A 144,179-nucleotide genomic window follows, 5' to 3' on the forward strand; every position below is an offset into this window, starting at 1 on the left:
ACAACTTGGAGATAGGAACAGTCCACATACCTCCACAAGTCACTACCATACAGCAAAGCTGCAACATATTTTGCCTCAGAAATTTTGAGAAGGGTCTGGATCGGCTTATTCCCGAGCCTGGCAGCAAAATCAAAGAATGCTTCCACTGTCCTTCTAAAAAAAAGCTATTTAGATGAAACCAAATATGACCAGGAACTTTTTTGATCAAACAAAACCCCAAGATAATTCGAAGAAGAAGAATATCCTTGAGATTTCAGCTCGCAAAATAATATGTTTTCTGGTCTTGATCGTTCTGGAGCCCACAGTGGGCAAAGAGGGTTATTTTTTGCATAATCCAGTGATCACATATTGTAAGCTGTTTTGCAACATCTTCAACACATTTCCTATCCTAGATGTAAGTGTATTTTTACAAGGCCAGGGTGTGTTTAGGTGCCGATGATGAAGCATGCAACAAATAACGGGTGAGGTGCCTACTCCAATTCTTTTGGAGGATTAGTAAGGGAAACTGTAACATTGAATCTTATATTTTCAAGTATATCCCCTTATCATTGAACCTGTTTACCTTTTTGTGTTTATGAACTCTGTTGGCGGTCCAAAGCCAAGCTGCAAAAGGAGGAGGCTTATGCATGGGTCTAGATACCCTACCATGTACAAAATCCTACCTACAGAAATATCAACCAAAAAGGCATCCCAGTCTTGGGAAGAGGGGAATCTCTTTCACAAAGAGCTATGACTCCTGGTGGTAAAATCCAGAGATCCCTGTAAGCCACAAAGCTGACCAAGACCATCAACATTGGGACATGAAACATGAGGACCATGTGCAAGGCACACAAGACAGCCCAAGTGGCAGCAGTGTAGAAAACATACAACCTTGCCTTGGTTGGTATCAGTGAGACCAGATGGACATGGTCTGAACAGAAGAGGCTGGCTCCTGGAGGAATGCTGCTGTATTTTGGACATGAGGAAGAGAACACTCCATATACTCAAGGGGTAGCACTCATGGTAATACCATCAGGCAAAAGAGCTCTGATTTGATGGGAAGCCCACAATCCCAGAATGATCTCAGTAACCTTCTGCACAAAGAAAAAGACGATCTAAATGAAATGTATTCACAGCTTTGCACCTAGAAATGACAGCAAAGAAGAGGGAAAAAATCAGTTTTACAGCAGACTCCAGTCCATCCTGGAGAAATGTCTTGAGCGAGAAATCACCATACTGATGGAGGACCTCAAAGCCAAGAATGAACGTGACAATACTGGGTATGAAAAAGTAATGGGCAACCATGGCCTTTCCTACATGAAAGAGAATGCTGAAAGGCTCACAGATCTCTGTGCCCTGAACAGTCTGATGATATGCTTTAGTGTATTCCCACACAAAAGAAATACCCAGGGCAACGTGGGTGTCACCAGACCATTCAAGAGGCAATCAGATCCACCATGTCTGCATTGGACAGACGTTCCATAGGTCCCTGCAGGATATGAGAAGTGATGAGAGGAGTGGACATGGGGTCAGACCATCACCTTGTTATGGCGAGGCTAAAGCTGAAAAAAACATGGCTGGAACTGACAAATCAATGCCAGCAATATGACACCACCCTAATTAAAGATGCACAGAAATGGAGAGAATACTCAGTCATCCTCAGTAAAAAGTTTAATGTCCTGCAACAACTAGAGGATGACAGAGACCCAGTAGAAATCCAGTGGGAGGAGGTCGGAGAAAAAGTGACACCAACCTGCCAAGGTCACAAGAAACACCAGCACGAAGAATGGATCTCCACCAAGTCTCTCTGCAAAATCCAAGTGGGAAAGGAAAAGAAAGCTCCAGTCAACCCTAGCTGAAAAAGCTCACAGTGAATACACCAAATTAAACAAGGAAACAAAGAGGAGCTTAGAGCAGACAAGAGAAGATTCATCAATGATCCTGCAACAGACATCCAGGAAGCAGTAAACCATAGAAACTTGAAAGAACTCTACGACATAACAAAATGTCAGATACAGCAAGTAAGAAAGACCTGTTATAGTCAATGCTAGGAAGACAATGTAAGGAAGGCCAACAAAGAAGATGGTTGGAGGACTTTGAAGAACTGCTGCATCAGCTCATGCTGCAGTCTCAATGAGACAAACAGGCAGCTGACAAGAACTTGCCAATTGACTGCAGCAGACCAACCAAGGAAGAAATATGGCAAGCCATCAAGCAACTGAGAATCCCCAACTCCCCCAACTCCGTATAATCTTCAATAGCTCCTTTGAGACTGCCACCTTCCCGGAGAGCTGGAAGCATGCCGAAGTCAACGCCCTGCTAAAGAAACACAAAGCGGACCCCGAAGACCTCAAGAATTACCGGCCCATCTCCCTCCTTCCCTCAACAGCGAATGTCATCGAGAAGATTGTCAACAGCCAACTGACCCACTTCCTGGAGGACAACAACACGCTGGACATCTCCAAATCCGGATTCCGTAGGAACCACAGCACTGAGACCACCCTCATCTCCACAACCGACGACATCAGGACCATGCTCGACAAAGGAGAAACCGCGGCCCTCATCATCCTGGACCTCTCTGCTGCCTTTGACACCGTCTGTCACCCCACCCTCTGCACTCGCCTCTACAACACCGGGATAAGCCACAAGGCCCTGGACTGGATCACATCCTTCCTCTCTGGTAGAACTCAGAGAGTACGCCTCCCTCCCTTCCTGTCGGAAGCCACTAAGACCATCTGCAGCGTTCCCCAAGGATATTCTCTCAGCCCAACCCTTTTTAACATCTACATGGCACCGCTCACCATCATCGTCCGATCCCACAACCTCAACATCGTCTCCTACGCCGTCGACACCCAGCTGATCCTCTCACTCACCAAGGACTCCGCCACCGCCAAAAGCATCCTCCACGACGGTATGCATGCCATCGCCAACTGGATTGAGAAGAGCCCTAACCGCTCCACATGGGACAACTCCTGGTGGCCAGCCACTCTAGGAACCGCACCAACACCCACCACCCATGCACGCAATCTAGGTTTCATCCTAGACTCATCGCTCACCATGATCCAGCAAGTTAACGCCGTCTCATCTTCCTGCTTCAACACCCTCCGCATGCTTCGCAAGATCTTCAGATGGATCCCCAACGAAACCAGAAGGACGGTCACCCGTCCCTCATCATCAGCAGACTGGACTACAGCAACACGCTCCATGCGGGCACCACAGCCAAGCTCCAGAAGAAACTACAACGTATACAGAACACCTCTGCACGCCTCATCCTCAACATCCCACGCTGCGACCACATCTCAGCCCAACTCAGAGACCTACACCGGCTTCCCGTCACCAAGAGGATCACCTTCAAACTCCTCATCCATGCCTACAAAGCTCTCACAACGCGGGCCCTACCTACCTCAATGAGCGACTTACCTTCCACACTCCCACCCGCCAACTCCGCTCCGCCAAACCTCGCCCTCGCCACTGTCCCTCGCATCCATCAAACTACAGCCGGTGGCAGATCCTTTTCCCACCTCGCCACCAAGACCTGGAACACCCTCCCTGCACACCTACGACAGACCCAGGACCTCCTGACCTTCAGGAAACACCTCAAGACCTGGTTATTCGAGCAGTAGCAGTCCTTCCCTCCCCCCATCAGCGCCTTGAGACCCTAGCGGGTGAGTAGCGCGCTTTACAAATGATTGATTGATTAATTGATTGAGAATGAGAATGGGAAGGGAAAAGGAAAAGGAACTGACAACATTTCTGCACAGGCACTGAAAGCAGACATTGAAATGACAATAGACATGTACTACCCCATTTCTGGAAGGATCTGGGAAGAGGAAAATGTGCCATCAGATTGGAAGGAGGGATATCTGATCAAGATCCCCAAGAAAGATGACATGAGTAATTGCCAAAACTACAGAGGGATAACTCTTCTATCAACCACAGGCAAAGTGTTCAATAGAGTCATCTTAAAGAGAATGAACAAGTCAACGCTCAGTTGTGAAACTGGCAAGCTGGTTTCTGCAAAGACATATCCTGTACAGACCACATTGCAACACTGCTCATCATCATTGAGGAGTTGAAGGCAAGGAACTCCCCCCTTTATGTGAACTTCATTGACTATGAGAAGGCATTCAACAGCATGGACAGGGAGATTCCTTAGAAACTCCTCATCAGTATGGTGTACCAGACAAACTTGTAAGATTAATCATGAGCTCTCACGACCTGCAAGATAGTTTATGGAGGCCTTCGAAGTAAGGACCAGAGTCTGCAAGGGCTATTTGCCCCCACCTTTTTCTTCCTGCTGGCCATACACTGGACCATGATGACAGCCACAGCAAGGAGAAGAAAAGGAATCCAGTGGACACCTTGGATACAGCTCGATGGCCTGGACTTTGCAGATGAACTGGTCCTACTCTTCCATACACATTTGCAGATGCAAAAGAAGACCGACAAATTGGCAGCCACATCCATAGAGGAAAAACCAAGATCCTGAAGGCTAACAAGGTGAGCGCAACTGCAGTCACTCTTGCAGACGAAGCTGTCATCTACCTAGGCAGTGTCATAGGCAAGCAGAATGGCACAGGCGCCGACATCAAGGCAAGAATTGGCAAAGCAAGGGCTACATTCATTCAGCTAAAGAAAATCTGGAGCTGCAAGGACCTAACACTGCAAACCAAAATCTATTTTTTTTAACACCAATGTAAAATGTGTCATTCTGTATAGAGCAGAGACTTGGAGGGCAGCAGGAACCACCACAAACAAAGTCCAGACTTTCATCCACCCTTATCTGAGGAAAATTCTCCAAATTTTCTGGCCAAACAGCATCAGCGTTAACGACCTACGGCAACAGACTTTCCAAACTCCTGCTCATGAAGAAATAAAGAAAAGATCGGTCACACCCTTTGCAAGCCTGCATCAAACACCACCAGGCAAACCCTCACCCGGATCTCTCAAAGGAAAAGTAAAAGAGGAAGGCCAAACAGCACCTAGCATCAAAGGCTCTAGGGCTGAGTGCAATGAGATGGATTACACCTGGAGGCAGACTGAAAGAAAAGCCCAGGACAGAGATGGCTGGGAAGTTCTGGTTGATGGCCTATACCCGAGGAGGGGTAGTAGGCATAAGTAAGTAACCACTGACTGCCCCATGACTAAACGAAATAAGCATTAGCATTAGCAAAACCAGCCTTTAGGCTTTGTCAATGCTCATTTTCTTTTGTCATAGTTATTGTAAACCTTGTTGTTGAGGAAGCTACCGAGCCCTTGTCATTCCAACAGAAAACACTGGCTAAAAGTAAAAATATTTTTTACCTCAAAAAGCGCACATTTCCTCAGCAGTCTCAGGCACAGAAGGGAACTACTTTGTTTGCAGATGGGCTCCTTGTTAAAGAGCAGAACGCCTTTCCTCCTCTATTTTTCCATTACTCGCTGCAGTCCTCCGTATTTCAAGGACTCACTGTCAAATTAAGTGGCAAGCATGAAAAATATCTGCTTAAAATAACATTCTTTCTGAAAGCAGAAACCTTTTTTATTAAGCGCATTCATTACTGAATGATCAATAGGAAAACAATTAAAAAAGATGGCTGCTGCATTAGAGCATTAGTTCACATTTACAAATTATTCGTATCAAAGCAGCATTCTACAGCATTTTGATTTAAATATCATGGTGCTTACCAAGTCAAGCAACGCCTTCTTTCTAACTCTTAAACCACATGCGCATCCGAAGCAATTCCGGGGCACATTAGAATGAATAAAGAAATCAATTCTTGACCTTTCCTCGTCAGAGATGAAAAGAATGGATCGGCTAGGCAGCAGCATTCAGAACGATGTCCCATAGGGGGTTGCCAGGAAATTAAGTTTCAGGAAACTAGGCGCCATTCTCACAAACATTGTTGACCATTAGTTCAAGATTCAATAATTCCAAAAAGAAAACGACTATCATAGCTAGAAAATAATTTCTTGTGAACGCAAGTTGAGCTTCCATGATTTTATTCCAAGTGTTCACTGGACATTTCTTAAAAAACAAATAAGATTAAAGATTCACACTACTTGTTATATCATTACATCATCGGATAAAAGACAGAGGCCCAGATTTATGACAAAATGACCCGCCACAAATAGCAGCGCCACAGTGTGCCACTTTTGAAACGCAGGGATGTGCCATATTGACAGGAATATGGCGCACCCCTGCGTTTCCCCCTGTGCCAGCGCTGAATTAAGCTACCTGCACCAACGCAGGCATCCTTGCACCATAGTGCAAGGGTGTTTGCGTTGAGAGGATAGATTGTTTATGTGGAGGAAGGTGTCCCTACCTGCACATAAACAATCTATAATAGTGATTTGGCACTCCTATGTATGCTGCAAAATGCAGCACACATAGAATTACCAAAGTGTCATTTTGGAATGAATGTTTATGTGCAGGAAGGGACACCTTCCTGCGCATAAAAAATCATCCATGGCATTTTGCTTCTTCTATGTGTGCTGCAGAATGCAGCACACATAGAAAAAACCGATGAGGAATAAAACCATTCCTGCTCGTTTTGCCATGCTAACGTCCCCCTTGAGGTGGTGTTAGTTTTTGGCGCTGCCACAGATTTACGAATTCTCGCAAATCTGGGGCAGCGTCAAAAGCAATGGGTGTTACGATTGAATGTCTACAGCCACACCCGTTGCACTCTGTCGCAGAAAACTGCGTTGGAGAGGCCCTTATTTACAAGTAGGCATAATGCCACAAAAAGTGGCATTACACCTCCTTGTAAATGTGGAGCAGTGGTGAGCCCCACTGGAGCATAACAAAAAGTGATGCTCCGGTGGTGCTAGGGGCTTCGAAATATGCCTCAAAATCAGCGACAGCTGCCACAAATATCAAGTGGAAGGGCGGAGGGGGGTCTGTGGGGGCACGGACAGGGGGGGGATAAATAAAAAAGAAATGACTTACTGTTCGCTACCGTCGTCTTCTCCTGTCACCTCACTCATCCTCCTTGCCTGTTCTGGTGTCCCAGTATTTACTGGGACACCAGAACAGGCTCCCCAGCAATACTGGCACTGCATAGATGTTACATATAGCATGTAAGCAGTGCCAGGATTGGTCTGAGAGGCAGTGACTGACACTCAGACACAACCCTGGGGCCTGGGCACTTTCTCCAGTCCAGCTGTGTACACAGCTGGGCTGGAGAAACCTCAGTGCGCATGTGTTATGGACGGCCGTCTTAGGCCGTCCAAACACACATGCGCACTCAGTGCACTCTTTCATCACACTCTCGCCTCACCCCCTAAACATCCCAAGACCCAGCGCAGCCCCTCCCTGCACCTGCTTGCTGAGCCAGAAACAGAAAACTAAAACAATATAAACAACATTCAAGTACCATTTTATTTTTCTGCTGCTGGCTCTTAGCCAGTGGGGTGATGCACCTCTGCCATTGCAGAGGAGCCACCCTGCCCAAAATGTGTATTGAGTCTGTAAAATAATCCTCTTACTGTGAAATGGAATGTAAAATGAAATATTAAATTGCTTGCATAGTGTTCCAATTGGTTGAGAGCATGTTGTGCCCAGTGCCTGATGAAAATACGCATTGGCAATGCATCAGGCACTGGTACAGTCCATGGAAACATTGCAAGCAAGCATGCACACAGAACTATACAGAAAGGCATACATGGTAACCCAGACAATAAAGCAGTTCCGCAAGTGTCTATAAACAGCAATGCAACTAGGTAATTTATTCTGAGGTATATACTTTACCAGGACTTTAAAAGAAGACAAGCATGAAAGGAAATCCTACATGATAGTTAATTATTCAGATACTTAAGCAAGACAAGACCATCCAGCCTGAAAATGGATAGGAAAAGCTAAACTTTGGAGATATCTCACATAGTTTGCGTTTCTGAAATGTGGAAAAACACAACCTCAAATAAAAACACTCTAAATGTTAGAGCAGAATATCTAATTTGTCAGAGGTGCTATATTTTGCAAGATATATCTGCCCTCCTACTTTCAGTTTCTTGTGACTTTTTGGATTACTAGGCTTAGGGCCAGATTTAAGAACGGTGGCACTACATTACATGTAGAGCCACTTTTCTTGCAGCCCCTTGTGCCCCCCTACTGCCACCATGTGTGAACAGTATTTAAAATACAGCACACCAAGGTGCAGGGTAGGGGGCAATAGTATCAAATGTCTGGCGCTATTAATGTACTGTTCAGGGTTAGTGCAAACATTTTGGCGCTAACTCTGAACAGTACTTAGGGGCCCATTGAAAACCATGTCATGCCCCTTTTGCCTGCTCTGAGAAGGTATTAAAAATGCTGTAAAAAATTATTCAAAGAAATGTTGTAGACTTTTTGTGCCATTTTTGCGGCTCCCTTAACAAGGGAATCCCCCCCTTGTATACATTATGCCTGGCGCAGGCATAATGTGGCCCAAGGGGTTACAAAGTGGCACAATGCATGCATTGCACCACTTTGGAAATATGGTGCAGCGTTTTTGGCCATCTAATGCCACATTAGCGCAAAAAAAAAGAAGATAATGTGTCATTAGATGGCGCTGGGCCTTCTTAAATTTGGGCCTTAATGTGTTAATGTACCTCCCTCTGAATGCATCTGAAATATCTATGTTACTTAGGGGCATATGAAAGAGCCCCTAGCGCCTTCTTGCGCTATATTAGCATCATTTTTGTTATGCTAATATGGCCCAATGAGACCAAAATCGCAGTGCCATATTTACAAAGTGGCGCAATGCACGCATTGTGCCACTTTGTAATCCTTTGTGCTACATTAAGCCTGAGCCAGGCATAATGTGTGCAAAGGGTATCCAAGAGATATCTTTGCATCATTTATTTGGCACTTTTAATGCCTGTTCACAGCAGGAGATAAAAGGATGCACACCATTGATTACAATGGGCCTCAATGAGCTTTGCAGGATAAGCATCAAAATTGTTGATGCTAATCCATCATACCCCTGTAAACTGTATGATGTGTGGCAGTGGTGGAGATCTCCACCTCTGCTATCTAGGAATGGAAGAGATTAGGGAAACAGCAATCACCTGAGCAAACACAGGTACACCTGACCATCGTTAAACAAGTGAGTACATGCATACAGTTTACATCCAAGGCTATGCCACATTCTCCTTGAACTGTGGGACCTTTGTGGGCAGCAGACAGTAGCTCTGGAATCCAGGATACAGCCCATCCCGCTGAAGAGGAACTCAATTAAAACCAAAACAGAATCTATAGACATCTTTGCAGTAGATTTCTGCAGAGAAGTGAATTGCCTGGCTCCACACATCCTCAGTGGGGAAGTTGGGAATTTGGTAGGGAACTCACAGGCTCTGTGGAAGCATTGGGGTGGAGGTACACAACATGGGGAAATTTAAGAAAAGTGGCAAGATTAAAGGACGCAAATGAAGTTAAAACTTTCCATGTTTCCAGTGGCAAAGGCTTTTATGGAAGATGGACCGGGGTCCACCCCAATCTCCCGCTACTCAATGAATGTATCTCCTACAGACTTATTGATTGGTGGAAAGGTATTGGAAATGGCTATTTCTGCAGGGTCACCTGCACACTTTTTGCCTTTTTTATCTGCTTTTTGATGAATTTGTTTTACTACTGCTGACCAGTGCTAAAATGCTTGTGCTCTCTCTCTCTCTAAAACATGGTTTTATTAGTATGTACCTAATTGACATATTTAATTTACTCATAAGTCCCTAGTTAAGAGCACTATATGTGCCAAGGGCCTGTAAAAAAATGCTAATTGTGGGCCTACAGCAACGATTGTGCCACCCACTTAAGTAGTCCTTTAAACATCTCAGGCCTGCCAATGCAGGGCCCGTGTGTACAGTTTGACTGCCACATCAACTTGGCATTTAAATCCCTTTGCAAGACTTAAACTCCCACTTTATTGCATAAAAGTCACCCCTAAGGTATGCCCCTGCTAGCCCATAGGGCAGGGCACTATGCAAATAAAAGACAGGACATATACTTTTAAGTTTTACATGTTAAGGTAGTGAAGAACTCCCAAAGTTGTGTTTCACTACTGCAAGGCCTACCCCCTCATAGGTTAACATTGGAGATTCTTATTATATTTATTGAAGTGTAATTCCTGAATGACAACCTATGGAGTTGTAATGATAAATCCACTGTATTGGTAAATCTGGATTTACTATTACAATTTAGAAAATGCCACTTTTAGAAAGTTGGCATTTTCCTTCTCTGAGTATTTTGTGCCTGTGGTCTGCCCTAATACACGTCTGGGCTGTGGTGACAGCTGGTTTCCTGCATTCCCTCTAGAAAGCCTCACAGAAAGAAATAGTAGGTGTGACTGAGTGGCCATCTGCAAGTTGTTGGGTCATCCTGGGCATGATCGAAGGGAGGAGCTGAAATTTACACCTGGATAGGCAGCCTTCTGCTCCCACAAACCTTCTAGTGAGTTTGGAACTGGGGAGGGGAGCGTGGACCTATTTGCACTTTCAATACCCCTCTTTGAAGTCACCCCCCATTTCAAAGGCACCACTGGGTATAAGGACTGGACATCTGACCCTTCCAAACCAGTACACTTCTAGACCTGTGTATACTTTGCTAGGAACTGCTGTGCTGTTGAATGACGGCTACACAGTTGGACTGCTGCTTTGGAAGAACTGCTTTTCTGCTGTGCTGACCAGCCTGCTGCCTGATGCTCTCCGTGCCTGGGTGAGAAGGCATGGACCTACACCACCTGAATCCAGAGTGACTCCAAGGGCATGCTGGCTTGCCTCCTGTTCTGAAGTTTCCGGGATATCAAAGACTTCACCCACTCTTGCTTTAGCCTCTGAACTCTGCTAGCTGTGAGTCCTGCCCTGCCAAGTGGTGCTAATCCAGTCCTGGGCCGAGCAGCTCAGTGACAACAAATCACTTTCACCGCCAAGGTTTGCAGAGGACGCATCTCCAAATGCACGGATCAAAACCAATGCATCTATTCTATTCTATTCTATTCCGATGTTTTTGTAAAGTGCGTATCTACCCAATCGGGCATTCCAGGCACTAAAAGCAACCACACTAACCAGAGTAGCTAGTGAACTTTGGATCATTGCGGGGCTTTAGAACAGGTGAGTTTTAGGAAGCTTCCTGAACCTAGCTTCTGACTGTTGAGATCTCAGATCCGCAGCGACATCATTCCAAAATGTAGGTTCTAATTACGCAAGCAAGCGGCCACCATATCTCGATTTCCTGATTTTGGGTAGTGTAAGAAGTTGATGTGTCTCTGACCGCAGAGGTTTCCTAGGGATGTAAGGTGATGGTTCCTAGAATGCTGAAGCAGGTCCCCGCCAATTTCCTGGCCTGCATTTCCATTTTAAGTTTATCGTCTGTCCAGAAGCCAAGACTTTTTACTGCCTGGCCAGGCTTGGGGCACTCTCCTAGATACTCCGGTCATGCAATATCAGTTCATTTTGGGGGGTTAATTCCAGCCACCAGAACATCTGTCTTTTACCCAGTATGTGTTAGACAACTTGCAGACACCCACTCTGGGACTTTTTTTAAACAGTGATTGAGTTGGGCAGATGCATGAGTTGTGTTGGGAGTGAGGGCCATGATGATTTGCATGTCATCAGCATGTGACCCGAGATCTAGGCTGTGCAAATGAACATTCACTGCCAAGGGGAGCGCATATAGATTAAAAAGCGTGGGGCTCATTGAGGATCCCTTTGGAACCCCACATGTAAGGGGAAGGATGGCTGAAGAGAAGACTTCCTCAAAAACCTGGAAACTTCCATTTTCCAGAAAACCAACAAGCCATTTTATGGCATACCCACTAATTCCAGCTTCCTTCATCCTCTAGATGAGGGTGGAGTGAGAGAAGTTATTGAAAGCCACACTCAGTTCTAGCATAATCATAGCAGCTGAGCGACCCTGATCCAGGATTTTGCGCAATTCCTCAGTGGCAGCTAGTAAAGCGGTCTCCGTCCTGCTGCCCTGCCTGAAACCTGACTTCGTGGGGTGAATAGTGTCATTCTCTTCCAGGAAGTCGGACATGTGTTTATTGACATGTTTTTCACTATTTTAGTTGCTACTGGGAGAAGTTAGAGAGGCCTATAATTTTCAACCAGTAGTGGGTTAGCTTGAACAAACAACAATGCTGCCTCTGGGGGCATGGCCCCCTTCACAATGCCCCAAAAAGTAAAAGTAGGTGAAAATTCTAATGACCATTGCAGGCTCTTACAGCCAGTAATATTGATGGGTATATAAATTATAACTACCCTGCCCCTTTTTTGTTTTTCCTGTTGCAGTTTGCTATAGAGTAGTCAGATGGAAGGGCCATAATTACATCTGGGGTTGATTCTTCTTTCTTCCAGGTTTCTGTCAAAAACATGACTTCTGGCCTTTTCTCATCTATATAAATGAATAGCTCCATGCTGTGTTTTGAAAGAGACCTACAATTTAACAAATTTATCAGGCCTTTGTGGTTGTGTTGTGACGTTTTTGGGCTTAAGGTGGATGGTAAGTGAATTCCTAATTTAGTGTTGCAGGTCTTACAAGAAGTGGGCAGGTCGAGTGGAGTTATGACCTGCCTACAAGTATCTCCCCTTACCTTATCATAAAAGAGTAAATATTCTGATGAGAAGACTAACCTCACATTTGACACGGGCAGCATCTCTGGCTCCTGGCCCAGGCCGATCACATGCAGATTGGCTTGCCTTTTGGATGCCTTCGGTGCATCAACAGCACTTACGCTGTGCGCATCCGCTGCCTGCCTGCACCGTGTTGATGCTCAAATACCAGGCCGGGCATGGAGAAAACAGCTAGACCGCCTCCCAAGATGGTGGCTGTGGGTGGCAACAGAGAATGGCTCTAAACACGGCCACAGCAATCTTACCCAAAAACTGCCACTATCTCTGGCCAACGGTTCTTAAAAAAACAAGAAAAACAGAACAAAGTACAATAAAATTCTCAAAAACAATAGTAGAGAAAAATTTATAAAAAGGAGGTTATTTGCAGCAGTCCCTCACATAAAGTGCACAAGTACCTCGACTAGTTGGTGCATTGCCTGCACATCACCTCCTCTGCTCCTCGCGTCAGGTCTTCTACATTGATGCATTCTCCAACGTAAAGGTACTTTTTCAGTGGGTCAAGGTCTGTATCAGACCCGTGTTCTGGCTTGACTTTTCAGATTTGACCTGGTCTAGCATGACCAAATAGCCCCAGTTGGCGCTTTACACTTCTAAGTGCTATATTTGCAGATATTCTTTAAAAAGTCATATGTCAACTTCTACTTATTGGATTTTCTCATTTTAGTCTGGTTTTACTCATACAAATTTAGGGCCTGATTACAACTTTGGAGGAGGGTGTTAATCTGTCCCAAATGTGACGGATATCCTGCCCACCGTATTACGAGTTCCATAGCATATAATGGACTTGTGTACATCCGTCACATTTGGGACGGATTAACACCCTCCTCCAAAGTTGTAATCAGGCCCTTAATCTTTTCTTCAACTTGGTGTGGAGTAATTTTGTGATGTTTTACTGTATTACAGTTTCAAGTGTAAAGCACAAATACTTTACACATTGCCTCCTAAGTTAAACCTGCCTGCTCCCTGTCAAGCTACCAGAGGGTAAGCACAGGTTCATTTATGGTATGCACCTGACTTACCTTGACTAGGACTGTGGTCTGTACTTGGCCAAGGTGCATACCTGTACCAACTAAAGACCCAGGGCCTCATTTACAAGGTTTTGGCGCAGGGCAGCACCGCAAGGATTCCTGCTGCACTGCCCTGCTTCAAAAGGAAAGGGTAGGAATGCACCATATCTATCAGATATGGTGCATTCCTGTCCTTTGCCCCTGCTATAGCACACAGTGGGCTGCCATGTGCCAATGCAGGCACCCTTGCATCATGGTGCATAGAATGTTGGTAAGGATCTTCAAACCCACCCCAGAATGTGGTGGACTATGTGATTGGCCTCAGGAAGTTGATGGTGCAGTACATGAACCAAGCACTTAAAATCCTCCAGACAAGCATAAAGCTGACGACTGGATGTTGTGACGAGAAACCAATGCTGATGGGGTACCAAGAGGGTTAGAAAGTGCTGTGGCCAATGCCAATTTGTATACAGCTTTATGGAATATGCATTGTGAGCCATGTAAGAAAGTGCAGAAGATTATCTGCTCCTTGATGTACAAAGGAAGCCACACAGGAGCCAAAAAAAGTATTACCTGTCACTGACAGTAACCGTACAATCTGACAACGACTTAGGAGGTGGAGAATAAATGAATCCCTTCCTGACTTGTTTCAAATTGATGAGAAGGATGTTTCTGTGGAAGAGGTACAGCTTGCACATGAACTGACCCCTGATCAGCAAAAACACTCCATAGGAGGTGCTAGGATGTTTTTCCCCCATTTTCGAGGGTGACACCTGTCTGTGTGCTTGAAAAGATACAGGGTGTACATTGCTAGTAAAGAGCAATATTTATAGTATGTCAGACCGAGTCCAAGCATGCATCAGAAATTGCATACGTTTTGAACTTGTAAATGATTGAGTGTACCAGTAGACTTGTAATTTCATGTGGACTACTGGGCCATCAATGGCGCAACCAAGATGGTTACACACCTGCTGTTGAGCTCGTGGATCAGCTTGGTGCTCTTTGCTTCTTCAGTACCTTTGATCTGACCAGTAGCTACTGGTCAATCTCATGTGTGTCATGTGCTAGGGAGAAGACCACATTCTCTATGACATAGGGATTGTACAACTGTAGTGTCATGCCCTATGGGATCAAGAATGCTCCTGTCACTTTTCACCACCTAATAAACTATGTTCTCACAGGGCTAGAAGGCTTCTGTGTGGCCTGTCTTCATGACATTGCCATGTTCAGCAGTTTGTGGGAGTACAACCTGCTAGATCAGGTGTTGGTCAATATTTAAGAAGAGAAATGTATCATTAAGGAAGCCAAGTGAGGTGGGGCAGTCCTCTGTAGTCTACCGTGGGCATCTGATGGGCAACAGGAATATTTGCCTGCTGAATGCTAAGACTCAATCTGCTTTGGAGTGGGAAGTTACCATAACCCAGACTCAGGAGAAGGACCTTTTAGGACTCACTGGCTTTTACAATATATTTGTGGCCAGGTATAGGACCATAGTTACACTCTTGACAGCTTAAAAATCTAAGACATGGTCTAAGAAAGTTAATTGAAATGTGGAGTGTTAGACGCCTAAAGACCACAAGGCTGAAATAAGCAATGCTCCTGTGTTAAAGGCACCTGACTGTTGTCAGCCGTTCATTGTGTAAAATGATACCTTAGATAAGGGAGTTAGAACAGTACTATCTCAACTTGATCATAATGGTAGAAAGTGTCAAGTGCCATTTATGAGCCTCGTGCAGGGCTGGACTGGGGAACCAAAGCAGTCCTGGCAAAAAAGCTCAAACTAGGCATGCTCCTTTCATCTCCTCATAGAATCTTGCTCTTTCGATCCATCCATTCTCTCTCTTGCCTTCTCTCCTCACTCTTTTGTCCCTCTCAGAATGTTTTTTCTCTACCTTGCCCCTCCCTACTTTTCTTTCTCTTTCTTCTCTTATTTTTTCTTTCTCTTTCTCTTGAAGCTTAGCCATGCTGGCTGCAATTAACTACAGGAGTTGATGAAAATGACAGCAGCACCAGGGGTGCCTCCTTCCCTAAATAACAGCCTCTAGGTGCTCCAGATGTGAAATTGGTATCCTCAAACTTTTTTCTGCCCTGTAATCATGTTTATCTAGCTTGTGTGCAGATATTCAAGCTTGTCCATGGTAATGCAATGTCCAAAACCTGTTCCATAACCTGGAGTGATGCAATAATCATGCTCTCATCAATGGCATGCACTACTGTTCATAGTTGTGGGTAGTTACCAAAACTGGGAGTGGCAGCATACTGAGTGTTTGCCTATTGTATATATGACTAAACTTCTTTTCTATGTCAAAGGAAATGGCTGTCTACTCACCCCTTTCATGTAAAGTTCTTGTTTTATGTCAGTACCAGATTCTTGCCATGACATTTGTTGTGTGTGCCAAGTGTGTGTATGTGCAATGGATGTGTAGCACATCTGTGATAGCAAAACTCTGTGTGGTGAGAATCTGAGTAGTGGGAACAGTAGAATTAATTTTGATTGGTCTCTGGTGTAGCCTGTGTTAGAAATTAGTTCTCTGGTTGACAGAGGTGCGCACTCTGTCCAAGTATCGACCACAATCCTAGTTAGAGTAAGTCAGTTACATAACATAAATTAACCTGTGTTCACTCTGTGGTAGCTTTGCATAAAGCAGGCATGCTTAATTTATGAGACAATGTGTAAAGTATTTGTTCAACACTTAAAACAGTAACACAGTGATAAGACTCCACACCAAGTTAGAACAATAGATTATATATTTATGAGAAAAACAAAACCAAAATGGCAAAAATCCAATAAGTAGAAGTTTAAATTTAAAATTTTGAAGAATATCTGCAAATTTAGTGCTTAGAAGCTTAAAGCTCCAACCAGTGCTATTTGGTCATACTAGTCTGGGGTAATTCCAAACAATCAGGCCTACCATGATGGAGCGGAGGCTCGCTACAGGAAACACCCTTGTCCCACTGAAAAAATACCCTTTATGGAGGCTTACGTTGACTTCAAAGATCTGATGTGAGGAGCAGGGGGGCCGATGCAAAGATGATGTGTTGGTTCCGATCTGCGCAGTCAAGGATGCATCATCATCAAGCTGTGCAGTCTTTTCTGCAATGTCCTAGAGCAGCAGTGCAGCATCAAACCCTTTGTGATGAAGGAGCTGCGTCATCACCCAGCCGCATGCAGAAGGGGGATGCATCAATGCCGACCAGAGCAACAACAGCAATGTGTCTATTCTACTGGTTCAGGACTGGAAAACCCAATTCCAGGTAGCCAGGCCTACATTGGCACCACACGGCAGGGAGGAATCACAGTTGGCAAGAGCCCAGGTGCTGGTGTAATGTTGCTGAAGTCTTTGATTTATTTCTCTGAGACTTCAGAATAGGAGGCAAACAGACAGGCTCTTGGAGCCACTCTGGGGTCAAGTATTGTAGGTCCAGTCCTTCTCATTCAGGCTGAGTGGACAGCAGTCAAGTCAGCACAGGAGAAGGGTGTTTGAAGTGCATAGAGGGCCTTTCTTCATGCCCTGGATCCAGATTCACTACAGGGTGTTAAGCATTCCTTTGTGTAGGAGCATGACATTGCCTATTTAGGCGTGTCAGATCCTCCCTCCCATCTTGTCCAGGATGATCATCAACATGCAGATGGCCACTCAGTCACACCTACCCTTCCTTTGTGTGAGGATGTCTAGAGGGAATGCAGGAAAACAGTTGTCACCCCTCCTCAGACATGTATTGGAGACAGACTGTAGGCATGAAGGGCTAAGAGCAGGAAAAGTCTCAACTTTCTAAAAGTGGCATTTTCAAAATTGTACTAGTAACTCTGAGTTTACCATTAAAGAGTATTTGTAATTACAATTCTATAAGTACTAAACATTACATAGCTACTCCTCAATTAGGAATTACAGCTTATTAGAGGTAATAAGGAATCCCCAAAGTGGTAGGCCTCATAGTAGTGAAAAATGAATTTGGGAGTTTTTCACTACTAGACCATGAAAAACTTAAAAATACATGTCCCACCTTTTAGTTACATGGTACCCTGCCCTATGGGCTACTTAGGACCTACCTTAGGGGTGACATATGTGATAAAAGGGGAGTTTAAGGCTGACATTTCTAAGAGTCTGGCACAAGATGGATGGAAGATACAGCTTCTCCAGACTGTGGTAGTGTATCAACATCATTTATTTGATTGAAAGGCAGAGAGTCAGCTACAGAAGCGAGAGAGGATGGAGCCATACCTATCGTTTGAAATTCAGGGAGACCTTTGTTAGCAGTGGGTTGGTGATTAGTTCTTCCTGAATACTAAAATTTTGTATGTGTTGGCGTGAAAGGTGGCCCTGCAGTGCCTGTTGTTCAAAATGATAAAATGTCTAGGCAGAGCCTACCCTTTTGTCTGTCCTTGGTTACTGCTTCATAAAGGTTCATGACAGCCAGATTCAGAGATATCATACTTTATTGTACTCTTTTTTTTAGATACAGCTGTTTGAAGCCAGCACATTGTTATAAACACTTGAAAGAGAACCAATCCAAACTGGTTCTGAAATCTTAGACAGTGTATCCACATCCCCTGTCTGGAAAATGAGTATAAACTTGGGACCAACCCACCCACTTATCCTAGTTCAAATTCTTTGTGACCAAGGAAGGAAGGCCTCTGCACAGTACTTGTAGGACACCTGTGTGATAAAAGTTGCTGTGTGCATGACAGTCGATCTTCCAGAGGGAAAGGTACATCACCTAAAGTCTAGGTTTATGGTTTTTAGACACTGGCAAGCCCACCCTCCAGATACAATACACACAGGAGTCACATTTGCCCTATCTAAATTAAACTCTTATCTCTTTGCCCCTTCAGCTGAAGCTATCCATTAAGCTACATGGGCCAGCCTAATGCTAAAACTTTCACATGGCCACCAAGTCTATCCAGGGAAGCTTGTAATTAATTTAGACAGGCTGCAATAGTCTGCTTACAGGAGACTATTCCAACTCTCATAATACACCAACTGCTTACTAATCTGCCTCGAATTAGGTCTATCTAAGCAAGATCTCGTATGCAAGGTGTCTTTTCTTAAATATTATTCTTCAAGGAGTCCTTTCCTAAATATTATTATTCGGTACAGCAAGCAAAATCAGACACTCTGAAGACTGCCCTGGAAGAGGTGTTCTCCAAGTCAGACAATCCTTGGTCACAGCATCTAAAGCAGGTAAACATAGACTTATAAGTAGTGGCAGACACCTTAGTCACCACCTGTTAGAAATGGGGTCTTTGGTTGGCAGTCAGGTTGCCCCCTGTCCAAGCAAGGACCCTCACTCTAGTCAGGGTAAAAGAGAATCACCCTCAGCTAACCCCTTCTTATTCCCTTGGTAGCTTGGCACGAGCAGTAGGCTTAACTTCAGAGTGCTAGGTGTAAAGTATTTGTATCAACACACACAGTAACTTAATGAAAACACTACAAAATGACACAACACAGGTTTAGAAAAATAGGAAATATATATCTAAACACAACAAGACCAAAATGACAAAAATCCGCAATAAACAAGTCAAGTTATCAAGTAAAAAGCAAAAAGAGTCTTCATGTTGTTTTATAAACACACACTAACACTGTTAGCGTGAAAATGTACCTTGGGTGCGTAAAAAATAACCCCTCACAGGCGAGTGTGCGTCAAAAAGGGCTTGCGATGCGTTGATTTCACTCATGAGCGAGACCTTGCATCGTTTCTCTTTCATCAGGTTGGGGCGTGTCGTTTCTTCTCTCCGCAGGAGAGCGATGCGTCGATCCAGTCAGCACTTTTGGGTCCGGGCAGGCCTTGCGTTGGTTTTACACACCCAGCAGTACTTGCATCGGGAATCCAGCCGCACAATGATCCGAAAACCACGCAGCACGGGTTGCGATCTCACCAGCCTCCGTCAGCAATGCTACGCGTCGTTTCTCCAGCTCCGTGCGTCGATTCTTCAGTCGCGTTGCAGGTGAGTGTCGATTTTCAGCCGCGAAGCCCCAGATCGGAGTCACGTTGATTTTTTCTCCGCACAGCACTCTGCACATGGATTTCTTCCTCTCAGGTTGCCAGCTTCTCCTTTCAAGGTCCCAGGAACTGGATGGGCACCACAGGGCAGAGTAGGAGTCTCTCCAGAGACTCCAGGTGCTGGCAGAGAAAAGTCTTTGCTGTCCCTGAGACTTCAAACAACAGGAGGTAAGCTCTAAATCAAGCCCTAGGAGATCTTCACAAGATGGAAGGCACACAAAGTCCAATCTTTGCCCTCTTACTCTGGCAGAAGTAGCAATTGCAGGATAGCTCCACAAAGCACAGTCACAGGCAGGGCAGCTCTTCTTCCTCAGCAATTCAGCTCTTCTCCAGGCAGAGGGTTCTTCTTGGTTTCCAGATGTGTTCTAAAGTCTGTGGTTTTGGGTGCCCTTCTTATACCCAATTTCTCCTTTGAAGTAGGCCTACTTCAAAGTAAAGTCTCCTTTGAATGTGAAATCCTGTCTTGCCCAGGCCAGGCCCCAGACACTCACCAAGGGGTTGGAGACTGCATTGTGTGAGGGCAGGCACAGCCCTTTCAGGTGTGAGCGACCACTCCCCCCCCCCAGCACAGATGGCTCATCAGGAAATGAAGACTACACCCCAGCTCCCTTTGGGTCACTGTCTAGTGTGAGGTGCAACCAGCCCAACTGTCAAACTAACCCAGACAGGGAATTCACAAAAAAGCAGAGTCCCAGAAATGGTATAAACAAGAAAATGCTCACTTGTTCAAAGTGGCATTTTCAAACACACATTCTTAAAATCAACTTAACTAAAAGATGTATTCTTAAATTGTGAGCTCAGATACCCCAAACTCCACATGTCCAACCGATCACAAAGGGAATGTACACTTTAATCAGATTTAAAGGTAGCTCCCATGTTAACCTATGAGAGGGACAGGCCTTGCAACAGTGAAAAACTAATTTAGCAATATTTCACTGTCTATACCATATAAAACACATTACTATGGGGGTCATTCTGACCCTGGCGGTCACCGACCGCCAGGGCCAACGACCGCGGAAGCACCGCCAACAGGCTGGCGGTGCTTCCATGGGCATTCTGTCTGCGGCGGTACAGCCGCGGTCAGAAACGGGAAACCGACGGTGTCCCGCCGGTTTCCCGCTGCCCCAGCAGTGCAAGCAGCGCCGCCATGGGGATTCCGACCCCCTTACCGCCATCCTGTTCCTGCCGGCTTTCGCCGCCAGGAACAGGATGGCGGTAACGGGTGTCATGGGGCCCCCTAACAGGGCCCCACATTGATTTTCAGTGTCTGCCAAGCAGACACTGAAAATCGCCACGGGTGCCACTGCACCCGTCGCACGCCTTCAACTCCGCCGGCTCCATTCGGAGCCGGCTTCCTCGTTGAAGGCGCTTTCCCGCTGGGCCGGCGGCGGCCTTCTGGCGGTCGCCCGCCAGCCCAGCGGGAAAGCCAGAATGGCCGCCGCGGTCATTTGACCGCGGTGCGGTCATTCGGCGGCTCCCGCCGGGCGTGCGGTTACCGCCGCCGGCGGGAGTCGGAATGACCCCCTATATGTCCAATATTAACCATACACTCCACCCTGCCTTTGGGGCTACCTAGGACTTACCTTAAGGGTGTCTGACGTGTAAGAAAAGGGAAGGTTTAGGCCTGGCAAGTGGGTACACTTGCCAAGTCGAATTTACAGTTAAAAACTGCACACACAGACACTGCAGTGGCAAGTCTGAGACATGATTACAGAGCTACTTATGTGGGTGGTACAACCAGTGCTGCAGGCCCACTAGTAGCATTTGATTTACAGGCCCTGGGCACCTCTAGTGCACTGTACTAGGGACTTACTAATAAATCAACTAAGCCAATCATGGATAAACTAATTACATACACATTTTGTAAAGAAGCACTTGCACTTTAGCACTGGTTAGCAGTCGTAAAGTGCCCAGAGTAACAAAAACAGCAAAATCTGAGTCCAGCACACATCAACAACCTGTGCAACAGAGGCAAAAAGTTAAGGGAGACCACACCAAGGATGAAAAGTCTAACACCACCTTAATACCGTATTCAGGGTTAAAATCAATCCTGATGAAACAGGCCTAATCTCCATCGAGACAAGCAGACCCTAACTAGTCCCAGGCCCACATTGCGCCACCCCAAATGCAAAATCTTATGAAGGAATGGAAGCAGTCCTGCTTGAAAGCTGCACTCAGTAGGGGAATGAGACTCAAAATTCTCTACGCAAGACTGATTGTCTGACCGATCACTGAATTTTGCAACAGTTGGGCATCAGACTATAGGATTGGCCCTTGTAGACTTTGCAACTACAAGCAAGAAACTACACTACATCTACCTTGCTGCTGCCCAGAATTTCTCCAAGCATGACATGCTTTAAAGAAGTGATGTTTTTAAAATCTGAGATTTTCACCTGCAAGAATGCTCTGAACTTTTGTGACAACTGGTATTCCTATTAACTTGGCCTGTTTCTGCAAGTTTATGGATTTAATTTCCATTTTTATTTTTAATGAGCGCAAGTGCAGGCTCATCTTGGTCAAGGTCGCATGCACTCTAAGTATTATTAGCTTTTTTAATGGCTTTACATGTTTTTAAGCTAAACTTGCATGTCTTGTGAAACTCTCAGATTTCCGTCACATGTTTCCTAAGTAATTGACTGACTCTGAAATGAGATTGTTTGATGTTTCTACTATTTGTTTATGTATAAGAAGCAAATTTAACTAATTGATGTAGCAAAGTACCATCTTGCCTGGCATGTTACCCCCATTTTTACATATGTGTCAGTTTGCTTTTGCCTGTGTCACTGGGATCCTGCTAGCCATGACCCCAGTGCTCATAGTTTGTGGCCTATATCTGTTCCTTGTGTGGTGCCTAACTATATCACTGAGGCTCTGCTAACCAGAACCTCAGTGTTTATGCTCTCTCTGCTTTTAAAATTGTCACTGCAGGCTAGTGACCATTTTTACCAATTCTAATTGGCACACTGGAATACCCTTATAATTCCCTAGTATATGGTACCTAGGTATGCAGGGTATTGGGGTTCCAGGAGATCCCTATGGGATGCAGCATTTCTTTTGCCACCCACAGGGAGCTCAGACAATTCTTACACAGGACTGCCACCGCAGCCTGAGTGAAATAACGTCCACGTTATTTCACAGCCATTTTACGCTGCACTTAACTAACTTATAAGTCACCTATATGTCTAACCCTCACTTAGTGAAGGTTAGGTGCAAAGTTACTAAGGGCCAGATGTAGGAAGCCTTTTGCACATCACAAACTACGAAAAACGCAGTTTGCGACGTGCAAAAGGCCCAACGCGATGCACAACCTCAAATTGCGAGTCGGTACCGACTCGCAATTTGAGGCTGCGACTCGCAAATAGGAAGGGGTGTTCCCTTCCTATTTGCGACCGCATCGCCATGCTGAGTTGCTTTGTGACCGCGAATGCGGTCGCAAACCAACTCGCAGTTACCATCCATTTGAAGTGGGTGGTAACTCATTCGCAAAAGGGAAGGGGTTCCCATGGGACCTCTTCCCCTATGTGAATGTCTTCAAAAATGTTTTTTCAGAGCAGGCAGTGGTCCTATGGACCACTGCCTACTCTGAAAAAAACGAAACCAAATGGTTTCGGAAGTTTTTCTTTTTGCAGCTCGTTTTCCTTTAAGGAAAACGGGCTGCAAAAAGAAAAAAAAAAACAGCTTTATTAAAAAACCAGTCACAGACATGGAGGTCTGCTGTCTCCAGCAGGCCACCATCCCTGTGAGTGCATGGACTCGCTATGGGGTCGCAATCTTCGACCCACCTCATTAATATTCATGAGGTGGGTCTTTGCGACCCCATAGCGAGTCGCAGAAGGTGTCTGAGACACCTTTCTGCATTTGGTTTTGCGACTTGCAATTTGCGAGTCGCTATGGCTCGCAAATTTCAAGTCGCAAATTTATACTTACCTACATCTGGCCCTAAGTGTGAGGGCACCCTGGCACTAGCCAAGGTGCCCCCACATTGTTCAGGGCAATTTCCCTGGAATTTGTGAGTGCGGGGACACCATTACACGCATGCACTACATATAGGTAAACACCTATATGTAGCTTCACAATGGTAACTCCGAATTTGGCCATGTAACATGTCTAAGATCAAGGAATTGTCCCCCATACCAAATCTGGTATTGGGGTGCCAATCCCATGCATCCCCGGGTTCCAGCATGGACCCCGGGTACTGCCAAACTAGCTCTCTGGGGTTTTCTCAACAGCTACCGCTGCTGCCAACCCTCAGACAGGTTTCTGCCCTCCTGGTGTCTGGGTAGCCCAGTCCATGGAAGGCAGAACAAAGGATTTCCTCTGAGAGAGGGTGTTACACCCTCTCTCTTTGGAAATACGTGGGCTGGGGAGGAGTAGCCTACACCAGCCTCTGGAAATGCTTTGAAGGGCACAGATGGTGCCCTCCTTGCATAAGCCGGTCTACATAGGTTCAGGGATCCCCCAGCCCCTGCTCTGGCGCAAAACTGGACAAAGGAAAGCGGAGTGACCACTCCCCTGTGCATCTCCACCCCAGGGGTGGTACCCAGAGCTCCTCCAGTGTGTCCCAGAGTTCTGCCATCTTGAATGCAGAGGTGTGAGGGCACAATGGAGGCCTCTGAGTGGCCAGTGCCAGCAGGTGACGTCAGAGACCCCTCCTGATGGGTGCTTATCTGGATTAGGTGGCCAATCCTACTCTGTGGGATATTTAGGATCTCTCCTGTGGGTTTCTCTTTGGATAACGAATGCAAGAGCTCACCAGAGTTCCTCTGCATCTCTCTCTTCAACTTCTGCCAAGGATCGACCGCTGACAGTTCCAGGACACCTGCAAAACTGCAACAAAGTAGCAAGACGATGTCCAGCAACATTGTAGCGCCTAATCCTTCCGGCTTTCTTGACTGTTTCCTGGTGGTGCATGCTCTGAGGGCTGTCTGCCTTCACCCTGCACTGGAAGCCAAGAAGAAATCTCCCATGGGTCAACGGAATCTTCCCCCTGCTAACGCAGGACCCAAACTTCTGCATCACGAGTCCTCTGGCTCCCCTCTCATCTTGACGAGCCTGGTCCCTGGAACTCAGGAGCTGGATCCAAGTGACCCCGACAGTCCAGTGGTCCTTCTGTCCAAATGTGGTGGAGGTAAGTCCTTGCCTCCCCACGCCAGACAGTAATCCTGTGTCCTGCATGATCTGCAGCTGCTAGGGCTTCTGTGGACTTTTGCAAGGAATCCTTCATGCACAGCATATCCCAGGTGCCCAGCCCTCCGTCCTGCATTACTCAACTCACAGAGTTGACCACCGACTTCGTGAGACCCTCCTTTGTTGTGTTGAGATGAGCGCCATGCTAATTTTTCTTGAACGCCTGTTCAAGTGCTTCTCCGGGTGCTGCCTGCTTCAACATGGGCTCTCTGTGCTGCTGAACAACCCCTCTGTCTCCTCCTCCAAGGGGCAACCTCCTGGTCCTTCCTGGGCCCGGGCAGCACCCATTTTCTTCAACCGTGACTCCTGCAGCTAGCATGGTTTGTTTGTGGTCTTTCTGCATGGAAACAATGTTGCATCCTCCAGCATGCCGGGGGACATCTTCTGACCAAAGGAGAAGTTCCTGGCACCTTCCGTTGTTGCAGAATCTTCAGCTTCTTCCACCCGGATGCAGCCCTTTTGCACCTTCATCTGGGGTTTAGTGGGCTCCTGCCCCCCCTGGACACTTGCGTGACTCTTGGGCTTGGTCCCCTTCCTTTACAGGTCCTCAGTTCCAGGAATCTGTCTTTAGTGCTTTGCAGTCAGTTGTTGTCCTTGCAGAATCACCTATCTCCACTTTACTGTCTTTCTGGGGTAGTAGGGTAACTTTACTCCTACTTTTCAGGGTCTTGGGTTGGGGTATCTTGGACACCCTTAGTGTTTTCTTACACTCCCAGCGACCCTCTACACACTACACTAGGCCTGGGGTACATGCGTGGTTCGCATTCCACTTTTGGAGTATATGGTTTGTGTTGCCCCTAGGCCTATTGTTTCCTATTGCATCCTATTGTATTCTACAGTGTTTGCACTACTTTTCTAACTGTTTACTTACCTGATTTTGGTTTCTGTGTATGTTTTGTGTATTTTACTTACTTTCTAAGGGAGTATATCCTCTGAGATACTTTTGGCATATTGTCACTTAAATAAAGCACCTTTATTTTTGGTAACTCTGAGTAGTGTGTTTCTTATGATATAGTGCTATATATGATATAAGTGTTATAGTAGGAGCTTTGCATGTCTCCTAGTTCAGCCTAAGCTGCTCTGCTATAGCTACCTCTATCAGCCTAAGCTGCTAGAACACTACTAATCTACTAACAAGGGATAACTGGACCTGACACAAGGTGTAAGTACCATTAGGTACCCACTATAAGCCAGGCCAGCCTTCTGCAATTGACACATTAAAGATTGTCACTGCCACATCACCTGAAGTCTGTACTTCTTGCTGAAAGAGTTTTGAGTCTCTCTACCACCCAGTAGCCCACCTGCCTTCTGAAAAAGAGAAGGAGAGTAACTCACCCTGAGGAAGAGGAAACTTCTAGGAAAATAATTCCAGCCTATTCTCCGCATGAGGCACACTCAGAGAAAGCTGACTGGGAAAGGGAGCAAACTGTGTTCCTAATGGTCCCCTGGGCTTCTAAGTGGTTCCCATTGTGAACTGCACCAAGTGAGGGGCCTCCTGTCTCTCATACATGTTCCTTTGTGAGCTGCACTAAGATATTCAAGAGCAAAGCATCAAGGTGTCGCCCTACATCCATCTGTGTGCCTGAGAGGCTGGTGCTGCTGCTGCAAGATATGAGAGCTGAAGATCCCTTGTTGGTGATAACTAAGCCTGATCAACCGAGCTGCCACAGCTACTGAAGATGCACACCCTCTGAAGTCCCCACCAGGAGGCCGCAAATAGCATCTGCACTGGCTTGTTTGAATCTGGTCTAAGAGGACACAACTACTGAAGACAGGTCCCCCCTTCTCTACAGCTAGTGCTCTGAGAGAGTTTGCCTCGGCAGTCTCCACATCAACAATGCCATCACTGCAGGAGTGGCAGCACAGAATGTGCCTTCCAGTGCAACCTAAACTACATCTCCACCAAGCATGTAAAAGCAGGCCTTAGCTGTCAATGCAGCAAGAGATTGAGGGGCATATTCACAAGAGGGCTGAGCCCTGCTTGTACAACATAACAAAGTACATGCATGACGCAAATCTCTAAGTTATATTTTTCAAGCCATGCAAAGCCACTTTGCATGGCTTTAAATGGCTCTAAAAATATAGTGTACTGCAAGGCAGCGCAAATCGTTGCATTGCATTACTCTGTTCAAAGGGATGCATTTCATGGGTGTTGCTTGAGTGTTTCCACGCAACTTCCTCTTCTTTTTCGATGCAGTCCCAGATTTACAAGATCTTGTAAACCTGGAATGCACCAATAAGATGCTTCCACAGGAGAGGTGCAACATATATATTTCTCCTAGTTTTTCCTCTTTCTATGTGTGCTGCATTGTTCAGAACACATAGAAAGAGGAAAAAGCCTCTCAGGATTGTTTTTGTGCAGGAAGGGGCTCCGTCTTGCACAAAAACAATCCCATATGGAACACAGGCATCTTTGCCCTATGGTGCAAGGGTGCCCGCATTGGTGCTAGGCTGCCAGCACAGGGGGAAAGGACGTGAATGCACCGTATTGGATAAATATGGCACATTCCTGCCCTTTCCCTATGATTCAGTGCAGCACCTCAAGATGACTTGCTACGCTGCCCTGCACCACAAAGTAAATAAATATGTGCTTCAGTGCACAGATTAATCTGTTGTTTAAATTTAAGACCCCTCCCCCCCGGGTGAACTTGGGTCACTGAAAGCCACTGAACTAATTTACACATCTACTCAAAGAGGTAATCCAGAATGAACTGCACTAGTGCCTAATTAATGTCTACATCCAGTCCATGTTGTGACTATAGACATTACCAAATCTCATAGTGGTAGGTGGCATTAAAGGGGGTGTTGTGTTACAGGAGGGTATTGTATTGTGTATGTTGGTTGGCTCTTGAGTTCTGAGCTCTTGAGCCCACACTACCTCCTTGAGAAGCCTCTGACTGCTCACTATTGCTTCCTTGAGATTCAAGTGCTGAAAGGGTATATCTGGTTCTTTTTGCATACCCACTGTAGTATAGGCTCCAGGGTGCCAGTGGCAAACGGTGTAATCTGCCACAGTTGGGACCCAGTAGCCCCTGTCGCCCATTGAATGGGGGCTAACACTCTCTGATAAACAATCTGGTTGGCAGGGATGAGAGCAGAAGATGTAACATGCCTTTGTTGAGCTTCCATAATATCCAAACTCATGTGTTTACCAACTTTCGAATGCCGCAAGGGCCTCTTTAATACTAGTCAAATGCAAAGTCCCAACTCCACAGAGATTCTGGGACTCATTTATTAGAACTGACACATCACTGCAGCAAGGCAGTGATCCGTCAGAAAAGTGCTACTGTACAACAGTTCCAAGGGACCTGGATGCGCTGTATTTCTGGTACAGCGCACAATGAAAGAGGTCCCAAGGTGCGTCAAAAATATTGATGCATCAGTGGGATGGATGGCACAGAGAAAAGTGACACATTTACAGCTAAATTGATGCTAAGCTGCTTCGGGGGTTGTAAAGCAAAGCATGTGCCGCAATCACCTTTGCAGCACAGTGGAGTGCATCATGCATCAAAAATCACCCAAAAGCAATGCATTGGCAAATAACATATTTCCTACACATCAAAAGGGATATATGGAGAAGGCAACAGCAGTCAAGATAACAACCCGAACAACAGCCAGGATGTCCAGACAGACCCCCAGGAGAAGATGGAAGAGTAATTTTCAGTGAGGAGGAGAACCAACCTTTCATTATAGAGGTGACAAAGAAAGAACAAGTTCTATTTGTCACCTCAAAATCCCCATTAGGGAAGAAAGAAGCCATTTGCCAGTCAATAGTGGAGAAGATAAACTATGTAGGGCAAATTAAAAGGACAGTGCCAGAGCGCAAGAAGCACGGGCATGGCTATAAACGTAAGACCAAGGAGAAACTTGCCAATAACCAGAGAGCAGCTATGCGGACCAGAGGAGGAGGACCTGAGGACCCGGAGATGCTAGACGCCTTGGAGGAGCAGGTGGCATCAGTCATCCCAGCAGAGTGGGTGGCAGGAGTGGAAGGACAGCACAGTGCTGAGGTTGAGGACCAGTCAGACCTACAGGTTAAGTGGCAACAAGGGACAATATGGTTAAAAATGTCATGCTGTGCAGTACAGCAAGCTGTGTTCCTGTGCTGCACTGTGCTGTGAGCAAGGGAAAGGCAGGAATCTCTCACATGTTAACTTTCTTAAAGCTTAAAACTTCATTTCGGTCTCTGAGGCCATAAAAGTACAATACAGCACAAATAAAATTATAACTACAATATGGCCAAACAAACAATTTTAACAAATACATTTGTACAAAAATAAAACTAAGACCATGATGCTCTCCATGCAAACGTCCTTCAATTACATAATAACTCTGCATACAAAGGGCAGTATCATGTCAGTGAAGATAAAATTTTAGTTCTAAGAAGCCACATGGCCTACAAAATACCTGATGGGTATCTGACCCGAGAATACAAAGAGCGACAGCATAACTACAAACACCTAGTAATCTACAGGCAGGAATGAGCCAGCTCCTGAGAGGCGCAGTATAGACAGGATAAGTAAATAAAACATGGGGTAGATTTTCAGTGGGGGCGTTTCATGCTGGACAGACCGTTACTCCCTCAGATGACCTGTTGCCAGTGAACGATCTTAATGGTAGGGTCCCCACACAAAGCTGGAAGTAAAGCTTCTTGTCCTTAGGAGCCAAAATTATATCCCAGAATGCCTCATATTTGCACGCATCTTTTCAATCAGCAAAATCATGTGAATGTTTAGAACGTATTGCGATACGCTACTCCTCGGAGTCTAACACCCTCCAATAGGGTTTCATTAAGTCATACTTCGAGGGAAATGAGGCAACAGCTAGATGGTCCCAAAACTCACACAAACCAAGCAAGTATAATAACTCTTTGATATTTGTAAGCCAAGGAACACTAGAAAAGTGATAGGTTTCCAACACAACCTGAAGAGCTGCGGTCTAAGAAGCGAGCTCCGGAGTGGTCCAGAACTGCCTCCAATACAAAAGAGTGCACAAGCAAGCTTTGTGGCCTTTTCCCTTGATACCCAAATCCTTAAAATGAGGGAACAACTGAGTGCTCAAGGGAAGAGAAACAAGCTTCCTCACAAAGTAGTTTCAATTAAAGATAGATGTTGGACTTTGACATAACCCCAGAGCTCCACGCCATAGAGGGTGGAACTCCTGGCCTTGGCCTCATAGACCTGAAGTGCCGGTTGAATAGGTTTAGTATATGAGCCACCAAGGGGGTTATTCTAACTTTGGAGGAGTGTTAATCCGTCCCAAAAGTGACGGTAAAGTGATGAATATACCACCAGCCGTATTACGAGTTCCATAGGATATAATGGACTCGTAATACGGCTGGTGGTAAATCCGTCACTTTTCCGTCACTTTTGGGACGGATTAACACCTCCTCCAAAGTTGGAATAACCCCCCAAATTCCTTAATCAAGGCCCCAGTAATCTACTTTTGTTTCAATGCCACCTTGCAATGTGTGGTTTCCAGAACATATTCTCCGAGATTATAAACCAAGGTAACTAAAAGATTTCACTGTCTCAAGTGGAATGCCTCCAAGTGCAATGTTCCCTTTAAATGATTTATGGGGATTGAATGACATCAATTTAGTTTTAGAAGTATTGATCTCCAGTCCTGAGAAGAGTAGAATTTCTTGAAATGCATCAGGAGTTTCTGTAAACCTCTTGGGGTCTTGGAGATCAAAAGAGTGTCATTCGCAAATAACAGAACAGGGACTTTATGTGCCTCTAAAGATGGTGCATCCGTCTCCACCTGTGCTAATAAGGGAGCAATATCATTGATATATTAAAAAAAATAAAGTTGGAGCAAGGACACAACCATGTCTTACTTCCCTTGACACTGGGATTTCATCAGTTAGCTGTCCCTGATTGCCCAACCTGATACGTGCGTAGTTGCCCTTATGGAGACAAGCTAGTAGAGGGAGAATATGGGAAGGCATTGCCATATCAGAAATAACTTTTCACAATTTAACATAAGGTACTAAATCAAGAGCTGATTTTAAATCTACAAAAGCAACATAAAGAATCTTTTTGCCAATTAAAACTGTTTTCCAATGTAAAAGCAAAAACCTGAAGACGTGGTCCATAGTAGAGATTTTCCTGAGAAAACTTTCTTGGAATAAGCAAAGTATGTCGAAATCAGACATCAGATCCTGAATCTTCCCCAAGAGACAATGACAAAAAGCTTTCTGTAAGCAAGATAATAAACTAATAGGTCTGTATTACAGGGCAAGGATCTATCACCCGTTTTAGGAATAGGTACAACAACAGCACCTCTCCATGATTAAGGAATAGGAGCCCCCACCGCTATTGCACTAGATATAATAAGGACGGTCAAAACCAGGCGCATGGCTGGATGCACCGCCGGCAACTATGCTGATGGTCGACAGAAGACCGCCAGTGGCGGCGTCAGGCATCCCGCCATATTCCGACGCATGGAGCCTCACCACCATTAATGGCTGTGAGGCCCACCATGCTCCATGCAGGCGCCGGTGGCGGGGGTGGATGCTGCTCCACCCTCACCGCCATGTCAGTCCATACACCGCCACGCCTATAATGAAGCAGTTATAGGCATGGCGGTGTAAGGGGGCGTGGAGAGGCCGGCAGTGCAGCATCTAAGGAGCCCGTTCCCTCCCGGAGCAGTACAAAGGAACAGGTAAGTGCTGCCTGTAGGCAGCTGGCCTGGTTTGTAGTGGGTACCTTGGGTACTTACACCTTACACCAGGTCCAGTTATCCCTTGTTAGTGAATGGAGTAGTGTTCTAGCAGCTTAGGCTAATAGAGGTAGCTATAGCAGAGCAGCTTAGGCTGAACTAGGAGACATGCAAAGCTCATGCAATACCACTTGTAGTTACACAGTACTTATGCACAAGTAAAGACAATACTCAGTGTTACCAAAATGAAAGGTATTTATTTGGGTGACACAGTGCCAAAATATCGTGGAGACAATACTCCTTCTGGAGGTAAGTATTATACACAATATATACACTAGAACCCCAAAATTAGACAAGTAAATAGTCATAGAACAAAGCAAACAGTAGGAAATCCTATAGAATGCAATGGAAAAAAAGGTCAATTGGTAACACAAACCATGTACTAAAAAAGTAGAATGTGAATCACAAATGTAGTGTGTGAAGAATCACTCAGAGAGTGAGAATACAGTAAAGGTAAGTAAATTACCCCACCCCAGAGACCAGAAAAGCAGGAGTAAAGTACTACAAGTTTCCTTAGGACACACTACACATCGTTTTTGGGATTTTGCAGCAGCCATCCAAGTCTGCAAAGAACAACTGCTGGATTATTGGACCTGATGACCTGCAAAGGAAGGGGACAAGTCCAGAAGTCAAAAGAAGTTCCAGGAAGGACAGGAGCCCTTGCCAACCCAGAAGAGGGTGCAAAAGAAGAGTCCCTGGTTAGTCGAAGATTGCAGAAATGCACCCTAGGAGGATGTCACCGGGTTACTGAATGATGCAAAAGATGTCCCACGGTGTGAAGATCATTGCTGACAAGATTTCGTGTTGAAGGCATAAAAAAGCCTTGGCTATGGGAAAAGTGTGTTTTTCATCAAAATGGGGCTGGATGAACCCAGGAGAGACCTGGGGCCTCAACTCTACGTGAGGAGGAAGAAGGGGCTCTCAGCGCTTTAGATGGCCGTCAGGATGCCAGCCAGCACCCCAAGAAGCCACAGGATCTGGGTTCAAAAGAGGTGCAAAGCACGGTTGATGCAGCACAACAAAAGAAGGTCCCATGCTGCCGAAGAACAACTCAGCGAGTTGAGCGTCACAGGGTGGAGTGCTGGGGACCTAGTCCAGGCTGTGCATGAAGGACATTTGCAAAAAGTGCACAGAGTCCTCAGGAGGTGAAGAAGACACAATACAAAGGGGTACCTTCGTTCTCAGGGAAGGCAAGGTCTTACCTCCTCAAAATTGCATCAGCAGGACCTCAGGACAGTCTATGTTGATGATGTCTGCACTTGTCACCGTGAGAGGAGTCCCAGGGTACCGGTCATCGCCTTGGAAGGTGCTTGCTAGGAGCAGGGGAGTTCTTCTGGTGCAGGATGAAGACAGGGAGTCCCCAGAGCATGCACACCGTGGAAACTGTTGCAGTTGCTGACTTGGAGCTGCAGTTTGCTGAAGAAAAGTGTCTCTTGCAGACATTTTGTTGCAGTTACAGCATTTCTTGGAGCAGGCTGCGGTTGGTCCGAGGTCAGAAGAGTCTGAAGTTGTTGCAAAGGATTCCTGAAGGAAACCAGCAAGCAGAATCTGAAGAGAACCCAGAGGAGAGACTCTGAATAGCCCTGAGAGGGGGATTGGCTACCTTATCGGGTATGGACCTATCAGGAGGGGTCTCCGACGTCACCTGCTGGCACTGGCCACTCAGAGGCCTCCAGAGTGCCCCCACACCTTGCAAAGCAAGATAGCTGAAGTCTGGGACACACTCGAGGAACTCTGGGCACCACCCCTGGGGTGGTGATGGGCAGAAGAGTGGTGACTCCCCTTTGCTTTGTCCAGTTTTCTGCCAGAGCAGGGGAGAAGGGGTCCCTGAACCGGTGTAGACTGGTTTATGCAAGGAGGGCACCATCGGTGCCCTTCAAAGCATTTCCAGAGGCTGGGGTAGGCTACCCCTCCCCAGCCTGTTACATCTATTTCCAAAGGAAGAGGGTATAATACCCTGCTCCCAAAGGAAAAGCTTTGTTCTGCCTTCCTGGGCCCGGGCTGCTCAGAACCCAGGAGGGCGGAACCCTGCCTATGAGGTGGTAGCAGCAGCAGCTGCAGTGGAAACCCCGGAAAGGCAGTTTGGCAGTACCCGGGTACTGTGCTAGAGACCCGGGGATGCTTGTAATTGTCCTCCCAATACCAGAATGGTTTTGGGGTGACAATTCCATGATCCTAGACATGTTACATGGCCATGTTCGGAGTTACCATGGAAATGGCCCTGAACTACATGGGGGCACCTTTGCTAGTGCAAGGGTGCCCTCACACTTAGTAACTTTGCACAGAACCTTCAGCAAGTGAAGGTTAGACATATAGGTGACTTATAAGTTACTTAAGTGCAGTGAAAATGGCTGTGAAATAATGTGCGCGCTATTTCACACAGGCTACAGTGGCAGTCCTGTGAAAGGGTTTGTCTGAGCTCCTTATCAGTGGCAAAACAAAAGCTGCAGCCCATGAGGATCTCCTGGAACCCCAATGCCCTGGGTACCTAGGTACCATATACAAGGGACTTATAAGGGAGTCCCATGTGCCAATTGAAATTGGTAAATGAAGTCACTAGCCTATAGTGACAAATTTAAAAGCAGAGAGAGCATAAGCAATGAGGTTCTGATTAGCAGAGCCTTAGTGACACAGTTAAGCACTGTAAAAACACACACACACACACACATTAGGCCTTAAACTATGAGCACTGGGGTCCTGACCAGCAGGATCCCAGTGAGACAGGCAAAAACATACTGACATACATGTAAAAATGGGGGTAACATGCCAAGAGAGATGGTACTTTCCTACACAACAACAACCCCCCCCCCCACGAGGGACAATAAGGCTAACCTTGCCCAGATGAGTCTTCATTGTCTAATTGGAAATATCTGGAGAGTCCTTCTGCATCGGAGTGGGTAATCCCAGGACAATGTTCCCTGCAGGGAAATGGACCACTTTAACAATTTAGGGTTTTCACCTTTCATTTCTTTAAGCCATAATAAAGGTTTGTGGTCTGTTTGAACAATGAAGTGGGTCTCTGGGGGTCAACCTCCTGCTGATAAAAGCAGCAGGTTGATTCTGGCCCTCTGAGTTAAGTTGTGACAGTACAGCCCCTACCCCTAATTCAGAAGCATCTGTTTGGAAAATGATTTTTTTGGAGTAGTTTGGGTTCTTTAAGGCAGGTGCAGAGTACATTCCCTGCTTAAGCTCCTTAAAAGCTTTCTGACAGCTAGCTGTCCACAATACCTTTTTAAGCATCTTCTTACTGGTGAGGTCATTAAGAGGGACAACAATGGAGCCATAGTTCTTAATGAACCTCCTGTAATACCCAGTGAGACCTAAGAAGGCTCTGACCTGGGTCTGTGTAGTAGGGGGAGCCCAGTCCATAATGGTCCGAAAATTCCCCTGTAGTTGTTCAATCTGTTCTCCACCTACCAGGTGGCCCAGATAAACCACTTTCCCCTGCCCTATCTGGCACTTTGAAGCCTTGATATTTAGGCCTGCCTTTTGCAGGGCCTCCAAAACATTCCAGAGGTAGTTCAGGTGGTCATCCCAGGTGGAGCTAAATACAGCAATATCATATATGTATGCTGCACTGAAAGCTTCCAAACCTTGGAGGACTGTATTCACCAGCCTCTAAAAAGTGGCAGGTGCATTTTTGAAACCAAAGGGCATAACAATGAATTGATAATGCCCTCCTAAGGTTGAAAATTCAGTTTTTGGTTTAGTATCCTCTGCAATTTGATCTGCCAATATCCTGCAGTCAAATCAAAGGTGCTTAGATACTTAGCAGATGTCAGTGTATCTATTAGCTCATCTGCCCTGGGCATAGGGTGAGCATCAGTTTTGGTTACAGAATTAAGACCCCTATAGTCCAAACAAAACTGCATTTCTCTCTTTCCATCTTTGCTATGCGGTTTGGGGACAAGCACCACTGGGCTGGCCCAGGGGCTATCAGAGGGCTCAATAACTCCTAGATCCAACATTTTCTGAACCTCTGTTTTGATGCAATCTCTGACATGGTCAGGCTGCCTGTAAATTTTACATTTGACAGGTAAACTGTCTCCAGTGTCAATTGTATGTTCACACCAGGTAGTTGCACCAGGTATGAGAGAGAGAGGTCAGAAAACTGTCCTAGGAGATTTTTGCAGTCTTCCTTCTGCTCAGAAGTAAGGCATTCTGCCAGAACCAATCCTTCCACTAAGCCATTAGCTTCAGTGTTGGAGAAGAGGTAAGGGAGAGGGTCACGCTCTTCCTCCTGCCTAGGTCAGCCCTGTCATAGTAAGGTTTCAGGCGTTTGACATGAAGCACCCTAAGGGGGCTTGTGGCAGTGCCCAGGTCCACCAGGTAGGTGACCTCACCTTTCTTTTCCACAATGAGATGGGGTCCACTCCATTTGTCCTGGAGTGCTCTTGGTGCCACAGGCTCCAATACCCACAACTTCTGTCCTGGGTGGTGCTCTGTCAGGACAGCCTTCTCGCCATGCCATTGCTTTTGGAGCTCTTGGCAGCCCTGCAGGTTTTAAGTGTCCTTTTTCATGTACTCAGCCATTCTAGATCTTAGGCCAAGCACATAGTCCACAAGTCTTGCTTTGGAGGTTTAAAGGTTGTTCCCAATCCTCCTTAACAAGAGCAAGGGGACCCCTGACAGGGTGACCAAATAGGAGTTCAAAGGGGCTGTAGCCCACTCCTTTTTGGGGTACCTCCCTGTAGGCGAAAAGGAGGCATGGTAAGAGGACATCCCATCTCCTTCTGAGTTTTTCAGAGAGTCACATGATCAAGCCTTTGAGAGTTTTAATAAACCTTTCAACCAATCTATTAGTTTGTGGATGAAAAGGGGTGGTGAACTTGCAGGTAACACCACACTCCTTCCACGTTGCTTTGAGGTATGCAGACATGAAGCTACTACCTCTGTCTGATACAACTTCTTTAGGGAAACACACCCTGGAAAAGATTCCCAGGAGGGCCTTTGCCACTGCAGGTGTTGTAGTGGTCGTTTAAGGGATAGATTCTGGATACCTTGTGGCATGATCCACCACCACAAGGATGAATCTATTGCCTGAAGCTGTTGGAGGGTCAAGGGGGGCAACAATATTAACCCCTACCCTTTCAAAGGGCACCCGAACCACTGGCAGTGGAATTAAGGGGACCTTTGGGGTGCCACCAGTCTTGCCACTGGCTTGGCATGTGACACAGGAATGACAAGACTCCTTTGTGTCTTCTGACATATAGGGCTAGTGAAAATGTGGAACAAGTCTGTCCCATGTTTTACTTTGGCCTAAATGCCCAGCCAAGGGAATACCATGAGCAAGAGTTAGGAGGAATTCCCTGTACTGAAGGGGATGACCAGTCTCCTGGTGGCACCAGGTTAGGGTTCCTTGCTTCGGTATAGAGGAGATTATTCTCCCAGTAAACTCTGTGGCTGTCATTGACATCCCCATTCTGCTGTTTGACAGCTTGCTATCTGAGACCCTCCAGTGTGGGACAGGTTTGCTGTGCCGCACTCAACTCTTCCCTGGTAGGCCCCCCTGCATCCAAAAGCTCAGCTGTTTCAGCTTCCAGCTCCTCTGGTGTAGGTTCTGCACAGGTAGAGGATTCCTCTTCCTGAAAAGGGGCATCATCTGTGTAGGGAGGGATTGTGGACAAGGGTTTGCCCTTCTTACCCCTAGTTTTTGGGAGCACTTGGTCCATTATTCCAGGATCCAAGTTTCCCTGTCCTTTTTGCTTCTTGGCCTGAGCCCTGGTAAGAGCAAAGATATGCCCAGGAATGCCCAGCATTGCTGCATGGGCCTCCAACTGCACTTCGGCCCAAGCTGAAGTCTCCAAATCATTGACATTCTACATGTAAGTCAGTGGCTACCACAACTTTCTTTGGACCAGAACCCCCCCCGAGTTGAGATTCACAACAGCCATGGGGTGGCTAACAGTGTTGCTATTGGCGTCTGTCACTTGGTACTGATGACCAAGTAGATGCTGCTCAGGGGCAACCAGTTTTTCCATCATCAATGTGGCACTGGCACCTGTGCCCCTGTAGGCCTCAACCTGAACACCATTAATCAGGGGTAGTTGCTTACACTTATCCATATTAAGGGGACAAGCAACCAAAGTGGTGAGGTCAATGCCACCATCAGAGACTAAAACAGCCTCAGTGATCTCCCTAACTTGACCAACCCCAACTACATTAACAATGGTGAGCCCAGCTACACCCTTTGATTGGCTATTAGTAGTGCTCTTCCCACCACCACTGCTATTACTAGAGGCACTAGTGTTTGCAGTAGGGGTTGTGGTAGTGGAAGGTTTGGTGTTTCTTTTTGGACATGTGGGGGTCACTTTCCCAATGACTTTTGGCTTTACAGAGATAACATCATGGCCTTTTCTGATTGTGAGAAGAGGGTTTGTATCCACCTCCACCAGAGGCTTTTTATGGGCCTGATGAAGGCTCACAAGATTTTGTTATCTTTGTCCCCACCCTTCTCATGAAACTTACCATCCTTCTTCTTGCTGTCCTTGTTACCCCCTGTATGACTTTTTCTGTTCACCCTTGTTCTGACCCATTTGTCTGCCTTCTTTCCCAATTCTTGGGGAGAGGTCAGATCTGAGTCCACAAGATACTGATGCAACAAGTCAGACACACAATTATTCAATATATGCTCTCTCAGAATTAAGTTATACAGGCTTTCAAAGTCAGTCACCTTACTGACATTTAACCAACCTTCAAGGGCCTTTACTGAACAGTCTACAAAGTCTGTCCAATCCTGTGATGACTCCTTTCTGGTCTCTCTGAACATTATCCTGTATTGTTCAGTGGTTAAGCACAGACTATCTAAGAGTGCACTTTAAATAATTTGGTAGTTATCTGCATCATCCTGTCTGACAATAAGGAGTCTGTCTCTCCCCTTGACAGAAAAGGATAGCCACAGGATAGCAGCCCACTGAACACGAGGGACCCTCTGAACTTTACAGGCCCTCTCAAGTGCAGCAACCCACTTGTATATGTCATCTCCATCCTTGTAAGGAAGGACAACTTTATGCAGATTCCTGGAGTCAAATGAGAGTTCCCTAACATTTGAATTTCTGTACCTGCTCCTGCCACCTTGGGGAACTAACCCCAAGCCCTGCCTTTCCATTTCCACAGCCAGGGATTCCCTGTCTAAGGCCAACTGTTGCTGCTGTAGCCTCAGTCTGGCCTCCTCTAACCGCAGCGTTCTGAGTTCCCTATCTAGGGACTGGTCCTCAGGGTTAGAAGTGTGGGATGCTTCTGAGACAGAAATAACATGGGACTGTGCAGAGGCTGATCTATCCCTAACTGGTGCCACCCTAGTGACGTGGCCTCTAGGTGTGAAGGGAGCCTTACTAGTTTGTGAACCCTTCCCACTCCCAGTTGTACTAAGTGGTCTGTTAACAGATAGATCAGTGGAAGGACCCTCCCCAGGATTATCAGTTTGCTTCTCTGAGCCTGCCTGGTGGGAATTTTCCTCTACCCCCCTCAGTCTGATCTAGACCAGTGCTGAGCCCCTGGTCATCTTGGAGGAGAAGATTTAAGAGGAACTCCTTATTGGGGTTCTTCCCAATCCCTAACCGTCTTTCAGTACAAAGACCCCTAAAACTTTTAAAGTTTAAATTCCCATAGGTAGTTTTTACAACCCTAGGGGTAGCTTCTACAGAAGACATATTGAAAGAGAAAAAGTTTAGGAAAGTGAGTAAAAAGTTGGCAGACTAACAGAGCTACGTTTTTAGAGAAAATAAGAAAGCTTTTAAGAACTTTGTAAAACTTTTGCAAAGTTTAAAGAACTTTTTAGAAAGTTAGAAAAATACTTCTAGGTATGTAATATGTATGCTCTAAGTATTGGAGCGAGTTTTTCTTGTGAAAAGTACCTGTGGCAAAGTGGTGAAGCAATTGAAAGTACTTATCCCACCGCTGCACCATTAATGTAGGAGGCTGTCCTGGTTTGTAGTGGGTACCTTGGGTACTTACACCTTACACCAAGTCCAGTTATCCCTTATCAGTGAAATGTAGTAGTGTTCAAGCAGCTTAGGCTGATAGATGTAGCTATAGCAGAGCAGCTTTGGCTGAACTAGGAAACATGCAAAGCTCATACAATACCACTTATAGTTACAAAGTACCACAGCACATCCAAGCATTCCAAATGTAAGTCCTTTATTCTTCTTGGGTATTCAATGAAAACAGCAAACGTTGTACCAATCCATGTATATACAGCCGACACGTGTTTCGTCGTAAAAACGACTTTTTCAAGGCTGTGAAACAATATCCAAAACATATCATGGTCAGCCAATAGTTCCAATGTCTAGTGTACGATCTTTGCCATCACCCAAATTTTTTTTACCCCTCCTTTTGTGTTAGGTGGGTTAGCAAATAACCGATCAGTGCTCGCCTAGATTGCTAGAGAAACTGGATCGAACACACGACTGGTAGGAATCCATGTCCGCTTTACCTAAATCTTTAACAATATTCTCTATTGTTTAACTAACGCTAGACATTACGTGTCTTGATAAACCAACCCTTTATTTCTCTGCCGCCCTGGCCAATATATTTGGCTTTAAGATGTGCTAGTTGCTTAAATACAATACGGAAAAGAATGCTCACAGTATTGTCACTCGCTTTTCTCTTTTTTTTTTCTCTCTTTCCACGTTTTCAACACACGTTCTTGGCATTTCTCTAAATAGATATGACTCGTGAATAACATTACCGTTTGTTTCTTCGAATATGGGAAGTCACAAACTCCTTGAATCTTTACGATTTGACTGTATTGCAGATAGGAAGACAAAATAAGAGGATACACATTAAGCTCAATGTCTCCATATTTTACCGCATTTATAAATATGTGGTGTACATGTTTTTCTAAAGGCTTTACCGTTGTTAGTCAGAGTTGTGTGGCAACAACATAATGGACACTCCATGTGCGGGTGATTTAATTTCAAGCTCTATATATTTATTTTCTCCACTTTGGCAATTTGTTTTGAATATTCCCTAGGAGGGAGATAGGACCAATATGCTATGCTGCATTTGAAGATCAAATCCTAATAGTGCATATTATCTATATTATTCCTACCACCATATCAGGAGATGGATGTTTTTGTAGTATGAACACACATACCTTTTCTCTAGATATAGAAGGACATATCACTCACCTCTAGATCGTTACTGTATATGCTGTCACTATTTTCATTACTCATCTTACTAGTATAAGGCACTGAACTTTTCTTTTGACTATTTTTTTTTCTCAGTTGGACTTATCATGGTCCTGGTACAAACCTTGATTCATTACCAAGATGTACCATCAAATATATATTGATATATCCATACATGTGATAAGCAACTTCTACACCGAATATTACAAGACAACCATATTGTGACACAGATCAAATAACTTACAGTCTTTAATGAGGTATGATTCTTTAGTATAATCCTTGGTGGTTCTTTTATTGCTTCTATATAGATATCTTCTCTCTTCCTCTCGTTTGTTTGCCACTAGGGTCACTGATATGCATTTTTGTAATCTTGTACACTGGGTGACACAACAACTCACTCCTAAAATTCTTATCTATGGGCTATATCCATTCAGCATGCCTATTATTCCTTTCTCTAGCAATCTAGGCGAGCACCGATCGGTTATTTGCTAACCCACCTAACACAAAAGGAGGGTTACAAACTTTTTTGGGTGATGGCAAAGATCTTACACTAGACATTGGAACTATTGGCTGACCATGATATGTTTTGGATATTGTTTCACAGCCTTGAAAAAGTCGTTTTTACGACGAAACACGTGTCGGCTGTATATACATGGATTGGTACAACGTTTGCTGTTTTCATTGAATACCCAAGAAGAATAAAGGACTTACATTTGGAATGCTTGGATGTGCTGTGGTTCTTTCAACCTAATTCACTCATTGTGGACCTTCGGGATCACAATCTACACACTTTGTGGCTGGGTGTGGAGCCACTCTGGCACTCCGTATATTAAATATGTCTAACTGTCAATAATATGTACTTTTTTGGATTTTAATACCAGCAAAGAAAAACATTTTTTGGAAGTGCGCACCATCTTAGTACACAGTCACTGGCTATCTCTATGTTTACGAATTGTGTAGGGAGACGCACTACTCCGCTGGGATAGTCACATTATCTGCACTATATCAGTCTAGTATTATCAATTGCTTTGATTATATCTATATGTTCCAATATGTCTAGTTTTGATGACAATAGGGAAGCTCTACTGGAGGAACTCTTTAGAACTGACACAGTCGCAGGTGCATCTAGTAGCACCAGCTCGAATACAAACACCAAAAATGAGGGGTTGAGGACCAAATTTATTAGATTAGAAAGATTAAAAAAGCAAGAATTATCTAGATGGTGGGACTCTACCATTCTACAAAAATATTTACAGAATAAACAAATACCGAGAGGTTTAAGGGTAGTGCTCTTCCCATCTTTTGGCGATCTAAACCCAACACTTTTACAGGAGTGGGAACAATTATTGATTACATCCTCCTATGGTATTATGGACATTCTCATTAGAGATGCAGATGAGAAAAGGGAGAAACTACTTTTAGAAATCAGTGAATTAGAAAAAGAGATTCAGGACACCAACCTGTCAGAAGCTATCAACAAAAACTATGGTATCTTAAGAGAAGTCCTTCAGGGACACCAGGAGTATGTGAGAGAGAGGAAGATGAGCAAATTGAAGAGGGATGCAATTGATTATGCAACAGGGAGAGTCTTTACTTATTCACATAAATTTGATAACACCAACTTAGAAAGGCTTGGCAACATGAATAGTAGGACACAGTCCCCTGTAGTCTCGAGCGTTAGAACTAGCAACACAGACATGTCCAGCTGTTCCAGTCTCAACAGTGAGGACTCCAGCAGCTCTATACGTAGCAACACAGATACGGGTTCCACAAAGTCACCTTTTTTATTAGAATTAGAGAGGTTCCGCAAAGGACAGAAAGCCACCGGAACAGGACCAGGTACCTACCAAAAAGAACTAGGAGAGGTAAAAGACAAAACAAGGGAAGCAAACACATCGAAAGCAGGAGTATCCACAAGATCGACCACACGCAACACCAAGAACTAGATCACAACGGACGGGGATCACCTCTCACTCTAATGACCTATGTGTGATAAACTTATCAGACAAAGCCTTAGATATACATCAACTAAGCATTTTGAATAAGGGACTAGGGTTTGTACCCACATTAGCACCGGACTACACAGAGGTACTCATCAATCTCTTTAAGTTTGTGCTCAAGTGCAAACTTTTCAAACACTTTAGTGACAAACAAAAAAAGATCAGCGATACTGGCAGTGACACAATACCTTGCCCACTACGTATTAAAGACATCAAGGATACACACACATTACTATCCTTAGACGATACCAATGATGCACCAACTCATGATGAGATTTTAACAGATCTAGGGTGGGACAATGCAGACACTTGTCTGAGTGGACTCAAACCTACTTCACGCTTTGTTCCGATATCACCAACAGATAGTACCATTGATCGCTTTTATAATCAGGTAACCAAGGATTTACATCAACTAGAATCACAACATACGAATAAGTTTAGAACTATTCCGCAAAACATCACCACTAGGGAGCGTATGGCACTTAATGATCTGGTCCGAGACATGGACATCATAATAAAAGAAGCAGACAAGGGAGGTAATATTGTTATCATGAACCGGGTAGGCTATGTATCGGAGATCGACAGGCAACTACAAAACAAGGAAGCATATTGTAGACTAACCAACAATCCCATACCAAGGATTGTTAGGGATATAGAAATCACCTGTCTACATGGAGGGATATGGACCTGCTAACGGATCTGGAGTACAAATACCTATTTAATCCAACACCGAGTTACCCTTGTATCTATATACTACCTAAGATTCACAAAACAGCTGACTTCCCCCCTGGGAGACCGATCATTTCAGGGATCAACTCCCCGACTGAGAGACTTTCGGAATATATAGATTTATTCCTACAACCGATTGTTCAAAACCTCCCTTCATACATTAGAGATACCAAACATCTACTCTCTTTGATTTCTGATTACCAATGGACAGAGGGACATCTTTTAGTCACCCTGGATGTGAGATCTCTATACACATGCATACCCAAAAAATCAGGCATAATTGCCATAAGACATTTTTTGGACAAAAGGGAGGCCACGTATCTGCGACACTCAGATATGCTACTTGCTCTTATACGTCTAGTCATGAATAACAACGTCTTCCTACATGAAGGTGCATGGTATCAACAGACGCAAGGAGTGGCAATGGGGGCTAAATTTTCGCCCTCTTTTGCCAACCTTTACATGGGATACTATGAGCAACAACACATTTGGCGCAATTGCGCACCGGAATTCACACAACACATAATCTACTGGGGACGATACATAGATGACGTTTTACTGTTCTGGTCCGGAGATCATGCAACATTGGATCAGTTCATTAGTCATCTCAACGCTAAAGATTTCAATATACAATTCACCAGTCAACACAGCCCAGTCAGTATAGACTTTCTAGATCTTACTATCTATGTACAGAATGACATCCTTTGCAGTAAACTGTTTAGAAAACCCACAGCGACCAATTCCATTCTACATGCCTCTAGTGCCCATCCGTCTTCCCAAATAAGAGCCATCCCCTTTGGGGAAGCAATAAGGATAAGACGCAATTGCTATGATGAACATGAATTTACCAACCAACTTGACTTACTAAAACAGCGATTTCTAAACAGGGGCTATTCGGAAAAGCTATGGGACAAAATAGATAGAAGAATTCGCATTATAGATAGAACTACACTCTTAACCAATGCAAGACCTAAGAGACTAACCAAAGAGAATAAGGCACTGAGTTTAATTACCCCCTACAGCACTATCAGTTCAGACGTGTTAAAAATTCTAAAAAGGAACTGGCCACTATTATTGGCTGACAACACCTTGAAAAGTGGTCTCAATGATAGACCCAATGTCATATACAGTCGGGGACGCACACTAAGAGATCAGTTGTGTCATAGCTTCTTACCTGGTCGCACTAACAATGACTGGATTCCTAAACTACCTCTTGGTTTCTACAAATGTGGCCAATGTATCATTTGTCAATACACTATTGACAAAATTAAAACATTTTGTTACAATACGGGTGTTACGCATCATATCAAACATTTCATAAACTGCAACACCAAATATGTGGTGTATTGTCTGATATGCGTTTGTAATCATATATATGTAGGGAGCACCATCAGACCCTACAAGGAAAGGCTACAGGAACACTTTCGAGCAATCAAAAACAACAACAAAGACTATCCGTTTGCTCTACATTTTAATTCTGTACACACACAGCGGGACTTACATCACATTAAAACACATGGTATTGCCACGCTAGGTGGCTGTGCAAGGGGTGGCAACAAAACACTATTACTTAGACAACTGGAAAGTAAATGGATAATTAAGCTGCGGGCAGTGGAGGAGAGACTAAACAAGGAAAAAGATTTACATGTTTTTTTGTAATTGTTACTTGATAGTTTTCATAATAACAACATATGCAATACTATGTTAGCAAATATGCGGAGTTAAGATATGATATTTTCAAAGAGGATGCTTCATAATGATTTGCGACATTATGCATTGCTAATAAATATATGTACATAGTATTGAGTAACAGTATGTTGTATGTGGATAACATTGTAACAATGTATGGGTTTAAGTTCTGGCCATCAACAATTACCCTCAGACTAGGATTTATACTCCCCAACACATAAGCATGTGGGTCACAATTCAGTATCTCTCTTCATTTCTACTTTTTCACGCTCTCACTGTTAGTTTTTTACACAATCTATACACCACATCTTTTAGTAAGTTGTTATATTGAGACACTTACTACCATTGATTTCCATTTATCTATGGTGCTTTATGTCCATTCTAAGATGGCCGCCACCAAGATCGGTAATTTATTTGTCCCTTTTCCATTTCCATCGCTCGTGAAACTATAAAACTGGTTCAAACCAGCATGAGCGTTTCTGACCACTACAAACAAGAAACGGGATCGAACACACGACTGGTAGGAATCCATGTCCGCTTTACCTAAATCTTTAACAATATTCTCTAATGTTTAACTAACACTAGACATTACGTGTCTTGATAAACCAACCGTTATTTCTCTGCCGCCCTGGCCAATATATTTGGCTTTAAGATGTGCTAGTTGCTCAAATACAATACGGAAAAGAATGCTCACAGTATTGTGCTCGCTTTTCTCTTTTTTTTTCTCGCTCTCCACGTTTTCAACACACATTCTTGGCATTTCTCTCAATAGATATGACTCGTGAATAACATTACAGTTTGTTTCTTCGAATATGGGAAGTCACAAACTCCTTGAATCTTTACGATTTGACTGTATTACAGACAGCAAGACAAAATAAGAGGATACACATTAAGCTCAATGCCTCCATATTTTACCGCATTTATAAATATGCAGTGTACATGTTTTTCTAAAGGCCTTACCGTTGTTAGTCAGAGTTGTGTGGCAACAACATAATGGACACTCCATGTGCGGGTGATTTAATTTCAAGCTCTATATATTTATTTTCTCCACTTTGGCAATTTGTTTTGAATATTCCCTAGGAGGGAGATAGGACCAATATGCTATGCTGCATTTGAAGATCAAATCCTAATAGTGCATATTGTCTATTTTATTCTTACCACCATATCAGGAGATGGATGTTTTTGTAGTATGAACACACATACCTTTTCTCTAGATATAGAAGGACATATCACTCACCTCTAGATCGTACTGTATATGATGTTACTATTTTCATTACTCATCTTACTAGTATAAGGCACTGAGCTTTTCTTTTGATTATTTTTTTTTCTCAGTTGGACTTATCATGGTCCTGGTACAAACCTTGATTCATTACCAAGGTGTACCGTTCAAATATATATTGATATATCCATACATGGGATAAGCAAGTTCTACACCGAATATTACAAGACGACCATATTGTGACACAGATCAAATAACTTACAGTCTTTAATGAGGTATGATTCTTTAGTATAATCCTTGGTGGTTCTTTTATTGCTTCTATATAGATATTGTTAGAAATGGGGTCTTTGGTTGACAGTCAGGTTACCCCCTGTTCAAGCAAGGACCCTCACTCTAGTTAGGATAAAAGAGAATCACCCTCAGCTAACCCCTGCTTACCCCCTTGGTAGCTTGGCAGAGCAGTAGGCTTAACCTCAGAGTGCTGGGCGTAAAGTATTTGTACCAACACACACAGTAACTTAATGAAAACACTACAAAATGACACAACACCAGTTTAGAAAAATAGGAAATATTTATCTGGACAAAACAAGACCAAAACGACAAAAATCCAACATACACAAGTCAAGTTATGATTTTTTAAAGGTTTAAAATAAAAAGAGTCTTTAGGTAGTTGTAACAACACACTAGCGCTGCTAGCGTGTAAATGTACCTGGTTTGCGGCAAAAATAACCCCGCACGGGCGGTGTGCGTCGGAAATAACCCTGCACGGGTATATGCGTCGAAAACAGCTCGGCACGGCGAGGCGCGTCGAAAAAGCCAGCCACGCGACGGTCCGAAAGTCCCGCGGCGCTGGTTGCGATCTCTCAGCCTTCGTCAGCGATGCTGCGCGTCGTTTCTCCTGCTCCGGGCGTCGATTCTTCGGTCGCGTTTCCTGCGGCGTCGTTTCTCAGCTGCGGAGCCGGCGTTGCGTCGTTTTCTCAGCCGCGATCGAATTCGCGTCGATCTTTTCTCCGCACGGCGCTCGGTGCGTGTATTTTTGTCCTTAGGCTGCCAGCCTCTCCTTTCAGGGTCCCAGGAACTGGAAGGGCACCACAGAGCAGAGTAGGGGTCTCTCCAGAGACTCCAGGTGCTGGCAGGAAGAAGTCTTTGCTATCCCTGAGACTTCAACAACAGGAGGCAAGCTCTACATCAAGCCCTTGGAGATTTCTTCTTCAAGATGGAAGGCACACAAAGTCCAGTCTTTGCCCTCTTACTCAGGCAGAAGCAGCACTGCAGGAAAGCTCCACAAAGCACAGTCACAGGCAGGGCAGCACTTGTTCCTCAGCGATCAGCTCTTCTCCAGGCAGAGGTTCCCCTTGATTCCAGAAGTGTTTCTAAAGTTTGTAAGTTTGGGTGCCCTTCTTATACCCATTTTAGTCTTTGAAGTCACCTTTCTTCAAAGGGGACTCACACCTTTTTGTGAGATCCTGCCTTGCCCAGGCAAGGCCTCAGACACACACCAGGGGGCTGGAGACAGCATTGTCAGAGGCAGGCACAGTCCTTTCAGATGAGAGTGACCACTCCACCCCTCCCTCCTAGCAGAGATGGCTAATCAGGAATGCAGATCACACCCCAGCTCCCTTTGTGTCACTGTCTGGGGTGAGGTGAAAAACAACCCAACTGTCAACTGACCCAGACAGGGAATCCACAAACAAGGCAGAGTCACAGAATGGTTTAAGCAAGAAAATGCTCACTTTCTAAAAGTGGCATTTTCAAACGCACAATCTTAAAATCAACTTTACTAAAAGATGTATTTTTAAATTGTGAGTTCAGGGATCCCAAACTCCACATGTCCATCTACTCTCTAGGGGAATCTACACTTTAATCATATTTAAAGGTAGCCCCCATATTATCCTATGAGAGAGAGACAGACCTTGCAACAGTGAAAACGAAATTGGCAGTATTTCACTGTCAGGACATATAAACCACATTACTATATGTCCTACCTTATCCATACACTGCACCCTGCCCTTGGGGCTACCTAGGGCCTACCTTAGGGGTGCCTTACATGTAAGAAAAGGGAAGGTTTAGGCCTGGCAAGTGGGTACACTTGCCAAGTCGAATTTACAGTGTAAAAATACACATACAGACACTGCAGTGGCAGGTCTGAGACATGATTACAGAGCTACTTATGTGGGTGGCACAACCAGTGCTGCAGGCCCACTAGTAGCATTTGATTTACAGGCCCTGGCACCTCTAGTGCACCTTACTAGGGACTTACTAGTAAATCAAATATGCCAATCATGGATAAACCACTTACATACAATTTAAACAGGAGAGCATATGCACTTTAGCACTGGTTAGCAGTGGCAAAGTGCTCAGAGTTGAAAAGCCAACAGCAACATGTCAGAAAAATATAGGAGGCAGGAGGCAAAAAAAGTCTGGGGATGACCCTGCAAAAGCAAAAGTCCAACACGACCCCCTACCAGCCTAAAGCCAGGGGAGAACAATCAATACCTTGATGTACTTCCCTGATTGGGGCGATAGAACAAGGACCCAGGCCCACAACAGCAGGGGCATGTTCCAGTTCTACGCCTTCCTGACTCCAGTTGGATCCCTCTGTCCATACTCTCAGGGCCCACTAAGCTAACCCATGGGGAACCCTTCTCCACATCTACAGACACCATCTGTGCAACACCTAACTTTACTTTGCTCACAGATGTATTGCAATGGGCAGATAGTACCACCAGGGCCAACACAATGGTGTTGCCCACTCCACCCCTGGGGTGTGACTCTCGTCCTTCCCCCCCCAGGGGCAACTCTGTCCACCAGGACAGCAAGCCACAGTGGCCCCAGACAACTGTCAGGGATAAGAGCCCGACCTCAGGCCTCTCTAACCACTGTGACTGTGGAGAGTGGGGGGTGGTAGCCCCAGGTGCCTGGCACCCTTTGACCACTCTCTCTTCCACCAGGTCAGGGATGACAACCTGACCCTGGTCCTCCCCTCTGGGGCTCTGTACCCTCCCTGCAGAAGCGGCACCCCCAGAGTCAAAAACTGTCAGGGTGCTTGTAGAAGCAGTCCTGCACAATTCTTCCATCAGTGCAGGGATGTTAACCTGCAACTGATCCTCCAACCTGGGGTCTGTACCTTCAGGTTGGACCAGGGCCAGGGGTGAGGCTTCCCTCCCCCTGCCCTCTCTTCTGGGGTCCTGAACCACCCAACTAGGAGCGGCCCCCCCAGAAGACAACATGGTAGGGGCACTGTTAGCAGTAGCCCCTTCCTCCAGGTCAGGGGGGACACCCTTAACCTGGCCTCCCAATCCAGGGCCTGTACCCACAGACTGGATCACTGCCTGGCAAACCAGGACTTCTTGGGGGGCATACCTACCCCCTACCAGGTCAGAGTTTACCCTCTGAACCTGGTCATCCAACCCAGGGTCACCACCCTGCGGTTGAACCACTGCCTGGCACACCAGGACTTCCTGGGGAGCACACTTACCCCCCATCAGGTCAGAGTTTATCCCCTGAACCTGATTATTCAACCCAGAGTCACCACCCTGCGGTTGAACCATTGCCTGGCACACCAGGACTTCCAGGGGGGCACACTTACCCCCCTCAAGGGACACACTGTCCCGAAGGGCCACACAAGAGTCTGGCTGGCGCAGGTCTCCTGACCTCTGCCCATGTGACAGAGTCTGGATTCCCCCCAGCCCAAAAATGGTCTCACCAAGGTCATTCATGGGGGGCTCTGCTCTCAGAGCTGACCCCTGACCCTCCAGGTTCTCCACTGGGGTCCGCAACCCCCTCTCAACCCTCTGTCTGGACTTCTGCACCCCCTCACTAGGAGTGGTACTGCCAGACACCAGAACTGGTGGGACGCTGGCTACAGCCGCCCCCCCAAGTTCTCCTGACACTGTGGGGTCTCCCTCAACAGATGGCCCTATGGTACAGGCTAGGCTCCCCTCCTGGTGTTCCCGCAGGGAACCCTCCAGGACCTGGGACCGGATCTCGGGCACCTTGGGCCTCAACCCATCCCCATTCCCTCTCCTCTGAGACTGGACATGGGGTCCCTCACCCATCCCACTACACTGGGACCTACCTGGGACACTACAATCCTTCCCTACCTCACCTGGTTGGGAACTACCTAGACCACTCCTCTCAGGAGCACCCCCAAATGCCTCTTCAGACTCTCTGGTACTCACCCAGAAGTCTGCCTCCATTGTAAGCTCCCTGGGGTCAGAGAACTCACACTCCACCTGGTGTTGGCATAGCTCTGGAAAATAAGGACTAGACATATGCTCTCCAGCAATTACATCACTCAGCCCCTCACATGAATTAACCAAAGTACCCTTCACCCAACCATCCAGTGACTCTGCTTTGACAAAGCACCCCACATCACCCTCCTGAGACTGGTGAGACAGTACCTGACTGTCCCTGACACTCAACCCACACTCTTCTGGGATGTCTTCACACTCCATAACCAGGACTTCTACCTGGGGGGAACCCCTCTCCCTGTCACTCTCAACTAGAGTCAGTAGAGTGTCCCTCCCACCAGTAGGAATATGACTCCCCATGCCAGTTCCCCAATCCACCTCAGGAACCCTGTGCATCACTGGAGCTACCTCATACCCCTGAACCTCCTGGCGTGTGTTAACTCCCTCCTTCAAGTAGGGCACCACCTCTCTGGGCATGTGCACTTCTGCAGCATCACTGGATATACAATTGTTGCTGCCACCATTCCAGCTGGACTCAGCCCTCATGACTTCCAGCTCTTTCAATTTAAGCTCGTAAGCATAAATCATTTTTTTAATCTCTAAGTTTCTCCTCCTTTCTTCCAACTCCCAATTGAGCTTTTTCATCTCCCATTGGAACTCCCTCTCTGCCTGTCTGTCCTGTAACTCTTCAGGAGTCAGACCCTTGGGTGACACCCTGCCATCCCTCCTGGGGACCCTCCCCCCAGGCGTAACAGGTTCCTCCACTACACCACTGTGTATCCTCTGCACTTCCCCACCCATATTCTCCTCCTCTGTGTGCCCTCCAGCCTTCTTGATTGTCACCCAAGCCCTCTGTGCCTGTTGCAGCTCCCCCTCCCTGGTGGAGCTCTCAGTGGGACAGTCAAGATCTTTAAGGAACTGTTTCAATTGAGCAACTGAGTACTCCTTCAGTTTCTCCGTTTCAAACACAGCTCCAGCTGTTGCATCTCCAGATTGAGACATGATGGTCACAAGTGCAAAGTTCCAAAAGGCAGAAAAAAATAATTTCCCAATGAAGTAAAAAGAATCAGTCAAGGGATCAGCAAAATCATGGAAGTAGAATAAAAAGAGTCCTTAAGAGAAAAATCAAAAGATCACCAAACAAGTAGTATGTGGTCACGTAGTGGTCTGAGATCAAAACAGTAGTGTACACTTAATTACTGTATGTCAAGTACAAATACAAGTCCAATCCCGACCGCTGGTCACCAATGTTAGAAATGGGGTCTTTGGTTGACAGTCAGGTTACCCCCTGTTCAAGCAAGGACCCTCACTCTAGTTAGGATAAAAGAGAATCACCCTCAGCTAACCCCTGCTTACCCCCTTGGTAGCTTGGCAGAGCAGTAGGCTTAACCTCAGAGTGCTGGGCGTAAAGTATTTGTACCAACACACACAGTAACTTAATGAAAACACTACAAAATGACACAACACCAGTTTAGAAAAATAGGAAATATTTATCTGGACAAAACAAGACCAAAACGACAAAAATCCAACATACACAAGTCAAGTTATGATTTTTTAAAGGTTTAAAATAAAAAGAGTCTTTAGGTAGTTGTAACAACACACTAGCGCTGCTAGCGTGTAAATGTACCTGGTTTGCGGCAAAAATAACCCCGCACGGGCGGTGTGCGTCGGAAATAACCCTGCACGGGTATATGCGTCGAAAACAGCTCGGCACGGCGAGGCGCGTCGAAAAAGCCAGCCACGCGACGGTCCGAAAGTCCCGCGGCGCTGGTTGCGATCTCTCAGCCTTCGTCAGCGATGCTGCGCGTCGTTTCTCCTGCTCCGGGCGTCGATTCTTCGGTCGCGTTTCCTGCGGCGTCGTTTCTCAGCTGCGGAGCCGGCTTCGCGTCGTTTTCTCAGCCGCGATCGGATTCGCGTCGATCTTTTCTCCGCACGGCGCTCGGTGCGTGTATTTTTGTCCTTAGGCTGCCAGCCTCTCCTTTCAGGGTCCCAGGAACTGGAAGGGCACCACAGAGCAGAGTAGGGGTCTCTCCAGAGACTCCAGGTGCTGGCAGGAAGAAGTCTTTGCTATCCCTGAGACTTCAACAACAGGAGGCAAGCTCTACATCAAGCCCTTGGAGATTTCTTCTTCAAGATGGAAGGCACACAAAGTCCAGTCTTTGCCCTCTTACTCAGGCAGAAGCAGCACTGCAGGAAAGCTCCACAAAGCACAGTCACAGGCAGGGCAGCACTTGTTCCTCAGCGATCAGCTCTTCTCCAGGCAGAGGTTCCCCTTGATTCCAGAAGTGTTTCTAAAGTTTGTAAGTTTGGGTGCCCTTCTTATACCCATTTTAGTCTTTGAAGTCACCTTTCTTCAAAGGGGACTCACACCTTTTTGTGAGATCCTGCCTTGCCCAGGCAAGGCCTCAGACACACACCAGGGGGCTGGAGACAGCATTGTCAGAGGCAGGCACAGTCCTTTCAGATGAGAGTGACCACTCCACCCCTCCCTCCTAGCAGAGATGGCTAATCAGGAATGCAGATCACACCCCAGCTCCCTTTGTGTCACTGTCTGGGGTGAGGTGAAAAACAACCCAACTGTCAACTGACCCAGACAGGGAATCCACAAACAAGGCAGAGTCACAGAATGGTTTAAGCAAGAAAATGCTCACTTTCTAAAAGTGGCATTTTCAAACGCACAATCTTAAAATCAACTTTACTAAAAGATGTATTTTTAAATTGTGAGTTCAGGGATCCCAAACTCCACATGTCCATCTACTCTCTAGGGGAATCTACACTTTAATCATATTTAAAGGTAGCCCCCATATTATCCTATGAGAGAGAGACAGACCTTGCAACAGTGAAAACGAAATTGGCAGTATTTCACTGTCAGGACATATAAACCACATTACTATATGTCCTACCTTATCCATACACTGCACCCTGCCCTTGGGGCTACCTAGGGCCTACCTTAGGGGTGCCTTACATGTAAGAAAAGGGAAGGTTTAGGCCTGGCAAGTGGGTACACTTGCCAAGTCGAATTTACAGTGTAAAAATACACATACAGACACTGCAGTGGCAGGTCTGAGACATGATTACAGAGCTACTTATGTGGGTGGCACAACCAGTGCTGCAGGCCCACTAGTAGCATTTGATTTACAGGCCCTGGCACCTCTAGTGCACCTTACTAGGGACTTACTAGTAAATCAAATATGCCAATCATGGATAAACCACTTACATACAATTTAAACAGGAGAGCATATGCACTTTAGCACTGGTTAGCAGTGGCAAAGTGCTCAGAGTTGAAAAGCCAACAGCAACATGTCAGAAAAATATAGGAGGCAGGAGGCAAAAAAAGTCTGGGGATGACCCTGCAAAAGCAAAAGTCCAACAGATATATTCTCTCTTCCTCTCGTTTGTTCGCCACTAGGGTCACTGATATGCATTTTTGGAATCTTGTACACTGGGTGACACAATGACTCACTCCATAAAATTCTTATCTATGGGCTATATCCATTCAGCATGCCTATTATTACTTTCTCTAGCAATCTAGGCGAACACCGATCGGTTATTTGCTAACCCACCTAACACAAAAGGAGGGGTAAAAAAAATTTGGGGTGATGGCAAAGATCGTACACTAGACATTGGAACTATTGGCTGACCATGATATGTTTTGGATATTGTTTCACAGCCTTGAAAAAGTAGTTTTTACGATGAAACACGCGTCAGCTGTATATACATGGATGGGTACAACGTTTGCTGTTTTCATTGAATACCCAAGAAGAATAAAGGACTTAAATTTGGAATGCTTGGATGTGCCGTGGTTCTTTCAACTTAATTCACTCATTGTGGACCGTCGGGATCACAATCTACACACCTTGTGGCTGGGTGTTGAGCCACTCTGACACTCCGTATATTATATATGTCTAACTGTCAATAATATGTACTTTTTTGGATTTTAATACCAGCAAAGAAAAAAAGAATTTGGAAGTGCGCACCATCTTAGTACACAGCCACTGGCTATCTCTATAGTTACAAAGTACGTATACACAAGTAAAGACAATACTCAGTGTTATCAAAAATAAAGGTTGTTAATTTGGGTGACAGAAGGCCAAAAATAACTTAGAGGCAATACTCCTTCTGGAGGTAAGTACTATACATAATATCTACAGTTGACACCAAAATAAGGTAAGTAATTAGACATATGATAGTGCAAACAATAGGAAATGGTATAGAATGCAATGGGAGAAAATAGGTCTAGGGGCCACACAAACCTTATACTAAGAAAGTGGAGTGTGAATCACAAATTCTCCCATAGACAAGTGGATGATTGGCATGTTTTGAGGTTGGTGGGAGGGTGTCACAGAATATCAGTACTACTAGCATGTTGGATATAGCTTGAGCCATAGCTCTCACATACAGGTAGGCATGTCGGTCAATTGCAAATGGTTGCTTATATTAGTGGTGTCAGATGAGAGTCAAAGTATGATCTGAATGCCATCAGTGTGTGACAGTAAGTAAAGAACCTGGGTCTAAATGAGATTTGCCATAGGAGTCATGTACAGGTACGAGTGAGTGGGGCTGAGTTAAGAGATGTGTGATACTCTGCAGATAACAAACTCTGGCAATTATGAAATGGGGTGAGCGTCAGTGGTTGCAATTTTTGCATTCTGCGTTGGCCTATCCCCCTCATAGATGGTACAAAGCCTTGAACTATGGAGACAACTGTAGGTGTAATGAAATGACATGAGGACACACAAATTAGTAAACCATGCTAAGCACATGCCCTTACACAATTTTGCAGTGTACTAAGTTTGCAAGTAGAGTTGCATGAATGCCTGTCAAATATGAGCCCTTGGCCACATGAAGGAACAAAGTGCATGCAAGACAGCACAGTACTGCAGAGTGGCATGATGTACTGTGTGAAAGGCAGAGTGAAGGATCAATTCAAATATATAACTGCAATTGCATCCATTTCCCAGGAGCTGTGGGCTCAGTAGTGGCAAGAGGGAATACAGCCACCCTGGTGACTTGGTACAATGTGCACAGTAGTATTATCAAAAAGTGAATCTCTAATCAGTATAGCCATAATAAAAAATAAACCTAAACAACAAGGTAAATGTGGTCCTTACCTCAACTTACCCTCACAGGCAGGACAGGCTAGCAAGCTGTGTAACTGCACTGCAATGTTTGGTATGACACTAAAAGTCACCCTTTTCACACAGTGATCATGTGAACAATGTAAAGATATCGCCACCTGTAAGGCAAATACAGTGCAACTTGCACTCAATTCCTTTGAGTAACACATGTCCTATAATTCAGTGTTTAACTGAAAGTGAATGATAATAAAGTCTGTATGCCAGCCATATTACTCATGTTAATATCACCATTAACATATTCCTATTTCATTGGAGAGGGACAAACAGCACTTCCTGACTGGCAGCCTGTACTGGATTACTAATCTAATGGCAATGTCATTTTGCTCCCATGCACGACGACACCTTCCAGCAACTTCTGGATTTCATTGGAACACCTTCTCTAGCCACGGCAAGGGATGACAGCGTTTCTGGCTCTCGAGAGGAACCACCTACCACAGGGCATGCTCCATCTGCTAGCCAAAGCCCAGATGTGGACTCAGGGGACCCCCAAGTAGCTTTTCAACAGCAAGTGGTAGGAGTCCAGAGGCATCTGGTAGATAAGATGCAGGCGGGGATGGAGACCATTGCTGGCACCCTAGAAAGGGTCTGTAGGTGCCTCTGTCTCAATAAAGATACCTCCTAGGCAATCAAAGGTATCTACCCTTCACACCATATAATAGAACGGTCCCTGGCTGACATTGCTGCTGTCATGACTCACTGGCAATAACAACAGCCCTGCCACTGTGACACCAATGATGTTGACACCCAGTTGGGGGCCATCTGCACCATTCTGCAATCTATGGAGTGCAAGCAAGACTCTTATATAGTAACTATAGGTGACTTCCACAGCGACGCTGTTGCCTTGTTGGCAAGCCATCAGGCCCATGCCAGCGCTGTGCTGTTTTCCATGCTGACACAGACAAATGCTGCCAGGGACAGGGGAGCTACATCTTCTGCCCCTGATGAGTGTGTGCCTCAGATGCCTCCATAACAAACAACATCACTCTCAGGAGAGGCACAGCACGCATCAGAGGAGGAAGATGTGGACTTCACCAATTTCTGGCAGTAAAACTGCCAGTAACATTTGTCTGCCTCTTGGCCAGTTTCTCAATGGACCTGTGTTATCATTATGCCACCTCTTTCTCACCTAGTACTATCCTCTTTTATAATGCTCAGCTGTTTATCTAATCCATTTGTGGGCAGTTGATGAGGTCTATAGTCCCTAACAGCAATTTGGACCTCCACCTCACTGACATCTACATGTCACATGACATGTATCCTGCATTGACTCTGTCTGGACATTCTTTGTTCTATAACAATATTGGTGTTGGCCCAAGAACCGTAAATCCGTACATGCCTATGTACACAGTTGTAAAGAAATGCATTCCTATGAACCAGATTGTTGCATTTCTATTGCAGATAGGGCTAACTAGACCGTGGTGTAGGTGTATATACAAAAGCTGCTTCTCAGCATCTCAAGGAAATAGTGCTAAAATCACCATTACCTGTTCTGCTTGGACATGCCCAAACATCATGTACAACCACTGCCATGGCATTGTACAGACAATCTAATTTAACAAGTGAACATCATGGTGTAACAATAAACATCAATTACTTGCCGGCATACAGTGAAAATGCCTTACTAGTCACACAAATGCCTACCTGCACAAAAATGGATCTTGTGAGCCATTTGAGCCACTAATACAGTTTCACATAGCCACATATATACCGCTCTGTGATCATGATAATGTGAAAAAACACTGAAGAGATCCTAAAATACCAACATTATGCATGCACTGGCAATATGCAGATGCTCATGCCCAGACTCCTTCTGATTTAGCATACTTTTGCCACTCAAGAATGTAGAAGCTCAGTGTAACAACTTTAATGCCAGTATGTATGAAATGCAAGTAATAAGTATTTGTAGTCCTGTGTCAAAAGATAAATGGTGTTGGAAGGCACACTGGGTTACGTAGGGCCAATTTGTACCTCTGTCCCTGAGAGCCCTCACATGCACTGAGTGTGAGTGTAACTACCCATGACATCAATTGTATAATAAACATATCAATAATTAGGAGCCAGAACACAGACCTAGGAACAAAGCTACACATCCCCAGGGTAAGAGAAAATGTGAGACTTATGTTTCTCAAACTTAGCAAGAGGTTTCACAAAGTCACATTAATGAAATGCCTCACAGCTAAAAACAATTACTTACTAATACAATGGTCCAGGGGGGAGTGCAAAAGTGGCAGGCACCAATGCGTGACCCAGCTCAGCCAGGAATGGGTAATCTGGAGTGAAAGAACCATCTGTAATATAAAAGTAACATCTCATACACACACAGTGCAACAGTAGGTGACTATCTGTGTTGGGCTGTGTATCAATTCACAGGTAGAGGACCACAAATAGGTGGTCATTCCAACCCTGGCGGTCGGTGTTACAGCGGCGGTAAGGCTGCCAACAGGCCGGTGGTAAAAAATGTGCAATTACGGCGGTACAAACAAACAGCGCGGCGGTCACCGCCAACAGACAGACGGGAGACAATGTACCGCCCACACTATTGTGACAGGCCAATCCGCCACCTTTTCCGGGGCGGATTCACAGCGGATAAAAACACGGCGGAAGCAGGAATCCCGAAGGAAAAACGCTCACCTCTACATACCCCAAGAGAAACGAGGACGCCATGGACCCGGAACTCCAAATTCTACCTGTAATAGTCTTCCTGCTCCTCTACCAGAAGCACGAATGCCGGCGGTGAAGACCACGGTGAGTACTGCACCTACGACACAGGGGAGGGGGGAGGCAAAAAACAGGGACACACACACGTAACACTCCCACCCTCACCCGCTACAACACACAGACTAATGCATATCAATACATCACAGTTACACCCTCCAAACCCCCGGAAGAATGCAAAGACAATAGAAAATGAGTCTAACCATTGTAATATATTAAAAGCAAGTAGGCAGAAATATATATATACACCATGTACATAATATATACCAAGCATAATAGTCCAGGTAGTGCTCTAAGAAAGTCCCTGGAACACTGGGACCACACGGTATGGGCGAGGCCCACACAAGATCCCCGACCATGACGGAGAGAACACTGCAGGGGCATCAGAAAGCAACTAAACAGGCACCTCAGGGGGAGGGAAAGGGGGGGCACCTCAGCCGCTTGAGTGCACAATGCCAAATCCACGAGGGGGCCACATGCCCACTGTGACATCCTGCGGAGTGCAAAGCCACAGTCTCTCAAGTCTCTACAGTTGGTGGGTTGCCCACTGTTTCATCCTGGGGAGTGCAAAGCCACAGTCTCTCAAGACTCTACAGTGGGTGGGTTGCCCATTGTTCAATCCTGTGGAGTGCAAAGCCACAGTCTCTCAAGTCTCTACAGTGGGTGGGTTGCCCACTGTTCCATCCTGGGGAGTGCAAAGCCACAGTCTCTCAATCTCCACAGAGGGTGGTTTGCCCACTGTTCAATCCTGGGGAGTACAAAGCCAGTCTCTCAAGTCTCTACAGTGGGTGGGTTGCCCACTGTTCCATCCTGGGGAGTGCAAAGCCACAGTCTCTCAAGTATCTACAGTGGGTGGGTTGCCCACTGTTCCATCCTGGGGAGTGCAAAGCCACAGTCTCTCAAGTCTCTACAGTGGATGGTTTGCCCACTGTTCAATCCTGGGGAGTGCAAAGCCACAGTCTCTCAAGTCTCTACAGTGGGTGGGTTGCCCACTGTTCCATCCCGGGGAGTGCAAAGCCACAGTCTCTCAAGTCTCTACAGTGGGTGGGTTGCCCACTCTTCAATCCTGGGGAGTGCAAAGCCACAGTCTCTCAAGTCTCTACAGTGGGTGGGTTGCCCACTGTTACATCCTGGGGAGTGCAAAGCCACAGTCTCTCAAGTCTCTACAGTGGTTGGGTTGCCCACTCTTCAATCCTGGGTAGTACAAAGTCACAGTCTTACAAGTGGATAACAGTCTCCACTGGTTCTGGAGGGGGCATGGTGCCCAGAGTGCTTCATCCTGCTAAGGACAGAGGTAGTGGATGACAGTCTCCATTGGTTCTGGAGGGGGCATGTTGCCCAGAGTGCTTCATCCTGCCAAGGATTGGGGTAGTGGATGCTTTTCTCCACTGGTTCTGGAGGGGGCATGGTGCCCAGAGTGCTTCATCCTGCTAAGGACAGAGGTAGTAGATGACAGTCTCCATTGGTTCTGGAGGGGGCATGGTGCCCAGAGTGCATCATTCACCCCGTGACGGACTCAGTTGTGTCAGTGCCCTTGCAGCTCATTGGCCAGCGGTGCTTGAGACGGCGGTGCCCTGTTCAGCGGTGCTTGAGACGGCGGTGCCCTGTTCAGCGGTGCTTGAGTTGGCAGTCCCTGTTCAGCGGTGCTTGAGTTGGCAGTGCCCTGTTCAGCGGTGCTTGAGTTGGCGGTGGCCTGTTCTGCGGACGGCGGTGCCCTGTTCAGCGGTGCTTGAGTTGGCGGTGCCCTGTTCAGCGGTGCTTGAGACGGCGGTGCCCTGTTCAGCAGTGCTTGAGACGGCGGTGCCCTGTTCAGCGGTGCTTGAGACGGCGGTGCCCTGTTCAGCGGTGCTTGAGTAGGAGGTGCCCTGTTCAGCAGTGCTTGAGTAGGCGGTGCCCTGTTCAGCGGTGCTTGAGTAGGCGGTGCCCTGTTCAGCGGTGCTTGAGTTGGCATGCCCTGTTCAGCGGTGCTTGAGTTGGCGGTGCCCTGTTCAGCGGTGCTTAAGATGGCGGTCTCCATTGCAGGGTCTCAGCTGCTGGCGGTCCTTCATGGCCCAGCGGGGCTTGTGCTGGCGGTCCTTCAATGCCCAGTGGGGCTTGTGCTGGCGGTCCTTCACGGCCCAGCGGGGCTTGTGCTGGCGGTGGCCTCCTGGGCAGGTGGGCTGGTGCTGGCGGTTGCCTCCTGGGCAGGTGGGCTGGTGCTGGTGGGCCCCTCCTGGGCAGGTGGGCTAGTGCTGGTGGTCCTGTCCTGGGCAGCTGGGCTTGTGCTGGAGGTAGGCTCCAGGGCATCGGGGATGATGGCGGTCTTCTCCGCTGTGCTGCTCTTCCCAGACTTTCTGGGTTTCTTGTGGCCCTTCCCCACCTTGGAAGGTGTCACAGCTGACTCCACACTCCCACCGGGACCCCTGGGAGCGGGTTTGGTGGCTGGAGTCTTCCCCCTCTCCCGCCGGGCACTGGCAAACTTCTGATGCTTCACAGGTGGGGGACTGTCTGTGCTATGGCTCCGTTCCACACTGGCTGCCCTGGTGGCCGTTGCACTCCAGATTCCGGTGACTACAGGCACCACTGGTCCTGGAGATGTTGTGGCTGAGGTGCTAGTTTGGGACCTAGGAGACAGACGGAGTGGGGGAGGTGTGGGAAAGAGGTCAAGGGTGGACAGGAAAAGTTTTTTAGAGACACTGGGACAGGTAGCTGGAGGGGGTTTGGGAGTGGAGAAAGAGGTGATTGTTGTAGGAGGTGTACGTTTGGTGACTTTGGGTGAAGGTGCATGCGCTGGAGGCTGTCGTGAGGTAGATGGCTGTTGGGTGGGTGTGTGCCTGCGTTTGTGTATCTTGGGAGGGGGCGTCACAGACACACTGGGAGAGGACACAGGGGACGTGTGAATGGTAGTTGGGGTGGTGACTGCACGTGAGCGGGGTGTGGTGGTGGGTGTGCTGGAGAGGGACGTAGTGGCTGTAGTGGTAGTGCATGCAGATGTGGTGTGTAGACGAGACTGGGAGGGAGGAGGGAGATGAGGAGGAGGGGGACACAGTGGAGGCAGTGGATGTTGGTGTGTTGCATGTGTGTGATGCTTGCATGAGTGCCTGTGGGATGTGTGGTGCTTAGGTTTGCCAGAGCTTCCCTTGTGTTTTGACGTGCGTGCATGCTGGTCTGTAGGTGTGCTTGGGATAGGTTGAGGTACAGGGGATTGGGTCTGGGTGGAGGAAGTTGGAGGGGGGAGGCTAGAGACGGGGACAATGGCTGCCATCAGTGCTGAGGCCAGAGTCTGAAAAGCTCGCAGAAGGGCCACCTGACCAGAATGAATGCCCTCCAGGAATGCATTTGTTGCAACTGCCTCTCTACACCCTGGATGGCATTCAAAATGGTAGACTGCCCAACAGTGAGGGACCTGAGGAGGTCAATGACCTCCTCACTGAGGGCAGCAGGGGTGACTGGGGCAGGGCCTGAGGTGCCTGGGGCAAAGGTGATGCCCACCCTCCTTGGTGTGTGGGCACGGGGCAAAGGCTGAGGGGCTGCTGGGAGGGCGGTGCTGGTATGGGGGTGTAGGGGCTTTACCTGTAGATGCGGGGGGCACAGATGTTGCCGCCACCACAATGGAGCTCCCATCAGAGGACGAGTCCGTGTCACTGGTGTCAGCTCCTGTCCCCGCCGTGGAGCTCCCCTCGCCCTCCGTCCCACTGATGAACTCTGAGTCCGTAGTGTCGCCCTCCAGGGCCATGTGGGATCCAGCTCCCTCATGCTCCGGTGCCAGTGCTCCTCCGCCTGATGATGCTAATGCATACAAGAACAGGGAGACCACAAAAAGGGGGGGGGGACGACAGAAGAATGACATGTTGAGTGCATGCATTACCACTACAGTTGGCGGACACGACAGACACAGAAGCCCCCTGCACTACGCCGCGCTCTTGGGGTCCACTGTTCAATTCCTGGGAAATGGCCTACAAGGCTATGGATGACATCTGCACACATAGATGACACAGGGGCATGACTAGGTGTACTTGGCACTCTACAGAGGTGGGGTGGGGTGCCACATGGCCTGCCTTACGGAGGGGCCTTGCCTACGGAACTCGCCCTGGCCTAGGGAAACCCACAGCCCACCTCCCCACCCAGACACCTCCACTGTGCGCAAAGTCAGCAGAATGAGAGTGTACTCACCCCCTTGTGGCTGCTGTGATGCCCTCAAGCGCCCATCCAACTCCGGGTAGGCCACCGCCAGAATCCTGAACATCAGGGGGGTCATGGTGCGACGGGCACCCCTCCCATGTTGGGAGGCCATCCCCAGCTGAGCCTCCGCCGTCTTCTTGCTCCAGCGGCGAATGTCCTCCCATCTTTTACGGCAGTGGGTGCTCCGTCTGTGGTAGACCCCCAGGGTCCGGACGTCCTTGGCGATGGCACGCCAAATATCTTTTTTCTGGTGGGTGCTGACCTACATGAAATGTACAGGGGAAAAAGAGAAGTTATTACCAACTGCACCGTCAAACTGATTGGCCCCCATCCCTACCCTTGCCATGTGGCACATGCATTCACCGTCTTTCATGCACGCAGCACTCTCCCCCCTTCCTTCTTACATCCAGCCCTCTCCACACAGGCATAGCCCATACAACATGCTCCCTGTATACTTACCTGTTTGTCTGGAGGACCGTAGAGTAGCGTGTACTGGGGGAGGACCCCATCCATGAGCTTCTCCAACTCCTCTGATGTGAAGGCAGGGGCCCTTTCCCCAGACACTCGAGCCATTGTCTCTTCCAGACCGAGGTCACAGCAGCACTTGAAGTGTAGGTCCTCTCCTGTCGAAGATCAGGTATCAAGTGATTGAACAGATAGAAAATGGCGGTCACGTCTGCGGCGGTGCATACCGTCACCGCCGGCCTATATCGTCATTGGCTCCTGGGACCCATAGGGTCCAATGTTAACCAATGCAGCATTGCGCCGTGGTCTTCGACCGCCTACCATGATGGTGTACAACGCCAGCGCAGTTACCTCACATCCCATTGTCCCACTTTACAGGTCAGGCAGCCGCCATTTCAGGGGCCCACATGGCTTCGTTTTCAACTGCATCACACATACCTAGGCCTAGACTCTACACACATACTGGCCATCTTTTGTGTAGGAATGGTGTTCTGTGTAAACTGTGGGTACGTACCCCTGAGTTGTTTGACTCTGTGCTCGCTGTTTTCCTTCATAGGCACCGTCCGCTGGGACATGTGAGGAGATGGCGGCATCCTCCGGTGTACCGACCGTTGGTGGACCTGTCGACAATGGAGGAGCGACATGTGATAATCACATACAGGCTTGACCGTGCCACAATCCAGGAACTGTGTACCCAGTTGGAGCCAGACCTGATGTCAGCAATCCGCCATCCCACAAGAATCCCCCCTCAAGTGCAGGTGCTGTCAGTGCTCCATTTCCTTGCAAGTGGGTCTTTTCAAACAACAGTGGCCATAGCATCAGGGATGTCCCCGCCTATGTTTTCCAACGTATTGTCCAGACTGTTGTCTGCCCTTCTGAAACACATGCAGAGCTACATTGTTTTTCCTCAGGTGGAGGATTTGCCTACAGTGAAAGGTGATTTCTATGCCCTGGGACACATCCCCAACATCATAGGTACCATTGATGGGACCCATGTGGCTTTGGTCCCCCCCCCACAGGATGAACGGGTGTACAGAAACCGGAAGAGTTATCATTCGATGAATGTACAGATGGTATGTTTGGCATACCAGTACATCTCCCATGTGAATGCCATGTTCCCTCGCTCAGTGCATGACGCCTACATCCTGCGGAATAGCAGCACCCCTTATGTGATGGGTCAACTCCAGAGGCACTGTGTGTGGCTATTAGGTGAGCACCTGGAAGCAAGTCATTGGGAATGGTTGTCTGGGTCTGGGGTTATCCCTACAGGTTAGTATGTGTCTAACAGTTGTCCCTCGCCATTTGCAGGTGACTCTGGTTACTCCAACCTGTCATGGCTACTGACCCCAGTGAGGAATCCCAGGACCAGGGCAGAGGAACGCTACAATGAGGCCCATGGGCAAACTCGGAGGGTGATCGAGGGGACCTTTGGCCTCCTGAAGGCCAGGTTCAGGTGCCTCCATATGACTGGTGGATCCCTATTCTACTCACCAAAGAAGGTGTGCCAGATCATCATGGCCTGCTGTATGCTTCACAATTTGGCTTTGCGACAACAGGTGCCTTTTCTGCAGAGGATGGTCCAGATGGCGGTGTTGTGGCAGCTGTGCAGCCTGTGGACAGTGAAGACGAGGAAGCAGAGGAAGAAGACATAAACAACAGGGACTCAGTGATCCAGCAATATTTCCAGTGAGACACAGGTAAGAGTACAGACCTGCCTACTACATGTACTTTAACACTACTACCTCTCTACTGTCTGTCGTTTTCACCCAGTGTATGGTCACTGAGTTGTCACTTTCCCTTACGATTTCACAGATGTGGGTCCCACTGTGTGACATCTGCTTAGATTCCTCATGGACTAGAGCTGTGTGTCATAGGTATGTTGACATTACAACTGAAAGAGCATTTTGTCACTGTAATTGCTAAAACACTCATTCGAAATCACAGACAGACTCCAGATTGTTTTGTGCTTTAAGTGTGTTTATTTAAGTGGTCAATATTGGAAGGGGTAGTGAAATGGTGAGGGGTGATGGCGGAGGAATGTCCATGGCAGAGTCCAGTCTATTAGTCTCACAGGTGCATTGCCCATATGGGTATAGGAAGTGGAGCTAGGGCAGTTTAAGGATGGACAGGGTGACAAAGTGGGACAGTAGGATGACAATCAGGGTGGTCTCATTTCTTGGCGGGGGTCTTGGCATCGTGCTCTGTCTTTGTCCTGGATCTCATGTACCGTTTGCTGGGTGGTTCTCCCTCTGCAGGGGGTGGGATGCTGGTGTGGTGGTCCTGTGGCAGGGCGTCCTGTCCACTTGTGCCGGCGGAGGTGGTGGGCAGTTCATCGTCCATGCTAGTGTCAGGGGCCCCTTATAGTGCCACAGTGTCCCTCCTGGTGTTGAGTACTTCCTTCAGCACCCCTACGATGGTGCCCAGTGTGTAGCTGATGGTTCTGAGTTCCTCCCTGAAGCCCATATTCTGTTCCTCCTGCAGGCGCTGGGTCTCCTGAAACTTGGCCAGTACCGTTGCCATCGTCTCCTGGGAATGGTGGTAGGCTCCCATGATGGAGGAGAGGGCCTCGTGGAGAGTGGGTTCCCTTGGCCTGTCCGCCCCCTGTCGCACAGCAGCCCTCCCAGTTCCCCTGTGTTCCTGGGCCTCCGTCCCCTGGACCGTGTGCCCACTGCCACTGCCCCCAGATCCCTGTTGTTGTTGGGGTGGTGGGTTATCCTGGGTTCCCTGTAGTGGTGGACACACAGCTGATTGACGTGTCCTGGGGACAGAGGTATGGGCCCGCTGGGTGGGTGCTGTGCTGGTGTTTCCAGAGGGGGGAAGGTCTGTGGTGGCCTGTGACTGGGTGAGGGGAACCGACTGTCCCGAGTTCCCCGATGGGCCGGGCTGGTCATCTAGATCCAGTTGGACAGAGGTGCTGTCATCACTGTGGGCCTCTTCTGTTGGTGGTGTGGACATGTGTGTACCCTCCTGTCCGGTGACGTTGGGTAGGGGTCCTTCAGGGGCATAAAAGGATGGTTATTACATCTGTGTGTGTCATGGTGTGCAATGGGTGGGTGACCGTGTACCCCAGTGCTTGAATTCCTGTGTGGGACCTTGTGTGATGATGGTTTAGGGGGTTGTATGGGTTTTTGCAGTAGGCATGCTTTAGTGATGGGTGTCCATGCTTTGTTGTTGCATGCAGGGCTTGGTGTTGGGATGGGTGGTTTGTGATGTTGGGACATATGTGAGGAGTTGGGGTGCTGGGGGTGAGGGTGAGGGTGGGGGTATGTGCTGGCATGCAGGTAGGGTGGGGGATGTCATAATTAAGATTTGTCTTACCAGAGTCCATTCCTCCAGCTACTCCTGCGAGGCCACCAGGATGCAGAATCGCCAAGACTTGCTCCTCCCATGTTGTTAGTTGTGGGGGAGGAGGTGGGGGTCTGCCGCCAGTCCGCTGAACCGCCAGGTGGTATCTGGAGACCATGGAATGCACCTTCCCCCGTAGGTCGTTCCACCTCTTCCTAATGTCCTCAAGATTTCTAGGATGCTGTCCCACTGCGTTGACCCTGTCCACTATTCATCGCCATAGCTCCATCTTCCTAGCTATGGAGGTGTGCTGCACCTGTGATCCGAATAGCTGTGGCTCCACCCAGATGATTTCCTCCACCATGACCCTGAGCTCCTCCTCCGAAAACCTGGGATGTCTTTGCCGTGCCATGGGGTGGTGTAGGTGATGTGTGGGGTGAAGTGTGTGGTGATAAGTGTGCTGATATGTAGTGGGGTGTTGTGTGAGGTGCGTGGAAGTTCTGTGGGTGATGGTGTTGTGTGCCTGTGGATGCTGTTGTTCTTGCTGGTGCTGTCTCTCTCTGGCCTTCTTTCTGAATTTTTGGTCGTAGGGGTTTGTGGGTGATGTGGGTTTGTGTTTTATAGTGTATTGAGTGTGTGGGATTGGTGTGTGTATGTGTATCAGGTGTGTGTATTTGGAATTGTCCAATGTGGCTGTGTTTTGTAAGAGTGTGTGTATTTTGAGCGCGGCGGTGTGTACCGCCAATGGAATACCGCGGTTCAAAGACCGCTGCGTGGATTCGTGTGTCGTGATAGTGTGGGTGTTTTTCTGTTGGCGTGACAGTGGAGGTTTTGTTTTCACCAGTTTATCACTGACCTTTGGTGTGGCGGACTTGTGTGGGTGTCTGAATTTTGGCGGATTCCGAACTGTGGGTCATAATAGCTGTGGCGGAATTCCGCGGCCGCGGCGGTGTGTTGGCGGTCTTCGGCACGGCAGTATGCGGCTTTTACCACCAATGTTGTAATGAGGGCCATAGTGCCTAAAGAATGGGGAAAGGGCCTTAAGTGACTCAAGTGTGAGGTAAACTGACTCTTTTCTATAGGCCTCATACAAAGTAGAACATATCTAAAAACTCTGTTGGAATAGCTACATCATGTACTCATTTCACCCTAAGTAATGATGACAACTCAAACATGAAATGATTACGAAGTCATGAAAGTAGTACAAATATTTATATTTAAAAAAATCTTAACTGAAAAAAAGATTCATCTTACTCTAACTTACACTATATAGGCTAAGCCTAAACTACCTTAACGTACCTATGCTATACTAACTTTCACAATCTATTCTAAGTTTAACCTACCTATCCTACACCTACTACATTAACTGTACCTTAAATTAACTTAACTTATCTTACGCTATCCTATACATTGAACACAAAGGCCAAGGTCAACATCGACCCCAACCCCCCTTAATGCACATAGATTGGCAAAAGTAACATAATCTGTACCTAAACATAAACTACCTACACATGTTAAGGTAAACAAATGTATATTTTTTGGTAATTTATTTTTCTATTTCTTTACATAGCCTGAACAGCACTAACTTCGCACTAAGGCCCATATTTACACTTTTTTTAGTGCCGCATTTGCGCCGCTATTTGTTGCAATAGCGGTGCAAACTTACAAAATACAATTGTATTTCGTAACTTTGCGCCGCTTTTGCATAAAAAAATGCCGCACATGCGGCGCTAAAAAATATTAAATATGGGTCTAAAATCCTTAAAGAATTAGTAAAATATCTAAAACACTTATCTATAAAAACATCTAAAAGAGAAATCCTGCCTACACTAAACCTATCCTAAAAACTAACTAACTCTATGCCTAACTAATATATACGTTGATATTAAAATATTAACTGAATAATTCCCACATAAAACAACATAGTCCAAAACGAAAGTCATGGGAGTTGGGACATCTGCACCAGGGCCTCCTTAATTGTGTACGGGCATCTGCACAGACTGGCCTGTTCTCTCTGTATTCATCAAGCCCCCTACCCCCATTATTTTTTCCAGTTACCGCAGAACAAAGTATTTAAATAGGGAGCCACTCTGTTTCCTTGCCCTACTGCCTGTATGGCAGTTGTCTGAGTCGTTGCAGCTATGGCCGCTGGTACCTGGGCTGGGGCGCTGTCACTGGCTTGCGCCCACTGTGGTTGGGGATTTTGAGGTGATTTTGGCCTCGGATGGTCTGGTGTCTGGAGGGACATTTCATGACCCCGTGACCTTGGCACATGTGTAGTACTTCTCCATTTTCTGATAAACCTTTGCAACATTTTTAATATAGGGGTATCGGTCTCGCCACATTTGAAATGTCTTGACATCTTCTGCTGTCATGTTATCTAAGGGTGGTAAAGGAGAAACCTTTTTATCACAAGCTCTACATGATGTGCATGAAAATAGGCTGACACTATAACACAATCATGTGTGCCTGACTAGAGCAACTCCCAAAATCGAGATGGATATATGCACAATATAGTCACTACATGGACATCCCCTACTTGGGCAAGGAAAGTCTGATGCCATCTGTGTAGGCACACATTATGTAAATATGGTCACAATGAGATTACACTATATCATACCTAACAATGAGTCATACACATGATGATGTTTACATTTTATATTGGACATATGTTCCAGAGTCTGTAAATTGGGTTGAGGGATTGCATCATGCCAGTGGGCAGAGACTTTGACATCAACCTACATGAAAGTGGTTAAGGTGATACAGTTCAGGTGGCGTGTCTCTATATTGCATGTCCCATCTGGAATCACACAAGGCAGCACACATTGCTGACTGTGCTTACTCAGTGTCAGATAGCCCATATATGGATAGGTAATTGTCACTTATCTCCTGCAAAACCTGACTGGGGTACATTTCAATTATGTCCCCTCAAGAAAATGTAGAGAAATGTTACATGTGGGTTCTGGTTGACACTTGTAGCCAAAATATGGTGAGTCATAGATAAACATGTTTCAGTACACACATGATCCCAAGCCTGCATTTGGCTGCACACATCATGATGTAGACAATGCTTCTCAGTAGCGTGTGAACGAATGCCAGAGCGCACATCTTACCAAGTACTTTGTTGCATATGACACATGCAGCCTTGCACATGACTCTGAGAGAGGTTCAAGTACACCTGATGCTGGATTACAACAGTCATACCTCACTGTAGGCCAAGACATAGAAGATCTTGTTATCCACATGATAATATACAAACACATGAGAAGACACACATGTAGCTATGTCATATGCAGTCAGTCATGGATTCATTATATTTTTCAAGAATGATTTTGTCCATCCCCAAAACTAATGTAGTAAATATCAAAAGCCAAATAAGTTAGATTGTGATGGGTACCCTGCTGACGCTTACACACATTTTTTCACAAATCTGCATGCCTTGCGTACTGCTACATGTACAGGTATGTTGTCTACAAACAAATGAGGTGAAACACAGCAGGTATGTTTGGCCACTCATCATCGGTCAAGCGGATAATTTTTAGCTGGAGAGCTTAAATGTATGCAGCATTTCTGACCTAAATATCTTATATGTTAATGGGACATATGTGACATATTCACACACTGTGTGACTTTGATTCCATCATAACTACCTGTACAACCTTAATAACAGTGTCTGTGTGAACTTATTGCACATCATCTGTACCTGTATCAAACACAATTTTAAACATATACAACAAAACGCTAAGTAGACATGCTTAGCAATACTGTACACTTTTCACTGCACTACTACAATGTTAAAACTTGATTGTGTAGATAAGTGACATTTTTTGTATGAGCTAATACTGCACCAGATGATGGTTAGTGTGCCTACATTAACAAAACTGTTAGGATGCTTACATGTTGTGCACCTGCTTACATTCACAATTAATCTGTGGGCAGGTTCTGTTGTGTTTCACAATATGAAAGCAAATTGCTAATATGTATTCATTACCTCTCAAATCACATACCAATGTTACATGTCACTTAGATCACACACAGACTTAAACATTCTACATACATGCACTCATGACATTTATCAGTATTATTTGGGACATGGAATGAGTCCACTTCTCCCCAGGTGAATGGTCAGTGCACACCTAGAAAACATGAATTGGGACATAGCATTGTAAGCAGTTCTTTAACATATGCTTACAGGTACATTGTATAAACTATGCTTTCCCAGTATTTCAGATTTACATATTAGCTTAGGCAAAAATATCTGAATATGGCAAGATTATTGGGTGCAGCTAATCAGTCTGCCGGCCTGAGCTGGCTGGATGATGTAGTTGAGATGTTTCCATCATCACATGTCTGAAGCATGCCACAGGCATGTGATGCAGTTAGTTATACTGGCCAGCATCATGTCAGACACCATTGTACCATGACACAAGGGTGACAAATACGAGTTTACTGCCACTGTTGGACAAGGTGCTGACTACAATTAATTATTTTTACCTTCCAACTTTGGTCAAGGTTGAATGCCTTGTGAGCAGATATGGGCCCTTATTACAACCCTGGGGGTCGGTGTTAAAGAGGCGGTAAAACCGGCAACAGGCCGGCAGAACAAAAAATGGAATCACGACCATGGCAGAAACCGCCAACATAGACAGCCATTTTAACACTCCGACCGCCACGGCGCTACAAACAAACATCGCGGTGGTAACCGCCAACAGACAGGCGGAAGACAATGTACTGCCCACAGAATTACAACAGGCCAATCAGCCATCTTTTCTGGGGCGGATTCACCGCGAACAAAAACACAGCAGAAACAGGACTTGGAAGGGAAAACGCTCACCTCTACACACCCCACGAGGAACCAGGACGCCATGGAGCCAGAACTCCATATTCTACCTGCCTTTGTCTTCCTGCTCCTCTACCAGTAGCACAAACGCCAGAGGCGAAGACCACAGTGAGTACTGCACATACGACACAGGGGAGGGGGAAGGGAAAAGAGAGTGACACACACACACGCAACACACAATACCCCCACCCTCACCCTCACCCACTACAACACGCACACTAATACATGTTGATACATTACAGTTACACTCCCCAACCCCCCCGGAAGAATGCAAAGACAAAAGGAAATGATTGTAACGATCGTAATCAATTAAAATCCAGTACTCAAAAATATATATACACTATTAACAAATATATACACCAAGAATACAAGTCCAGGTACTGCACCATTTATAGTCCATGGACCACTGGGCGCAAAATGCATGGACGAAGCCCACACAAGATACCTGATCAAAACGGAGAGAACACTGCAGGGGCATCAGATAGAAATACAACAGGCACCTCAGGGGGATGGGAAGGGGGGGCACCTCAGCCGGATGAGTGCACAACACCAGATCCACGAAGGGGCTCCATGCCCTCTGCTGTATCCTGGGGAGTGCAAAGCCACAGTCTCTCAAATCTCTCCGGTGGGTGGTTTGCCCACTGCTTTATCCTGGGGAGTGCAAAGCCACACTCTCTCAAGTCTCTCCAGTGGGTGGTTTGCCTACTGCTTTATCCTGAAGAATGCAAAGCCACTGTCTCTCAAGTCTCTCCAGTGGGTGGGTTGCCCACTGCTTTATCCTGGGGAGTGCAAAGCCACAGTCTCTCAAGTCTCTCCAGTGGGTGGTTTGCCCACTGCTTTATCCTGGGTAGTGCAAAGTCACAGTCTCTCAAGTCTCTCCAGTGGGTGGTTTGCCCACTGCTTTATCCTGGGGAGTGCAAAGCCACAGTCTCTCAAGTGGATGCCTTTCTCCACTGGTTCTGGAGGGGGCTTTGTGCCCAGAGTGCTTCATCCTGCCAAGCTCAGAGGTAGTGGATGCCTTTCTCCACTGGTTCTGGAGGGGGCTTTGTGCCCAGAGTGCTTCATCCTGCCAAGGACAGAGGTAGTGGATGCCTTTCTCCACTGGTTCTGGAGGGGGCTTTGTGCCCAGAGTGCTTCATCCTGCTTGTGACGGCCTTTGTAGTGGAAGTGTTTGCGGCGCTTATTGGCCTGTGGTGCTGGTGGGTGGCTCAGTGAGCATGCTGCTGGCGGCAGTGTCCTTGGCAGCGGTGCTGCTGTCGGTGGTGTCCTGGGCAGCAGTGCTGGTGGTGGTGGTGCCTTGGGCAGCGGTGCTGCTGGCGGCGGTGTCCTGGACAGCAGTGCTGGTGGCGGCGGTGTCCTTGGCAGCGGTGCTGCTGGCGGTCTTGTCTGCAGTGCAGGTTGGCGGCGACTTCCCTTTCTTTCTGTGCCCCTTCCCCACCTTGGATGGTGGCGCAGCTGTCTTCCCAAACCCAACTGTAGTCCTGGGAGAGCCCTTGGTGGCAGGTGTTTTGCCCTTCTCCCTCCGGGCAGTGGCCAACTTCTTATGCTTCTGAGGTGGGGGACTGTCCGTGGTCTGGCTCCTTGGCACACTGGCTGCCCTGCTGCTTGGCGCACTCCAGAAGTCGGTTACTGCTGGCACCACTGTTCCCGCTGATGTGGTGGCAGAGGTGCTGGGTTGGGACCTGGAAAGGCGTGCCCTAGGGGACTGAAGGGGTGGGGAGGTGAGGGGGAAGAGGTCAAGGTTGGACAGGAAAAGCTTTTTAGACACACTGGGACGGGTAGATGGAGGGGTTTGGGAGTGGAGAAAGAGGTAGTGGTTGTAGGAGGTGTACATTTGCTGACTTTGGGTGAAGGTGCATGGACTGGAGGCTGTAGTAAGGTGGATGGCTGTTGGGTGGGTGTGTGACTGCGTTTGAGTACCTTGGGAGGTGGGCTCACAGACACACTGGGAGAGGACACAGGGGATGTGTGAATGGTAGTGGGGGTGGTGAGTGCACGTGAGCTGTGTGTGGTGATGGGTGTGCTGGTGATGGAAGTAGTGGATGAAGATGTAGTGCATGCAGGTGTGAGTGGAGACGTGACAGGGAGGGAGGAGGGAGACGAGGAGGAGGGGGACACAGTGGAGGCAGTGGCTGTTGGTATGTCTGCATTGGTATGATGCTTGTGAGTGCCTGTGGGATCTGTGGTGCTTATGTTTGCCAGAGCTTCCCTTGTGTGTTGAGGTGTGTGCATGCTGGTCTGATGGTGTGCTTGGGATAGGCTGAAGTACAGGGGTTTGGGACTGGGTGGAGGAAGTTGGAGGGGGAAGGCTGGACACAGGGACAATGGCTGCCATCAGTGCTGAGGCCAGAGTCTGAAAAGCTCACTGTTGGGCTGCCTGACCAGAATAAATGCCCTCCAGGTATGCATTGGTCTGTTGCAACTGCCTCTCTACACCCTGGATGGCATTCAGAATGGTAGTCTGCCCAACAGTGAGGGATCTAAGGAGGTCAATGGCCTCCTCACTGAGGGCAGCAGGGCTGACAGGGCAGGGGCTGAGGTCCCTGGGGAGAAGGAGATGCCCACCCTCTTGGGTGAGCAGCCACGGGGCACACGCTGAGGAGGAGTCCGTGTCGCTGGTCTCAGCTCCTGTCCCCGCCGTGGAGCTCCCCTCGTCCTCCGTCCCACTGGTGCCTTCAGTCTCCGTTGTCTCGCCCTCCAGGGCCATGTAGGATGCAGCTCCCTCCTGCTCCGGTGCCACTGCTCCTCCGCCTTATGATGCTATTGCACACAAGAACAGGGAGACCAAAAAAAGGGGGGGCAAAGACAGAAGAAAGACATGTTGAGTGCATGCAATACCGCTACCGTTGGCGGACACTACAGACACTGAAGACCTCTGCACTACACCATGCACTTAGAATTCCCTAATTAATCACGGGGACATGGGGTACATGGCCTATGCCCGATTGCTGCACACATGGAAGTCACACAAGCCTGACTAGGTGCAGTTGGCTCTGAACACTGGTGGGGTGGGGCGCCACATGGCCTGCCTTACGAAGGGACCTTGCCTACTAAACTCGCCCTGGCCTAGGGGAACCCGCAGCCCACCTCCCCCACCCAGACACCTCGATATGCGCGCTGATTCAGCTGAATGAGAGTGTACTCACCCCCTTGTGGCTGCTGTGATGCTCTCAAGCGCCCATCCAACTCTGGATACACCACCGCCAGGATCCGGAACATTAGGGGGGTCATGGTGCGACAGGCACCCCTCCCACATTGGGAGGCCATCCCCAGCTGGGCCTCTGCCGTCTTCTTGCTCCAGCGGCGAATGTCCTCCCATCTTTTCCGGCAGTGGGTGCTCTGTCTGTGGTGGACCCCCAGGGTCCGGACTTCCTTGACGATGGCACGCCAAATATCCTTCTTCTGGTGAGCGCTGACCTACAGGAATAGCACAGGGGAAAAGCAGAAGATATAAGTGTCCGGACCGTCACAGTCATTGGCATGCGTTCCTACCCTTGCCATGACGCACATGCACTCACCGTTGTTTCATGCATGCCTCATTCTCCCCCCATCTTTCACCCACACCATTCCACACAGGCATTGCCCATACAGCATGCTCACAGTGTACTTACCTGTTTGTCTGGAGGACCGTAGAGTAGCGTGTACTGGGAGTGGACCCCATCCACTAGTTTCTCCAACTCCTCTGTGGTGAAGGCAGGGGCCCTTTCCCCAGAAACATGAGCCATTATCTCTTCCAGACTGAGGTCACAGCAGCACTTGCAGTGTAGGTCCTTGCCTGTCGAAGATCAGGTATCAAGTGAGTGAACAGATAGAAAATGTCAGTCACGTCCGCGGCGGTGCGTACCGTCACAGCCGGCGTAAATTGTCATTGGCTCCTGGGACCCATAGGGTCCAATGTTAACCAATGCAGGATTGTGCCGTGGTCTTCGACCGCCTACCGCAACGGTGTAGAACGCCAGCGCAGTTACCTCACATCCCCTTGTCCGACATTACAGGTCAGGCAGCCACCATTCCGGGGGGGTCACATGGCATTTTTTTTAAATGCGTCACACATATCTAGGCCTTGCATACACATTAAGACAGGGACATAGCGGATTGAAAAATGTGTGCAATAAAGTTGTGTTTTCGTACCTCAGTGTTGGCTGACCCTCTGCTCGCTGTTCTCCTCCATAGAGCACGTCTGCTGGGGCAGGTGAGGAGATGGTGGCATCTTCCGGTGTACAGACCGATGGTGGACCTGTCGACAATGGAAGAGCAACATGTAATTGTCACCTACAGACTAGACCGTGCCACAATCCAGGAACTGTGTGCCCAGTTGGAGCCGGACCTGATGTCAGCTATCCGCCATACCACAGGTACCCCCCCTCTAGTGCAGGTGCTGTCAGCTATTAGGTGAGGACATGAACCCTACACAGTGTGACTAGGTGTCTGGGGTTGTCCCTAAGGGTTAGTGTGTGTCTAACAGTTGTCCCTCGATATTTGCAGGTGACTCTAGCTACTCCAACCTCTCATGGCTACTGACCCCAGTGAGAAATCCCAGGACAAGGGCAGAAGAACGCTACAATGTGGTCCATGGGCGAACTAGGAGGGTTATAGAGAGGACCTTTGGCCTCCTGAAGGCCAGGTTCAGGTGCCTCCATATGACAGGTGGTTCCCTATTCTACTCACCAAAGAAGGTGTGCCAGATCATCGTGGCCTGCTCTATGCTTCACAAGTTGGCTTTGTGAGGACAGGTGCCTTTTTTGCAGGAGGATGGTCCAGATGGAGGTCTTGTGGCAGCTGTGAAGCCTGTGGACAGTGAAGACGAGGAAGCAGAAGAAGAGGATATCGACAACAGAAACACGGTGATTCATCAATACTTCCAGTGAGACACAGGTAAGAAGACATCACTGCCTGCTACATCTGATACACTTGTTCTACCCCTCATCTGTCTGTCACTTTCACCCAGTGTATGGACCCTGAGTTGTCACTTTCCCTTTCGATTTCACAGATGTGGGTCCCACTGTGTGACATCTGTTTTGTTTCCTCATAGACTAGAGCTGTGTGACATAGGTATGTTGACAATACAATGGATATTGCATTTTTCCTCAGTTATTGCAAATACATATTTCCGAAAGCACAGACTGACTCCAGATAGTTTTGTGATTTAAGGGTGTTTATTTAAGTGCTAAATAGTGGAGGGGGTTGTAAAATGGTCAGGGGTGATGGTGGAGGAATGTCCATGGCAGAGTCCAGTCTATTAGTTTCACAGGTGCATTGTCCAAAGGGGCATAGGAAGCGGAGCTGGGGCAGTTGATGGATGGACAGGGTGACAAAGTAGGACAAAAGGATGACAATCAGGGTGGTCTCATTTCTTGGCGGGGGTCTTGGCATTGTTCTCTGTCTTTGTCCTGGATCTCAGGGACCGCTTGCGGGGTGGTTCTCCATCTGCAGGGGGTGGGGTGCTGGTGTTGTGGTCCTATGGCGGTGCCTCCTGTCCACTAGTGCCGGCCGAGGTGGTGGGAAGTTCATTATCCAGGCTAGTGTCAGGGGACCCTTGTTGTGCCACAGTGTCCCTCCTAGTGTTCACGAGTTCCTTCAGCATCCCTACAATGGTGCCCAGGGTGGTATTGATGGATTTGAGTTCCTCCCTGAACCCCAAATACTGTTCCACCTGCAGCCGCTGGGTCTCCTGAAACTTGGCCAATACAGTTGCCATTGTCTCCTGGGAATGGTGGTAGGCTCACATGATGCTGGAGAGGGCCTCCTGGAGAGTGGGTTCACTGGGCCTGTCCTACCCCTGTCGCACAGTAGCCCTCCCAGTTCCCCTGCATTCCTGGGCCTCTGTCCCCTGAACCGTGTGCCCACTGCCACTGCCCCCAGGTCCCTGCTGTCCTTGGGGCAGTGGGTTGGCCTGGGTTCCCTGTAGTGGTGGACACACTGGTGCTTGACGTGTCCTGGGGACAGAGGTATGAGCCCGCTGGGTGGGTGCTGTGCTAGTGTTTCCAGAGGGGGTAGGCTCTATTGTGGCTTGTGCCAGTGTGAGGAGAACCTACTGTCCCGAGGTACCAGATGAGCCGGGCTGGTCATCTAGTTCCAGTTGGACAGGGATGCTGTTATCACTGTGGGCATCTTCTGTGGGGGGGTGGACATGTCTGGAACCTCCTGTCCGGTGACATCGGGTAGGGGTCCTGCAGGGGTGTAAAGGCATAATTATTGCATCTGTGTGTGCCATGGTGCGCAATGGGTGGGTGACCCTGAACCCTAGTGCTTGCATTCTTGGGTAGTATCTTGTGTGATAATTGTTTAGGGGTGTGTGTGGGTATGTGCAGTGGCCATGCATTGGTGATGGGTGTCCATGCTTTGTTGTTGCATGCAGGGCTTGGTGTTGGGATGGGTGGGTTGTGATAGTGGGACTTATGTGAGGAGTTGGAGTGATGGTGGTGAGGGCGAGGGTGGGAGTATGTGATAGCATGCAGGTAGGGTGGGGGATTAAGTAGTGAAAGATTTGCCTTACCAGAGTCCATTCCTCCAGCTACTCCTGCGAGGCCCTCAGGATGCAGTATAGCCAAGACCTGCTCCTCCCATGTTGTTAGTTGTGGGGGAGGAGGTAGGGATCCGCTGCCAGTTCTCTGAACCGCGATGTGGTGTCTTGAGACCACGGAACGTACCTTCCCCTGTAGGTCGTTCCACCTCTTCCTGATGTCATCCCTAGTTCTTGGGTGCTGTCCCACTGCGTTGACCCTGTCCACGATTCTGCGCCATAGCGCCATCTTCCACCATGATCCTGAGCTCCCCCTCAGAAAACCTGAGGTGTCTTTGCGGTGCCATGGGGTGGTGTGGGTGATGTGTGAGGTGGTGTGTGTTGTGATGTGTGGGGTGATGTTTAGGGGGTGTGTGGTGTTTTGTTCGCGGATGTGTATGTGTGATGGTGTTCTGTGCATCTGTATGGTGGGGTTGTCTTTGCTGTGCTGTCTCTCTGGCCTTCATCTACATTTCTGGTCGTAAGGGTTTGTGGGTGATGTGGGTGTGTGTTTTATATTGTATTGGATGTGTGGGAGTGGTGTGTGTATGTGTATCAGGTGTGTGTATTTGGAATTGTCCAATGTGGTAGTGTTTTGTAAATGTGTGTGTATTTTGAGCGCGGCGGTGTGTACCGCCAATGGAATACCGCAGTTGAAAGACCGCCGCGTGGATTCGTGGGTCGTGATAGTGTGGGCGTATTCCTGTTTGCATGACGGTGGAGGTTTTGTTATCGCCAGTTTATCACTGACCTTTGGTGTGGCAGACTTGTGTGGGTGTCTGGATTTTGGCAGATTCCGAGCTGTGGGTCGTAATAGTTGTGGCGGAATTCCGCAGCGGCGGCGGTATGTTGGCGGTCTTCTGCACGGCGGTAAGCGGCATTTACCGCCAATATAGTAATGACCCCCATGATGTATTAGCCCTGAAAGAAACACAGTTCTGCACGTGTGTGCATGTATGAGGCAGATTCATCTGAAAACATGTAGCACAATGCTGAACACATGGAATATTGTACATATATGGACTTTGCACATAGATCAGCTGCTTTGCCCTCCAGTTGGTGAGCTGGAAATTAGGAAGCATCCACTGCACATTCATGAATGTTACATAAGGAAAAGCTCATGATTCCATGCATTTTTTACCTTTAGAACTGACACCCAGTAGCCATTAAACAGGCCTTTATGCCTAGGGATGGCAAAGGAGCAATTTGCACTGTGCTTACTTAATGTTTGCAGAATGTAGATACTCTAAGCCACCTAAAGGCCTAAATGTATGTGGATTTGATGAAGGGCAGTCCTGACAGCCACCTACTGTGCTGCCCTGCATTAAGGTGAAAGGGCAGCAATGTGTCATTTCAATTACATACAACGCATTCCTGTACTTTTCCCATGCGATGGTGCAAGGGTGTCTGTGTTGTATGTAGGATTGTGTTTGCGGAGAAAAGGGCACCTTCCTAAAGAAAACATCAATCAATCAATCAATCAGACTATTAATAAAGCGCACTACATACCTGTGAGGGTTTCAAGGCGCTGGGCGGGGGAGGGGGTGCTGCTACTGCTCGAAGAACCAGGTCTTGAGGTGTCTTCTGAAAGTGAGCAGGTCCTGGATCTCTCTTAGGTCAGACGGGAGGGTGTGGCAGGTTTTGGCGGCAAGGTAGGAAAAAGTTCTGCCGCCGGAGGATCTGCGCCAAATGCAGGGGATGGAGGCGAGGGCGAGGTTGGCGGAGCGGAGTTGCCGGGTGGGGGTGTGAAAGCTGAGTCTACTGTTAAGGTAGTTTGGTCCGGTGTTGTGAAGTGCTTTGTGTGCGTGGGTGAGGAGCTTGAAGGTGATCCTATTGTCGACGGGGAGCCAGTGTAGGTCTCTAAGGTGGGGGGTGATGTGGCTGCGGCGAGGGATGTTGAGGATGAATCGGGCGGAGGCGTTTTGGATGCGTTGGAGGCACTGCAGGTGTTTGGATGGGATGCCTGCGTAGAGTACGTTGCCGTAGTCGAGCCTGCTACAGACGAGGGCCTGAGTTACTGTTTTTCTTGTTTCAGTTGGGATCCATTTGTAGATTCTGCGAAGCATGCGGAGGGTTTTGTAACAGGAGGAGGAGATGGCGTTGACTTGTTTTGACGTTGAGAGGGATGAGTCGAGGATGTAGCCGAGGTTTCGTGTTTGGTCGGTTGGTGTCGGCGGGGTGCCTAACAAGGTGGGCCACCACGAGTCGTCCCAGGCGGAGGGGGTGGGTCCAAGGATGAGAACCTCCATTTTGTCCGAGTTCAATTTCAGCCGGCTACTTCTCATCCAGTCGGCGACGGCCTTCAAGCCCTCGTGGAGGTTGGTTTTGGCGGTGTGTGGGTCCTTGGTGAGGGAGAGGATGAGTTGGGTATCGTCGGTGAAGGAGATGATGTTGAGGTTGTGTTGACGGGCCACTTGTGCGAGGGGGGCCATGTAGATGTTGAACAGCGTCGGGCTGAGGGATGAGCCCTGGGGCACGCCGCAGATGATGTTGGTGGCTTCGGATTGGAACGGGGGAGGCAGACTCTCTGGGTTCTTCTGGAGAGGAAGGATGTGGTCCAGTTGAGGGCCTGCTCTTGGATCCCTGCTTCGTGGAGGCAGATTTTCAGAGTGTGGTGGCAGACTGTGTCGAAGCCGGCCGACAGGTCTAGGAGGATGAGGGCGGATGTTTCTCCATTGTCGAGGTGGCTTCTGATGTCGTCTGTGGCGGCGAGGAGGGCGGTCTCGGTGCTGTGGTTTCGTCTGAAGCCAGACTGGGAGGGGTTGTGGATGTTGTTGTCTTCGAGGTACCAGGTGAGTTGTGTGTTGACAATTTTCTCAATGACCTTTGCCAGGAATGGAAGCAGGGAGATGGGCCGGATGTTCTTCAGGTCTTTGAGGTCCGCCTTTGGTTTTTTGAGTAGAGCGTTGAATTCAACGTGTTTCCAGCTTTCCGGGAATCGTGCTGTTTTGAAAGAGATGTTGATGACCTTCCGTAGGTGTGGTGCGATGGCTGCATCTGCTTTGTTGAATATGTGGTGTGGGCAGGGGTCTGATGGTGATCCGGAGTGGATGGAATTCATGGTCTTGTGAGTTTCGTCATCGTTGATGCTGGTCCAGGAGGTCAAGCGTTTGGTGCGGATGGAGTTCGTTTGAAGCTGTCGTGGAAGGTCCGCGATCTTTCAGTGGAAGGCGGTGGCTAGGGCGTCGCATAGTTCTTGGGAGGGAGTGATGTCGTTGACAGTGGCGCTGGGGCTGGAGAGCTCCTTCACGATGTTGAAGAGTTCTTTGCAGTCCTGAGCGTTGTTTTCTAGGTGAGTTTTGAAGAAGGATCTTTTTGCTAGCCTGAGGAGTTGGTGATGGCTGCGTGTGGCATCCTTGAGTGCTGTGTGGTTGCTAGGTGTGCGTTCGTGGAGCCATTTTTGCTTGAGTTTACGGCAGTTGCGTTTGGAGGTCATTGGTGAACCAGGTGGCTTTTTTGTTGATTTGGTTGTTGGAGGGTTTCTTGAGTGGTGCGAGGCGGTTGGCACAGTCGTTGATCCATAGCTTGAGGTTGTGGGCGGCGATGTCAGGGTCGGTGGGGTCAGTGGGTGCTTTCTGGGCTAGGGCGTTGGTTAGCTGATCTTCGGTGACTTTGCCCCAGCGTCGGCTGGGTGGTTGCTCGATGAGGTGGTGTTTGTTTTGTTTCATGAAGGTGAAATGGATGCAGTGGTTATCGGTCCAGTAGAGTTCGGTGGTGCGATTGAAGGTGACGTGGTCGCTTGTGGAGAAGATGGGGTCTAGAGTGTGACCGGCTTTGTGGGTGGGTGTGTTGACGAGCTGTCTGAAACCGAGGTTGGCGAGGTTGTCGATCAGGATGGTGGAGTTGATGTCGTTGTTGCTTTCGAGGTGAAAGTTCAGGTCCCCGGGGAGGATGTAGTCCGTGGAGGCGAGTGCGTGGGTGCTGGCAAGGTCGGCGATGGCGTTGCTGAACAGTGCCCTGGGTCCAGGAGGTTTGTAGATGAGTGTTCCTCTGAGGGTGGTGTTGGGGTCGGTGTGGATTTGGAAGTGGAGGAGTTGGGCGGAGCTGAGGGAGTCGGCCAGGTGAGTCTTGACTTCGAGGGTGGCTTTGTGGACGATGGCTATGCCTCCTCCGGTTCTGTTGGTGCGGTCTCTGCGGGAGATCTTGTACCCGTCTGGGATGGCTATGGCGATGTCAGGTGCTGAGGAGTTGTTCCACCAGGTTTCGGTTAGGAAGGCTACGTCCGGGGTGGTGGAGTCGAGCATGTCCCAGAGCTCGATGGTGTGCTTGCGATGTTGAGCGAGTGTTGAAGAGTGTGCAGCGGAGGTGGTTGGTCTTGGTCCTGGGAGGTTTGTGGGCTCTGATGCAGGTGAAGCTGCAGTTGTGACAGGAGAAAGGTCCGTGTGTGTTCTTCGGAGTGGCCTGGAAGCAGGTGGTGTTTCGGCCAGTGTTGAGTGCGAGGAGGGTGTTGGCGTCGTAGCGGAGGCTGGAGATGTGGGTGTTGCGGGGTCCAGGGGTTCTGGCGCTGGGCGAGGCCAGGGGCGGACGGGCGCAGACTGCCTTGCCTCTGGTGCGCCTCCTGCGAGCCAGTGGCGCGACCGCCATTAAGAAGGGAGGGGGGAGGGAGGAGCAGCTGGGAGGTGGGAGGTGCAGGCAAATGGAGAAGCGGGGGTGGGGGAGCGGGAAAAAGGAGCTGGAAAGGCGCAAAAAAAGAAAAAAGTGAAAGAGGGCAAAAAGTCCCGAAAGTGCGAAAAAGTTAGAAAAGTTTGAAAGAGGCAATAAGTAAAAAGCAGAGAAAGGCAGAAAAAGGCAGAGAAAAGACCGATAGAACAAGAGTAGAAAAACCAGAGGAAACACTCTAGTGGATCAGGTCCAGGAGGGCCTCGATCCCTAGAAGCAGCGAGGGCGGGGAGGGGGAGACACGGGCACGGCTTGGTGGTGCTGTGCTCGCAGGGAGTGTATTACCTGGCCAAAACAGGTCCGGAGACACTCACCTTAGCGCGCAGTGACCGCCATTAAGAAGGGAGGAGCAGCTGGGAGGCGGGAGGTGCGAGCGAATGGGGATGCGGGGGTGGGGGAAGCGGGAAAAACGAGCGGGAAAGGTGCAAAAAAACAAAAAAGTGAAAGAGGGCAAAAAGGCCTGAAAGTATGAAAAAGTTAGAAAAATTTGAAAGAGGCAAAGAGTAAAAAGCCGAGAAAGGCAGAAAAAGGCAGAAAAAAGCAGAGAAACGACCGACAGAACAAGAGGAGAAAAACCAGAGGAAACACTCTAGCGGATCGGGTCCAGGAGGGCCTCGATCCCTAGAAGCAGCGAGGGCGGGGACGGGGAGAAATGGGCACGGCTTGGTGGTGCTGGCTAAAACAGGTCAGGAGACACAATCCTGGGAGGCGTTTCCCCTCTCTGTGTGTACTGCAGAATGCAGCACACATTGAAAGAGGAAAAAACAAGGAAGAACACAGATATTTCTCCTCGTTGTGCCACCCCTGGGAGGCATAACGTTTTGACGCATCCCCCTGTTTACATGGCCTTGTATATTTGGTGATGCATCAAAATCCATGGGTGTTGCAGAGGATCAGCCACTGCAACAGCCACAGAATGACTCACTGGTGCAGAGTAAGGCAACACAGTGCTTTGCCCTGCCTTCCCCTACTGCATATCTATGAGGCCATTCCAAGCCATACAAAGTGGCTTTGCATGGCCTCATAGATATGTTTGTGATGAGTGCGCCACCGCTGTATCACTAAAAGTGATGCAATGGCAGCACAAGCCTCTCATAAATAAGCCCCAAAGTTCCCATACTTTCATAAAGGGCCTGATATCCTCAAATTTTGATACACATCTTGGACTTTACAATAAATAAAAATGATTGTTAGAAATTGTGTTTCTGGTTGGCTAGGGTATGCACCCAAGCCAGACAGAACCAACCACTCTAGCCAGGGCAAGTACATTGCACACCAGAGATAACCTATGCTTACCTCCTGGTAGCTTGGCACAGAGCAGTCAGGCCTACCCCAGAGGCAATGTGTAAAGCGTTTGCACAACACACCCACACCCGTGAAATACACCACAAAAAGAGACTCCACACAGTATTATATCAAAAATGACTTCTATTTTGTACATATATCATAAGACAAAAACATCATAGAACATAGATATGGGGTATATTGTGGAATTATTGAATAATAGCCATCATTCTGGTAATGCAAGAACTAAATTGGTATGCCTCAGGAAAGACCTGCAGGCCTAGTGGAAAGATCATATGGCCCTATGACATGAATGACACCATCAGTACAGTAAGGCAACACATAAATTATCACACAGAATCCTAGGGTGCCGCAATACCAGCATGCCTACTAGGCAAATTATGGTAGCTTTTACTAGCCTGCTGGGATGAAGGTAATTGTCATCAAAGTGTAGGCCGCAGAAACTCCTGCATGCATACATGTTGCATTGTGGTAAAAAGAAATGTGAGGAGAATTCTGGCAGCACTTACATGCCAAACTCAGGAGCCTGCCTGTAGGTCTCACCCCGGGTTGCAGGATAAACCAGGGTGATCAGTGATCGAGTGCCTCCGCCTCCTCCTATGGCACATTCCTCATAGAAGGGGGAGGGGCACTCAATCACGGAACTATCGGAGAGACCTTGCCGGGTCCCTCACTCTCACTTCCCTACACACAGCTGTACCCACCCAGTACCTACTCCAAAAGGCTCTCCAGATTCAGACTGCTGATGCCAGAGATCCTCTGAGGCAGTCTCTGTGTTGAGGCTGCAGAGGCACTGGTGCATGGGAGGTCAGGTGATGTTATCAGCTGGGGCACACACACAGCCTGTGTAACCCTTGGCAACCGGCTCCTTGGTGTCCTGGGCAACATATGGCTCCGTATTTGGCACGCCCAGCCAGCAGGTTGACAAGACACATGCTGTTCTCTTCAGGCCAGAGAGGGAGAGCAACAGCACAGTGATCACCAAACGCTGCGGTTTAGTCAAAGTGTTCACTACATACTAGCGGAGAAACTTGAGGGGGAAATACAAAATGCTTCTAATATGCTGGTTTGTAGAATCTGAGTACTCACCATGCAATTGTGTGGAGTCAGCTTCTACGGGCACAGGTCTTGGTTCAGGCAGGAAATATGGAGCATTCCACATGAGCTACTTCCAGAAGCAGGGCAGTAAACAGTGCTCACCAAGCGCTGGGGGAGAAAATGGCCATGAGTAGTAGGCAAAGTTCACCTAACACTGGGGCTCCTAAGAGAATACTTGGGGGCACAGAGGGGCAGAAGGCCAGCACAATGAAGCAAGTAGGGTATATTGGGGTTCTCTCTGGCAGCGCAGCAGTGCCTAGGGAAACCAAAGTCAGGGCACAGATGGCAGAATGACAACAAGCAGAAAAGCAATTCAGTGAGTCCTTTAGGCCACTTCGCAAGTAGCAGGCAGAAGGGCAACAACAGCAGAGCAGTCCAGATGAGCCCTTTGAGCAGCGCAGCAGTTCTTCTGACAGAGGCTCATTCACAGTTCCAAAAGGGCTCCGGAAACGTGGGGAAATGTCCCTGCACTTATACTCTTAAATGTCTTTATTGTAAGGGGTAACTTCAAAGGAACTCTTTCAAGTGCAACACAAATCCCTTTCAAGTCAGCCCTGGCTCCAGACATCATTAGGGGCTAAATCAGTCCTTTGTGTGAGGGCAGGACACAACCTATTGACATGGAAGGTGTGAACGACCTCACCCCCTCCCACCCCAGAAAGACTATAAGTATGCCGATGAATGCAGCAGTATCACCTGTCACACCCAGACCTTCCTGAATTGTGGCTGTCTAGAAAGTATGCACAAAGCCTAACTGTCACTCAACCCTTGACATGGATTGGAGTCAGGTCGCAAAACACATAGGGGGTCATTCCGACCCTGGCGGTCCATGACCGCCAGGGCCGGGGACCGCGGAAGCACCGCCAACAGGCTGGCGGTGCTTCCAGGGCTATTCTGACCGCGGCGGTAAAGCCGCGGTCAGAAAAGGGGAACTGGCGGTTTCCCGCCGGTTTTCCCCTGGCCCAGGGAATCCTCCATGGCGGCGCTGCTTGCACCGCCATGGGGATTCCGACCCCCTTCCCGCTACCCTGTTTCTGGCGGTTTTCACCACCAGAACCAGGATGGCGGGAACGGGTGTCGGGGGCCCCTGGGGGCCCCTGCACTGCCCATGCCACTGGCATGGGCAGTGCAGGGGCCCCCTAACAGGGCCCCCAAAGATTTTCACTGTCTGCTTAGCAGACAGTGAAAATCGCGACGGGTGCCACTGCACCCGTCGCACCCCTGCAACTCCGCCGGCTCCATTCGGAGCCGGCTTCCTCGTTGCAGGGGCTTTCCCGCTGGGCCGGCGGGCGGCCTTTTGGCGGTCGCCTGCCGGCCCAGCGGGAAAGTTGGAATGGCCGCCGCGGTCTTTTGACCACGGGGCGGTCATTCGTCGGTGACCGCATGGCGGGCAGCAACCGCCACCCGCCGCGGTCAGAATGACCGCCATAGCGTTATAAGCACTAATAAATGCCTACTTTCTAAAAGTGTCATTTGTCATCTGTTAAATAGTAATGTAAAACTACACCTGTGAGCAGGATTTCTCACTACCATTCCAAACATACCAAACATAGGAATGCTACTCCTTTCAGATCAGAAAATACCACTTAAAAGAATTCCCAATGCTAACCTATGAGAGGAGCAGTCCTCACATTAGTGAAAAACAAAATAGGATGTTTGTCACTACTAGGAAATGCAAAACATATAGGTACTTGTACTGACTTTTACTTATACAGCACCCTCCCCATAGTGCTACCTAGGGCCTACATTAGGGGTGATGTTGGTGTAATAAAAGGGGAGTTTAGGCCTTGGTAAGTAGTTTGAAATTCCAAGTGTCCACACTCAGCAATATCACATTTTGAAGAGTGCTAAATCTAGTTCATTCCCTGAGAAGTATTGCACCTTGCAAACAGCATGCAGTTTTGTGTGATGTTAATAACCACCTGTGAGCCTTGTAATACTGGTAATAATGAGTCAAACATGCAATACTTGTTTTCATATGCGTAGATGCATATTCATTGAAAACATTGTAATATTGTTAATCGTGATCCAAATATGTAATGCTTGTTTTCATATGCGCACATGTGGTGCACCATGTCGGTTTCAGGTCATCTCCTGTATACTGCAGCACCACATGTTAACTGCCAAACATGTGTTTAAGATTAAACTGATCTCACATTGTTAACCGGCATTTATGCAAACAGGTTCATCATTGGCTTTAAGTATGAGGAGCCGTTGCCGTCTATATGTGCTCTTCTGCACCTGATCTCAAGAAACTATAAAAACTTTTCCACAGAATCGGCCCCCGCTCAAACTCATTTTTATTGGCAGCAGCCCTTACCTGATTTCAGGTTCCTCTTCAGCGGCAGACATCCCTTCTCAGCAGTAGTCTTCCCTGTCCTGCTCATTGGACCACATCCTCTCCAGCAGCTCTGCCTCCAGTTACAGTGGTACCTGGAAAAGAAGTGCAAAAAGTTAGAATTCCCTGCATTTCCCTTGCATCCCACTCCAAGCGCAGAGAAAGGCAAGAAAAAGACATAAAAGGTAAAAACAAACCTGTTTATTCTTTCTGGATTGTAAAAGGCAGCACTTGAATTAAATTCGTTTTTTTCTGGAACAACTATCGTAATTTGGTGAAGGTGAATAACATGAAAGCCGTTATCTCCTGTAGTAGTTCCTTATTCAGGAGTTGGTTTAGATAGTTGACACTTTTGAATTTTGAACTGTAAAGCAATTCTCACCAACGCTAAAAAGACTTGAAAGCGACCTTTGTGTATTCTAGTGGACTATAAGGACAACTATTAAAAAACGTTATTGCATTGCACAAAAACATTGATAACTAAAGACTTGAAACTCCTTTAAGGATTGTTGGAGCTGGCTAGCTTCTTAAAATAGTTTTTGTGGTGATATTGCAAGACTTTGCAAAACTCTGAGTCATTTATGAATCGCTCATTAGGAATACAGTAGTTGATACTGCAGTTATTTCAGAATCGGTATCGGATTATATTTTAATGAGTGTGTTTTTGTGCAGGAAATTAAAGCCCAGATCATATTATGGAAGTTAGAATCCTGACCTCAAATCCTTCTAGAAATTCAGAGGTGTCTGGAGCAGGAAATTCCTGGTATTTGTATTTCTCTCTCTTATCCCACCCACCTTCCACTTGGGAACTGCCAGAAAGCAGTGTATTCTTCACTGTTATCCTGTCAGTTCTCATTGGGATTTGGGTATTATCATCAACCCATCGGAACCATCAGGACTTCAGGCAGTGTCTCGCAACACCAAGTAAAGGTGTAGTAAACTGTGCATGCAGGCACTGCAGTGGTAGGCCTGTGACTGATTGGAAAGGCAACTTTTGTGGCCGGTGCAATTTGTGCTGCAGGCTCAGTAGTAGCATTTAATTTACAGGCCCTGGGTATATGGTATACCACTGTAATAGGGACTTACAAGTAAATCAAATATGCCAAACAGGAGTGAGCCAATCATACCATGTTTTAGGGGAGAGAGCACATGCACTTTAGCACTGATTAGTACACACTCCCATTGTTCTTGGAGATATAGCAGACAAGTTCAAAGGTTGGTTATGTGTGTCAATTTACTGGTCATAGTGTGCTTATCTGTGATATAATACATTTTTACGTGTTACATCTTGTCTGACAATTTATTGTGAGCGTAAAAACTTAATTATTGAAATGGATTGAGACATTTACTATATTATCTTCCTTTTATGGTTTGGTTTAGGCTTGGGGGGACTTTGATAGCTGCAGTGATGTTGCAGTTATGTAATGTATGCGTTACTACATCCAGTGTTGCATGGTACTTGGCACAACTGTGAACTGGTTTGGCACCATTCGAAAGCTCTGTGTGACATAGCATGGTGTCCAGGTGAGGATTCTTGCTGGGTGTAATTGGTTCATGTCCCTGTCACGTCATAACTGCTGGGCCAGTACAAGGCCTTTGAAGTGGGTCTGGGTTCAATGAGTGCATGTGCATTCCTCTTCACTCAGCCTGGTTAACAGTAAGCAACAGGGCAGAACAGCAAGGCTGGAATCAGACGCATTCTGATCACACTTAAGTTGTCAGAGCCTTTACCAGGATGCACACAATAATGTCCCTCACAGTCATATGTACGTGTGAAGAATGCTCCAGGTGCCTATGTGCCACGCTAATTAATTTCCTATTCTGCCCAATATTCTCATTCATTCAGTCTGAATGAATGAAGGTATTGGACAGATTTTTTTTTATAAAACACTCTCTATCCATATACGTTTGAGGGTGGTGTAGGAAGGAATTCTGACACTTAGCATTGAGACACTATTGTGAGGCTTTTGTTATGTGTCACTTTCTTTGCCACTGCACTGCTATTATCATGTTTCATTATCTGTATTATTGCAGTGCATGCCTTTTTATCTAGGATGCAGCTGATTCAATAAAGTTCACTGAACCAATTCCTGCTTCTGTTTATCTTTACATGTGTGAGACGAATGCAACTGAGATAAAAGGGTAAGATCTGTTTCAACATGATTTCTCTAAGAAATCAGAATGTCATGCACACAGCTACCACAAATCACCCCTACTCTTGGGTACTGGTGAGGTTGTGCTAGCTAGCTGGAAGAACTAGGCCCAACAGTTGTCACACAGTGCTGGATTGAACTCATTTCCCCACAACCAGGTGGTGCTGCTACCCGAATACAGCAGTCTCATTGTTAGAATGAGAGCCAACACGACAAACCTGTGCTTGAGTGTCAGAAGGTGAACACACTCTTGCAGCACACATACTTTCAGAATGTGCACACTGTTCTACATTGCAAGATTACTGTTGTATATGTCTTGCACAGGCACGTGTTCTGCACATGATGTTACCATGCACACATGTTTTAATAGGCATGATGTTGGGCAGGGGTGAGTGTAACACATAGCAACAAACCTTTTGAATTGGTGTGTGAGCCATTAGGCCTCACTGCAGTCAACCAGGGACACGTGATCAGGTACACTACTAATGTTCAATGTACATCATTTTACCAGTCATCATTATGTCTGTCTCACCCCTGTCAGAGGCAGTTGCAGCATATTTACTCTAAGGGCCAGGTATTCAAGTAGGCCTCCTGTCCAAGAAGACAGCCTTCCCAGACACAGGCCTTTGTAATGCCACACACTCAAATGCTATTTCCCTGTTAGGATGTTACAAGATTAGTGATCACCTAGACTATGCACTTGTACACCCAGGGCAGGGGTACACCTCTCGAGCCATGTAGAGGTAAGTGTTTATCCTATTTTCTTCATCACACCATGTTTAATGAATGTGTGTGTGTGTGTGTGTGTGTAACTATACGGTTTTGACAGAATTTTCATATGGACATATTACACTTTTGATATCTTTTAAGTCTTCAGATGTTGTCATGCTTCCTAAACACATGTCATGATCATGCTTCTCTGGGTAATTATTCACAATGAAAAGTTATCTGCCCATATTGTTGAGTTACAGGACTTTGACTCTCATCACATGACTGTGCAAGTCCTGTGAGTTGTGTATATTGACAACTGTGGTTTGAGGAGGCATGTATATCAACGTGAGCTGAAATCCAGTCGCATGTGCAGTGTTTTGAGGTTCCCCAGGCATGCTTGTGTCCATTCTGTAACAAGAAAATGTAATCTTTCATCTTGTAGACATCATACTGGCCTTTTGTCCATGACAACTGCCACTTATGATCTGTGAAGATATTTGGTGTAACATTAGCTACTGCAAAGTGCTGTCATTGTGCATGCTACCACATTGTTGAGACACAACACTGAGTGGAGTTTCTCAGGTATGGACATTTTTAGAAATGGAGTCTTTGGTTGGAAGTCAGGTTGCCCCCTGTCTAAGCAAGGACCCTCACTCTAGTCAGCGTAAAGGAGAATCGCCCTCAGTTAACCCCGCTGATCCCCTTGGTAGCTTGGCACGAGCAGGCAGGCTTAACTTGAGAAGCAATGTTTAAAGTATTTGTACCAACACACACAGTAATTCAGTGAAAACACTACAAAATAACACAACACAGGTTTAGAACAATAGAGAATATTTATCAAAACAAAACAAGACCAAAGCTACAAAAATCCAACATACACAAGTCAAGTTATGAATTTTCAAAGAATAAGAGTCTTAGGGCCAGATGTAGCAAGCAGTTTTGCCCATTCTGTGTCAATGGGAAAATGTGGTCATACATATGGCCCTTAAATCCTTTAGAAAACAGTGAGAACATTGTTAACACATGAAAGTACCTGGGTAGCGTCAAAATAACACTGCATGGGCGAGTATGCATCAGAAAAGGCCAGCCATGCGTTGATTTGTCACTCGCAAGCAAGACTGTGAGTCGTTCCTGCTCTGGTCGGGTCGCATGCATAATTTCTCCTCTCCAGCAAGAGAGCAATGTGTCGATCCGGACAGGCACCTCAGGTCAGGGCAGGCTTTGTGTTGTTTTTCTGTGCCCAGCGATGTTACGTTGAAAATCCAGTTGCGCGGTATCACAAAATCACGCTGCATGGGGTTTGCATCGTTATCTGTCACTGTTAGTGGGTGTTGCTCATCGTTTCTCCAGCTGTGTTGTGTCAATCTTCCAGCTGCAATGCAGGTGGAGCTTTGATTTCAGCTGCGAAGCCGACAGTGCGTTGTTTAGCAGCCGTGTTACGGAAGGTGCGTCAAAAAGTTCCCCGCATGGTGGTCTGTGCATTAATTTTCAGTCTTTGTCTGACAGCTTCACTTTTCAAGGTCCCAGGAACTGGATAGGGCACCACTTGGCAGGGCAGGAGTCTCAGCAGAGTCAAGGTGCTAGCAGGGGAAGTCTTTGATGGCCCTGAGACTTCAACAACAGGAGAAAAGCTCAGTTCAAGCCCTTGGAGATTCTTCACAAGCAGGAATGCACAACAAAGTCCAGTTTTTCTCTCCTTTCAGAGGCTGAAGCAGCAACTGCAGGAGAGGCCAACAAAGCACAGTCACAGGCAGGGACAGCACTTCTCCTCAGCTCTTCTCTAGGCAGATTTTCCTCTTGATTCCAGAAGTGATCTGTTTTTCAGGGTTTGGGGGGGCTTTTCTTATACCCCTTTCTGTCTTTTAATCAAGTGTACTTCAAAGGGAAGTCTCTCTTGTTTGTGAGATCCTGCCTTGCCCAGGCCTGGCCCCAGACACATGCCAGGGGGTTGGAGATTGCATTATATGAGGGCAGGCACAGCCCTTTTAGGTATGAGTGACCACTTCTCCCTTCCCTCCTAGCACAGATGGCTCATCAGGATATTCAGGCTACACCCCAGCTCCCTTTGTGTCACTGTCTAGAGAGAGGTGCAAACAGCCCAACTGTCAAACTAACCCAGACAGGGAATCCACAAACGGGCAAAGTCACAGAATGGTTTAAGCAAGAAAATGACTGCTTTCTAAAAGTAGCATTTTCAAACACACAATCTGAAAACCAACTTCACTAAAAGATGTATTTTTAAATTTTGAGTTCAGAGACCCCAACGTCCACATGTCTATCTCCTCCCAAAGGGAATCTCCGCTTTAATCATACTTAAAGGCAGCCTCAATGTTCACCTATGAGAGAGATAGGCCTTGCAACAGTGAAAACTGAATTTGGCAGTATTTCACTGTCAGGACATGTAAAACACATTAGTGTATTTCCTACATTAAACATATGCTGCACCCTGCCCATGGGGCTACCTGGACCTACCTTAGGAGTGTCTTACATTTTCAGAAAAGGGAAGGTGTAGGCCTGCCAAGTAGGTACACTTGCCAAGTCGAATTGGCAATTAAAACTGCACGCACAAACACTGCAGTGGCAGGTCTGAGCCATGTTCACAGAGTTACTAATGTGGGTGGCACAAGCAATGTTGCAGGCCCTCTAGTAGTATTTGATTTACAGGTCCAAGGCACCTCTAGTGCACTGTACTAGGTCTTAATAATACATTAAATATGCCAATCATGAGAAGCCAATTACACATACATTTTACGTAGGTGCACTTGCACTTTAGCACTTTAGCACCAGAGTAACAAAACCAGCAAAAACAGAGTCAAGCACATATCAACAACCTGGGAAACAGAGGCAAAAACTTAGGGGAGACCACCCCAAGGATAGCAAGTCTAACAGACATATTGGGTGGTTTGTGTTCCAACATTCATTGAGTGCCAACTGAAACACACTTTGCTGCTGCAGAATGCATCGACTAATAGCTGTGCCGCACTGCACTACTCAAGTGCATGATGACAGGAATTATCATTTTGGATGTGGATATGTGGCATGCCTGGGCTGTCCCTTTAATGCAGTGCACTGCATCACATTGCCATTCTGTATAGGTGGATAGATTGAAGAGAGCCATAGCCCCATGTTGCTCAACTGGTCTGACTGCATGATTGTTACATGTTGAGCCCTAATTCAAGTTGAGGAGATGTGAGTGACTTGATGTTTTCAGTGACGGTGACATAAAGTTTCCAACACAGAATGAGTAAAAGCACATATTTACATTTTGCACAATTCAGTTCATATCACAGCTTTTGTCCATCCAGTAAAAGGAAATTTACACAAAGCAATTCTGTACAATGTGGTTGCGTCACCGCCAACCAGCCATTGTGCTCTGGATGTTTCCTCCATCCTCATCCTCCTCCTCCTCCTCCTCAATTGGTATGTGCTCCCATGGTCCACGTCCCACAGAACATTTGTCCGTACACACATTTTGTGTAGGATTGCGCATACAAGGATGATCTTACTCTCCCGGGGGGTGGTGAAAAGAGTAGTCTCCCCCCGGAATGTCAAGGCATCGGAAGCAGGACTTCAGCACATGGAATGTGTGTTCCACATTGTTCCTGGTCTTGGATAGTGTCTGGTTGTACTGCCATTCCTGCTCAGTCTGGGGATTTCCAAATGGGATAAAGATCCATGGCTGAAGACAATATCCTTGGTCAGCTGATACAGAAAAAAATAATACTGTCAATGATTATGCTGACGTTTACAGTCACATTCATGTCCATGTGTGTTTTGTGTACTGAATGGCTCATACACATTTCTAACATTATTTGAGATTATATGTTAAATACACATATGGCCATTGTATTACAAATGTCTCTTTCAGTTCTCTGTGTCACAGCAAAAGATGAGCATTCCCTGATTTTTTAGACATTTCTATAAGCAGACATTCATGTTTGGCCAGTAGCTTACTGTGAGAACTTTTGAGAGGTTCTTAACCACTCTGTGTTATGCCCACTCACTGCATGTGCAAAGTGAGAGAATATTGATCTTTTTGCCCTTTTGGCCATCCCTAGGTAGACTGTGTCAGTACCCACATGTTTGACACTCACACATACATATGTCCTTGTGGAACTACTGATGTTGTTGCTGCCCTTCATGACAAAGGCACAGCCTTTTAATTGTTCACTTACGTTAGCATTTGAATTTGGTGCGAGCATGTGGTGTGTTTCTACCATGTTACAGCTGTAGTTGTACAATTTATTCTCAGCCTTCAACTGTTGCTTTTTATTAGACAATTTGTCATGGTGCACTTGGATTGACACACGTGTTTTGCGATGTGGGACATCTCTATGTAGCACACAGTGATGTAGTTGCAGTTATCTCGCTGCCATACACTTGGGCACAATACTTTGATTTTCACATGTATGTGCATGATTATAACTTGTAGATGATTGTGTACTTCTATGGATTTATTCTTTCAGCATTGCTGTGCCAAATACTATTCCCATTTGTATCCTGAGTACACTGAGGTGCCCTGCATTTCTTCTAAGTTCACGACTGACGTATAGCATGTGTGCCAGCATTGGGTTAGATCATGTCAGTTTCACATTTCTAGATTCATATGTTTTTCTTTTGGGCAATTTACACCACAGAAGAGGTGAGTCATCACATTGGTTACATATGTCAATACAGTTTACAATATATGTGTAAGTTGGCTGTCAGTATGGCTGGGACATATGTGTTTTGTAGTGTTGGTGTCACAATAATATCCAGTATTAATAATGACACATATCTGGGGCCTACACAAGCATAGCATGTCACACATGACCTTCCAAACACGTATTTCTACATTGCTGCTGAAATTTAGGTCTACATACAAGTATACTGCCGTGGGGGACACATTTATTCATTTCCACAGTACTTCTTATCACACCATTGAAATTGTTGACCTTTGACTGATACTGAAAGTAGATACAGCATTGAGGAGACACTCATCTCACAATTATCTCTTGTGTTGCCTTTGTATACATATTGGCTTGTCTGGCATACCACATGGTTTTTATTGTTATTCGTTACCCAGTGGAGATGATGGTATTTTATCCATTTACACAGAAGGAAATTACACCTTACTACTCACTGACGTTCTGCTGCTTCAGCCATTGACAGATTTAAGGGCATGCAATGTGCTAAATCATTAAATACATATTGCTGTTCCCACTATGTGCACAAGACAAAAAGCCCAGACATTTGGGAAAGTGGCACTGTGGAGTGCAGCAAGTCACCTATCTGCACTGCACTGTCACAGAGTAAGGGCATAGTGCACAGTATTTAGGCACTGGCACACAATGGGCTGCCCAGCACATACACTGGCTCGCTTGCACCATGGTGCTAGGGTGCCTGAATTGCCTGCAGGAGTGTCTTTGTGCAGGAGGGGGCATCTTCTTGCACATAATAAACCCTTAAAGGCATGATTGTCTATGTATGTGTGCCACAGTATGCAGCACACACAAGAAGCGGGAGTGACTTGGATGACAAGTTATTTGTCCTTGTTGCACATCACCTGGGAAGACCAATTGATTTGATGCATTTCCAGGTTTTTCTGGTGTAGTATACATGACATACCTCATGGACCATGAGAGTTGCACGGAGACACCCACACAATACCCATGGAAGCATTTCCTTGCACACAGGGATGCAACACTGTATTTTGCTCAGTGTTGCATTGCTCCAGATTTTTAAGGCACACAAAGCGGGTTTGCGTGTCTTAACATGTCTGTCTTAGGGCTTTGCATTACACATGTACCATGATGCATGGTTCAAGTATGAGACACTCCCCTCATACATTTTTCCCTCTCTCTATTGACAGACACAATGATAGATAATATGACAGGCATTTCTTAATTTGAGTAGATCTTTTATGCACTTCAGATGTGCTTACCATCAAGTAGGCTATACCCATATCACCCATTCTTGAAAGGGCTCATTGATAAGGCTGTACTGGAAGATGTAGGCATTATGAGCATTTCCAGGGTACTTGGCCAGCACATTGGTGAACATCGTCAGGTGGTCAATGATGGCCTAGACCTTGAAGGAGTATGTGCGCTTCCAGTTCCAGTATAGATGTGATGCTTCTGCAGGAGTAACCAGATGCATATGAGTACAATCCATGGCACCTAGCACATGGGCAAATCCCGCAATGGCATACAAATCTTGCTTGGTCTCCAGCTGATGTGGCTGTGTCTTGGGGAAGATGAGGTACTGGGTTGTGAGGTGGATGAGGGCATCCACGACAGAGGGTAGGATGACAGAAAATGATGGCTGTGATATTTCTGCCACTCCAGCATGTGGAGAAGGGCCATCAGCTTGACCTGGAAAGGCAGTTGGTGGCTTGAAACTTGGCACTATCTTATTCAGCAGTTCTACGATTTAGTCCCTCCTCAATCTGAAATATCTGATGATCTCATCCTTCCTGAGGTCAAATAGGGAAATACACTGGCGAAAAACATGCTCCCTTTTCCTTCACTATGTACATGATGGCCGCAACTCCCAGCTGCAGAATGAGCACTGCCATGGCATAGTTGAGCTTGCCAAAGTGTTTTTTGATATCCAGGTTTATATGTCAATGCATCATTTCCTACACGTGATTTGCCAAATAGCTGAAATTTTGACACATTTTAGGCTTTGCGCACCACTTGCCAACAATGCGTCACACATTGAAAAAACCATAGATATCCATGTGTTTGATTTTGCTTTGGAATTTATGGGGAATGCCTACTTGGATCTTTCACACTGTGCGTGGAACAGCCAGTTTTGGCAATGGTATATTTCAACACAAGCCTACAAAAACTGACGCATTCGAACACATGCATCAACTTGTAGATATGAAAACACCTATAACAATAGTTCCACAACCCAAGCAACTGAAAGGTCATGCAGATTTCGAACACTACAATTCATGACAAAAATAACATGAATTGTGAATTTAATAAGTTTTTACTCAAGAGCGATGTAGTTCTCAAAACATGGAACACTTGAAACATAGGTAGACCCAATTGCTTGTTTTGCCTGTTGCCTTGTGGTATTCAGAAAAGCAGCTGACATCCATGGCTGTTTTTCTCTACTGTTCGCATTACCAGAATAAAGGAAACACAGTGTTAGAAATGGGGTTTCTGGTTGGCTAGGGTATACCTAAGCCAGGCAGAACCCACCCACTCTAGTCAGGGCAAGGGAGTTACATGTCCAAGATAACCCCTGCTCATCCCCCTTGAAAGCTTGGCACGAGCAGTCAGGTCTAACCCAGAGGCAATGTGTAAAGTGATTGCACAACATTGTTAGAGCGTCAGACCTTAATAAGTATACTTACAAGGGGACACAAATAGGTTGATGAACCTTTTGACTCGCAATTAAGACAATTAAGAAGTTCTTACTATAGCACCAGTACATAATCAATAATCAATACACAATAATCAATAGTCATTAATAATCAATAATATAAATAATCAATGGATTTAGGAATTTTCACGCACCATGAACTTTCAGCCATGAATAACCACACTTCTAAGAAAAGTTTAGTAGGTTTATTTCCCTATAGTAACAATGCCAAAGTCATGTAAATTAATCTCAAAATAAAATGAAACACATACAGAAACACTACTGATTGTCCAAAGCAGCGGAAGAAATGCAATTTAATCAAAGCTCTAACTACAACACATTCTAAGTTACAGTGCAAATCAATAGCAGAGTCAGCATCGACAAAGATGTAGCATACATGAAATTCAGCAAAGTAATTTGTCAAACATTTAGTTCCTGTAATCGTCAGTCATTTATGAGGGCCCTTAACTAACATCAGATTAGCATTAGGATGTTGGGCTTCATGCAAAGCATTTTAGTAACAAAAACTTGGAAAACATCTAACTATGGTTCTATCAAAACAGTGCAGTTGGTACCTAGAAAGAAAAAGCAAAATATGCATAACAGTCACAGTTTATCATTGTATACCTATCCTTAGTATGGATCAGCAAAGGAGAATCAGTCTTTGTCCTCAGGTCATCTGTTGATCAGCAAGGCATCAGGTCTCTGTCAGGAAAATATGGGCAAAGTAATTTAGCTTTAAAGATAAGCATGTCTCTAGTAAAGACTCACAAGAATAATAATAACATTTCGGTCAGGAAGAATAAGGGCAAAATCTGTCCCTTAAATCTCAGTAAGTCTGAGGTCCTTTCCCTCTGTGATGTTGTTATATCAAAGTCACCTAAACTATCCCCTAATTTACTATTGGTCAGCTAATCATAGGTTCATACTCTATCCAATAACATTTCTATACCAAATCTATGAAATCTAATATCTCACCATTCACATACAGTTGATTGGTCCGCCTTACGATGTTCTCATCATCCGGCTCATCAGGTAACAATATTGTTGCATCTTCCACTCCAGTCAGTATCATCATTGTTTTTGTCCTGGGAAAGTAAAGTCTCACACACATTACACCAGAAATGTTACACTAGCGGGAACATCATCTCCTTGCAGTTGGTTCTCACAAAAAGCTTCCGTTAAGCACATTTAACAAGAATGGGCATTTCACAGTTTATTTTACTTGGTCCGCATTTGTGTTAAACGCTAATGTGAGAAAACAGGGCTGATTGCAGAGGCCCCTAACGTTTTGCCCCCATGTTCCACTTTTTGCTGGTGTTTTCCTGACTCTGATGGTGCCCTGGGTACTGCTAACCAGTCCCAGGGCCTGTGCTCTGTGTAAAATGGATATGCACATTAGGCTAATTATAATTGGCTAAGTTAACCTACCTATAAGTCCCTAGTATATGGTAGGGCATGTAGGTTTAGGGACCACAGCATAGGTAGTGCACCCATAGGTGCACTGCTGAGGTGCCCAGTGTAATTTCAAAGGCATACCTTCCTTGCTGGCTGCTTTTAAATTAAAGTTATATGCAAATTCGACTTTGGAATTAAAAGTAGTTCCAAAGTCTTAAACTACCTTATGTTTACATATATGTCACCCCTAAGGTGTGCCCTATGTGCCCCTAGGGCTGGGTGCCATGTAACTATAAGCAGGGACTTTATAAAAATAGTTTTATAAGCCCTGGTGAGGTAAAAACAGCCAAATTCGTTTTTCCCTCATTGTAGTAAATGGCCTTCATAGGCTAGAATGGGGAGACTTTATTTTAATTTTTAAAGTCTCCTTAAATGATGCATACCAAGAGTTTGGTATCAAATTAATTGTTGTGATAAATCCCACAACTTCCAGTTGTTGGATTTAATATAACTTGTTCAGGTAAAGAGTTTAAAACTTTACCTGAAAAGTTGCCAATTTCAGCCCTGCATTGTTTTTGCTGCTGTGCTCTGATTGGCCAGCCTGTAGCAGCTTGGCCAAGCTGCCATGATGAGGTGTGAAGTGGCCTGGCTTCACACAAAGGAATGTGCCTGTGGGAAGGAATCTCCCCTCAGCAGATGGTGAGGCAGGAAGGGGGAGGGCTGCCAAACTGGTCTTCAAAGGCAGAGAAGGACATTTGGAGCAACCAGCAACACCCCCACATCCTGCAACCCCAGACAACTAGGTGCCCCCTTGATTAGATTAGGAGAGGGCAGGAAAGGGGTGTGTTTATGATTTTTAGCCACACCAGTGGGTGGGCTCAGCCAGATGTAACCTCCAAAAATCAGATTCAGCCATGATGGATTTTTAGAGAATGTTGCCTCCTGGGATTGATTTTTGCCAAACTTCCCAGGAAGTGGTCATCACAGGGGGAAGGACCCTGCACCTGATTGGAGAACCAGGACCCCCCTGCTTTTCACCCAGGAGCAAGGATAAAACTGGCAGACTTGCACCCACACCTCAGTTCCATACCACATCCGACAAGGAAGAACAACAGAAGAAGGACTGCCCTGCTGGATCCCTGGCCTGCACCTGGAACCTGCACTCAGAAGGACTGCACCAGCTGCACACTTGGGCTTCACCACAAGAAGGACTTTGCCTTGCTTCAACTGGTTCAAGGAGGGACTCCCTGTTTGCTACAGGTGAAAAATTGCTATCCAGAGTCCCCTGCACCAACTCCTGAAGAAAGCGACCAGCTGACCACTGTCCAGTGGCCAAAAAGGAGTTTTCGCCAGGTGCATTCTGGGAGTTGTAGTCCACACCCCCCAAAGACCATCTCAGAACTTCTGGACCCTTGGGGTGAGCTGTGGACCCCAAAAGAACCTTAAAAGGACATCTGGGAGAAGCCCCAGAAGTTTGGAGAAGTTTGGACAACTTTTGTAAAAAAGCTCCATAGAGGGACCGACCCGCCACGGCAACTCTAGCCGGCTTGCCTCAACCGCGACCCGGCCTGATTTGCTGGTTCGTCCCGGTAAAGAAAATCTCCGAAAAAGAGACTAAGTCCGAAGGTAAAAAGTTGACCGGGACCTTCCAGCTAGCGTATCCGAGGAGAGCTCCAGGGACGTCGGATCAAGATCAAGGTTTACCCCGGTCGAAGTATTTTCACCTCGAAAAAGAGACTAAGGGGGTCATTCCGACCCTGGCGGTCCATGACCGCCAGGGCCGGGGACCGTGGAAGCACCGCCAACAGGCTGGCGGTGCTTCTTGGCCAATTCTGACCGCAGCGGTAAAGCCGTGGTCAGAAAAGGGGAACCGGTGGTTTCCCGCCGGTTTTCCCCTGGCCAAAGGAATCCTCCATGGCGGCGCTGCAAGCAGCGCCGCCATGGGGATTCCGACCCCCTTCCCGCCAGCCTGTTCCTGGTGGTTTACACCGCCAGGAAGAGGCTGGCGGGAACGGGTGTCGTGGGGCCCCTGGGGGCCCCTGCACTGCCCATGCCACTGGCATGGCCACTGGCATGGGCAGTGCAGGGGCCCCCTAACAGGGCCCCATAAAGATTTTCAGTGTCTGCTTGGCAGACACTGAAAATCGCGACGGGTGCCACTGCACCCGTCGCACCGCAGCAAATCCGCCGGCTCCATTCGGAGCCGGCTTCATCTTTGCTGGGGCTTTCCCCCTGGGCTGGCGGGTGATCTTTTGCAGATCGCCCGCCGGCCCAGCGGGAAAGTCGGAATGTCCCCCGCGGTCATCTGACCGCGGGGCAGTGTTTGGGCGGTTTAGGGGTCGGAATGACCCCCTAAGTCCGAAGGTAAAAATCTCCACTGAGGATTCCCGCATTGCGTATCCGGAGAAGGGCTCCAGGAGGTCGGCTTGGACTGGCAGGTTCGTCCCACTGAAGAAAATCTTCGAAAAAAAGACTAAGGGGGTCATTCTGACCCTGGCGGTCTTTGACCGCCAGGGCAAGAATGACGGAAGCACCGCCAACAGGCTGGCGGTGCTTCAAACCCCATTCCGACCGCGGCGGTAAAGCCGCGGTCGCACCACCGGGGACGGCGGTGTCCCGGCGATTTTCCCCCGGCGGTGATAATCCGCCAGGGCAGCGCTGCCCTTGGGATAATGACCCCCTTACTGCCAGCCTGTTTCTGGCAGTGTACACCTCCAGGAAGAGGCTGGCGGTAACGGGTGTCCAGGGGCCCCATAACAGGGCCCCGGCCTGCTTTTCACTGTCTGCATGGCAGACAGTGAAAAGCGCCACGGGTGCAACTGCACCCGTCGCACAGCCGCAACACCGCCGGCTCCATTAGGAGCCGGCTCCTGTGTTGCGGCCTCATTCCCGCCGGCCCAGCGGGAATGTCGGAATGTGGGCCGCGATAAAGTGGCCGCATGGCGGCCGCGATAAAGTGGCCGCATGGCGGCCACTTGGCGGTTCCCGCCTGGCGGGCGGCGGTAGTCGCCCGCCAAGGTCGGAATGAGGGCCTAAGTGTGAAGGTAAACTTTTAACCGAGGCCACCCGCGGCCTGTAGCCAAGCAGGGCTCCATCGCGGTCGGGCTGAAACTTTGACTTTGCCCCGGTCGAGGTGCAACCAGATGACCCGATTGGCGCTTTTTGTTTCTAGGCGCTAAAAAAATAATAATTCTTTAAAAATTCATATCTCCGGTTCCCCTTATCCGATTTTATTCGTTTTGGTGTCATTTTAAAGATAAAAATATAATTTATGTTTATAAATTGGTTTCGGATTTTTAAACTGTTTCCTGTGTTTTATTTAATTACTGTTTTGTGATATTTGAATGCTTTACACTCTGTCTCCTAAGTTAAGCCTTGACGCTCGTTGCCAAGCTACCAAGGGTTGAGTTGGGTTTAATTTACTGAGACCTAACGGACCTTAGTGGAGGTTAGCGGCCTATTGCTAAGTGTAGATACCTACCTGCCCTTACCAATAACCCATTTTCCAACAGCTAAGAAATACAGCTTCTGCATGAGGCCTGGCAAAATAGGCCAAGACATTTGCTAAGTTAACGCTTACAATTAATAAAGCTAAAGCATACTTCATAACCCTGAATATGACATTTTACTGCATTAGTCTAATACATATTTGATATTTCATTAGTACATTTCGTGAAAATTGGTGGCCATTCTTCGAGGTCACATTTTCAAATGCGTGCATTATTTTTTTACGTTATTTCATTTTCTACCTAAACTCATTATTCAAAAATACATACACTCTCATTAATAATTTCTAATTAAAACACATGCACTAGAAATCCCTCCTCTGAAGACTAAAGGGGTCATTCCGACCCTGGCGGTTGACTACCGCCAGGGCCTGGGACCGCGGATGCACCGCCAACAGGCTGGCGGTGCATCCATGGGAATTCTGACCGCTGCGGTACAGCCGCGGTCAGAAACGGGAAACCGGCGGTGTCCCGCCGGTTTCCCGCTGCCCTAGGGAATCCTCCATGCCGGCGTGGGGATTCCGACCCCCTTACCGCCAGCCTGGTTCTGGTGGTTTTGACCGCCAGAACCTGGCTGGCAGTAACGGGTGTCTTGGGGCCCCCTAACAGGGCCCCACCAAGATTTTCAGTGTCGGCCAAGCAGACACTGAAAATCGCGATGGGTGCAACTGCACCCGTCGCACCCCTTCCACTCCGCCGGCTCCATTCGGAGCCGGCATCCTCATGGAAGGGGGTTTCCCGCTGGGCTGGCGGGCGGCCTTCTGGCGGTCGCCCGCCAGCCCAGCGGGAAACTCAGAATTACCGCGGCGGACTTTTGACCGCGCAGCGGTATTCTGACGGCGGGACTTTGGCGGGCGGCCTCCGCCGCCCTCCAAAGTCAGAATGACCCCCTAAATGTGTCATCACACTAACTACTACCCACAAATCTCACATCAGCTAAAACTTTTACAATTCAATTTCTTCATAATTTTGTCTTCTCCTTGAATTTTCCCTGTAAAATCTTTCCCTTTTCTTTTCTTCCCTACTCTGATTATTCTTAGACCTTTTCAATGTAATCCTTTTGCATAATTTGCATAACCCCCATATCTCAATTAGACAAACCACGACAATTAATATTCCCTGTAATATTTTCAATAGTACCCCATTCCAAATGTTGCTGTGCCAATTTCGCACTTAAGCAAACCCTTTATCCAATCTTTTCCAAACACACTTTGGCCCTCATTACAACATTGGCAGTAAGTGCCACTTACCGCCATGCTGACTGCTGCCAAAGTACCGTGAACGCGGCAGTATACCGCTACCCGTATTATGACCCGCACATAGAAATCCGCCACTATACAGACACACACACAAGTCCGCTAGACCAAAGGTCAGTGATAAACTGGCGGTACCAAAACCCACATCGTTACACCAACAGAAATACACCCACAGCATCATGACCTACGAATCACCGCGGCGGTCATTCAACCTCAGTGAACCATTGGCGGTACAGACCGCCACACTCAAAATACACGCACACATGCAAAACTACACCACATTGGACAATTCAAACTACACACACCTGACACACATACACACACCACGCCCACACCTATATAACACACACACACACATTACCCACAACCCTTTACAAACCAAATATTTGGCAAGTGAGAGAGAGACAAGCCAGGAGCAACCACTGAATCTGAGCCACAAATCACCATCACCCATATACCATCCACGCACCTCACAGCACACATCCCAACACATACAAGTCACACTACATCCATGGCACCACAAAGACACCCCAGGTTCTCAGAGGAGGAGCTAATGGTTATGGTGGAGGAAATCATCTGGGTAGAGCCACAGCTATTTGGATCACAGGTGCAGCAGACATCTATTGCAAGGAAGATGGAGCTATGGCGGAGAATCATGGACAGGATAATCGCTGTGGGACAGCACCCAAGAACAAGGGATGACATCAGGAAGAGGTGGAATGACCTACGGGGGAAGGTACGTTCCGTGGTTGCAAGACACCAGATAGCAGTAAAGAGGACTGGCGGTGGACTCCCACCTCCTCCCCCACAACTAATAACATGGGAGGAGCAAGTCTTGGCAATCATGCATCCTGGCAGGGGCCTGGCAGGAGTAGCAGGAGGACTGGACTCTGGTATGTCAAATCCTTACTGCTTTATCCCCCACCCTACCAGCATGCCATCACAAACAACAACCCCTACCCTCACCCCCATCACCCCACCACCTCACATATACCGCACAATCAAAACCCACCCATCCCAATACCATGCCCTGCATGCAACACCAATGCATGGACCCCCATCAGAGACCTGCATGGACACCCATCACCACAGCATGTACACGTGTGACAATCACTTAGTCAAACCAATCACAACTCACACAAGCCAAAGCTGCCTTGCTAATGACAACTATAGAGGGAAACATACCCATGCACAAGATGGCACACGCAGAAACAATAACACTGCATTTACATCCCCACAGGACCCCCACTCAATGTCACCGGAGAGGAGGTGCCAGCCACATCCAGTACCCCCCCCCCCCGAAGAGGCCCACAGTGATGACAGCAGCCCTGCACGCCTGGATCACTATGACCAACCTGGCCCATCAGGGTCCTCTGGACAGTCAGTTACCCAGGCACAGTCCCAACCCACCACAGAGCCTCCCCCCTCAGGAAACAACTCCACAGCACCCACCCAGCGGGTCCATCCTTCTGTCCCCAGGACACGTCAATCAGCAGTGTGTCCACCACTAAAGGGACCCCAGGCAACCCCACAAGCACAGGACAATCAGGGACCTGGGATCAGTGGCAGTGGACACACGGTTCAGGGGACAGAGGCACAGGACAACAGGGAAGCTGGGAACCGACTCTCCACGAGGCACTGACCAACATCCTGGGAGCATACCACCATTCCCAGGAGACCATGGGCCAGATACTGGCCACATTGCAGGAGACCAAGCGGCTGCAGGAGGGACAGTTCCTCTGGATAAGGGAGGACCTGAGGGACATCTGCACCACCCTGGTCACCATTGCAAGGGTGCTAGCAGACTTGACCAACACCATGAGGGAGGCAGTGGCACACCAACGGGCCCCTCACACTAGCCACACCAAAGAACAGCCCTCCACCTCCGCCGACGCTAGTGGACAGGAGACCTCGCCACTGGAACAACAGGCCACCAGCACCCCACCTCCTGCAGAAGGAGAACCACCCTGCAAACTGTACCTGAGATCCAGGCAGAAGCCAGAGAACATTGCCTAGACCCCGCCAGGAAATAAGACTCTCCTGATTGTCACCCTTGTGTCCCACTCTGTCACCCTGTCCACCTTGAACTGCCATTGCTCCACTTCCTATGCCCCCTTGGACAATGCACCTGTGATACAAATAGACTGGACTCTACCCTGGACTTTCCTCCATCAGCAACCCAGCCCATTGCAATACCCCCTCCACTTATTAGCACCTAAATAAACACCCTTGGAACAAATTCAAATATGGAGTCTGTCAATTGTTTGACATATGTATTAGTTTCACAAACTGTAAACATTGCAATTCAAATGTACTGTAATATTTACATAGGTATGACCTGTAGTGGGCAGCAATAAACACACCAGGAGCCAGAGTGGGGCACAGAGATCTGAAAATAGAGATGCCAAAGGGTAGAGTAAGTGCCCATAGAAATAGGGAAATCAGGCTGCCTTGTTCAATGTCAAACACAAAACTGCAATGGAAGGTGATGTTACAGTGTCTTACCTGTGTGTCACTGGAAGTACTGTTGAATTAGTGTAGTTCTGTTGTCTACATCCTCTTCCTCTGCCACTTTTTTGTCACTGTCCACAGGCTTCACCGCTGCCACACGACCATCCCCAGGCTCATCCTCCTGCAGAAAAGGTACCTGGAGTCTCAACGCCAGGTTGTGCAACATACAACGATGATCTGGCACACCTTCTTGGGTGAGAAGTACAGGGATCCACCTGTCAGATGGAGGCACCGGAATCTGGCCATCAGGAGGCCAAAGGTTCGCTCAACGATCCTCCTTGTTCGCACATGTGCCTCATTGTAACGTTCCTCTGCCCTTGTCCTGACATTCCTCACTGGGGTCAGTAGCCATGAGAGGTTGGGGTAACCAGAGTCACCTGCAAATATCGAGGGATACCTGTTAGTTACACACTCACCCTTAGGGCCAAACCCACACCCATATACCTACATCAACTGGGTGGGGACGATGGGCTCACCTATCAGCCACCCCCTGGTGCCTCTGGAGTTGAGACATCACATATGGGATGGTGCTATTCCTCAAGATAAAGGCATCATGCACAGAGCCGGGATACTTTGCATTGACATGAGAGATGTTCTGGTCCACCAAACACACCATCTGCACATTCAGAGAGTGAAAGCTTTTTCTATTTCTGAACACTTGTTTATTTCTCCGTCGGGGACAAATGCAATATGTGTACCATCAATAGCACCAATGATGTTGGGGATATGTCCCAGTGCATAGAAGTCAGCCTTCACTGTGGCCAAATCCTCCACCTGGGGGAATACGATGTAGCTGCACATGTGTTTAAGCAGGGCATGACAACATAGGCTGTGACATCCCTGATGCCATGGCCATTGTCGCTTGAAAGGAACCACTTGCCAGGAAAAGGAGCACAGACAGGACCTGCACTAGAGGGGGTATCCCAGTGGGGTGACGGATAGCAGATATCAGGTCTGACTCTAATTGGGCACACAGTTCTTGGATTGTGGCCCTATCAAGTCTGTATGTCAGGATAATATGCCTGTCCTCCATTGTCGCCAGGTCCACCACGTGTCTGTACACGGGGGATGTCTCCATCTCCTATTCATCCTCAGTGGTTGAACTCTAGAGTGAAAAACGGTGAGCAGAAAGTCATATTCACACATCTTTCAACATTAACATGACATATTTGCTTGACAGAAACAGTATGCAAACTCTTAAGTCAGTTGATGTGCCAATATCTGCTGTGACGCAGTTAGGTGCCATGGCCTGTGCCCACCTGAAATGGCGGCTGCCTGACCTGTGAGGAGGGACAAGTGGAAATTAGGTAATTCCGCTGGCATTTTGCGCCATTGCAGTCGGCGGTCATTGACCACCGTGCAACACCGCATTGGTTATCATTGGGTTCCAGGAGCCAATGGCGATGTACGTCAGCGGTGACGGTATGCACCACCGAGGCTGTGACTGCCATTTTCTATCTGTTCACTCACTTGCTACCTGACCCTTAACAGGAGAGCACCTACACTGCAAGTGCTGCTGTGACCTGTGTCTGGAAGCGACAATGGCTCAAGTGTCTGGGGAAAGGGCCCCTGCCTTCACTTCAGAGGAGCTGTAGAGACTGGTGGATGGGGTCCTACCCCAGTACCCTTTACTCTATGGTCCTCCAGACAAACAGGTGAGTACACTGTGAGCATGATGCATGGGGCATGAATGTATGGATTGCTGTGTGTGTAAGCCCCGTGTAGGGGGGATCTGAGGGGTCCTGGGCAGCGTCCTGCATACATGGTGGTCAATGTATGTGCGTAAGGGGATGGGGGAGATATGTTGGGCCATGAGTATAACAGTCCGGACGGTATGACTACTACCTTTTCTTCTGTATTTTTTCTGCAGGTCAGCGCCCATCAGAGAAAGGGTATTTGCTGTGCTGGGGCTGGCCTCCCAACGAGGAAGGGGTGCCCATCGGACCCTGCCCCCCTGATGTTGCGCATCCTGGCGGTGGCCTATCCGGAGCTGGATGGGCGCTAGAGGGCATCACAGCCGCCACAAGGGAGTGAGTACAGATTCAGAATCATGACTTTGCGCGTGTTAAGGTATTACCTGGGTGGGAGATGTGGGCTGTGGGTGCCCCTAGGCCAGAGCGAACATGGCAGGGTATGTTCATTGATAGGCAAGTTCAGATGCACTCCAACCCCAATAATGTTAGTGGGCATCTACTACTGGGCAGGGTCCAGTGGGTTTCAGGTGTGCAGCTAATGGCGTTAGACATTGTACCCCATGGGCTGGTGACTAGCATTGTAACTAGTAGTGCATGGCCAAGTGCAGAGGGCTGTTCCCTGTGAGTTGTGTATACCAACGGTAGTGTTGTTGCTGGCATTGACCAAGTATAGCCTCTGTCTCCCCCCCCTTTTTGTTTTGTCATCCTGTCCTTGTGTGCATTTGCATCATCTGGCAGAGGAGCAGAGGCACCTGCGACGGAGGGAGCTGCATCCCACATGGGCCTGGAGAACGAATCCACTGACGGTGAGAGCACCAGTGGGACGGAGGGCGAGGAGAGCACCATGACGGAGGCAGGAGGGGACAGTACTGACAGCGACACCTCCTCCGATGGCAGCTCCCTGGCGGTGGCGGACACCTCTGTGCCCACCCCAACTACAGGTACAGCCGCCACCCCCGTGCCAGCACCGCCCTCCCAGCAGCCCCTCAGCATGTTTCCCGTGCCTGCTCACCCAGGAGCGTGGGCATCTCCTTCGCCCCAGGCACCTCAGGCCCTGCTCCAGTCAGCCATGCTGCCCTCAGTGAGGAGGCTATTGACCTCCTGAGATCCCTCTCTGTTGGGCAGTCAACCATACTGAATGCCATCCAGGGCATCACAGGGCATTTGCAACAAACAAATGCATACCTGGAGGGCATTCACTCTGGTGTGGAGGCCAAACAGAGAGCATTCCGGGCTCTGGCCAACTCACTGACGGCAGCCATTGTCCCTGTCTCTAGTCTCTCCCCTCCAAATTCCTCTACCCAGTCCCAAGCCCCTCAACCCCAGCCTATCCCAAGCACACCTTCAGACCAGCAATCACCCAAATCAACACACATAAGTGGCTCAGGCAAACACAAGCACCACACTTCATCTCACAGGCACTCACAGAAGTACCATCCAGATGCAGACACACCAACATCCCTGCCCCTCCCCCTCCATCCTTCACTTCGGGCCAGGGTGGCAGAACCCAGGCCAGCACTTTAGCCATCCAGTCCACAGCCCCTATAGTTTCTGCAGCTACTGCATGTGTGAGAGGCTCCAAGGAGGCACCCGTCAGCCCTACCAGTGTGCCTGCACCACCTGCCAAGGTCAAGAAGGTGCCACCAGCTAGCAAGGCCAGGAAGGGTACACCAGCCAGGAAGGGGAAGGAGGCACCACCAGCCAGCAAGGGCAAGGAGGCACAACCAGCCAGCAAGGTGGCATCACCAGCCGGCAAGGGGAAAGAGGCACTGCCAGCCATGCAAGGGCAGGAAGGGAACACCAGCTGGCAGAAGCAAGGGGACACCACCAGCTGCCAAGGTCAAGAAGGGAACAACAGCTGCCAAGGCCAATGTAAAAGGAACAGACGCCGCAGGAAGGATGGATCTGGTGCCTGGGGCTGGAGCAGCATCTGGGCACACAACACCAGCCATGGCACTTCAGCTGTCCGAGGCTGCAGGGGAAGGGCTGGAGCCTCCCCCCACCAGTGACAGTACTGCCACCTGCACTGCTGCCAGCACTGCCCCCTGCACCACTGCCTGCAGCACCACTCCCAGCAGCAGCCCCAGTGGGCAGCCGTCCGAGGCTGCAGGGGAAGGGCTGGAGCCTCACGCCACCACTGACAACACCGCCACCTGCACCGCCACCTGTACTGCCATCTGCAACACTGCCAGGAGCACCACTGCCAGCAGCAGCAGCCCCAGTGGGCAGCCATCTAAGGCTGTAGGGGAAGGGCTGGAGACTCCCACCACCACTGACAGCACCGCCACCTGCACCGTCGCTAGCACCGTCATCTGCACCACTGCCAGCAGCATCACTGCCAGCAGCAGCAGCCCTAGTGGGCAGCTGTCTGAGGATGCAGGGGAAGGGTTGGAGCCTCCCCCCCACCACTGACAGCTCCGCCACCAGCCCCGCAACTGCCATCCACTGAGCAGCCATCACCTCCGGCGAGCAGTGTGCTGTCATGACTACATGAGCTGTAGTATATCCTGGCCCCTGCAACAATTGTAGTTGTGACACCCAGGTGAGAGACTGTGACCTTGCACCATCCAGGATCTGCATCACCGGGCACAAGGCCCCCTCCAGAACCAGTGGAAGAAGGCATCCACTCACCCGCTCCTTGCTAGGATGAAGCACACTGGGCACAAGTCCCTTCCAGAACCAGTGGAAGAAGGCATCCACTCACCCCCTCCTTGCCAGGATGAAGCACACTGGGCACAAGGCCCCCTCCAGAACCAGTGGAAGAAGGCATCCACTCACCACCTCCTTGCCAGGATGAAGCACACTGGGCACAATGCCTCCTCCAGAACCAGTGGAAGCAGGCATCCACTTGAGAGACTGTGGCTTTGCACTCCCCAGGACCAAGCAGTGGGCAAACCACTCACTAGAGAGACTGTGGCCTTGCACTACCCAGGACCAAGCAGTGGGCAAACCACCTACTTGAGAGACTGTGGCTTTGCACTCACCACAGCCAAGCAGTGGGCAAACCACCCACTTGAGAGACTGAGACTTTGCACTCCCCAGGACCACGCAGTGGGCAAACCACCCACTAGAGAGACTGTTGCTTTGCACTCCCCAGGACCAAGCAGTGGGCAAACCACCCACTTGAGAGACTATGGCCTTGCACTCCCCAGGACCAATCAGTGGGCAAACCACCCACTTGTGAGACTGTGGCTTTGCACTCCCCACGACCAAGCAGTGGGCAAATCACCCACTTGAGAGACTGAGACTTTGCACTCCACATTTTGGAGTGGGCATTGTCCCTCCATTTGTATATATTGTACATACTGTTTTATACGTTAAGTTCGTATTTATCTAATTTGCAATATTACACTGACTTTACTCACTTCCTTTTGTCCTTGCGTTATTCCTGAAGGTTACGGGGTGGATATGTAATGTTGTTGCATGTTTGTGTGTATGGTGGTGGGGGTGGGAATGTTGCGTGTTGCATGTGTGTGTCACTCTTTTTCCTCCCCCACTCCCTTGTGTGCTAGGTGCGGTACTCACCGTGGTCATCTTTGCCGACGTTCGTGTTCCTGGTGTAGGAGGAAGTATACCAGCATTGGAAATATGTGCAACTCAGGCTCCATGGCGTCGCTGTTCTACCTTCAGTGTCGAGAGGTGAGACGTTTAACTTCGGTGTACTGTTTCCGCCGTGCTTTTGATGGCGTTGGTACTGCCCCGGAAAAGCTGGCAGATTGGCCTCTCATAATAGGCTTTATCGCCGACCGCCAGAGTTGTAATGAGGGCCATAATCGTTTCTACTTTTGTTTATTCAAAATCAAATCAGGAAATTACTTTTAATCCCGAGATTCCTTTCACCCACATTTCTCAACCAATTGCCTCTCACGGAGAGCTGCCAATACGTGCGTGACCCTTCTCACTAACCGACCTATCCCAGTTCGACTCCAATGACGTCACACTCACACGTACTGTGGCTGACAAAGTCTTGCGGCACGTCCTCCTAAACTTCAATCCACAAAAAACTAATGCAAAATATTGGGAGCACTAACCAAAAACCAAAAACCAAAACCCCAAAACAAATCTGCTGGTTTACTACAGGAAAGGTAACACAAATGCTTCAGACACCTTACTGATTTTCACTGATGGCTCTTTCTGCACTTACAGTAATTTCTCTTTCCCGGTCTCCCAGATTCGCAAGCAAAATTCGACCAGCAAATTTTACTCTCAACTGGTCAATAGGTCTGTCCTGGTGCACAGAGGGCTCGCCAAATCTCAGTCTAAATTTTCTCTCGCCCACTTTAACTCACACACTGACTTGTTGACCACGCCCGATCAACCTACTAAACCAGACAAATTACAACATAAACCAAGTGTCTCATACACTTTTCAATATACTCCGGAGTCTTAGACCACGTAGGGTCCGTACATCAACAACCACGTGGACAATTTTTTATCACAAAGTGCCACACACATATGAAGTTCGACGACTTCCCTACTCTCACACTGCGGAGTACGCACACTCCTACTACAACTTCATTTGGAGTACACAAACTCCCTAAAACCCTCCCAACCTCACAATTCACCTGCAATTTGCATAAACTTGGGCAAGCGCGACCTGTTTCTCTCACTCTATCACTAGAACGCCGGGAACATCCTCAACAACCATTAGTAGGATCCAGGATCTGGGAAAGTCATTTCTGGGATTAAGGGAACATAATTTTCTCTCCAATTATCATCTTTGAAAAAAATTTAATCCAAATCTCAATAATAATAAACTCTCAAAAGGACCACTTCAAACTGCTACCGTAACTGGGGGCACCTGTCACTGTATACTGCACGTCTATGGTATGCTCCTAAGGAGATGAACCATCAGTCTCTTACCGTCTCTGCTATCAATCTGTACCGAACACCTATGGCAAGCTCTTAAGGAGACTAACCATCAGTCTGCTACCATAACTGGTAGCGTGTCAGACCTTAATAAGTATACTTACAAGGGGTCGAGAATAGGTCCATGAACCTTTTGACTTGCAATTAAGAAGTTCTTACCATAGCTCCAGTACATAATCAATACACAATATGCAATAGTCATTAATAATCAATAAAATCAATAATCAATGAAGTCAGTAATTATCACGCACCATGACCTTTCAGCCATGAATAACCACACTTCTAATAAAAGTTTTGTACGTTTATTTCCCTACATTAACAATGCTAAAGTCACGTAAATTAATCTCAAAATAAAATGAAACACATACAGAAACAATACTGGTTATCCAAAGCCGTGGAAGAAATGCAATTTAATCAAAGCTCAAACTACAACACATTCTAAAGTTACAGTGCAAATCAATAGCAGAGTCAGCCAGCTGCGACAAAGAGATAGCAAACATGAAATTCATCAAAGTAACTTGTCAAGCATTTAGTCCCTGTGATCGTCAGTCATTTATGAGGGCCCTTAATTAACATCAGATTAGCATCAGCATGTTGGGCTTCATGCAAAACATTTTAGTAACAAAAATTTGGAAAACATCTAACTATGGTTCCATCAAAAAAGCGCAGTTGGTACTTAGAAAGAAAAAGCTAAATATCCATAACAGTCACAGTTTAACATTGTATACTTATCCTCAGTATGGATCAGCAAAGCAGAATCAGTCTTCGTCCTCAGGTCATCAGTTGATCAGCAAGGCATCAGGTCTCTGTCAGGAAAATATGGGCAAAGTCATTTAGCATTAAAGATAAGCACGTTTCTAGTAAAGACGCACAAGAAGAATAACAAATTTTGGTCACGAAGAATAAGGGCAAAATCTGTCCTCTAAATCTCAGTAAGTCTGAGGTCCTTTCCTTCTGCGAAGTTGATTTATCAAAGTCACCTAAAGTATCCCCTAATTCCCTATTGGTCAGTTAATCGTATGTTCATACTCTATCCAATAATATTTCTATACCACATCTATCAATTCTAATATTTCCCCATTCACATACAGTTGATTGGTCCGCCTTACGATGTTCTCATCATCCGGCTCATCAAGTAACAATATTGTTGCATATTCCACTCCAGTCAGTATCCTCATTGTTCTTGTCCAGGGAAAGTCAGTCTCACCCACATTACACCAAAAAAGTTACACTAGCAGGAAACATCATCTCTTTGCAGTCGGTTCTCACGAAAATCTTCCATTAAGCACATTTAACAAGACAATGAGCATTTCACAGTTTAATTTAGTTGGTCAGCATTCTGCATTAGGCCTGGCAAAATAGGCCAAGACACTCGCTAAGTTAAGGCCTACAATTAATAAAGCTAAAGGATACTTCATAACCCTTAATGTGAAATATTACTGCATTAGTCTAATACATGGGTACTCACAAACTTTTTCTCGGGGGTCAAAATTGCAGTATGGTTTGCGGCTGAGGGCCGCACTGAAGTGACAGCGGGGGGCGGGGCTTAGAGGGGGAACAACCACCCCACCCCCTTTTTCAAAACAATGCCCCTACCCCAGTAACACACACAGCGCGCACACATACAGCGCCATCTGCTCTCACCCCTACCCCAGTAACACACACAGCGCGCACACATACAACGCCATCTGCTCTCACCCCTACCCCAGTAACACACACAGCGCGCACACACACAGCGCCATCTGCTCTCACCCCTACCCCAGTAACACACACAGCGCCATCTGCTCTCACCCCTACCCCAGTAACACACACTGCGCCATCTGCACACAGCGCCATCTGCTCCCACCCCTACCCCAGTAACACACACAGCGCCATCTGCTCTCACCCCTACCCCAGTAACACACACTGCGCCATCTGCACACAGCGCCATCTGCTCCCACCCCTACCCCAGTAACACACACAGCGCCATCTGCACACAGCACCATCTGCTCTCACCCCTACCCCAGTAACACACACTGCGCCATCTGCACATAGCGCCATCTGCTCCCACCCCTACCCCAGTAACACACACAGCGCCATCTGCACACAGCGCCATCTGCTCCCACCCCTACCCCAGTAACACACACAGCGCCATCTGCACACAGCGCCATCTGCTCTCACCCCTACCCCAGTAACACACACTGCGCCATCTGCACACAGCGCCATCTGCTCCCACCCCTACCCCAGTAACACACACAGCGCCATCTGCACACAGCGCCATCTGCTCTCACTCCTACCCCAGTAACACACACTGCGCCATCTGCTCTCACCCCACCCCAGTAACACACACACACACAGCGCACACACACAGCGCCATCTGCTCTCACCCCTACCCCAGTAACACACACAGCGCCATCTGCACACAGCGCCATCTGCTCTCACTCCTACCCCAGTAACACACACAGCGCCATCTGCTCTCACCCCTACCCCAGTAACACACACTGCGCCATCTGCTCTCACCCCACCCCAGTAACACACACACACAGCGCACACACACAGCGCCATCTGCTCTCACCCCTACCCCAGTAACACACACAGCGCGCACACACACAGCGCCATCTGCTCTCACCCCTACCCCAGTAACACACACAGCGCGCACACATACAGCGCCATCTGCTCTCACCCCTACCCCAGTAACACACACAGCGCGCACACACACAGCGCCATCTGCTCTCACCCCTACCCCAGTAACACACACACACAGCGCACACACACAGCGCAATCTGCTCTCACGCCTACCCCAGTAACACACACTACATTAAAAACAAATAAATAAAAAACCAAAGAGCCTTACCTGACTCAAAGCACTGTAAAGATGCCACAAATGTGGAACAGCAGGCAGGCGGGCAGCAGACGTGGAGCCGGTGACAGGAAGCAGACGACCAAAGCCCCATAAAAGTTAGCTGCAAGCGCTGACTTTTATGGGGCTTTGGCTTCCAGGATCGTCAGGGCAACGCCATAAACAATGGCCGCCGTATGTAAACATAGAGGAGGGCCGCGGGAGCATGCTCCCGCGGCCCTCTTCTATGTTTACATACTGCTGCCATTATGATGTGGCGTTTGGTGTGCGTCTCGCGGGCCGCCAAGCTAGGTCCGTGGGGCCGCTGGCGGCCCGCGGGCCGTACTTTGAGTACCGTTGGTCTAATACATATTTGATATTTCATAAGTATTAATCACTAATTCGTACATTTCGTGAACATTGGTGGCCATTCTTCGAGGTCACATTTTCAAATGTGTGCATTATTTTTCTACGTTGTTTCATTTTCTACCTATACTCATTCAGAAATACATAAACACTCATTAATAATTTCTAATTAAAACACCAGCACTAGCAACACACACAACGCACATGACACAATAAATACACCACAAAGGGGACAAAACACACAAGTTATAAAAAAATAAACTGTATTAGACCAAACACAACATGTCAATAATACCCTGCTACCCAAGTAGTTGTCAGAACATTACATAGTACTGATACTCTGCAGAAACCAGTAGTAGTCACACATGACACACAGGTTACTCATTATTCTGCAACATAAGCAGTAGTCAGGAAAACATTGCTATCCCCACAATGTACTAATCATGATAAAAATCAAGACATCATCAGGAATATAGTTAGTGTAAAATATGTGGTGTATCATCACTATCCCCAGCACTTCTCCTGCAAATATTTCTGTATGGCATAAGGCGGAAGAGTCCCTCTTGCAAGGCACAGCCTTTGAATAGATGGCTCATACAAGATAAAAATGCAGGTGAGCTTCTCTACGGGAGTTACAGTGAACCAAAAACTCATCACCTAGGAGCTCCCACGTTCCTCTTGTGATACTTCTGGGGGTTCAGGACACACGGTTCCCACTCTTGGAGCCCTAGTGCTCCAAGGAGAGAACAGGTGGAAGCAGCGGGATCCTTGGTGCAGCCCGGTCCTCTCCCATTGACGCCCAAAACTAAGGGTTCTACACCAGGGAATGGGCTCACTGGCGTTGCTAGCAGGGGACTGGTCTCGGTCTCTGTGCTCCACTTGTGAGGGCCGTGGGACCTCGGTGTCTCCCCCACTGAGGAGGGGAAAGAAAAAAACACCCGACAGCTGCCTGTGACCTGCAGTGTGGCTATATTCCATGGGGGCAGCACCAGCCGGCTCTGTCTCGCTCCTTAAAGCAGCTACCTTCACCCCAGTCTACGCCAGCCCATGCCCCAGGCTGCTGCAGTGAGGTGGACGAGCAGAAGCTGGAGTTGGTTTGTGCCCCGGGGGCACTCTCCTAACTGCCTGTCACCCAGGGGGCACCGCGAGGAGCGTGCTCGATCTAGACTTTATCTGCTTGTGCCCCGGGGGCACCAGATGTAGCGGTTTCCAAACGTGCTTTCAAAATACCAGATGTATGCGCTGCAGCAGTGCTTCTACTCGCTCTGGGAAGAAGAGAAAGTGCTTCCAAGGTACTGGCCCAGAAAAAAGACAAGGGCTCTCCAGGCGCTCCTACTGATTGAAAGAAGGTGCTCTCAAAGCGCTGGATAAAGAAAAGTGAAGTGCTCACAAGGTGCTTAGCAGGCTTCCCCTACAGCGTGGTCCAGGCGCTAGGGAACTTAGGATCCCAGGGGTCTGGCACAGCACCCAGCCTCTGGGGACACAAGTGAAGCACAGGGCGGCAGGGCCCAGAAACAGACCAGCACAAGGGGGATGCAGTCAGTGGCAGTTCCTCCTAGTGACCAGCACAACAACAGCAGTCCAAGGCGGTTCCTGGTGAGTCCCTCCAGCAGCATTATGTGTCCAGTTCCAAGTATTATTCTTGTGTCTTTATGGGGCAAAATCCCCTGTACTTATACTCAGTTTTGCAAAGGATTTTCAATTAGGGGAAGAGGAGGTTTCAACCAGTTTCAACTGGTTCTGGGAGTGTCCCCCCTCTCCTCCAAGCACAGGCTCCAAACATCAGTTGGGGATAAACAAGCCCTTTGTGTGAGGTCAGGGCACATCATTTACAGATGTAATTGTGCCCCGCCTCTCCTTCTCTCAGCCCAGGAAGACCATTCAAAATGCAGGTGCACCTCTGTGACACCTCCACCCTCCCTGTGCACAGGCTGTCTAAAAAGTATGCACAAAGCCCAACTGTCACTCTGCCCAGAAGTGGATTGGAGTCAAGCTACAAAACACCAGAGTCAAAAGCACAGAGAAATGCTCACTTTCTCGAAGTGGCATTTCTATAATGGAAATAAAAAATTCACCTACACCAGTAATCAGCATTTCTCACTACCATTACAACAATACCAAACATGCCTACGCTACCCCTCATAAATTAGACAATACCCCCTAGACATAAGGTAGGGCATTTCTAATGCAATCCTATGAGAAGGCAGCACTCACAGCAATGAGAAACCAAAATAGGCTGTTTGTCACTACCAGGACAGGCCACGCTATCGGGCACATGTCCTGCCTTTTACAAAAATAGCACCCTACCCATAGGCTAGCTAGGACCTACCTTTGGGGTGACTTACATGTAGTAAAAGGGGAGTTCTGGGCCTGGCAAGTACATTTAGATGCCAGGTCCCTGTGGCAGTAAACTGTGCACATAGGCCTTAAGCTAGCAGGCCTGAGACAGGTTTGAAAGGCTACTTCTGTGGGTGGCGCAAGCTGTGCTGCAGGCCCTCTTGTAGCATTTAATTTACAGGCCCTGGGTATAGGGATACCACTGTACAAGGGACTTACAGGTAACTTAAATGTGCCAATCAGGTTTAAGCCAATCATACCAGGCTCACAAGGGAGAGCACATGCACTTTAGCACTGACTAGCAGGGATAAAGTGACCATAGTCATAATGTCAGCCAAAAAGGGTTGGAAAATTTAAGAGGAGAAGGCAAAAAGTTTGGGTAATTACCCTGTGGAAAGTGCCAGGACCAATACACAAGTTCTGGTGCGTACAAACACGATGTTCTGAGCTAATGTATTTGTCACACTCAAATGCCAAGGCAAACCCACTTGGTAATTGTTAGAAATGGAGTATCTAGTTGGCAGGAAAGGTAGGGACCTGGCAAGTGGATGCACTTTCCAGGTCAAAATTGCAGTTTAAAACAGCCCACACAGCCACTTCACTGGCAGGTCCGGGACATGTTTACAGGGTTACTCATGTGGGTGACACATACCGTGCAGCAGGCCCACTAGAAGCATTTGATTTACAGGCCCTTGGGGCGCATGGTGCACTATACTAAGACTTACTAGTAAACTAAATAGGGCAATCATGGATAAACCAATCACCAATATCATGTATACAAGGAACACTTACGCTTTAGCACTGATCAGAAGTGGTAAAGTGCCCAGAGTCCTAAAACCAGCAAAAATGAAATGCAGCTCACAGTTAAAAAACAGGAGGTCAGAGGCAAAACATCTGGGGACAACCCTACAGAAAAAGGCCATTTCCAATGTAATGCTGGATAGGCAGTTTTTGGACCATTGATTTGATTATAGGTCAAAAGAATTCCACTAAAGGCCAGTATTATATAGGCTCTTGGTGTGAGTGATTGGGAACAGATTACAAGAGATGCTCTCAAGTTAACATCCTCATAAACATATGCATTACAAACCATCTTTCAATACATATCCATGTTCATTTTTGCTCAACTGAACTTTCATGGCACAAGAAACATCAAGATGTTTCGGTGGAGTTCTGCTATAAAGCTTCAACAGGTTTCTTCATATTATTCAAGGCAAAAAAACAAAAGATGTCTTATCCAAGCTTTAACCTGCATAGACCATGAAGCAATGATCCTAATACAGCTCATTATCATATCAATAACGTGTTATATAAATGCTCTATATAAATGCTTCAAACCATAAATCTGCCCTTAAATAATGTGTTTCACGTCTCTTCAAAGTTATGTTACTTGAGCTCTGAATAATGGAAGACCTTGTTGGCCTGTAGTCTTATTTGGATCCCACATGACTGTAATCCTGCATTGTGTTTCTAGACCAAAGGGGCAGATTCATTAATATTTCACAGAATGCAGCCAGGCAACTTGGTATGTCATTTTGCTTGACAGGCAGAGAGTGGAAGTGTATCTGCTAAGAAATGGCACACTTCTGCTCTCTCCTATCGTTGCCACACTGTGTGCGGCATAGCCCCATTGCAGGCACCCTTGCACCATGCTGCAAGGGCACCATTATTACAGACAGGATAGTTTATGTGCAGGACCAGATATATTCCTGCACACAAACAATACTAAGAGGCAATATTCTCTTTCTATCTGTGATGCAGAATAGTATGCTCACACTCACAGGTAAGTTATGTGATTGTATATATATATATATATATATATATATATATATATATATATAACCTTAGACACTCCTTCAAATATCAGGAGAACCAGGACACCTCCAATATGAAAATTCAATTTATTTTAGCACAAAATCCAACGCGTTTCGGCAACAGCCTTACTCATGAGTAAGGCTGTTGCCGAAACGCATTGGATTTTGTGCTGAAATAAATTGAATTTTCATATTGGAGGTGTCCTGGTTCTCCTGATATTTGAAGGAGTGTCTAAGGTTATATTAGGGTCTCTCGGAACCCATCCAGGACCGCTGTGTGGAGCTCCTGCATTCCGGGACTTGGTTACGGATATATATATATATATATATATATATATGTATATATATATATATATATATATATATATATATACATATATTTACTTAAAAACACAAAGGTTACAGAGACGTTATTGTTAAGAAACAGAAATAAAAAATGTAATTCACTTAAAAAAACAAAGGTTACAGGGAGATTATAGGTAGGCTCTGAATTCACTTGCTCAACACCTTAGAAATCCAGCAGTTATAGTTAGAGTTACTTCAATTAACTACAACTCATGCATTAAAGTAACTACAACTCACGCCCCCTCCATACACAGTTTTCTTTTCAATAATTTGAGTGCCAATGTTTTATTTATATTTTTAATAATGACATTATAGAAGTAGTCATGAGTGCTGTAATATCTGGGGTAATTAGCAGTGCATGCGGGGTAGCGAGTTGCAGTTAGCTTAGGGCGCTTGGATTTTTTAAAAATCTATTTCCTATCTGTAAGGTTCCTGTAACCTTTGTTTTTTTGTGTAATATTCTATGTTTTTTTCAACAGAAAGTCATTTTATTAAATATACTATACTATTGTTGTTTGACAGCTCCAGGAGTTAAGTTTGTTTTTGCTTCCGCCAAGCAAAAGTAAACAGCTACATCCCAAGGGTGAGCACCTCAGGAGGGAGAAAAAGTCAGCAGCCCCCGGGGCCATCTGTGGCTCCATAAGGGGGGCCACATGGCCCCCTCCTATGTTAAATTTAGCCCCGTGGAGTTGGTGGTCCCTGTGGCAGGGGGTCCACAATGGACTCCTTTCATTATTTTATTTCAGCCCCGGTGATGTGGTGGTCCCCGGGGCTGCAGAGGTGTGTGTGATACCCCCTTAATTTTAGTGAATTCTCTCAGGGAAGTGCCTGTTCCCACAGTTGTGGGGGCCATACAGGTCCCCTGCATTTATTTCATATTTAGGCTAGGGAGGTGGTGGTCCCCGGGGTTGCGGGGGAGGCTGTATGGGCTTCCGTAATAATACAAAATATTTTGCTCTGGGGAGGTGGCGATCCCCAGGCAGCAGGAGGGCGCACAGGCCCCCTGCATTATTTTACTGTGATGTGCCCCAGGGAGGTCGTGGTCACTCAGGCTCTGGGGGCCATGTTGTCCCCCAGCATTTTTTTAACATCTTTGGCCCCGGGGAATTGGTGGATCTCAGGCCTGCTGGGGGGGCACGCAGGCCACTGCATCAGTTTTACGTTTTGCACTGGGAAGGTGGCAATCCCCAGGGCTACAATAAGCCCTGGGAGGGGGCCTATGCTCCTCTCCCTTTTTTCTTTTAACCCCCAATGCCCCTGGGACCTGGCGCACCCAGGTGCAAATCAAAGTAACAGGGATGCAGACTGCACTTTTTTAACAGCAAAATCAAAAAAAAAATCCAGATCCAGCCTTTTTGTTGACCCCTGGAAAAAAGGTAGGGGCTCAGGGTGCCCCTACTATGGCCCTTCTTCTTTTTTGTAAGTTTTTTGGTGGGACTCGTCCAAAGCCAAGTCAATAAAGTCACAAATGGCTGCCAACACAGCATTTTTTAAGTGTTGGTAGCCAATCAGATATCAGCACTGAGAAAGTTGAATCCATGGAGGATCTGGATCCCTAAAAATCAAACTTTTTAGACCTTTAATGTCTCCTAAACCCCTGAACGGATTTACACCAAATCACAAAAACAGCTGCCAAATTTGGTGTAATTCTGTTCTGCCGTTTGAGCTGTAGTCATGTTCAAAATCACTATGGGAAAATGCATGGGGAAAATAGGTCTTGGGACCCCATTTTTCTTGGCCCATATTTTACGGATCACCCCGAAACTTTCAAGACAGCAGCCGAATCAACTGAAGTATACATTTTGAAAATTATGTGAAGTTTCATCAAGTAGCACCAAAGTTATTGACAAAATAAAAAGCAATCTTCTTATGGAAATTAGGTCCTAACTGTGACTACATACTGGTGACCGCCTATATATATATATATATATATATATATAAAACCATTCTGTGTCTCATCTGGGATGCCACGGATACCACTGAGAGCTGTTATAAGTAATGTATTCACCCAATATGTCCACACCAACGCGTTTCGAACATAGCCTTGATCATGGTACATAAGCCAGCTGTTGGACCTTTCCAGAACCCGGTACAGACCGCTGAGACCTGAGCCGCTGGAATCCAGAACTTTGTGTTCTATACATATGTATATATATATATATATATATATATATATATATATATATATATGTGTATATATGAATGAGCCACACAGTTCCGCAAATTCACCAGCCTCGTCCACCAATCGGAGCTGGTGCTGGAAAAATGGGTGCAGATCATGTTTAACTAATTACAGTCCAAATCCTTCTACATTATACTTCAGAAGGAAAAAGATGCACATAACATGCCAGCGTCTTGCAATAATTTATTCAGCTACGTGTTTCAACCCACCAGGGGTCTCCGTCACCGCCTCGTTTGAAAATTGTGCCCAAATTCCATACAAAAATATTCACAAAACTAACAAAAATAGAAAAAATACTTTTTCTTTTGAGGAAACAATTTCACTAATTCAGATCAAAACCTAATTGCAAACATATGAAACATATTTTCAAAACTATTATTTCCCACATTAAATTTAAATTCATAAATTTTCTGTAATAAAGTGAAAAGAAGAATATATATAAATAAGTCTCAAAGAAATATCCATTAAAATACTTTTTCTTTTGAGGAAACAATTTTACTAATTCAGATCAAAACCTAATTGCAAACATATGAAACATATTTTCAAAACTATTATTTCTCACATTAAATGTACATTCATTAATATTCAGCAATAAAGTGAAAATAAGAATATATATAAATAAGTCTCAAAGAAATATCCATTAAAATACTTATTTTCTCCTGTCAATTTTTGTTTGGACAATTGACAAATAATTGTAATTCTGAATCCCAATTAAACATTTATTAAGCCAAATATTCCTATATCAAAACATCTCCAAAAACAGGCCTAGTGGCCAAATAATCATATTATATTGAAAATACATTTGAAATCATGAACACCTCCCAAAATAAACAGGCCTAAATTCCAGTTAATCATATTACACTTAATCATCAGACATTAGGTACACATATCAAATCATTCAAGATATTAATTTCACAATGTAAGTCAATAGTCAAAATAAGATTATATTGGTGACACCTATCAAATCAAAAACACCTCTTAAATAAAGGCCTAGTGGCCAATTGATCAAAATGAGCATGTTTATATTGCATTGGAGAAACATGTCAAAACATTCAAAATTCTCATTTCACAAGAGAAGCCTAGAGACAAATTCAAATACAATTAGCCACCCCTTATATCATCTAATACCCATGTTCATACCCCGTCACCCCAAAAGAAAAAAGAATGCAATAATTAATAGAAATTAATAAAATTACCCATAACAAAGAACACACAATTCCCTCTCTTAAAAAGCTACAAATTCAGTTCAAACATATAATGATGCCAATTGTGAAATGTAATGAAATAATACACAAGATAAGGAGAGAGAAGAAAAAGATAGAGCAGGAGAAACTCCAACCAAACATCACATTAGCCAATGTGCACATAAAGTTCTCCATCTTCGTTCAGTCCTTCCATGAATTTGCTACAAAGCCAGATATGAACTCTGATTCCTTGGGTCTTAATCTCCTTTCTCTGTTTCCACCACGTATGCTCTTCTAAATCTTATCAATACCAAAAACCATTAAGAGATCAGCATCCTGATTATGTACTTTGGCCCAATGCCTGGCAACGGGTTAAGATGCAGCCAGCCCCTGAGACCAACCTCCAAAACCACCCAAACCCTTGCTGCATGACGGGTGTTGGCCACAGCCTGCCTCTCTGGGTGTGAGAATAGGTGTGAAAGCATATATCTGGGGATTAAAGTGGCTGTGAGAGTCTCTGTCTGGGTGTGAGAGTGCATGCATCAGTGTCTTAGTGGGGTGCCACTGTCTGTGTAGGTCTGTGAGTGGGTGCATGAGGGTTTCAGTGGGTATGTGAGTGGGTGAGTGAGTGTCCGAGTGGGTCTGAGCATGTGTGCAACAGTGAGTAAGTAAATATATATATATATATATATTTATTTCTTTATCAGCAGGATTCCTGACACCATTGTGACATTACACTAGGGGCCATGCTGAGTGCCACGACGGAGTCGCAACTCCACAAACCTAAAAAAAAAAAAAGGATTTTAACCTTTTTAAAATCATAATGGGTCCCTCACAAATGGGGTCAGAGTACCTCTGCAATGACCTCTTCTATTCATTTCTCAGTGAAAATCCATCCCAAGGATCGTTGCCTTTCAATAAATTGATGGATGCAACTTTCTGAATAGCTTGCAGCCAGCCAATCACACTGCTCCGTTTCGCATGCAGATTTGCAGTTCCCTGCGTAGGAGTCATGACAAATCTGCGTCCCTATATGTACAAATTTATTTTCCAGTTAATTCCAATAAACCACTAAACTGATTCACACCAAATCACAAAACAGTTGCATTCTGGACCAGAACCTACCTTACTGACGAATTTGGTGTAATTCCTTCCAGTAGTTTTGGCGCTTTCGCTGCTCAAAATCCCTATGGAAAAATGAATGAAGAAAAAACATTTTGGGAAACCCCCCTTTTAATTGGCTCTGCTTGACTGATCACCCCAAAACTTTCCAGACAGCAGCTGATGTGACTGGTGAATTTGTTTGGGAGGATTTTGAAAAGATTCATCAACTGGCTCCAAAGATACAGGCAAGTAAACAAATGCCTTTTCTGTAGAAACTAGGTCCGATATTAAATTGTATACTATATTCTATTAAACTGTACACTCTACGACCACTCCAATGTGCACCATTCCACTTTACACTACTACAGTCTATGCTGTTGTTGTTCCTCTGTATGACACTCCATCCTACCCCACAGCCCTCTATTATAGGAGGCTGGCCTAGTTTGTACTGGGTACCTTGGGTACTTACACCTTATACCAGGTCCAGTTATCCCTTATTAGTGAAATGTAGTAGTGTTCTAGCAGCTTAGGCTGATAGAGGTAGCCATAGAAGAGCAGCTTAGGCTGAACTAGGAGACATGCAAAGCTCCTGCAATGCCACTTATAGTTACACAGTATTTATACACAAGTAAAGACAATACTCAGTGTTACTACAAAAAAAAAGGTAGTTTATTTGGGTGACACAAGGCCAAAAATATCTTAGAGGCAATACTCCTTCTGGAGGTAAGTATTATACACAACATATACGTTAGACGCCTATTGGAAAATCGGTTATTGGTAAGGGCAGGTAAGTACCTACACTTATCAATAGGCCACCATCCTCCACTTAGGTCCAGTCAGGTCTCGGTAAATTAAACCCAGCTCAACCCTTGGTAGCATGTTAACGAGCGACAAGGCTTAACTTAGGAGACAAAGCATAAAGCATTCAAATATCACAAAACAGTAATTAAATAAAACACAGGAAACAGTTTAAAAGTCCAAAATCAAAACCGGAGATATGAATTTTTAACGAATTATTGCTTTCTAGCGCATAGAAACAAAAAAGCGTCAATCTGGTCGCACCTTGACCGGGGTAATGTCAAAGTTTAAGGCTGACCGCGATGGAGCCCAGGTCGGCTACAGACCGCGGGAGGCCTCGGTCAAAAGTTTATCTTAGGATTTAGTCGTCTTTCTGGAGATTTTCTTCAGCGGGACAAACCTGCCAGTCCAATCCGACCTCCTGGAACTCTTCCTCAGACACGTGTCGGGGGAGCCCTCGGTGGAGATTTTTACCTTCGGACGTAATTGTTTTTTTGTGGTGAAAATCCTTTGACTGGGGCAAACCTAAATCTTGATCCGAAGTCCTTGGAGCCCTCCTCGAATACGCTGGCTGGGAGGTCCTGGTCAACTTCCTACGTTCTTACTTAGTCTCTTTTTTGGAGATTTTCTTCACCTGGACGAACCTGCAAGTCAGGCCGGGTCGCGGTTGAGGCAAGCCGGCTACAGTTGCCGCGGCGGGTCGGTCCCTCTATGCAGCTTTTTTCCATAAGTTCTCCAAACTTCTAGATCTCTTTCAGATGTTCTTTTAAGGTCCTTTTGAGGTCCACAGTTCACCCCAAGGTTCCAGAAGCTCTGAGATGCTTCTTGGGGATGCGGACTACAACTCCCAGAATGCACCTGACGCAAACTCCTTTTTGGCCACTGGGCAGTGGTCAGCCGGTTGGTTTCTTCAGGAGTTGGTGCAGGGGACTCTGGTTAGCAAGTTTTCACCTGTAGCAAAGAGGGAGTCCCTCCTTGAACCAGTTGAAGCCAGACAAAGTCCTTCTTGTGTTGAAGCCCAAGTGTGCAGTTGGTGCAGTCCTCCAGAGTGCAGGGTCTAGGTGCAGGCCAGGGGTCCAGCAGGGCAGTCCGTCTTCTACTGTAGTCCTTCCTTGTTGGAATCTGATAGGGATCTGAGGTGTGGGTGCAGGTCTTTCAGTTTTATCCTTGCTCCTGGGTTAAAAACAGGGGGGTCCTGGTTCTCCAATCAGGGGCAGGGTCCTTCCCCCTGTGATGACCACTTCCTGGGAAGTGTGGCAAAAATCTATCCCAGGGAGCAACATTCTTCAAAAATCCATCATGGCTGAAAGTGTTTTTTGGCGGTTACATCTGGCTCAGCCAACCCACTGGTGTGGCTAAAAATCCTAAACACACCCCTCTCCTGCCCTCACCTAATCTAATCAAGGGGGCACCTAATTGTCCGAGTTTGCAGGATGTGAGGGTGTTGCTGGGTTGCTCCAAATGTCCTTCTCTGCCTTTAAAGACTAATTTGGCAGCCCTCCCCCTTCCTGCTTCCCCATCTGCTGAGGGGAGATCTCCTCCCCCATGCACATCTCTTTGTGTTGAGCCAGGCCACTTCACACCTCATCAAGGCAGCCTGGCCAGGCTTCCAGAGGCTGGCCAATCAGAGCACAGCAGCAAAAACACTGCAGGGCTGAAGTTGGCAACTTCTCAGGTAAAGTTTAAAACTCTTTACCTGAACAAGTTATATTAAATACAACACTGGAAGTTGTGGGATTTATTATAACAATTAATTTGATACCAAACTTGTAGTATCTATTACTTAAGGGGATTTTTAAAATAAAAATAAAGTCTCCCCATTCTAGCCTCTTAAGGCTATTCACTACAATGAGGGAAAAACACATTTCTCTGTTTTACCTCACCAGGGCTTATAAAACTATTTTTATAAGGTCCATGCTTATAGTTGCATGGCACACAGCCCTAGGGACACATAGGGCACACCTTAGGGGTGACTTATATGTAAAAATAAGGTAGTTTAAGACTTTGGAACTGCTTTTAATTCCAAAGTCAAATTTGCATGTAACTTTAGTTTAAAAGCAGCCAGCAAGGCAGGCCTGCCTTTAAAATGACACTGGGCACCTCAGCAGTGCACCTATGGGGGGCGCTACCTATGCTGGGGTCCCTAAACCTCCATGCCCTACCAAATACTAGGGACTTAAAGGTGGGTTAATTTTGCCAATTATAATTAGCCTAATATGCATATCCACTTTACACAGAGCACTGGCCCTGGGACTGGTAAGCAGTACCCAGGGCAGAGCCAAGAGTCAGTAACCACCTGTACCTGTCCAAAAAGTTGGGGGAGACTAGGGCACAAAGGAGGACTTTCCGGCACTGCTCCCCCTCCCTAGATAAAAGGTAATGGGTACTAACTTACACCCTGGTAGTCCTCATAAGCTAAGTCGAAAAACCTGGAAAGGCCATCTGCATTGGCATGGGCAGTCCCAGGTCTGTGCTCCACTGTGAAGTCCATCCCCTGTAGGGAAATGGACCATCTTAACAGTTTTGGGTTCTCCCCTCTCATTTGCATCAACCATCTGAGAGGTCTGTGGTCAGTTTGCACACGGAAGTGAGTGCCAAACAGGTATGGCCTCAACTTCTTCAGGGACCAGACCACAGCAATGGCCTCCCTCTCAATGGCACTCCATCTTTTCTCTCTGGGGAGTAGTCACCTGCTGATGAAGGCAACTGTTTGATCTTGGCCCTCTTCGTTAACTTGTGCTAACACTGTCCCAATCCCTTCCTCTGAAGCATCGGTTTGCACTATAAACTCCTTGCTATAGTCAGGGGCCAGTAACACTGGTGCTGAACACATAGCCTGTTTTAGGGTGTCAACAGCTTTCTGACACACTGGGGTCCAAATGACCTTCTTGGGCTGTTTCTTGGAGGTAAGCTCAGTCAGAGGGGCCACTATGGTCCCATAATTCTGAACAAACCTCCTGTAGTGCCCCGTCAGGCCAAGATAGGTCCTGACCTGAGTCTGGGTTTTGGGAGCCTCCCAATCCAGGATAAGTCTGGATCCTGGGCTGGAGAGGTTGTACATGGCCTCCACCAACAAGGTGGCCAAGGTACACAACTGAGCACTGCCCTATCTGGCACTTGCTTGCCATGATAGTCAGGCCTGCTAGAAGCAGGGCCTGAAGCACTTCCTTCAGGTGGACCAGGTGGTCCTCCCAGGTGGAACTAAATACAGCTATATCATCCAGATAAACTGCACTGAAAGATTCCATCCCAGACAGGACTCTATTCACCAACCGTTAGAAGGTGGCAGGAGCATTTTTGCAGGCCAAAGGGCATCACCTTGAACTGAAAGTGGCCCTCTGGTGTGAAAAATGCTGACCTCTCCTTAGCTCCTGGACTTAAGGCAATCTGCCAGTATCCTGAGGTCAGATCAAATGTGCTCAGGAATTGGGAGCCACCAACCTATCTATGAGCTCATCAGCTCTAGGTATGGGGTGAGCATCAGTCCTAGTGACTGCATTTAGACCTCTGTAGTCCACACACAATCTCAACTCCTTCTTCCCACCTTGGAGATTAGGTTTGGGTACCAGGACCACTGGACTGGACCAAGGACTGTCAGAGCACTCAATTACCTTGAGATCCAACATCTTAGCCACTTCAGCTTTGATGTTGGCCTTGACCTGGTCAGACAGCTTGTTTTTGACAGGTAAGCGGTCACCAGTGTCAACGTCATGGACACACCAGTTGGTGGGTCCTGGGCTCAGGGAGAACAGACTACCAAACTGGTCCAAAACTTATCTGCAGTCTTTTTGTTGCTGGTCTGTCAACTTGGGAGAGAGTACCACTCCCTCCACTGACCCATCTTGTTCATTTGAGGACAGGAGGTCTGGCAGAGGTTCACTCTCCTCCGCCTTTCCTTCATCAGTGACCATTAGCATGGTCATGTCTGCCCTGTCCTGGTGGGGTTTCAATCTGCTGACATGCAGGATCCTATGAGGATTCCTGGGGGTGCCAAGATCTACCAAGTAGGTGACCTCACCCTTGTTCTCCACAACTGGATAGGGCCCAGTCCATTTGGCCTGAAGTGCCCTAAGAGCCATAGGCTCTAAAACCCACACCAGCTGTCCTGGGTGATACTCAGGCATGGTAGCCTTCTGGTCATTCCAGAGCTTCATGAGCTCTTGGCTGGCCTCCACGTTTCTGCTTGCCTTCTTCATGTACTCAGCCATGCGTGACCGCAGGCCCAGCACATAATCCAGCACATTCTCCTTGGACTCTTTGAGAGGCTTCTCCCAAGACTCTCTCACCAAGCACAATGGGCCTCTTACAGGGTTCCCAAACAGTAATTCAAAGGGGCTGAATCTAACCCCCTTCTGTGGCACTTCTCTGTAGGCAAACAGCAGGCATGGGAGGAGAACATCCCATCTCCCCCTGAGTTTTTCAGACAAACCCGTGATCATGCCCTGCAGGGTCTTATTAAATCTTTCCATCATACCATTGGTCTGTCGATGATAGGGGGTGGTGAACTTATAAGTAACACCACACTCATCCCACATGGCTTTCAGATAGGCAAACATAAAATTTGGGCCCCTATCTTAGACCACCTCCTTTGGGATCCCACTCTGGTGAACACACCAAGTAGGGCTCTAGCCACTGTGGGAGCAGTGACTGTCCGGAGGGGTATTGCCTCAGGGTACCTGGTGGCATGGTCCACAACCACTAAAATGTACCTGTTGCCTGAGTCAGTTGGTGGGTCTAGGGGACCAACAATGTCAATCCCCACCCTCTCAAAGGGAGTCCCAACCACTGGCAGTGGTATCAAGGGAGCCTTTGGCTTGCCCCCTGCCTTGCCACTGGCCTGGCAGGTAACACAGGAGCTGCAAAACTCCCTGACTTTTTCTGACATTTGGGGCCAATAAAAATGGTTCACCAACCTGTTCCAGGTCTTGATGTGTCCCAAATATCCAGCTAAGGGAACATCATGGCTTAAAGTGAGGAGGAATTCTCTATTCTTCTGTGGTACCACCACTCTTCAGGTTGCCCCTGGTTTGGGGTCCCTCGCTTCGGTGTAGAGAACTCCATCCTCACAGTAAACCTTGTGGGTTCCACTGGTATCCCCTTGTTCTTGCCTGGCAGCGGTCTGCCTTAGGCCCTCAAGAGTGGGACACTCTCTTTGTCCCTGGCACAACTCTTCTCTGGTGGGCTGGGCCCACCTGCCCCTTGCAGTTCTGCCAAGTCAGGCAGAGCTTGCAGGGGAAGTGGCCCTCCCTCAGAGGTTAGGTCCTCCCCCTCAGGTTTGGATTCCTCCTGACCCTCTGTACTTGTGGACGCCGACAAGCCAGACCCAGTGCCCTTTCTCTTCTTCTTGGAGGCTTAGCCAATTGTTCCAGTGTCCAAGTGTCCAGCACGTCCTTGTTGTGCTGCCTGTGACCTGGTCACAGCACACACCCATTCAGGGAGGTCCAGCATCTGTCCATGGACCCTTCTCTCCACCTCTGACCATTCAGATGCTTCAAGATCATATCCCAGCAGACACTCTACTGGGAGGGCAGGCGCTACAGCTACCTTCTTAGGGCCAGTCGCACCTCCCCATTCCAGACTCACCATGGCCATGGGATGGAGTTTGGTTCTGCTATCTGCATAAGTCACCTGGTGGAAGATACCAGGTAAGGCCTTGTGATAGGGGTAGTGCAATGATGACACTAAGCCCGTGGTAGAACAGTGCACATGCGGTCTTTATTTAAGGTTACAGTTAATTCTTTGAGTATATGTTCCGTTGTTCTGCCGGTATTCATCTAGTTCCTCTCTCGTCTTCTACTTTCCAGGTGGGCTCCCAGGAGGCACATGTGGGAAGAAAACAGAGAGACAACTGTAAGTGGACTGGTGAGTGTTTGGTTTTTTTTGTTCTTTTTCTTTCTATCCTGTTTCCTCTTGTTCTATTGTCTCTTTCTCTGCTCTTTGGCTTCTCTCCCTCTTTTCTATCTTTTTCTGGGTCTGTTCTCTCTTTTCTCGTCTGAGCCTTTCTTTCCTTTTCCTTCTTCCTTTTCGTTCCTGTAGAATAAGCCTTATACTAAAAGGTGGCCTTAGTTATCGTCCTTCTGTTTTGTTTCTGGGGTTGTCTCGTTTTTTCTATGCTATTTGTGACTGTCTGGGTCTCTCTCTCTCTCTCTCTCTCTCCCTCCCTTGGTGTTTTGTCAACTGAAATGCCACCCAAAATATGAGGGAAAAAGAAATAACAATAATAACGGGTAGGAGGGGGGAAAAAGGGAAAACAAAATCCAAACAACAAAGAAACTCAAATGACCCAAACGGGAACCATTCCTCGGTTCAATTCACCTTCCTTTTTCTACCCCTCCCTTTCCCCTCCACCTCACTACAAGTGGTGGGACCTGCCCCACGTACCTGCCGAAGCCACGCTCTCCCCAGAGCTTGGCCGTAGTTCAGGTGTTCTGCCTCCTGGCCCTCCGCTGCGTTTTGTGGCGCTGTTGGTTGACACAGTGCTGTCGGTGTCTTCCTCGCTCTCCTCCCCTTGGACGCAGTGGACTGCTTCCCTGCTTTCCACTGTAGAAACGCTGCCGCAGTTGTTCCTGCTTCTCCTCCAGTAACACCAGCGAGTTAGTCTCTGCTCTCCTCTCCTGGAACATGCCAAGATCGTTCTTCCTCTCCTCTACCTTTTTCGGTGACGGCGCGAAGGGGCATGGCAGGTCCGACCGAAGTGGTGTTGACCCGTCACAGACCTGTTCTGGAGAAACCAGCTTCTCTGTGACCATTGTCACACTGGCTACTGTATCTCTCAGAGCTTCCCCCTCAGTCCCATTGACTTTAGGCCTCTGCCTATACCTCTCCATGGTGGGAGGTAAGGTGGCCATGGTTGCAATGTCCACCCCACCCACGGATACTAAGGTGACCTATGTGTACCCTGATCCCAGCCCTGGGCCAACTTCTACCCCCATCCCTACACTAGCAATCCCCTGAGATTGCCTACAAGTGGGGGGGCTTCTTGGAGCAGATAGCATCTCCACTTTTGTGTCCAGGTTGATGACACTCAAAGCACTTGCTGGCCTTAGCAAGCTCCTGAAACTTTCCTGCCTTAAAAGGATCATAATGCTTCCCCTGATACCCTTTCCCCTTAGAAGTGGAATGGCTCAGCGCTCCCCCCACCCTGAGACGTTTTTGGGGAATCTTGTGAGTACTCCTTGGGCTTTTTAATCATCTTTCCCTTGGTTCTTCCCCTGAGAAGAACCATGTCCTCCCTTTTTCTGATCACCCCCTAGGGGTTTCTGGTTAACCCTAGTTCTTAACCAGTCATCTGCTGCCTCCCTCAGCTCTCTGGGGTTGGTCAACTTCGAATCAAGTAGATACTGGCAGAGCTTCTCTTGGACACAATTGGTTAGAAGGTGCTCCCTCATAATCAAACTGTAACGCCCCTCAAAGGTACTTACCTTGTTGACCTGTATCCAGCCCTCTAGTGCTTTAACTGAGATTTCTACAAAGTCCACCCAGGACTGGGTACTTGTCTTTTGGGTGACCCTAAACTTGAGCCTATACTGCTCTGGGGTCAGACCAAACTTTTTAGTTAAGCATCTCTTCATATTGTGGTATGAATCTTCCTCCTCCCCCCTCAAGGTTAGGAGCCTATCCCTCCTAGAGTTGGGGACCAACTCCCAAATAAGTGAACCCTAGTACTGAGGCTCAACTCTCCTCATCTGGAGGGCCCTTTCAAAGGCCCCCAGCCACTTATCTACATCATCCCACTCTACATAGGCAGGAACCGCCCCCTTGGGTAGTCTGGGGCAAAAAAAAACACCCATGGACACCTCAGTTTCTCTGTTGCTGCCACCATCTCTTTTCTCTTCCCTTTCCCACTTTTTCTTTTCTAGGGACAGCTTCTCTGCCTCCAAAGCTATAAATGCTAGCCGGGCCTCCAGCTCTCTTTCCCTGAGGCACAGGTTCTCTCTTCCTGAAGGGACCCCCTTCCCCCAACTAGCTTTGGGCATGCCCCTAGTGACTCTGTGCAGTGAGGACCGGTCTTCCTCCTCCTCACTTAGGCTCAGATGCCCTCCCTCCCCGGTGTGGTTGGAGCTAGCATCCTCCCCTGCTTCTTCCTCCTCTGGAGCTTCCTCTGAGCCTACTTCTTGGGCCTCAGCCTGTCGCATGGGCTCTCATTATCCTAAATGAGACTACTGGATTTCTAGGTAGCAGGATCGTTCGCGGTGTGGGGGACTGAGTCGGACCCACTTGGAAGGACCTCTGTCACCCTAAATCCGGTTTTGCTCCGGCTAACTAGCAGTGCCTCATTCCTCCAAAAGGGAAGAGATGATTAAGCAGCCGAGCGCATGACATCTTTGGAACTTCTCAGGGAAGTCGTGGTCACTCAGATCCAACTCAACTCTCTAATTTATTGTATGATCTCATATACAAATGAGAAAGGCAGTATAAGTTTTATATAATTTTTTAATAAAACGACTGCATTTTAGATATTAAGGCGTGAGCCGCAATAACCAGAACCATACAACACAGTAGGATTGAAATAGTCACGAGGAGAGTGAAACATAAGAACAACGCTATCATGGTGTTTAACAATTTCTACTCTCCCTTAGCTAGTTCTATTTCGAGCACAGCATGTTAAGCTTCTAACTTGCCTTTCTGAATCCCGGGGGAGACATCAGCCCTCATACCTGAGCAAAGGCCTGTGATCTGGTTCAGCATCTGCTACGAGGCAGTCAGCGTCTAGTTGTGGTTCCCTGGTCGGAATCTCCCTCTCGTGTGTATTGGGACAAGGAAGTGTTTTTATAACTAACATGTCAGCGTGATCACAAAATGTCCCTACGCAGAAATGCCAAAGACTAAACTCCTACCACGTCTACCGGCAATGTACCAGACTGTATCCTTGACTGAAGCACAGAGTGAACAGGAATGTGTTATGGAGAACTTCAGTGCTGAAGTAGGCTAAACAGTGTGATATGAAATATAAAACAAGACCGTAGAACTGGTTATTCGAAAAATAACAGTACGAAGCCGAATAAAAGCATTTAGAGCAAAGTGCACAGAGGCTCTAAGCTGCGAGCAAAGGAATAAAATACATCCAGGGCAAAATGCACAAAGGCCTAAAGCCTGAAGCTAATGCGCAAAGGATACGTAAAACTGACCACACTACAAGCCCATGAGGACATGCTTCCTGAAGTCAGTGGTTTCAGGCAACCCCCTTGCAGAAATACAACCCCCTAAGCTGGACTACTGTCAGTGTGGGTAGGATAGCCAGATCAAGCTCCATGGTTCCCTAGTTTTGTGTCAACCAAAACTTTTTGCAAAAATTGGAAACAAGAATTTATAAAAATCAGAAAAATTCAATAATTGGAATAAATCCAAATTAAAAATTTTAAAACAAATTGCACTAGGACAATTTAAAGGATTTTTTATTTGTTTTACTTAAAACTGTAATGGGATCCTGAACACAAGTACAGGATCCCACCACTGTGCACCAAAAATTTTGGAAAATGGGTTATTGGTAAGGGCAGGTAAGTACCTACACTTAGCAATAAGCCACCAACCTCCACTTAGGTCCAGTCAAGTCTCAGTAAATTAATCCTAGCTGAACCCTTGGTAGCTTGGCAACGAGCAACAAGGCTTCACTTAGGAGACAAAGCGTAAAGCATTCAAATAGCACAAAACAGTAATGAAATAAAACACAGGAAACAGTTAAAAAATCCCAAATCAATTTATATAAAATAGGAAATATTTTTAGCTTTAAAATGACACCAAAACGAATAAAATCAGATAAGGGGAACTGGAGATATGAATTTTTAAAGAATTATTGCTTTCTAGCGCATAGAAACAAAAAAGCTCCAATCTGGTCACCTGGTCGCACCTCGACCGGGGCAAAGTCAAAGTTTAAGGCAGACCGCAATGGAGCCCGGCTCGGCTACAGCCCGCGGGATGCCTCGGTCAAAAGTTTACTTTAGGACTTAGTCGTTTTTCTGGAGATTTTCTTCAGCGGGACAAACCTGCCAGTTGAATCCGACCTCCTGGAACTCTTCCTCGGATATGCTTTGCGGGAGCCCTCGATGGAGATTTTTACCTTCGGTCTTAGTAGTTTTTTCGAGGTGAAAATCCTTCGAACGGAGCAAACCTGAATCCTGATCCAACGTCCTTGGAGCCCTCCTCGGATACGCCGGCTGAGAGGTCCCGGTCAACTTCCTACATTCGGACTTAGGGGGTCATTACAACATTGGCGGTAAAAGGCCCTTACCGCCATACAGAAGACCGGCAACACACCGCCACGGCCGCGGAATTCAACCACGGTCATTATGACCCACAGCCCAGAATCCGCCAAAATCCAGACACCCACACAAGTCCGCCACACCAAAGGTCAGTGATAAACTGCCGATAACAAAACCTCCACCGTCATGCCAACAGGAATACGCCCACACTATCACGACCCACTAGTCCACGCAGCAGTCTTTCAACCGCTGTATTCCATTGGCGGTACACACCGCCGCACTCAAAATACTCACACATTTACAAAACACATCCACATTGGACAATTCCAAATACACACACCTGATACACGTACACACACCACTCCCACACATCCAATACAATATAAAACACACACCCACATCACCCACAAACCCTTACAACCAGAATTGAGACTGAAGGCCAGAGAGAGACACCACCATAAACAACACTAGCATTCACAGGCACTCAACACCATCATGCACACAACATCCAAGCACCTCACACAACACACCTCTAAATATCACCCCACACATCACAACACACAACACCCCACACATAACCTACACCTCCCCATGGCCCCGCAAAGACACCCCAGGTTCTCTGAGGAGGAGCTCAGGGTCATGGTGGAGGAAATCATCTGGGTAGAGCCACAGCCATTGGGATCACAGGTGCAGCACACTACCATAGCTAGGAAGATGGAGCTACAGCGAAGAATCGTGGACAGGGTCAACGCAGTTGGACAGCACCCAAGAACTAGGGATGACATCAGGAAGAGGTGGAACGACCTACGGGGGAAGGTGCGTTCCGTGGTCTCAAGACACCACATCGCGGTTCAGAGGACTGGCGGCAGACCCCCACCTTCTCCCCCACAACTAACAACATGAGAGGAGCAGGTCTTGGATATACTGCATCCTGAGGGCCTTGCAGGAGTAGCTGGAGGAATGGACTCTGGTAAGTCACTCTTCACTACTTTCACCCCCCCTACCTGCATGCCATCACATACCCCCACCCTCGCCCTCACCCCCATCACTCCAACTCCTCACAGATGTCCCAATATCACAAACCACACATCCCAAACCCAAGCCCTGCATGCAACAACAAAGCATGGACACCCATCAACAATGCATGGCCACTGCACATTCCCATACACCCCCCTAAACCATCATCACACAAGGTCCTACACAGGAATGCAAGCACTGGGGTACAGGGTCACCCACCCATCGCACACCATGGCACACACAGATGCAATAATCATGCCTTTACACCCCTGCAGGAACCCTACCGAACGTCACCAGACAGGAGGGTCCAGATATGTCCACTCCACCCACAGAAGAGGCCCACAGTGATGACAGGAGCTCTGTCCAACTGAATCAAGATGCCCATCTGGGACCTCGGGACAGTCGGTTCCCCTCATACTGGCACAGGCCACTACAGAGCTTCCCCCTCTGGAAACACCAGCACAGCACCCACCCAGCGGGCCCATACCTCTGTCCCCAGGACACGTCAATCAGCAGTGTGTCCACCACTACAGGGAACCCAGGCTAACCCACCACCCCAACAACACCAGGGACCTGGGGCAGTGGTAGTGGGCACACGGTTCAGGGGACAGAGGCACAGGAACACAGGGGAACTGGAGGGCTGCTGTGTGGCAGGGGGAGGTCAGGCCCAGGTAACCCACTCTCCACAAGGCACTCTCCAACATCATGGGAGCCTACCACCATTCCCAGGAGACGATGGCAACGGTACTGGCCAAGTTTCAGGAGACCCAGCGGCTGCAGGAGGAACAGTATTTGGGGTTCAGGGAGGAACTCAAATCCATCAATTCCACACTGGGCACCATTGTAGGGGTGCTGAAGGAACTCGTGAACACCAGGAAGGACACTGTGGCACAACAAGGGGCCCCTGACACTAGCCTGGACGATGAACTGCCCACCACCTCCGCCAGCGCTAGTGGACAGGAGGCACCGCCATAGGACCACCACACCAGCACCCCACCCACTGCAGATGGAGAACCACCCCGCAAGCGGTCCCTGACATCCAGGACAAAGACAGAGAACAATGCCAAGACCCCCGCCAAGAAATGAGACCACCCTGAATGTCATCCTTCTGTCCTACTTTGTCACCCTGTCCATCCTTAAAGTGCCCCAGCTCCACTTCCTATGCCCCTTTGGACAATGCACCTGTGAGACTGATAGACTGGACTCTGCCATGGACATTCCTCCACCATCACCCCTGACCATTTTACAATACCCTCCAATATTGAGCACTTAAATTAACACCCTTAAATCACAAAACAATCAGGAGTCTGTCTGTGATTTCGAAATTGTGTATTTGCAATTACAGTGGCAAAATGCTATATCAAATGTGATGTCAACATACCTATGTCACACAGCTCTAGTCCATGCGGAAACAAAGCAGATGTCACACTGTGGGACCCACATCTATGAAATCGTCAGTGACCATACACTGGGTGAAAATGACAGACAGATGAGAGGTATGCAAAGAAAATGGGGTGTGATAATAGGGGACTAATGGCGCTCAGGACACTTTTTGGCCAAATATAGCATTAGGGGTTGCCAAACAAGGGAAAACACCTTCTTTGATCATGGTGAAGCTTGTGGCCAAGCATTGGCATTTGTTAACACAGGATGAGTCAATCAGCAATTTGATACCAGCAAAAGTGCCCACCACATACCGGAGAGGGAAAACTCTAAAGAGCATGTTGAGTCCCAGTTTTACTACTGTGTCTCCTAACAAAACCTGGTTATCTGCACAAACCATGGGTTTCTTCAAATGTGGCAGTTGTGGAGTCTGTCAGTGGGCTTGTCATAAAATTAAAGAATTCTCTCTGGAAGGGAAAGTTTACAAAATTTGTACTATGATCAACTGTAACACCACTCATGTTGTTTACATAATACGATGCAAATGTACTCGCATTTATGTAGGAAGCACAATACGCCCCTTGAAGGCAAGGACTGGAGAACATATTCGTATGCTTAAGAATGGCGATGTAAGATATCCAATAGTTGCCCACATTTTATCATGTAATTCACAATCCATGTATAAGAATTTTGAATTTTTTGGACTAGAACATGTTCCCCGCAATCCGAGGGGGGGTAATCGAGAATTGATGCTACGTAAGAATGAGGCAATGTGGATAATAAGGTTGAAGGCTGTAGAATCCGTCCTCAATTCTGACAGAGAGTTGGAGTTCTTTTTGGGTGACCACTGAAAACATAAATATGTTAATCACCAGTTATGTTGAAGATGTTTGGATTGTTCCATGCTTTAATTTTTACACACAGATGTTGTCATTATTAATCAAAATAATACAACTGTACTAATCACCAGTCATGTTGAAAATGTTTGGATTGTTCCATGTTGTAATGCATATATACGGATTGTGTTATTATTAACCAAAATTCTCACACTATCATTGCATTAATTGATAATTTATGGTAAACCCAAGCATATTATTCTCCTTGAATAATTAATATCTCATCTCCTTTTATTCTTTCACTTTCATGGATTGGTCTTCTTGATCTCTAAGTTTCGAGATGGATGTTGTGATCATGTTTGAGATAACGACCCATGTCAACATTTAGTGCAGTTTAAGAAGTAGTAGATGGATTAACCTGGATTAGTCAATGTGCCTAATAAGAATTGGCGGTCTGCTAATTGTTCCAATTTTTAGATGGGGAACATATGTCATTGGTAATGGCAAGCGCCAAATATTTTGTCTCATTTGATTGTACTACATTTGTTTGCAGATATAAGTGTTTTTTCCTTTTCTGGTTTGCTATGGGTTTCAGTATGAACTGTATATTCACTATATTCCTTTGCGCATGAAATTATTCCTGTATTACCGTCTTTAAAAGCACTAAATTGCAGTCCGTTGTTGGTTTGGGCTACGCACGGTGATTTCGCGCTCCGGAAATACTTTGCATCATTGTTGATGCAAGACCCGCTGTGATGTACTCGCAACATAGTGTTTTCCTGATTTGGGAAACACCGTATCAGGAGCGCTTGTTTTCTCACTCCGGAAGCACATTTAAACCACCATTGATGCGGGACGCGCTGGTGCGCACTCGCAACGTAGCGTTTCCGAAGCAAGGAAACGCCGTATATGGATCGTTTGGAATTTTAGGAGGTGAGGTTATTTAGGATATTGTTTAGGACTATCAGGGCTTTGATAATTCAGGGCACTGAGTAATGGAGACTACTGATTTGATTTCTTTACTTGTGTTGTAGCCTTGAATTGTACGGCCATCAATTAATGAGCCATTGAGAACCAAGGAACATAATGTAAGGTTGACACTGTTTACTTTTTGTTGTGCTTTCAAATTGGGAGTCTGGATACATATAGAGTTGTGCCTGGTTTTCTTCTTTGTTTAAATAGGTATACTGTTTAGGTGCACTGCACATGTGTAAAAATAAGGACATTATTTATATATTGAAGCAACTTATAATCATTTGAAACTGTAAGTACATGAGGTAGAATTAGTTATATAACACAACAACAGTTGTTTGCTATTGTCCACTATTGTTGTTAGGCAATGGTTCAAATTTAGACACTAGCATAGAGTTTTCCTTATGGTGAATTAATAAGGGGTTTGCGGTGACAATTTTAGTTTTAAACCGCTTGTGTTTTTGTAGGTGATTTGGTGATTGGTAGCACATTGACCATCTCTATATGCTAACGTGATGGATTACTATTATAGTTGTATTTTTCTTTTGAAATCACTTTAATGGAAAATTATCTTTTAATTCGGTTAGTCACTTCTCCTCTCACACCACTGGGTGCCTGCTCTCTCTGGGTTACATAAAGGGTACCCTTATTCATCATATTTTAGTATCATGTAGTTTGAGCATTTTGGTTTCTAATATAAATCATTTGTTTACAATGTAGAGCCCTGAAGAAGTTGTTGGGGACTAAAGGACTCTCCCGTGACAAAACACGTGTTGGCTCGAAGTGTTTGTTCATGAAGGATGCTGTTAATTTGAAGATGTGATCAAATAAATCCTGGATATGATTGGACTTTATAATAGACTGGCGTGATATTTAAGATTGCGTTCATTTGAATTTTACTCACTTGAGTTTTGACTCACTTGATTTTGATTTGGAAACTTTGAAAAGTAAAAAAGTTACAAGGGGGGGGGGGCTCACATTGTGCTAGACAGATGAGAGGTAGTAGAATTAAATCAGATGTAGCAGGCAGTGTTGTCTTCTTACCTGTGTCTCACTGGAAGTATTACAGGATCACCGTGTTCCTGTTGTCTATGTCCTCTTCTTCTGCTTCCTCGTCTTCACTGTCCACAGGCTCCACAGCTGCCACAACACCTCCATCTGGACCATCCTCCTGCAGAAAAGGCACCTGTTGTCGCAAAGCCAAGTTCTGAAGCATACAGCAGGTCACGATGATCTGGCATACCTTCTTTGATGAGTAGAATAGGGAACCACCTGTCATAAGGAGGCACCGGAACCTGGCCTTCAGGAGGCCGAAGGTCCGCTCTATAATCCTCCTATTTCGCCCATGGGCCTCATTGTAGCGTTCCTCTGCCCTTGTCCTGGGATTCCTCACTGGGGTCAGTAGCCATGACAGGTTGGGGTAACCAGAGTCACCTGCAAATGTCGAGGGACAACTGTTAGACACATACTAACTCATAGGGACATCCCCAGACAACTATTCACACTGTATTGGGTCCATGTCCTCACCGAATAGCCACACACGGTGCCTCTGGAGTTGCCCCATCACATAAGGGATGCTGCTATTCCTCAGAATGTAAGCGTCATGCACTGAGCCAAACACACCATCTGCACATTCATCGAATGGTAACTCTTACGGTTTCTGTACACCTGTTCACTCCTGCGGGGGGGACCAAGGCCACATGTGTCCCATCAATGGCACCTATGAGGTTGGGGATATGTCCCAGCGCATAGAAATCACCTTTCACTGTAGGCAAGTCCTCCACCTGAGGGAAAAAGATGTAGCTGCGCATGTGTTTCAGCAGGGCAGACCACACTCTGGACAACACGTTGGAAAACAAAGGCTGGGACATCCCTGATGCTATGGCCACTGTAGTTTGAAATGACCCACTTGCTAGGAAATGGAGTACTGACAGCACCTCCACTTGAGGGGGGATTCCTGTGGGATGGCGGATAGCTGACATCAGGTCTGGCTCCAACTGGGCACACAGTTCCTGGATTGTGGCACAATCAAGTCTGTAGGTGACGATCATATGTCGCTCCTCCATTGTCGACAGGTCCACCAGCGGTCTGTACACCGGAGGATGCCGCCATCTCCTCACATGCCCCAGCGGTCGGTGATGGAGGAGAACAGCGAGCAGAGAGTCAACCAACTCTGAGGTACATAAACACAGCTTACTCTGAAAATATTAGCAAATCGACATGTGCCTGTATGAGTGTTTAGGCAAGGTCTAGATATGTGTGACGCAGTCCAAAATAATGCCATGCGGGCCACTGAAATGGCGGCTGCCTGACCTGTAAAGTAGGACAAGGGGATATGAGGTAACTGCGCTGGCGTTCTACACTGTTGCGGTAGGCGGTCGAAGACTGCGGCGCAATCCTGCATTGGTTAACATGGGTGAATCTTCCAATGAGCAAAGTATGTATTAATACCCATATGGTCTCTGATGTCTTTCCTCTTTATTATTCGATTGATATGGGAGGACTGCATGGAGTTGGTTTCAGGTGAAGTGGATTCAGGAGCAAGGAGATCTGGAATGGCATTATGGCGGTATTCTTTAGGACATGAGTTTCCTGTTCAGCACTGTCTTCTTTGGAGGAGATAACTGGCGTATTAGTAACTGTAAGGTCTGTAACTCCTTCCGACAAGCAGGGGGTGTCTGTTTCTGCAGCAGTATTTGCGTTGATTGTGATCTGAGGCTTGCAAAACATAGAGACTTGGGAGACATGGGTAACTGGTGTTCTCAAGGTGAACATGAAAAAGTCAGAATTTTCTTTAGTTTTGGATGACTTCGGAGTATCAATCACAGGATCAACAAGAGTTTTTAAGTCTTTAGAAACTGGATTAACATCTGAAAATGTAGAAGTGCCACAAGCTAATTTGTTAGGGTGATCTTCAGACAAGATTGGAATTTCTTCATTGCAAGTGCTCTGTGGTGTATTTGTGGTATCAGAAATGGTTTCTTTGCAAAGCATTTCTACTACAGTTAGTTGGTCTTCAACTCTGTTACCACTGAAAGGTTGTTCTTTGGAAAGAAATAGAACTGGAGTCTCTTCAGAAATCGCCTTTACATTGTTATGTACATTTTCAACTCTAGCCTTTGAATTGATGATGGTTTCTTGCAATAAAACACTAAGGGGGTCATTCTGACCCTGGCGGTCCGAGACCGCCAGGGCAAAAAAGACCAAAGCACCGCCAACAGGCTGGCGGTGCTTTTTTTTGTATTCTGACCGCAGCGGTATAGCCGCGGTCGCACCGCCGTTTATGCCCCGGCGGTGATAATCCGCCAGGGCAGCGCTGCAAGCAGCGCTGCCCTGGGGATTATGACCCCCTTACCGCCAGCCTGTTTCTGGTGGTTTTCACTGCCAGGAAGAGGCTGGCGGTAAGGGGTGTCCAGGGGCCCCCTAACAGGGCCCCGGCCAGCTTTTCACTGTCTGCATAGCAGACAGTGAAAAGCGCGACGGGTGCAACTGCACCCGTCGCACGGCCGCAACACCGCCAGCTCCATTAGGAGCCGGCTCCTGTGTTGCGGCCTCATTCCCGCCGGCCCAGCGGGAATGTCGGAATGGGGGCCGCAGGAGTGCGGCCGCATTGGCGGCCGGCAGTAGCCGCCCGCCAAGGTCATAATGACCCCCTAAGTACAGTACTTATCATCAGATCTTCGAATACAAGATTCAAGTTCATGTCTTTAATTTTGGTGGGAGACATTACTTTCTTCAATACTTCTGTTTCAGAGTGCTGGTTTTCAGGAGTCTTTAATTTCAGGGACACAGCAGGTGCCATAGGTGTGCCTGGTTTTACATCAGGATCAGATACCGGTAGATCAGAGATCTGTTCTTCACTAACCGTTGAGCTGGAAACAGAATACACATTGGCAGGGATCAGCAGGTCAGGATCAACGGTTGAGGCTGCAACTGTGTCCTGTTCTAGGAGAAGGTTCTCATTTCTTATGACAGGCTGTTCAGTTTCAGATTGCTGGCTTTCTTCCTTGTCTGAAATCTCCACGGTTTGCTTTGACACAGAAGAGATTCTTAAACTTTCTGAGAAGTCCCTTACATTCTTACAGTGCTTAATTTGTGCTTGTTGTTTCCGGTGCTGAGCACCGGCACTTATTTTAGAGGGCCGGGGCTTATTCTTCTGCCTAAAGCATTTTATGCGAGCAAAAGACACATGGGAAAGACGGAGGAAGGGGAAAAATGAAAACGCGTCACAAAGGGAGAAAGTAGAAAGCTCTTGAGTGAGCTGAAGGGGCAGGAAGTGGCTATAAATGGACTGAAGAGGCTCGAGATGGCTTCAGGAATACGCTGCCTCAGTATTCCGAGTTCGCACATTTAATTGCAGCAGCTGCGTGTTTAAGTGGAGAGCTTTGGGTATTGGCACATTTTTATTTACAAATT

This window comes from Pleurodeles waltl, chromosome 3_1, assembly GCF_031143425.1.
Source record: "Pleurodeles waltl isolate 20211129_DDA chromosome 3_1, aPleWal1.hap1.20221129, whole genome shotgun sequence".
In the NCBI taxonomy this organism is placed as follows: domain Eukaryota; kingdom Metazoa; phylum Chordata; class Amphibia; order Caudata; family Salamandridae; genus Pleurodeles; species Pleurodeles waltl.